Source organism: Melozone crissalis, unplaced genomic scaffold (genome assembly GCF_028551555.1).
Source record: "Melozone crissalis strain CALT ecotype California unplaced genomic scaffold, PUWL_Pcris_2 ptg000027l_1, whole genome shotgun sequence".
Classification (NCBI taxonomy): Eukaryota; Metazoa; Chordata; class Aves; order Passeriformes; family Passerellidae; genus Melozone; species Melozone crissalis.
In genome coordinates this window covers 86,596,211-86,740,389 of record NW_026535805.1, presented here as the reverse complement: position 1 = coordinate 86,740,389, position 144,179 = coordinate 86,596,211, and the positions used below count along the sequence as shown (strand labels likewise).

The 144,179-nt window shown below is 40.1% G+C and overlaps 1 protein-coding gene across 1 annotated transcript; it reads left to right on the top strand.

Annotated features, from left to right (window-relative positions):
- The first annotated feature begins 78,976 nt into the window (after window positions 1-78,976).
- Window positions 78,977-132,700, top strand: FBXL4 (F-box and leucine rich repeat protein 4). Its single transcript, XM_054279837.1, has 9 exons — window positions 78,977-79,029; window positions 84,894-85,065; window positions 85,655-86,244; window positions 94,799-95,144; window positions 101,553-101,797; window positions 109,984-110,197; window positions 122,623-122,694; window positions 123,514-123,826; window positions 131,699-132,700. Exons 3-9 carry the CDS (start codon window positions 85,736-85,738, stop codon window positions 131,860-131,862), a joined length of 1,863 nt encoding a protein of 620 aa, XP_054135812.1. The 5' UTR covers window positions 78,977-79,029; window positions 84,894-85,065; window positions 85,655-85,735; the 3' UTR covers window positions 131,863-132,700.
- The last annotated feature ends 11,479 nt before the right edge of the window (window positions 132,701-144,179 follow it).

The window sequence follows — 144,179 nt, the reverse complement described above, 5'->3', positions numbered from 1 at the left end:
AGGTGCTTGATGCTCAGTTTCTGCAGGTGGATTCTGGGCTGTGCTGAGTGAAGAAATGTGATACTAATGTTTCATGTTTAAGGACAAATCCAGAATGATGATAACTATATACTGATCCCTGCTGTGACTGGCAGGACTTCTGCCATTAAGGTCACAACACTAGTATGAAGCCTGTCCTTCAAGTCTGGCGGGTCATTAAGGTGGAGATTTTAAAGTGTCCAGATTATCTAGGAACAGAAATTCCATTAGCTGTATGGTTGATGTTTCTTGGCCCATTTACCACTATTAAAATTTGTGGCATTTTGTGAATGACTTTCTTGGATGTGTCTTACTTGAGCAACAGTGGTGACCATCACTTGTGTGCAGCTGAAACACAAATTCTCCCCACGCTGTGCTGGTAGCTAGAGTCAGCCACTGCTAAGTCTCATAACTAACATCAAATGTTCATCAGTCTTGAGGGGGACTCAGCTATCCAGATCTAAGAGCTTGTTTGCTTGTGCTGTGAGATGGCTTCAGTGCCTTTGTACAAAAGTGCAACTATGCTTTAATAGTGCAAATGATCAGGATGATGAAAGTGCATAGGATCAGGATATTAAGTGCATCCATTGTACTGGTGAGGGGGGCCCAAAGTTTTTCCAGGCTGTGTCTTGGAGGCCCAGTGGCTCATCAGTGAGGTGGTATGTAAGAAATATGCTTCATGTGTGACATGTTTGACGTGACACGATGAATCCTTTATTAGGATACTCCTTGGGATGGAGGGGCCATGCTCCTTCTTGTCTCAGTGCAGCACCTAAACCAGTTTCCCAAGCTGTAACTAAGATTATGACAAAAAGCAACCAAAAGAGCAAATACACTAAGAGTTAGCTCAGACAGCAGCACTGCTCTCTAGCTAGTGAGCAAAGCCAAATACAGATAGTCAGCCTTCCTTTTTATTTTTCCTTTTCTTTTTTTTTTCAATTGAGAGGACCCCATGATAAGTGGTTTCATTAATCCTCCCACAGAGATAGTTGGAAAACTTTGAAATAAAGTCAGCTGCTGGAAACCCTGTCTGGAGTCTGCACACCCTAATTTGCATTTTGATGTCTGTGATTTAACTGAAGGCACAGGTTGTCACTGCCAAATATCCCCTTCCTACCCAGGGATATACAAGGTAGAACTGCCCAAAGCAGCCTGACTTATGAGGACTGCCACAGCAACACAACCAATGCATCCCTAAACATTTAGTAATAAAAAATCTGTTGTTCTTTAGTCGCCAGGATTTAACAAGCCTAATCCCTAGGAGAGGTGATAAAAATTCATTAATCTAATTAAATACTTCTTATTGCCAAAGTGACTTTGTAGAGGAGCTTTGCTGAAGGATAAGTGCAAAGTAAAATGGAGTCCCAGCAGAGAAACAAACGTTAGACTTCAGCAAGCTGGTACACGCTTCATTAAACTCATAATTATCCTTTGGTTCTAAGTAGCTGATAATATTTAATGAGTATCCAAGATAATTTAAAGAAAATGTTTACTAATGAGGAACAAACAGTGCTATGGAAAACTGATATCTGGGGTACCATAGCCGTGTATCTTACCTGTATCTTGTGTTCTTGCTTTTGTACAAGCGATTCAAGTGTTCTTTTCCAAACTGTTTCAGTACTGGCTGGTGTTGCTGGTTTCACCGAGCTCCCCTGTGAACTACAAGACTCCCAAGGGAGAAAAGGATGGGCTGGGGAGCAGGCAGTGCTGCTGTGGGGGATGACAGGCAAAATAAACCTGAGGGGCCTGAGCACAGACTGGGGAGTAAGGATTGGGATCCCTCAGTGATGTCAGGGGGCAGTTTGGCTAGGATTCTCCTAAATGTTAACTCCTGGATTATAAATTGTGATGGAACTTAGTTTTTGGCTCCTTGTGAGAGGTTTGTCTGGTCAAGGTGAATGCCCTGCAATCTGTGTAGCTTTTATTATTAAATTTAACAGAAGAATTATTTGACTCCTGACAATCTACATATCATCTGTTGGCAAGTGAAGCAGGACAGCCAGCCAAGCACTGGCCAATTGCTCTCCTCCAATATTCCTTTTCAGGGATTGGTTTCTTCTTCACTGGGGACTTGTGGCTTCCAGATCAGAATGCTCTGCATTGGAGACAATGTGCATTTTCTTTGTGTTTGCATCCAGCAAATATGCAGCTGTGTATCTTCCTAGGACAGAAGAGTTGATCTGCATTTGAAAGATGTCAGGAAAGGAAATGAACTGTTTTGTGTGGATGCTAAGGTGATGAGAAGTAGAAAGTGAGTGTGTGATGAGGAGGGGTTCACCCCTGGAGAGTGACCTGAACCCCTGTCCACTTCTTGTGAGTGCTTTGCTTCTGCTCTGGGCAGCAGCCTCCATCCTCCCTCCCCGACCTGGGAGACCTGACACAGCTCCCTCTTGCTGGCTGGCTCCCACCCCTGTTTGCAAACCTGCTGCTCTGGGAGTTCTGTTGTTTGCTCCCCCACAGCATAGTGCCCAGAGTCAGCTGTAGTGACTCAAATCAGCACTGCCACACCACAGAATTATTAATTTTATATGCAGCAGCCAGTGCAAAAAGGAACAGCCTGTATTGCCCCTGCCTGGCTGGCAGTCTGCTGTTTCTCTTGGGATGTGAGCTAGCCTGATTTGTCACTGATGGATCAATTTCTGGGAGCTGGCATTACTTTTACTAACACCATGTCCCTCCCTGCTCAGTGGCATTGTCCAACTGGAGGTACACAACCCTGCCTTAAGATAAGGGTGGTTGTGCCCAGTTTGAACGATACCAAACTTAATATGTGAGTTTTTTGGGTGAATATCAGCTGCTGAGCTCTCTAAAGTCATCGAATGCTTTCCTGCAGTGTGTGGCAAACCCCGATAGCAGCCAACACTTTGAAACCAGATAGCAAACAGCAGGGCAGAAGCAGGTATAAATACAAAATTAATGTAGGTATTTCTCACTTTCATCATAGCAGAAAAACAGCCTCTTTTCCAAAATGCCTGCATACAGCCTTGTGTCCTGATGGCGTCCGTATATTATTGCAGGTATTTTGGTGCTGGAATGAAAGGAAATGAGGACTGTGTGGATTAGGAGACCACATGCATGTGCCTATTTTATGACTGTGATTATCTTTGTGAGGTGCTTAAATGCTGCAAGTGTAGCATCCTATAAATGGGTGGGCAGATTAGATTAGATCTGCAGTTCTCAGCAAGGGAGTTTATACCTGCTTGGCTCACTTGGAGGCTGAGTTTCTCTTTAAATGCAGTATTGCTAGCTGTTTCTTATGCCCTTTATCAACTGAGTTTCCAACCGGCAGCCTCATAGGGCTTGATGCTGTATCTTTGATCTCAGATAGATTTTTGTATATAAAATAATATTTCACACCAGCTTTGCAAGCTGTTATGTTAATTCATTGGCTGTCTGCTATCCTGGCTGCTATAAACACAATAAATACAGCATAAGGAATATATAAAGTAACACCCATCCATGCACCCAGTCTTGCTTCTGAAGCAAAATCCAGTGCAAACCTTTTGTGTGGGGGAAGGGATTTTCTTCCACATCTGTATGTATCAGATTTTCAATTTTTGCCTGATGGAAGCCTGATGATTTCAGAGGGGTTGAAAAATAGCTGGTGCTTGGTCCATAATGACTGTGCTACTGTTATATCACAGTGCTTCACTGAAGCCAGGACTCTTGCTCAGACAGATTGGCAGAGTGCCTGGACATGGGGTTTTTTGGGCTTTTTTTTGAGTTTGTTGGGTTTGTAAGCAGGAATTGGGTAAATTGCTCTTTGCAATATTAGTAAGCCTTGCAACTGGTTTGGCTTTAAAGCAGGAAAAGTATCCTTCTTACAGCTGCCTTTCCTGTCTTTGACAGCAGCACTGCAGCTCAGTTTCCTAGTTTGCCCCCAGAAGATTCCAAACAAGCCAGTGGCCATCAGCCCATTGGAAAGACACTGCCTGTTCACATTTGGAGAACACAGGCATAGGAATGAGAATGGCTCATGCACCTTCTCCTGGAGACAGGGAAGGACTCACAAAATTGTCCCTGCTTTTTACAAGTTGGTTCCTTTCAAATTCCAAGGTGCTCTTCCTATTCAGCATCTCACAGCCGAGCAGGTAGGTTGATGTGTTTACAACCACCGTGAAGGGTAGAGTTAAGTGTAACAATGAAGTGAGCTTCAGAGCTCAGTGTAATATAACGTTACCCTTGTGAAATGCAATTATTTCAGCTCTTGTTTTTAAATAGTTGTTTTTCTCAGTGTGAAAGCTAAATCACGTAACATAATGATGTTATTCATAAGGATGCGAGTTTTTGTTCCCAGCAAATTTGCTTTGATTTTAAAGGGGAAATCAGATGTAAACAATTTTTTTCTTAAAATCTACAAGTACTACATAAAACAATAGATAAAAATGCCTTTCAACAAGCCAGTCTGTTCAAGCAAGTCTAAAAGGAGCACCTATTCCTTTTGTTTCACATAAATACGTGAGGTGAGGGGTAGCACAATTTTAGAGCTTTCTGATGCATCCAATTTTCTCTTTGCAACAAAATTGTCATTGGTTTGAGTGAGGAAATACTGTATAATAGCGTTTAAAGTAGATTGTGGTTATAGGCTTAAGCCTTATCTTGGCTCTTGTTCTTAACTCAAGGTGTTTCAGTGAGGTGGTATTTGCAAAAATGTGACTACTGTCCTGTCCTGTTTGAAGCTAGAGAGTATGGAAGGACTGCTCATGGGTACCTGGTTCCAGAGAGGGGCAGTGTGTGCTCTGCCCCCTGCCTGTTCTGCTTGCACCAGACGGGCTGTGGAGAGCTGGAAGCTTTGTGTGGGCTCTGATGACCACCTCAGCTCACACAGGGAAGCAGCAGTCAGGGCAGCTGAAGCAGTGAGTTTGTAGAAATACAGATAAAGAGAGAAACAGAAAGCCTTCTGGATTTTTTTTTTTTTTTATGGTGACATGAAAAAATACAGCAGTTTCAATCTTCGAGCCTAAAACTCTGCATCCAAAATACCCACAAACTGGAATTTGATTACAGTGATGAAAACATAAGGAGAAAACAGTAGAATACTAATAAAAAGTTGAAAATTCAGCTGAGGAATAGATCCTTCTTCTTACCTTGGAAATTAACCCTTTGATGTGTTTTTCATAGTTTGGTATATAACTTCTGACTTCTACAATTGAGAATTATAGAAAGTGCCAAAGTTTCAAAGGTAGCTTTTAAAAACAGCCATTGTTTTAGTAGGACAGGTTGAAGGGAAAGACTTTCTCCTCAATAATTTATGAAGAGCACATATTAAGTATCCAGTGAATGCCAGGTGATTGCACTGAGATACTAGGTTTTCACACTGGGTAAACAAATAACTATAATGGAAACCCAGCTGATTAATGGTCAGCTAAGAGCAACTGTAAGCAGTGGGCTGCAGTCCAAAACCCAAGAGAGTTTTTGGGGTTAGAAAAGAGCTGCTGTGTATGAGTAGATAGAAGGTTGGAAGGTTTGCTGAGATGAAAACTAGAAGCCTATAAATAGGAAGGCAATAGAAGGGCATAGGAAAAGATAGAGGATGCTGATGTGTGAGATGTTCTCACACCCCTCAAAGATTAAAAATTAGTGTGGGTGATGGTTTGTGTGTTAAACAAGGTGGCAAAGTTGATCTGACAGACCTGTCTCCGAAAAGTTTGAGCATGAAGGGAAAACGCTTTGGCTATGTCTTCACCATAGACAAGGGTAGCAATGTGCAATAGGCTGTGTTCATCCAATTGATATAAAGTCTGTCTGAAGTCTTTGTATAACATAAGAACTGGGTATAGAGATACACATTTTATTTTACTGTCCGTTTTTTCCTCCTCTGTTTTCCTCTAGCACTTTAAATATCTCTCTTTCCATTCAAACTTTTATCCCACTGCCTGGGGGCATAAGGAGAGGGCACTGCCCTGAAAAACTGACCACATTCAGGAACCCAGGTGCTCTTTTCAGCCCTGCCACCAGCCCACTGAGCAAGCTTGGGCACATCAGCCTCCCTGCCTGCAGCCTGGGGCCAGCCCTGCTGCCCAGCACCCTGGCACGGGCTGGTTGGCAGCCCTGCCTCAGCCCTGGCTGGATTCCATCTGTTATTAATGATGACCCCGGAGGACTGAAAGGAAGCTGCCCCTGCTTCCCTTGTGGGTCACTGACACAGCGGTGAACTCAGTTTGTTTTCCAGCATCAGGTGTCTGTGGCCAGAGCCTTGTCCTCTCCCTGGCCACTGGCAGGGCAGGGGGGCTGGAGGGGGCAGATGCTCGTGCACGTGGGGCAGGGCACTGTCTGTGCTGCCAGGGCTGCTGCAAGAGACACCTGAAGGCTTTACAGTGCCAATCGTGCATTTCATATGGAAAGTGTGTTCATATTGCTTGAAGAACTGAGTCAAACTAACCTGCAGCAGGGATGTATTCATTTTTGCATGTAAGACTCCACAGCTGTTATGTCATGGGCACAGCATAGAATTCTCTCAAATTGTTTGTAATTCAGCATTTAAAATGATGTGGTGGTGTTAGTTAAGCAATTATCAAGACCTCAATTCCAAGGCACAGAGGTTCCAGGTTATAGGTCTCATGAGTTTTATTTACTTTAATTCATGTCAGCTCATTATCAACCTCATCAGGGAGTGCAGACTTAAAAGTAAGCCTGGATCAGTCATTATTCTAGGTACACACATGTGGATTAAGGGTCTTTTCATCTATACAGTTTGGGAAAGCGGAGCAGAAATCTATATTGTTTCACTTTCCATTATTCAAATTTGTAAAATAATTTTTAGATGAGTCGGGGAGGCCATGGAGATCACTAATAACATCTCTTGTATCAGAAGTAATTTGGTTTGTAACTCTCTATGATCAGATCAAATAATCCTTTTATACCTGACCAAAATTGCTTTGTAGGGTTCATGTGCTATCGCTAATAATTATCATCACAGTGTGTCTTTGAACTGTTAGGCATTATGTTATACACATTTTTATGATGAGGGTGTTAGAACTAGAGACCTTATGTTTCTTTTTGATGGATTCCCTGAAACACAAGTACTTTTCCTAAATTGGACACAAGTGTGTCCACTATTGGAATCTCTTGCAAACCACAAGTCAGCCTTCAAGTTCAGAAAGATGTCATGGTACCTTCATGATCCCAGGCTCCTTCTTCTGGTGCAGGTATCCACTCAGTTAGACTTAGTCTTATGACTTCTCTTGATAAGGATAACAATCAACTTTAAAAACCAGGTAATCTGGTATTCAACTGACCATTATATTTTTAATTCTGATACACATTGTGTTGAAGCAAGAATGCAGAATCTCTAAATTATTGTGGCAAAGTGTGAACGTAACCTTAAAGTCCTTTTATTTTTTTTTTTTTTTTTTGGTAAAACTGTGAGCAAACTTCTTTATCTTGTTAAGTTATGTCTCTGTCCCTAGGGATTTCTTGCTGCATTAAATCTCCCAGCTATGTTTCTCATTTGTGGCATCATTCTGCACAGGTGGAGAAATATGATTCTAGTTTCTTCTAGAAAGCTTCACTTTATTCAGATTTCAACATAAAACACAGTAACTGTTGGTGTGCTAGTCAAAATTTTGTAATTTATCATCCCCGTGCTAATGAGTACTCAGGTGTAGACTTTTCCTTCCCCCTTCCATTCACATGTTGATCCAAATCCTGTAAAATTCAAACTATTTTGTAATTTTAACCACTATAGTCATTTCAATGCAAGACTGACATCCCCATGTGTGTTTATGAGATGCATCTGTCACTGTGACATTATCCCTCTCATATTTTTGATAAAGCTCCTACTCTGGGGTCCCCCCTGGGATTTGGCAGTCCTCTGATAGTGGATGAGCAGACCCTGGAGGCTGAAGCCTGCAGCTGGCCAGACTGCTGAATTCTAGGTGCCAGCCAACAGGGTATTTAAGCCTTATGGATATCATAACAATGAGGGCAAATAAGAGAAGCCAGTATAATGTACTTTAAAAAAAAAAAAAAGGATTTCAGCTTTTTTTCCAGGGGCAGGGAATTGCAGAGTTTGAGGGGCTGCCTGAGCCTGGCTCCTGCCAGCTTTACCTTTGAGTTAAACAGCCAAAGTGTCCTATTTAAAAGCAGATGTACAAATGAGGCGGGTTGGGAGAGATCATTTCTCTGATAATCTGGAGTCAGGCCATTTAGGCCTTAGCAGATTGTAACTGATATCTTGATTTTCACCAGGAAGAAATGGGTGGCCAGCCCAAAGTAATGAAAGGCTTTATTACCATACGGTACCTTAGAAAGCTCCTTCATTGTACAGTGACAAAGAACTAAAAATTGCTTAATCAGATCAATCTAAAAAGGAGAAAAAAAAGTAAAAAAATAAACAAACTTTGCCAAGACCTTGAAAACAGAAGTAGTAAAAGGCACAGGAGGTCCCTTCCCTCCCTCATCCTTTGTTGCTCAGAAACACTTGCTCTGAGGATCCCCTCAAGGGGTTACCTTTCTGTTCTCTGTCTCTGTACTCATCCCAAAGTGCAGATTCTCTCCCTGCTAAGTTGATCACTTCTGGGTTTTATCCTGTTTGCAGCAGAAAAATAGCAGGGAAGACAACCAGGGAATAAATGGTCCTGTAAAGGCTGCAGAGTCCTGCTATGTGAGAGAGCCTCAGAACCAGTGCCTGGTGCTTGTTTTCCTTCATTTTTGGTGGAAAAGTATGTCAACGATGTCAAAGTAAATTCCTCTCTCTCTCTCCTTCCTCCCTTCCCCCCACCTCTCCTCCTTCAAGTCTGTCTTTGTGTCATCTCTTCAAAGTACACTACCTGTAAAATATTGATTCACAGCAGGCTGAGCTGCCAGGTTTAGATTTCTTTTTCACTGGCAGCAATAATAAACTACTACAGACAGTGCAGGCTCAGTAGCAGCCTCATCATTGCAGCACAAGCACATCGGTCTGTCTTCTGCGTGACTCAACATAATGAAACAAGGACCCAGAGGTACCTCAAAAGGAAGAGGGAACTGAGAAACAACCACAGGGGACATCAAAGAGCCTAAGGAGGATGTAAGCTGAGGATGTAGCAAGTGCCACCTTAAACAGCAGTAACAGCAGCTCTGTTTATTCAAAATAACTTGTCAGAGAAAAAACAATACAATAAAACAACTGGTGCCACTTGAGACTGGAAACCTAGAATAAACAAACTCTCTCCTTCCACTGTTGAGCTTAAAAACAGGAATACCACCCACTCCTAGCAATCTTCATGGTCTTTATGTTGTTGGAAAAAAGTGTCAGGAATGATTACAGGCAGGTAAAAAGACCCTCAATAGCTTATGGCAGTGCTATGAAAATTGTGCCTGGTGGGAACAGTGGATAGACGTACGCAGAGTATGAAATGTATTCCAGTTTGATCAGAGGCAAGGGTTTCTTGCCTCATCAGCCGTACAAAGAGAAAGGCAGAGGTTTTGGTGTAAACCAGGGTCCCATGCTGGCACTTCCCTCTTTGGTGTGCACTCACTGGAATGCTTGAAGACTCAAGCAATAAAGCCAGGCAGAGGACAGATGTAAAATATTCTTTGCTGAGGGGAAAAAAGGTGGAGCAGGGTATTATTCTCCTTACTGTAATATCCATGTAAGTACTGTTTTGTTTATACTTGTATTTTCTTTAAACTGTGACTGTTCTAAACAGTTCTCATGCAAAAGCAAATGGGAAATGTCACATGATCTCTTCTACACTTTTCTGCCACTTGCCTGACATTTAAAAATGTGGGGGAAGAGGAAACAAACAAGCAATGCCAATAAATTGATAGGAGCAGTCAATGGCTCCAGCTTTGCATTCTTGATTTCCTGAAGTTTTCAGAAAGCAGTGGCGGCTGCCTTGAAGCTCTGAATGGCCGTGGCACCCCACAGATATCACCCCAGGATCCTACACTTCCAGTGGAGCCAGAATGCATATTTGAGCCCAGAAGTTCTAGTTCTGCAAATTGTCCTCTGATCCCTGAGCTTTCAGGGCACTACCCCTTGGGAACCCCTTCCAGCAAGGGACTCAGGGAAAACAAGAAGCCACTGCTGCAACCTGGCCAGCAGCTTGGAGATTTGGCTGTGTCCAAACAGGTATTTTCCAAACCAATACCTGAGGGGCTTTGAAAAGCACTAAGAGGAAGGATATTGCCTGGATTTAGATATCCTCACATGTCTGTGTCTTAGCCAGCCACGTCAGCAGGAGCTGAGGAAGAGGAAGGGGAACTTCCAGGGTTCAGTGCTTAAGAGAGAGCTACCTGAAAATTGTCACATGCACTGACATTCATGTAAAAGCCTGGCTTAGTGTAAAGTACCCAGAAATTACAATCTGCGTTCCCAAATAATGAAGTTAGCTTAAGAATACTGACATTTTAAAAATAACACATATAAGTGACTTAGTTTCAAATGCTTTGCAATTTTCTAAGATCATGTTTCCAGAATTTTTCCATGCTCATAGGCCCTAGAAAGGCAGTTATCCCCAGCAAAGGTGGATTTGCTATGGGCATCTTTCTTCCCTCTGCTACAACTCCCTGGCATCTCTCTCATAGTGTCACCAAGTCATGTTGCCGCTGCTCCTCCTTGTGTCCCACAGTCCCCTCAGTGCCAGGTCAGCCACAGGCTGCTGGGATTTGTGGCCAGCGGGTGGCTACAGAGCTCACACTGTGTGTGGCAGCAATTTGTGTCTCTCCTCTTTTCCCAGCCACAGATTTTCTCAAAGTTGTCAGGATACCATATCTTTGCAAAATTTCAAAATTTCTCTGCTCTGGCTGATGGGATCACAAGCTGCAAAGGAACAATGGGTGTGTAAACATCATCCTATGCACTGAGGCTCTTACCAAAGACAAACCCACTGAGTTCTGCGGTAAACACTTATTCCAAGATTCAGGACTCAATGATAAAAACAAATTCAAGAGGTAGAGATGATGCAGTTATAATTTCTGCCTGGCCCTGACTGCTACCTTTGTGGATTCTGTGTTCAATACAAATAATTTAGTGCCAGATTTTGTCACTGTCATTGCTGCTGAGCAGTGCAATAGAGCTGCTGCCCTGCCTGGTGGAGCAGGTTTTTCTTGCTGCATGTACACACCATTACTCATGGGTGCAGCTTGTCTCAGGGAGGAGAGATTGCTGCTGCAGGAACCCATCCTCAGAGGAGCCAGGGTGCCTCCACGGGCAGTGCAGGAGCTGCTTGGCAGGGCTGGGTTCCAGCGCTGGTCTCCACTTGTGTGGGGCTGCAGCAGCATTCCCCACACTGAGGGACCCTGGGCCATTGTCACTGCCCCATTGGGAGCAAGGGGCAGGATTGGAGCCTTCTGGGTCAGCACCACCTTCATGCAGGCACACTGCAGCAAGAAAGGAATAACACAAATGTGCACATGAAGCCACATAGGAGAAAACAAGATTAGAGGCCCTGTGTTTGTAGTAGTCTTATTTTGGCATCATTTTGGATGAAACCTATTCTAGGCTTAGGAATAGTCCAACACCTGGGTGTCCATACCATTTCTAACCAGGTTTCCAGTTGTGTGGAAATCCATCCCTGACACAGCAATTTCATCCTCCATGCTGCCAAAGGTACAGAGTTAGGAGGGGTGAGCAGAATAGATCCCTCCATCCCCTCTAATCCTTTCAGTGCTGCACAGGAGGCTCTCAGCAGATAAAGCGACTGCACCCAGATTTATTTTTCAGCATCACTTTAATAAATATGAGGATGGCAGTAGCTGTCTTCCCAGGCAGGCTCTCCAGTGTGACCTCCTTTTTTATCATGGGCTACAAACTTGGGTCTTCATTGTGTGTCCTGCTCAGCAGTGAGTGCTCTGCTGTCAGTCAGGAGAGGATGTTGGCAGGGAACAGCACAGGATGGTGCTGCTGACAGCTCTCTGTAAAGCAAAGTGGAGAGCTCAGGGCAAGCATTTCCCTCTCCTTCACTCAGACACAATTCAGTGCCTTGCCACTGGCAGGGTTCTACTGAGACCTTTCTGGGCATGATGTAAATCCTGTCAGGGCTCCCAGCCCTCTTCCACCAGAGCAGGTGGGAAAGGGCAACACAAGCACTGTTCCCTCCCTTGGGCAGAGCAGGTGAGGGTCAAGGAAAGAATGGTTAGCTCCTTCCTCACGTGGAGAGGGAGGTGGTGCAGGATGCAGGAGAGGTGGGCTGGGTTCCTGGGTGGGCTCATAATATTTTGTCCCATCTCTTGAGCCTGCCCCTAAAGCAAGGATTTTTATTTCATCTGTGCCTCAGCCACCACAAAAATCCTTGAGATTCAAGAGAATGGTAAACAACTTAGATCAATTCAACAATTGGTAAACAACTAAACATCTGATAGCTCATTTTTAACCCTTTGCCTCCACTGTTCACTTCTCATCAGTGCACCTGGGCCCTGCTGAGTGGGAGGGGGATCTGGTGGATGGCACAAGACAGTGGTGTGATTGTGTTGCATCACTCCTGGAGAGGGAGAATTGCAGCTCTCAAAGACCAGTGGCACTGAAGGTTTGTTACATTTACCTTTTGTCTGTATTACCAGATTGCAAGCTGCACTAAAAGAAAGGAAAAAAGAAAAATCCTTGAGGAGCTATGCAAGTTAAAAAATTGAATCAGAGCAACACATTTATAATGGAGATGTTCCCTGTTTAATTGCAGGCAACGTTGAAGTTAGTCCCTGCCTGTGCTCCCTCCCTCCCTGGCAGGGAACAGCCCTTACTTTTCTCTCCTGTTCCAGCTTTCCCATTTCTGGTTTACAACATCAAAGTGTAAAAAGCTGTGGTTGTCCTCCACTAAAAAAACCCAAACAAACAAAATCAACCCACCAACCAACCAATCAAATACAAGAAGAAAAGAAGCCACAAAAGAAAAAGAAAGAAAAGGAAATGCAGGTTCCAGCCTTTTTCTTTGAGGGTGGCTGTCCATTTTACTTACTGTCCACTCTTCCTTCCCTGCATTTTTAATAAGGCAGCATGAGCATCTTTGAGGGAGGCTCCCTGGTCTGCACTTCACTGCCTGATAATCACAGATCTCCTACCACTGGGTCCATGGGGTAGAAAGCAGGCACAGGCTTCTGGTGAGGATGGTGAGCCTGGATTTAGAGATCCTATTGCTCTAATACAGTGACTGTGAATACACAAAGGAAAGGTAAACAAGCACAAATAAAGGAGGAAATTTTTTTTCAAATATTTTTGTAACCATGGTGGCCATCAGGTGCCATCAAGTGCCCACCCAAGCTGCTCAATCTCCCCACTCTTTGCAGGACAAAGACAGAAAACATGAGGATGGCTGGTGGGTTGGAATAAGGACAAGGAGTGCTCACTTGTCAGTTGCCATCATGAGCAAAACAGACTCAACTTTAGGAAATTAGTTTAATTTATTAACAAACAAATCAAAGTAGGATAATGAGAAAATGATACTACATCTTCATACACCTTCCCTGCACCACTGACTTCTTCTCGGGTTCAACTTCACTCCCAAATTCTCTACTTTCTCCTCCTCAGTGGTAATGGAGGCTGTAGTCAGTTCATCACAGGTTGCCTCTGCCATTCCTTCCTCCTCACACTCTTTCTCTGCTCCAGAGTGGGGTCCCTCCCACAATGAACAGTCCTCCAAAGACTTCTTCACTGTGAGACCTTCCCACTGGCTGTGGTTCTTCACAAACTACTCTAGTGTAGCTCCTTCAGGAGCAGACTGCTCCAACATGGGTTCCTGTCTTGGTTTGGACAGACAGGAATCTGCTAAGGAAGGCAGGAGCCTTCCCTGAAATGGAGAATGCAAACCCTCCCCACCCCTCTGAATTGCTAGAAATTTTAAATTAAGGGGCTCTCAGTCAAAAATATGAGAGCAGGAAATAACAGTTCTTTAATAAGGAAAAGAAAAAAAATAAAGGATAAAATAAACAATGCAGTACACTAGAAGAACACTGACAGAGTCAGAACCCAACCTGACACCCTGTGGGGTGTTGGTGGCAGTCCAATTGGAAATGTGGCTACAGTCCTCCTGCAGTGTCAGGGGTGGTTCTGTTGGAGCAAGGGGGATCTGTAGAGAAGGATGTATTCTTCTTCTGAAGATGCAGTGGAAGGAGAGGCAGCTGCTGTTCCTCTGGGGAATCCCATGGAGAAAACCGTGCTGGTGTCTCAAAAACCTCTGGATTATATCTGGGTAGCAATCCTTGGCTCCTCCCCCTGGGCGGAGCATCTCACAATGGGATGTTATAGTTCTTATCAGCCATGCAGTGACATTCAATAGTCTGTTATCAGCTGATGTCCTCTCCCGAGGGAGGTGTGAATGTGGTCACTCAAAGAGAGAGATAAAGCAAACTGCCCACTTGACAAAGGTAATCTGCCATACAGATGGTAATGGAAAACAACTTGCATTGCAATCTTCAACAGTTCCCCATGGGGTCACAAGTCCTTCCAGGAGCCTGTTCCAGCATGGACTCCTCTGTCCATGGGTACTCAGGTACTGCCAGGAGCCTGCTCCAGCACAGTCTTCCCACAGGGTCACAATCTCCTTTGGGCATCCAGATGACCCAGCAAGGGATTCTCTGTGGGCTGCAGTGGAAATCTGCCCCATTGAGGATCTCCATGGGCTGCAGGGCTCAGCTGCCTCACCATGGTCTGTACCAGGGGCTGCAGGGACCCTCTGGTGTGATGCCTGGAGCAGCTCCTCCTCCTCTTTGGCCGCTGGCCTTTGCCTGCAGAGCTGTTTCTTGCCACTGTTGCATGGGAACTCTGTCCCCCCACCCCTTCTTAAATCTGTCACCCCTCAGGTGCCACCATCGTTGCTGGCAGGGCTGGACCTGGCCAGCATGGGTCTGTCCTGCAGCCAGCTGGCATTGGCTCTGTAGGACACGGGGGAGCTTCTGGCAGCTTCTCACAGAAACCATCCCTGCAGCCCCCACTACCAAAACCTGGCCAGGCAAACCCAGTGCAGTATCTCTTTTTCTTTCCTTAAGAATTTATGAGTTTGTCCTAGCAATAATAGTGTGCTTGATCTTTCCTCCTTTATTATCAGTTTATAGCAGATAAGAAGTCTGTCTGATAACTTTAGACTTGATTCAAGTTCGTATTTTAAAATCTTTTGTGTTTTCCCTGAAGGCCTCATGACTGCTGTCTTTTAAATCCATTCTTGGTTTCGTGCTATAGACATCAAAATTTTGCTCATGATTTAATTCAGAGTCTCTATTCCTTGTTCTCATCAGTCATTAAAAGCTCAGCCATTCACCAGAGATTTGTCTTTTGTGGTACTTTTTGGTCACAGCTTCTTTTTCTCTGAGGAAAGGGTCTCAATGAAGAGCTGTGATTTAAGAATTAAGGCGATGGCTCTGTGCAGAAAGCATTCCAGAAAGCTCTTTTGATTTCCTGTTTCCATATGAGAGCTTTTAATGGACTTTTTTGGTGGAAATCCTCTATTTTTGTTGAAATAGAATTGACAACAGACTTGGCGATGCTGTCTTGATTATAGGGGAAAGTTAATCTTGATTATAAGAAACAGGGCATTTTGTCACTTGTGTTTGTGCTGTTTTATGTTTTTCAGGTGGTTATTGTTCCTCATATTCTTCTCCTGTACAGTAACAAGGAAGAAACAGTGTTCAGGCAATTTCTTCTTGAACCCTTTGTATCGCTTATTCTCTTTCCTCTATTGTTGACTCCCCCGCAGCTGTTTTACAAAGACAAAGTAGTTTGCAGAGCTGAGATGTATTCTTCCATGAGTAACATCCTTTCCCAGCCTTTTCCAAAGCACTTCTCCTGCTGTGGATGTCACAGATGGATGAAAGCACCATGCACTGTACTGAGGGCTTCATTGTCCCCTGAGCAGAGCTGGTGCCCATGGCACTAATGCAAAGCCAATAGGTAAAGAGAAGTATCTAAAAACACAAATGAGTGCTAGGGAGGAGCACTTGAGAGGAAGAAAATTCGAAATTCAAAAGTAAAAAATGCCATTTCAGGACAATAAGTCTGAAATAAGAAGTAAAATGATGACCCTTACTATTGCATGCTATATAAAAGCTGGTGCAATCACGCCTTAATTTCTGGGTTCCAAAGGGAAGGACATGAATGCACAGGCTATTTTGAGTGTTTCTTTACATAGAAGAACCAAGACCATTTGTGTACTGTGTTTCCTTTGCCATTTCACCATATTTCCAGGAAGGCAGCAAGTCCATGGCTAGGTGTTGACATGGTTTCTTTCAACTTGCTAACCCTAGCACTGATCTGTAAAGATTACTTCACAAAACCCATCATATAAAACAGAACAGCAAGACTGCAACTTGTTGAAAATACTGCAGACAGGGCTCTGCTCCCAGGTAGTGGGAATACTCAAGGCTTACAGCACTTGGTTAAATTTAGCCACAGCATTCATAGGGCATGTGTTTTGAAACTGTGCCAAACATTAAGCAAAGCAGAAATATTGGTCCTGTGCATCTGCAATGCTAAATATTCAGGTGTGAAGATTTTTTACTCATTATGCAGTTGTAAAACAGTGGGAAATAAGCCACTGAAGGCATTCCAAGCTGAGGGAGGACACATGTCCCTAGAACCTCTCCCCCTAAAAATAGCTTCATGGTAAGCAAAAGCCACATGTAATAGTTAAAAAAATCAAAATCAATGTCTTTAACATTTGATGATTGTGCTCTAGGGTATATAACAGGGGGAGAGAGGGAAGAATAAACCAAGTTTGCACTAGGCTAATGCTTTTTTTAAACATGTTTCTGAATTTAGTGTAATACGCTCATCACTTGTCAGACACAATGCTGGTCACCAGTGTGACTGAGGGAGAGAAATAGGTTTCATTGCTATGTTGTAGGAGCTGTGCTTAGCTACTGTGCTCTGAAACAGCTGTCAGTGGGGACAGTAGCTGTCTGCTACACAGGGAGATTTCAACAGCTGGAATATCTGACATTGTCAGACAGTGTGGTGCAGTGACTTTGTGCTGAATGGACTCAAGCATGGGAAACGTGGAAAACGGGGTAGGAGGAATGGAAAATTGCAAGGACAGGGTATTGATTGGTTGTTTCCTTACTCTTCTTGCTAGGCCGTAGTTGTGGTCACTGCCAAGGAACAGAGAGCCCAAGGCTCCCTTGGTTAGCACCTGCAGAGCAGCTCCATTGCTCTGTGTGAAATGTATCTGTCTCAGCAACCCCGACATTTAGAGGCTGTAACTTGCACAGGCTTCCATGCTCAGGTGGTGCCTGATAAAGTTCTTAATGCTTTTCCTTGGCATGTGGAGCCCCCACTCTTTGTCCCAGAGCAACCTGCCTTCCTTCCTAAGGGCAGCACACACCTTGCTTTGCTAGCACTGCTCACACTCTTCAGTCTGCTTTATATTCCTGCAGTTTAAGACCAAATGTTTCCAATAAAAGCCAGAACCAGGCAGATGAAGAGCTTTGAAACAAGGTGTAAGTTTTACTCCTTTGAGGAAAGGTAGATGAACAGTAAGCACTTCAGCATCATCAGTACAGTTTCTGCTAGTGCTGAATATTGTCTGCAGAGATTTATCTCACCACACAACTGCTTTAACAAAACATCCCAACTTCAGAAGTGAAACTGTCCATTAAACTTTGTTGGGTACCCTTCAGCTGGTTCCCAAAGTGAAGCAGAGGCTCACACTACTTTCTCTAGCAATGTGTGCCTGTTTTTGCATGCCTGTAAGGTCAGTGCTGGGCAGGGACTGGTGGTTCCTGTGGTTGTGTTTGCTGGTGGTGGGGAGGGGCACCAGGGGTGGCTTTTTGAAGTTAGGAGAGAGTTTGTCTGTAACAAACTGTGGCTGACTTAGGGGCTGACAGAGAAGTGGCTGCTGACAGGGTGCACTGTTCTACATCTGCTTTCCTGGCTCTGGTCCCACCACTCATCCTCCAGTGTTTGTGCCAGCTCTATGGGGTTTCCCAGGAAGGCTGTAGAGCTGTAGCTGCAAGTGCTCATTACTTGTTGTAAAGGCCAAATTGATTGCTGCTGAAGATGCACTCATTGCCGTCACATTTAAGCCTTTTGTGCACTGGAGGAGGATTATCAGAAAAATTACAGTATTTCTAAGCTCAAAACTTTCATAATTCTTTGAAAAGATCTCATTCAAAGATGTTTTCTCTGTACTTTCTCTTCCCATTCTAATTACTGTATATGTAACTATGAGGTTTCAAAGATAATAGCAGGTTTTTAGGGGGTGCCTATGTGTCTCTTTTCCTGAACTTTGCAGCATTTACTTTGTTTTTAAGAACAGTGCTTTTCTACACCAGCCTATAGGCTGTGGGCCAGATCTAAAGCTGCCATCAGTGGCCTTGATCAGCTCCCAGCAGTGAGACCCCAGCCCCAGGCATTTATGAGGTGCCTGCAATGAAGAATTAGGTGCTAGGCCCTGCGTGCCAAGGTTCCCTGAAGAGAGGTCCTGCTTCCATGAGCAACAGAGGCCAGGCTTGCTGTTTGCAATAGAGTGGTCACTGATACTTTATTTTGGCAATTGCAATAAAATTGTACCCACAGGAAAGTGATAAATGGGGCTTGATCCTTCCTATGAATCTCCATTGTCCAAGCACAAAAATTCTGGTTAGGTGATTTAGCAACAAAGTATTAGATTTCTAAAACTCCTAAACAATCACCTAAAAGGCATTACCACAAGCTGCCAAACATATCATCCTTTCTTATGGATTATAATTAGCTATTGTTTGTTTGGTGCTTTGGAAATGTAAGAGGCAAAACATGGTTAGAAAGTGTTCATTTTCTAGTGGGACTGCTCTGGAGGTGGCACAGCCACCAGGCAGGGCGTTCTGCCTGCTGCCAATCCAGCCCTGCTGCTGCCAGCTGCTGCAGGTAGCTGTGATGGGTCAGGAACAGAGCCATCCATGGCTCCAGCTGATCCACAGGAGTGCTGTAGAGTCTCCCACTGCCTTCCTGCTGTTTAAGTGTGATGTTCTCCCTTCTGCCTCAGCCACATGTAGTGTGTCTGATATACTGATACAAAAGCCTTAAACTTTACTGCTATCAGCTGTAGATCTTAGAGAACCCTCAGGAAATGTCCTTAATTATTTAAAGGGAAATCTCTAGTAATAATAGCATGCTATCTGTGATTAAGTGAGCAGTGGCAGCATGATAGACTTTTTAAAATGCATTGAAGGAGAGCATGGTGGATCCATGAGGACTGTGAAAGTCATCTGATGGAATAGCTCTGGATTGTCCAGACACTTTGCATAAATTTTGCACATTTCTGAGGTTTAAATGCTTGTGGAGCTGCTGACTGGTGGCAGCAGTCACAGATTTTACCCCAGTTCTCCCTCCTTGGCCATGTCTGTGCCAGTAGGCCAGCATGGCTGGCAGGAGCAGGTCGGTAACATTACTCAGTGGTGCCAAAGCCTCCCATTCACCCTGCACAGGTTTAGAGGCCTTTATCAGAGACCATGAAATGCCTCTCGCCCAGAGCAAATCTGACCTGGGCATGAGCTGTGGTGAGAGCCAGAGCTCTGTAAGCGGAGTGCAGTGGGAAGGCTTAGAGTGAAGCCACCCTCTGGATCTGAATGGAGAGGCTGATGTGGTCTCATCCTTCTTCTGCCAAATTGGTGGGGCAGGCATTCTCCCATCAGTGATGTTTTACATCCCCCTGCCTCAGTATTCTCAGGTCTGGAGAAGCCTTTGTCCTGGAATGCTAGTGCAATGGCACAAAGGCTGTCTAGGGCTTGGTGTGTCTCTGTCGTGTCTGCTGGAAATATAAATGTCTAAACCCTCACTAATAAAGAGAAGTGGAATTGGTCATCACAGCACCAGGGCCTACCAGGAAGGGATTGTTACCAGAAATACTGCAGCAAATGGGATTGGCAAAGGAGATAGGAGGTTCTTAATTTGAAAGTGTTTCAAATACTTGTGGGTATTAAAAGAGTCTTTCATAAGACTGACATAGAGCAGAGAGAATTAATGCTCCTTCTATTACTCTCTTGATCTTTTGTAACTCTAGATTTCCCCAAATTCACTATTGTTTGTAAATTTGTAGGCACTACACCAGATATCATCAGTATGATGCTATTATTTCATTTAAAGTCTGGCAAACAGAAACCTGTTTTAAACTGCTTGGGATAAAATAATAAGGATGATGATGACAATAATAGTAGTAATAATGATGATGTTAGTAACCACCTGTGATTATGTACTGCTGTAAAAGGAGGGGAAGTGAAAACATTTTGCTCAGAAGTTCACAGTACAATATGGGAACAAGTACTTTTAGACTGTGCCTTTCTCAGCAGAGGACACATTTAAAAATTTGAAGCCAGAGGCCTTAGAGAACTTTTATGCAAGCTTGTGAACATGAAGCCCCTTTTACAACATGCTGCTGGCTAGGAGAGCATGGCAGGGTCCCACCCCAGTCTCTGGGGAATTGATGGCAGTCATCTCCTAATGAGAAAGGCACTGAAACTCAGCACCGATGTCACGGCGGAGTCCCCACTGAGAATATGACATCAATGGAGAAAAAAGTTCCTCTTTTGGCAAGGTGTATGAATATAAAGGAACTTATAATTGGATTTCCTTAAAGACTTGTAGAACTAACACTCTTACAACTCTTCACATTGAAAGGAAGTTCTTTTAAATTCTGTTAGTTCTCCAGCCTACATTTTTTAGAAAAGTAAGATGTGCAGCTTCTGAAGAAAGCCAGGAACAATGAGGTGAGCCGTATTTGCATTCACGAGTTATTCTGGGGTGGCACGTTGTCATCTTTTGTTGAAATATCACAACTTTCAAAAAGACTCCTTTGAAGCTAAAGAATTATATTTCATCTTGTTTTCTAAAAAGTTACACTGAATACACACTTTGAAATGACAACGTGAGATCTGACTGCCCTTTAGCATAGGTCTGTCACCTAAGGTGCCTGTGTTCAAATCAAGGTCATTGTGTTTTCTGTTAGCTGTGGATGATAGTGCACATCACATCACTCTGAATCCACACCACTGGCATCCCAACATTTGGTATGAAAGTCTACAAGATATTCTATTTGGAAGATGAACAAGAGTGAACTAATAAGGGTATCAGATTTAAATACTAGTCTCTGCTTTGAGTGGTTTCTCAAGATCAAAGTTGAAACTGATGCAGGGCTATGTGCCATACAGAATTAAAGCTCTACAAGACTGAAAGAAGGTGTTTTAAATGTCTGAGGTGTGCAGTGCTGAAAGACTTCTGCTCTCCCTAACCAGTGGGATAGCAAGGTCCCAAACTTTTAAGACAAAGCAACCATGGCAGAATTATGAACCAAATGACACCTCCAGCCTGGAAGCAGTTTCTTTAAAAAATTGAGAACAAATAGCAACAGCCAGTCTCAAAATGGGCATTAAGAATGTATCTGCAGTAGGAAATCACCTCAGCCACACATGGGCATTCAAGAATTTGCACAGGATTGAGATCAGGTTCTCTGAACCCCCTGTCTGTCTCTATGCTCTGTAGGTTTTCACCCTGGTCTGCACTGGTAACCAATGTGGGCACAATCAAAATGTTCTTGAAACTTTCAGTGAAGAAGCCCAGTGAGCTGCTTTGCATATCCTAGATTTTAATGTAATCATTGCCTGTCTTGCTGCAGTCTTGTCTTGTTAACAATGTGATTTTTATTCAGGTAGTTACCATTCTGCAGAGGTCTGGAGTCCAGCCCAAAGCCTACTGCTGACTACCCCTTCATGACCCAGGCAGAAAGATCAACTCCTGTGCTGCCAAATCCCCATTAGCTAGAAGGAGAACATGATTTTTTTTTGTAAACTTGTGAGAAATCTGGGGGAAAATGCTTTTTAGCATTCCAAAATGAGGTATTTAGGGGATTTGTTTTTCTTCTTTATTATTTTTGGGCTAAATCCTGAAACACTTACATAGGCAAAACCCCATTCTGGAGTATGTCTGAGAAGAAATAGTGACCAAACCAACATTTGTTGCAATGAATTCAACAATTCTCTGGTTATGATGCCCAGTGAGCACACTGCTTTCCAAGAACATGCCCAATATCTGGCAGAAACCTGTCATTTCAGAACTGACTTGCTCTTAAAGAGGCATCAATTTTGCTCTAAGTGCTATTCCATTAAGAAGAGCTCAACTGATGCTAGAACTTTATGTTAATATGGGGCCTGAAAGCTTAAAAACATAGACTGCTCAGCAATTAGGAAACTGCACATCGATTAGGAGAGCTGAGTTTGGTGCCTTGCCAGCCTTACAGATTTCATATATGACCCAGAATAATCACAGGACCAAATTTGTAAAAGGGTACATTAACCCCAGTCGAAATTGGCCTCACTTTGCCATGGCTCATCTAAGCAACAGCTTCTGCTCTATGCAAGACAACTCTCTCTCACAGAAAGAAAGCTCCATCCCACCTGGTTTTCCAGGCAAAGAAAAATAGCATGATTTTTTTCGTGTTCAGCTATTATTGCTGATCATTTTTGTTCTGTACTGAGGGAGCCTGGCCCATTGGGCCAAGAACACCTTCCTCAGCCCCCAGGTACCCTGGGAGAAGCCCCTGATTTTCTGCTGCTGGATTTATCTAGTCTTCCTCTGCACATGGGCAGAGCATCTGCATTGCAGGCTTTTGTGGTGGAAGGGACCACTGGGGTACTGAGCCTTTCACTGCACTAATCCCAGGGGAATCTGGCCCTTCTCTCCCAGCTGGGAACCCTTCATCTCTCTGTGTGTCTGTTTCTTATTTGTACAATGGAGATAACGACACTACCACATCCCATAGGGATTTTGCAAACAGAAATCTATGAATATAGTCCTTGGGATTAGCAGAGAGACTGTGATGATTGGGATCACAGAAATACCCAGATAGATCTCTTAGGGAAACAGCTGGTAAAGGTACTGGGAGAGATTTAATTGTCCTCTGAACAATTAAAATAAGAAAAGGCCATAGTTCTAACTTACTAAGTAGAAGTAAAACTGAACTACTGGATTTTACTCTGCTTAAATGAGAAAAAATATCTCTGCAGATATTGTAATTAGGTAGTAGAATTCTCTGATACATTCAGTTGCTTTTTATAACCAATGGTTTACAAAGTAGGAGTAACCTCTGAGACCTCTTGATATGTGTTTAAATAAACCCAGTGCCAATTAATATGAATGGAAAAGGTTGCACCCGAGCAATCATAAGCCTGGAATGTTTAGCACAGTCATTTATGGAGAAATCAGTGCTGAAATATGAGCAGCAGAATTTGCTCAAGATTTGAGGAGGAATTGCATAGCCCACTAATGTTCCTGTCTCTAAAGGTCAGCTGTGGAAACAGATGGTCAAAAGAAACTGGCTAGAAATCTTATTGCAGTGGATACTAGAAGTGAATGTAATTTTTAAATCAGCAGAACAGAAGGTACAAATATTATGACTTGTGATCACAGTCTGCATTGCTCCATTTCCACTCTCCTAAGCTCTTTTGCATCCTATCACGAGTGTGAGTCAAGTGACCAGACTTTCTGTGTTGAGGCATGCTGAAGTCTTGGGGCACCTCTTCTTGCATGGGACAGGGGCAGCTCAGGCCCTGGGACCTGAGCTCAGTCATTGCACATGCTTTCTCTTGGTGTGGGAAATGAATTTGTTGAGAACTTTCAAAGCTTGACAGAAGGTTCACATAGCATGCATCTCTATGCAAACCTTGAGATAAGAAATGCTGATTTAGAAATGCTGTGGAATAGGACAGACGTTGTTGAGAGAGAAATGGAACTAGAAATAAGTTTCAAAAGGTGCCTTGCAAACAAGACTAAATACTTTGGAGAAATAGAACTATGAAAGATGCATTGTAGTAGGAGCCACAAGGGGTAATTTCAGATGATTGGCTTTAAGGCATTTACAGCACAGTGTGGCTAAAGCTGATAGGCCAAGAAACACTTATAGTGTATTGTAACTAAGAAGTAGTTAGCTTCTGACTGTAATGGTATGAATTATAACATCTGTAGTGTTTCACCTTTCTCATGAGACTGAAAATAGAATAAAAGTTTTCAAAACACCTCTCAGTTACTCCATCTCTAGGTCAAAAAAGGGCTCAATCCAACTCTTGGTGACAATGTCTCAGGTGAGTGGAGCAGCCCTGGCGATCGCTGCACGCTGCTGCTGTGGCAGGCAATGCCATGGAGCACCAGCTGCTGGGACTCTCTGTGTGTACTCTTTGTTTGGGCTTCAAAAAGTGTGTTTATTAATACAATCCTGCTGTTTTGGTTTGGTTTGATTTTTTTATGCTTCCATATGCTTTCATTATGAAGTCTATGAGTTTGCATTTATTAGAATTGAATTTTGGTTCTGCATAATCAGTCTTTGCTATACTACTGGCTTTGTGCTGGTACTGAATGATTCTTAATTCTGTCACTGCTTATTTTCTTGACCTATGGAGAACTGCAGTGTGTGAACAGTGCTCATTAAAGCCTGTCTGCAAGCAGTTTACCTTGCTGTTTCTGTCAGTCCTGGGCTTAGTGAGAGTGTAGGAGAACAGCTGAGAGAGCACAAAGGAGTAGATAGGGACATTTCCAGGCACTGTGAGAAGCAAGACTGTGGCATGTCCCACAAAGAGGGCTGAGTCCAGGCAGTGCATACAGCTGATTAATTACATATCTGCATGATGCTAGGCACTGTACAGATGTTCTATATCTTTCTCTAAGTCCTCACGGCCAATGCCCCTTAAATCATCCATTCCAATGGTGTCACCCACTGCACAAACTGGCACATAGAGTTACATAAATATCAGCTGACATTTCACATAAATACGGCGATCAAAGGCAATACAAGTTTTTTTTTGACTATGAAATTATGAAATCATGATTCCAGAAGACACCCTGTTCTTCCAGCAATGGTTCCCTGAGAGATTTTGCCATCTACAAAGTGTGATTCTCTAGGAACACGATGTGGAAGCAGAGGTCCAATTAAGATCAACCCATTTATCCCTGGCTTTGACACCCTGTTATGCCTGTGTGTGTGATGACTTTTTTCTGCAGGACAAGGTGTCCAAGAAGATAATTTCTTGAGGGGTGGGGGGCCAGGAGCTGGACCTTGTGAGGAATATGGACAGGCTCATGTTTTGTGAGGAAGAGCTTTAACACGAGGTGGGGATGCTGAGAAAGCTGCTGGATGTGGCTCTGATGAGAGGAGAACAGGCACTCTGGACAGTCAGTGGTGCCATGCCTAAAGTGGGGTGGTTCCTTAGTGGGTGATTCCCCCAGCAGGCTCTGGCTGTGTCTGCACAGCTCTGTGAGGGTGAGCGTGCCTCATGCCTCAGCGACCGGCAGAGGAGAGTGGCAGCGTGCTGCTCCCTTCCAGGCCTTCTGGGGAGCCCTTCACACGTGTCCTATTTCCTCCAGCCCCCTGACAAAGTGGCAGGAACTGAAATCTGATTTACAGCTTCCATTCGCTTGCCTTAATAGACTGGGGTGTGATCCGAGCTTGCACGCCTTGCTGCTCATCGCATCTGACAGTCCAGACTTGCACCTCAGGACTAGGAGGGCCACATCCATCCTGCAGCTGCTCTCATTATTTCACTCCAGTTAATCATGTCTGTCTCTGTATGAGAGGCTTTTTTTTTTTTTTTTGCATGGAAAAGTTAGGAAGCAACTCAAGTCCTGTGATTTTCTCAGGTATTACATTCATTATTTTCTCATCGATGTAATAGTCAGATTCTCCCATGATACGACAGGAGCATGAACAGAGATTACAGCTGAACAATCCCCTTTTACAAGAACGAGCCCTTTATCACTGTCTCCTACCGCCTTCTGCAATGTTCTGTGGTTTTGACAGAAACTCAGTTTCTGAAATCTTAAAGAACTGTATTAAATACCACTATTGTGATTTCTTTTCACTGAGCTTTCGGCTTCCTCTTTCTTATTCTGAAAAGGGAACCCTCAGTTCTGATGTAGGATCTGCATAACATGAACAATAAGGGGAGCAGCAAAGCATGCAGGAGAGCCTTTCATAGTTTTTTTTCTTTTATTTTTCCTCCTCCTGCTTTAGATTATCCAAGTGCTCTTCTACTTGCCATCGAATAAACAATCCATGTGAAACTTTGGGCTCAATTAAAGTGTTAAATATGCTACCACTCTTCTTAACTCTGCTCAGAGTTGATTGTATAGATCTAAAGGCAAAATTCTTTCATCAACCTATATGTATTCAAAAAAGCACCAAAATGCATTCTAAAATGGGACGAAAAAAGGCTGAGGTTTTCATGTTACAAGGCAATTTTGGGAGCATGAGCTAAGAAATTTGCCATTATGTTTTATATATGATGCTATTCTGCTTAAAAAAGATATTGCCACACATGTAACATGACTGGGAGCATGATACAATAGAATAATTAGGCAGGTGCTGCCTATAATTATTTTGGTAATTTAAAATCTTTGAAAATACTCAGTTATTTATATTTGTTATCTCTTTTAATTTGTCTTGTAAATAGATCTGTTTACAACACAAAACTGAAAGCATCTGAAAGAAGGCAAAAATTCCGATTTCTCCCAGTTTTCACTTATATTTCAAAATCTACATATCCGTCTACTTCAGATCCCAAAGTTGGAGGCACTAAATTTCCCTTCCAACCCAGCACTTTGATTCATTTTTCTTCTGTTTTAAGAAGTAGAAGGAGAGGAAAAAAACTATTCCATGTTCTTGGTGGAGAGGTACAGAGTGGATATTATCTAAACTTCCAGTGAATCACAGCTGACAGTGTTGCTATTTCTAGGCCAGAGAATCACTCTTTGAACAAAATGCAATTGCTGCGTCTTTTCAACCTGCGCTTCAGCAGAGTGAAACAGCAGGATTCCCATACTGTATAATAACTGTCAGAAACAATTTCTGCTCTGTAAGTGAGGTGAAGCAAAATGTCAAAATATTTGAATACATTTCATTGAGGATATCTTCTTTTAAATTAGTGAAGGCTAGAGGAAGAGAATCCTATTCTCTCGCATAATAAATATGCATGGAACAGTGGGGCCAAGTGAATTCTAATAAAGCTGGGTCCTTGCTCATTAATGTGTTAGAGAACAACAACAATAAAACACAATAATTATTAGTTAAAGAAATGCCAGCACTGGCCTTTTACCAAGACTCCTGAACATATAAATCGCAATAAATTTAGGCTGTCTGAGGATGCTGCGTTAATTACCATATTTCACAAAATGCCTTGGCTAGGGGGGAGCAATCACAGTGACCGAGAAGGGTCCCAGCCTGAGTGTGTACATCCCCTTATTAGTACAGCTGCTTTTGAAGGAAATCATTAGCCAAACCTACACTCCTACCCGAAGAAGAAGAATGGTAAGGAAAGTATACTAACAAGATCTCGTAATTTTATAGGATTTTCCAGCCCAAAGCAGCTTATGAAGAAAATGCTTGATAGCTTGCAAACACCTGGGGTTGAGATATTTTCAGTGCAATTATCTTGAATTTGCAAACAATTCTCTTGTGCTCCCACTTACTGCTTGCAAAGAAAGGCTGCACAGGTTAACAAGTCTCATGCCCAGTGATAAGCAGTGAGGCGACGCAATTGTGCCCAGGAGGATGGGTGAGCAGAGCACCTCATTCAGGTAACCCAAGAGCTGCCAGTCATGCAAGATTCAATAAAACTGCAAAGGACCTGAAGAGACCTGTGATACTGAAAGGCAGAACCTTTATCTGCAGTCCCACAACAGTGAGGGAATTACAGGAAAGCATCTCAGCAACTCTAAGATGTGGATCACTCTTACGTGCCATGGACAAGTTGGGTCCCTGCTTTTCTCGAGTCCCTGCCAATGTGATGTGGAGCACCAAAGCACTCAGGTAAAGGATGCATCCAAAACACCCAGTATTTTGTCCAATTATAACCAGTCTAAGCTGATTCAGAGTAAAGTAGAAAAAAGCCTGCCAGAAGCCAAACTGTATGGTGAGGAAAGGAAAAATTATCCCCAGTCCCTGCAGGTCACCTGTGGAAATGAAAACATCACACTAATGTTAAGTAAGGAAAGGTCAGTGAAATATATATTTGTATAGGTATAATTCTAGCAAGAGGGATATGAATGCCCATAAAAAAACCTCCCTCCAGTTTCCTGAGTGAGTGTTCTTGCTGACTGTGTTGAAATGCTGAAGTGGCTCCATCATTAAGGTGGTGAGCAGAAATAATAAGCACAATTTATAATGACAGGGGAACACACACACACACATACACACATGCACAGAGGAACTCTCTGTGTCAGTGAAAATAAGACTGGCCCTGAAATGATTTAGGATTCATTAGTTCACAGAGCTCATTATGCAACATCATGAGATAACAGTTCAGTCTTATTTTTGGTTTACTGCTATAACCCATATAAAGCATTATTTTTTGCTGCTGAGGCTAAAATGTTCACATCTGAAAAAGCCCATTTCTAATAACATTTTAACTTACTGTTTTTAAAAAAAGTATTGATCTGAGTAGCTAATATTGATGGACTGCTATGTAATACACTGATCTTCCCATAAATGCCTACTCTGCTTGGCATTGTGAACCTTTGCCCATTAGGACCCTGGAAAAGTTCCTCAGGAGGTGACCAGAATGGGTTAATTTGAATTACCATGCAGTTTTGTAATGGAAACAGGAAATTAGTAAAAAGTTGATGCTTACAGATAAAATGAAAAATTCATGGGTTGCAGGGTTTTGTGCTGCAACTAACACCAGTCAATAGCCTTGTTTAGAAATGTTGACCAAATTTGTTGCATTCCAAACCCCTACTAGAGAAGGAGATTAAATCTAGTAAATATCTATCTAGATGGCCAGTTATCAGAGGGCATTTTGATAGCAGTCCAGTGTGTAAAGACAGATTGCAACATATTGACTGTGCTGAACACACTGCCAGTTACACCAGTTCTACCAAAATGCATCACTTTTCGTACAGGGCTTTTTGTATCTATCCGATGTGTTTCCTCTGTGGGGGAAAATGAATTTACACTTTTTGTTTACATTCTTAAGATGCCTGGGTGATTTTATTTTGAAGGTAAGTGATAGAAAATAAATAATGTTGTTTTCTTTCAGATAAAATCTTCCTAATTTGTGAGGATTCTGCTTGTTGATGTGATTGCTGGGCTGCATTATTTAAAATAACGTAGCTAGAGATTACAGGTTTCTTTGGTAATACTGAGATAAAATTACAAACCATTTTGCTGGTGTTAAGAGGAAGATAATGGCAGCCCTTGGTAATGTACAGTGGTCTGCCAAAATTGCTGAAAAGAAAGAGGAAATTTCATCTAACCCACATAAATTGAGTATGGGGATTATCAGGCTCTCTGAAAAATGCTTGTTTTAGTTCTGGTGTGTGGCGGGTAGCTATCTAAGATGAAATATGCATCTCTTCTCCTCTAGCCATAGAGTGTGCAGGATTGGTCTCAACTGTGTGTTAGCAAGTATTTTGAATAAATTCAATAATTGTCATTTCCTTGTTTTCCTCATAGTTTCCTTCTGTTATTGCTCAGCCTAGTCTCTCTCTTCTTGTGTTTTCTCACAATGGGGATCAAGGAATTGTCTCTAATATAGTTTAATACCTCCCTCATTACCAATTTTTGATTCTCTTCTCCATCCCATTAAAACTCTGACTAATTGAAACCTCTTCTGTATGTAACATTCCTTGTTATGGACTTGCTGATTGTTCTTTTACCTGTTTACACTGGGCACATCCTGTAGCTGAGCATGCATCCAGCTCACAGGCTGAGTGAAAAAAAATTGAAAACAACATTAATTTGTAACAATTTTTTATTAAAAAATGTCTTATTCTATTTGAAGATTACACAGGTGGCAATGGTTGTCTTACTTTTCTTTCTGGTCTATAGCTATGAGGAAATTTAAATAAAAAGGTTGTCTTTTAGTGAACTTCTTAACTAGTTTTAGACATATATACATTGGACATATATACATAACACATTGCTTTTGGAAGAATCAATCTGGCATGTACTCAAATGGCTTAAATTCACTGAATAAAATATTTTTAAGGCTATGAAAGAATAGGCTCCTTGGTAAGCATTAGGAAGCACACCATTTGAAGTTCAGATGTCAGTGTTTTTTGCTGTTACTGTGTCACCAAAGAACAGGCAGAGTTACCATAAGCCTTCTAAAAAGCTAAATTTGTTTTCATTTTTACTTATCTAAAAATGTTGATGGGATTCTGTTTGCTTTTAACAGAAAATGCTCTACCAAGGAGGGAACCAACAATATGGCTGTTTGATGAGTTAAATGTTTTGCTGAAGTCATAACCTTTCTTATGGTTTTACAAGAAAACAGTAATACAGGCTTGAATGGGACATTACAATGCATAGTGAAATAAAGATGGCTCTGAACAGACATATAAAGGAGAAGGTACCATAGGACTGCTGCTGCTTTTCATGTGGTTCCCAGTATCTCATAAACCCCAAGTCCCTCTGAGAAGCCAAAGCAAGAGCTGATGAATATAATTGACCCTATTGCAATTTAAATTTCCTGGCTGATGTGATATAAGAGGTTTGGATCGAATCTGTTGAAGCAGGGTAGCAGGTTTGGATCAATGCTCTTTCATATTACTGTAACAGATGAGCATCAAAATTCCTGTAAATATTTCTCTTGCAGTTGCCAGTAATTATCTGTGTAAATGACAATTGAATGGCTTTAAAATAAATTCAAATCATGAAATCAGTGCCATCTCTATGTTCCTCACTTGTCATAATCTTTTATCTTTTGTTCTTTCCTACCCCTGTCTGTGTTTCCTTCATCACTTTTCCTTCAATCTTTATCTAAAAACGTTTGGTTTTGAATGCCAGTTATTCCTCAGGCCTGCAGTGCAAGTCGGGCCTTTCATTTAAGCAACAAATAGAGTGCAGCAGATGGAAATGGGACTGGAGCTCCTGGACCTGTTCATGAATTGGAAAACATGTCATGTTGCTTTGTGGAAGAAGACTGGGATGAATAGCGGTGAGTGGCAAAGTGAAGCCTTTGTTTTAGGGAAAATAACATTTAGCCTGCCTGGGACAGCAAACCCTGTGCAAAACCTCAGCCATAAGAGGGGCTGAAGATGAGTCAGATACATGGGTGATTCTTGCCACCTGTGTAAGTTTTAACCCATCAAGGTGCAAAATACAGCTGGGAAGGTGAAAAAATACTTTCTTCTAGAGTGCTTTTTCTGTCTGACACAAATGCATAAAAAATCACAGTATCCATAGAACAGTTTGGGTTGGAGGGACCCTAAAGATCATTTGGTTCCAACTCCCTGCCATGGGCAGGGGCACCTTTTACCAGACCAGGCTGCTCAAAGCCCTCCCAGTCTAAAAATTTGTAATCGGCTGTAACACAAATTGTGACATATATTTAACTTGGATTAAAAAAAAACCTGCTAATGAAAAATTATCCATAAATACATATATTCTGAAAAGCAGATAAACTAGGAAGAAATAGTAATGAAACAGAACAGGAATGTTCAACGAAACTATCAGGAATGGCAAAAGGCAACTTAGCTATGAAAATGAGAATAAAAATGTCTCTAGAAGCTGAAATAGAATATACAGTAGACCAGCACCTGAAGTAAAGTCTCAGACCCTTTCAGAAGGATTTTGTTGCAGGCATAATTCAGGAAAAATGAATTCATTTGAGGCACTTCCTTAATCATAAGATTCTGTCTTACAGGAGCAACGAGACTTACAAAAATAATTAGGGGCATGGAGTGAATTCATTTACAAGGGGAAAGATAGCTAGTTATCTTTGCTAGGTGATGATTAAGAGTGGGAGAGGGATGCATAATAAGAATTTACAAATATTAGAGACATAAATATACAAAAAGGAGATTATAAATATGCAGCAAAGTATTTTTAAATCCAAGGACCAATGTTTGGGCTGTAGGTGACTTATTTGCTAAGGGAAAAAACACATGATATAAAGCCTTTTTCTATGTAGGTTACTGGTTCAAATCTGTCCCTGGCATGACATGACTTTATAAGTTAAAGACTGTTTAGAATTCTGCTTGAAATAAATTTTGTCCTGTTTCAGGAGAAAATGTCTTCATTACAAAGGCTGAAGGCTGGACCAGCACTGCTGTTTCTTGACTCACCAGCGCAGTGACTGGCACACACAGCCCCTTCCCAGGGCTGTGAAGGTGAGATTTGTTGGTGTGGGAAGCAGAGGGAGACTTGCACTATCCCTGTGCACTTGCACCTTTACTTTGTCCTACAGGAGAGTCAGGATCTCATTTGTAATACAATGTGCAGGTAATTAGTGAAACTGATTATATGGACCCAGGTTTGTGCAAAAATTGCAAATGTGTTAAAGCCCATGGGAAGGGTGTGGCAGGAACAGACTGGCATTTATTGCACTCACATATGGAGTTAAGGATATACAATTTCAAAGAGATGAAAAAAACTTTTATGCTCGTCTCTAATATAATCCTAAAGTCTAAGCATGACAGGACCCTGTTACGTGCCCACTGACACCTAGACAACGCTAGGATTTGGGAGGGGTCTCTGCTTAGGGACTGATCCATCTGCTGCACTGGCTGACGCCTGCAGGACAAAGGAGCCCTACAAACCAGTACCCTCCTCTCTTGCCTCACCAGCCACCCAACAAAATGTCTCCAAATCTGCAGAGTTTTGGCCCATTTTGTTGTGTAATCACAGCTGAATTGCATACTTGCTGTATTACCTGCACGGAGAGCCAGAAGAAGGACTAAAACCCCCTCCAATAATAAACAGCAGTAGCAGGTGGTCTGGATGCTTCTAGCAATGTGTAAGTGAATCAGAATGCTCTTGCAAACCTGACTGACAAATATTCCCTGTAGAAGTAAAAGCTGCTTTTTAAGATACCTGATATTTGACAAAGGCAATCCGCTGTGTACACCTATACTAATCCAAGTGACAAGAAATACCTTTCTCAGAATTGCTGAACATAATTTGACTTAGAAGGGGGAGAACAAATAAGTAATTTGCTAAATCTGAGAGATGTTTGTAGCACTTCCTTTTGCTGCACCAGAACACACATTGGATTAGGACTCCTTAATGTAGGTATTGTTTCACTGTGAAAGGTTATTGAAACTAAGAGTTTCAGAGAAAATGGATTTGGTAATAATTAAATACATTCCATGTAGGAATAAACTTATCTCTTCTAAGAAATATAGCAGTGTATTTAATTTTGCAGTTTTCAGGTTCCTTTACAGATCATAACATGCAAGCTCCTTTTAAGCAGAAATCTCTGCTGGTTTGGGTTTTACTGTCTTTAATCAAGTAAATTCACCCCCTGCATCAATTAAGATCTGAAGAATTAGCACTTAGTGTCATAAAAGTATGTATTCTAATTTCATTTACAATGCATAAATTGATGACATAAGGCAATCTGTACCTCTCATTTTCTGCCCCTCTCTCTCTCCCTCCATCTTCCCTTCTGAGTAATGTGGCTCAGAGCAGGGAAGGTCAGGATTTCAATACCTATGCGAATGAAGGTTTTTCTTTTTAGTGTGACACAAGGTCTCCTTTTCCCACAATTTGAAAATTCAGAATAGATTTTTTTCATGACTTACCCTTAACTATAGTTAGCCCTTCTCAGTGTAAAATAGGATCTACCTGTAGCTGAATTATCTTTATTATTGATAATGAAAGGTTTTAAGAGGGAAGATGGATGAATACCAGAATCCTTGACAGCAACTGGTGCTCTGAGCAGATTCTTCTGGAATTTCCCCTAATGTGTCTGGGCTCTTTTTTTTGTTTGGGTTTTGGGGTTTTTTAAACCTTTTTTTTAATCTCTCCACACCTTTCAGTTTATGGAGTTCAGAGAATGGGGAAATATTATCCTCTGTCCTATCTGTAAGTGAATGGCTGCATCTACTGTCCATGTGGCTTGAAATAAACCTGTTACGTACTTCTTTTTCAGATCAGTCAGATTCTGGTCTGGAGACTCTTTTGTTGCCAGATGCAGTTCTAATATTCATCTTACTATCTGTCTTTCCCTTGCAAATGCAGCAGCAAACATGCACGGGTGGTAAAAAAGGATATACCTGCCCTGACTTGGAAAGGAAATTGCTTTACACCAGCTGAAGATTTACTGAAGAGCGGCTTCCCTGCTGGCTTGGGGGAGGCTGGGTGGCCAATAACAACCAGAAAAAGGAATGTCACTACTCATTTTGCTCTCCATTTTATCAGGGTAATAATGCTTGTACTGTTCAAGGCTTCTCTTTCAGTCCTTTTCTGTCAATACATTTAAAATCCAGCATCTAGTGGTACAAGCCAATTAAATCCCAAATTCACTTGTCAGAGCATTCCCTCTATGTGTCTGCCATATTCTGGAGCCAAGTTCTTCAGTTTCTTGGGTTTAGTCCAAGAGGAAACATTAACAATAAATAACGATGAAGATCTGCATGCTGGGAATTAAAACAATATCTATTAAAGGCACTCCACAGAAATGAACTTGAAATGCACGATGTGAAAATTAAATAAAATCTGCAAGAATATTAAAGCTCCAAAAAAATAAATGGGATGACTGCTGAGAAAAACTGAAAATGAGGTGCCCAGTGTTTTTGAACTGTTTGGATTTTTGGCAGCTTGCACAGTAAGTAACGGCTTTGAATCAGAAAAATTCCAAACAACTTTCAATTGCCCTTAAGCATATTTTGGACTCAGTTCTCAGTGTGGACAAATGTCACAGAGGGGAAGAAATCTGGCTCAAAACTATGAAGTGTAAGTATTGTAAAAACTTAAATATGCACAATGTGTGACTTTCTATTATATTTTTAACAACATTTCAAGGTTGGATACATAATTCATGGCATTTTGGATATCTTGAGAGAAAGTACAGTGTTGTAAAATTTCTGGATCAGCATCTCTTGGCTTGAGAAAAGACCCATACCTCTGAAACTCTTTCAGCTCCCTTAAAACTGTTCTGAATATAAAAAATCCAATGCTATGATCCAAAGACCTCTGGAAAAAAAATTAAAATTCTACTTATTCCAAAATGTGCTCTGAATCTGCCTGCATTGTGTAAGGGGAGGGATTCATCCCTTATGTGGAATGTTTAGAAATACAAGGCAACAAAGCAGCGTGCACTTCAGCAATTTGTGTTTTAAGAAAGACGCAATCATCTCCTTGTGGAAGAGACCCATTATCTCAGAGAGTTTATTTGTTGTTGTTGGCTTTTTCATCACAGCAGCAGCCACAATAAAACATGGGATGGCAGTCACTATGGCTGGTGAACACCTTGGTTGGGCACCGCACCAAGCTGTGCTTTTAAGGTGACGTTTGGACAACTTTGCCCTGAAGCAGCTCTTGCATGTGGATGGTGAGGTGTTCATGGTGCTTTTCCCTCTGTCTGAGACTCTTTCTTGGATCATCTAGAAGGAAATAAACTTCACTGCTTGCAAACATCTGTGGGTTTGTTTGTTTTTTTTTTTTTTTTTCTACTTGGGTGTTTTTAATCCATTCGTTTTTCTTCTGTTGGAAATGAAAGCTGAGCTGTATAATTGCACGCAGCTCCCAGTCCCTGCTGCGCTGAGGTCAACCCGAGCTACAACATGAGTTGCCTCTCCAAGCTCACCCCGGTGACAATCATCCTGAAGCGGACTGAAAGCAGAGCCCAGCGCAGACACTCGAGTTGCAGCCGCTTTCATGCGCTCTGAAAGGCTTTGGCGCGATGGCACCTCCCGGCCGCGCCGTGCCGCGCCGTGCCGTGCCGCGCCGTGCCGCGCCGTGCCGTGCCGTGCCGTGCCGTGCCGTGCCGCGCCGTGCCGTGCCGTGCCGTGCCGTGCCTGGCAGCTCTGCCGCCGAGCAGGGGCTGCCTGCCTCCCCAGGGCACCTCACCCTCTCCCCACAGCCTCTCCAAGTGGAGGCTCCTGCTGCCCTCCTCCCCACGGGGCCACTGGGGCTGCTCTCCAACACGGTCTGCTCCACAGCTGTGTCTCGATGGAGACATCCAGGGAGGTCCTTCAGCCACGGGGTAAAAGCCACGCGTTAAATAATAGCTGTTGTTCTCAACCCTCTACACACAGACTTTAAGGGAGAAAAGGAAAGAAGAAAGGGAGAGTGAGTGCTGTGAAAATAGTGTTCTGTGTGTTTTAGGCTTTGATAAAAAAATGCTGCTAGGAATGAAAATAAAGAGTAGGTAATGTCCTCAGCATAAGGAATGAAATATTCCTTTAATAACTGTTTTCTTCAGACAGTCTTACAGTAACTTCAGAGCCTTGTGGTCTTGATGTTTTACATATATTTTTGGTGGACTAAGTCTGTTCTTTCCTTCACGTAATCCCAGAATCAAATCAGGATCTCAGGGGACTTCAGTCGCCATGCCCCTCCCTGGAGCTCTCTGTCCTCCCCAACAGAACAATTTACAGCTGGGTAATGTTATAAACATCTGGCCAGAGGTTTTTTAATACAGACCTTGAGGGCAACCCAACCTCCTGGATCTACGTGTCCTCACAATTTGCCTTATTTCCTTCTGGTACTGTGATGATAAGTAGCTGCAACACCCTCCAGGGTGCAGTTCTGCATGTTGTCTCCTTTCAAAGAAGGTCACCAAGAGAACAAACCTGTCTGGGGCAAGAAGGAGATCACCCATACCAAGATGGTTTGCTTGACTACCTCCTAAATAACCCTCTCCCATAAGTACTACCAGCACTAGGGAGTGCCAAATTAAGAGCAATGTGAAATCTTTGCAAATGGTGACTAAATGATGGAGACAATAACAATGTAAATAACTTGGTAATTTAAATAGCTGGTTTATAAATAAACCAGAATCAATATATATTCCTGCTGGTCTCTAAAGAAATTAGACCAGTAAATTCCTGTGAATCACAATAAGGAACATATTTTGTGCTTTTAAAATAAATCTCCAAGCTGCATGATTAAGTACTTTTAATTATTGTAGAGTGTTACAGGCAGCAGCTTTATATATTATATCTCTCCAATCAATAACAAAAGAACTGCTTTGCAGGAACTGATGCTGTACTTTTGCAAGAAAATTAGTTGTACTTCAAAAGAAAGTCAAATGTTAACTTTAGTTTGTCCTTGCTAGTCATTTTATTTGACATGTATTTTAAAATTAAGTTGGCTATTTCATGAAGAAACACAGTGCTTAAAAGAATGCAGTGTACCTTGAACTGGGCAAAAGTTTGGTTGGGTTTTGCATTTTAATTGTAGCTGATGAGGGAAAAAACAATGGAGAAATACTTTTCTTTGACTTCATAAGCAACATGTATGAATGCAGAGATAATTTTTCTAAACTTCCTTTTATTTAAAAAAAATATGAAAGAAACTCTGAAAAGGGGGCGCTTGAGAATGGTATTTTATTTTAAAAGAAACTAAAAAATGCTCACAGTAGGCAAAATCCCCAAATGAAGCCTGTAGCCCGTTGCATTCAGCGGGTAGCCTGGATTGTTAGCATAATAGTAAAACTCCAACAGTGACACTTGAAGCAAAACTTTATGCATTTTTAAAGACAGCTAAAAAAAACCCACCCTCAACTTGATTCTTGCATTCTTGTTTTCAAACATGCCACTGGAAAAATAAGCCAATATATAGTGTTATCAACCAGTGTTAGCAGCCTGGACTCTTCTCTGGGCAGATCTGTGCAGCATGAACACTCAGGAGATCTTGGTCCCGCTCAAGGTCACTGTGGGTCTGTTTTCAGAAAACCCACCTTGCTGATAGGTGGCTTCATGTTTAGATAATCACATCTGTCCTTCTGTGGCCCTTTGGGATCATTATTTTGCTTTGCGGTTGTTCCTAAAACAAATCTTTTAACCCTCCTTACCTGAGCAAGCAGGGATCATGCTATTGGAATGCAATAGAATCCTGTAAAAACACCTTAGTGGCACAGGAGCACCCAGCCAACACCACTGCTGACCACGCTCAGAGGAACTGCACATCCTGGGCCTGCTAGAGAGCTTGATCCAGACACGTGGGAGGGAGGCTGATCTCCACACCTGGAGCTACTGTGCTAAACTGCATTGGCTTTGCTTCCCTTAGCAATGCAGGTCTTTTTCTCAGAAGACAGAGCTGCTTACTGCCAGTAACAGAGCCCACAGCCAGAAGTGCTTGCTTTGCTTTTGATATTGGCAGGTATTTTGTCCAGGAAGCAGCCACTATTAGCTATTCATTGTGTCATTTCACACCTCAGGTCTCTCTCAAGCTCCAGCTGTGTTGTGGATTACTCCAGACCTATTGGAAATGGGCATCAGCTCGAGATGGCTTCAAAGACATTTTCTCCACTTAACCATCATAGAATAGTTCAGCACCTACTTTCTCATCTTTGTCATGTTTAGCACATCTGGCAGAGTGGTTGCACTCATAACAGCTGACATTTCAGTGGCACTCCTGCACAAAGACATCCAGCAAACTTTGCAGAAAGGTCCAGCTGCCCCCAGGGCAGCAGTTATCCGCGGTTCCTCAACTGCACCAGGCAACATCCGGCCTGAGGAAGGGAAGAATGAAATACACAATTTTATACTGACCCAGGGCTAAAATTATACTGGAAAGAAGTCTTTGATAATTTTAATGACTGTAGCAGTTCAGGAAAAAGTCTCTTTACTAGATCTCATTCTAGTGTAGCATCTTCTCAATGCTGCCCTGAACAGCAAACAGCATTGAGGAGGTGTCCTCTGCCCAGCCCCTCTGTCTCAGCTCTGCTCCTGCTGTCCCTCTTCTCCCACAGGGCTCTGCATACCCTCACACATTCCTCCCAGGGATGGAAGAGGGGTCCCAAATAAAAAGGGTAAGAATTGTCCCAAAATATTCAGATACTTGCTCTGAATTTCACCTGCTCTTATATTAAAATTCACTGCCCAAAAAGCTCTGCCAGTCAGAGGAGTGGGATTTCTCATCAGAGGGACAACAGCAAAGTGGCACTTTCCCCAAGAACAGCTTGGATTTTGTCTGTGGGAGGGAAGGGCACTGATTCCAGAAGACAAATCAGAATGTCCACAGCAGTGCCTTCCCAGCCCAGTGTATCAATCCTCGCTGTCTGATGGAGACAGATGCACTGCTTCCAAGTGGAAGAGAATTATGTCCTGAGCAGTGCAGCTAGCTGCAGCTCTCCCCCCTTGCCTCCACACTCTGCCAGCCAAACTGCTCACAGAATGACTCTGTTTGGTTGACAAGAGTCACTGTGATCACAGTCCAAGGTGACAGATTCCCCCTTTGCAGGAAGCCATGGGTTAAAGTACAATTGACCTTCAAAACCCACCAGCGCAGGCAGTGCTACGCTGGAGTGAAATGCAAGACTAATTTATGAATGGGGCAACTCATCAGCAGCATTTTAATGAATAAACGATGTGCCCATTCATTATTTTTCCATTTCCAAGTGTTAATAAACAGGCTGGTGATAATTAACTGAAATTCTACCTTTATAGAAAAGTGGCACTTCATAAATATCAAATTGTGCTATTATCGTACATATCTGCTGGATTTCCATGAATATATAAATTCAGCAATTACCTCTGGAACTGTTTGCTAAAACATAAGAGCAGGTTAGCGAAGAAGAGGAAAGTCATACAGCAATTAAAATTTGAGAAACAAACAAAACATCCTCCTGATTCAAGAATTCAATGACAGTAAACAGGGCAATGCAATCAGGAAGGAAAGCCCTGTCCTAATCAACAGAGGTGATTTTTCACATAGCTTGAGATGTGAGCTGAGCAAGCAGTGGGGAAAACTGCCTGCAATCAGCTGAGTGAGACTTTAAAGCACTGAGCATCTGAAATTCCTACTTAAGGAAGCAGAGCCTGGAGTCACACAATTATATCAGAAGGGCAATTTCCTTTCAGAGAACAAACAGAAACCCCCAAATTTTTGAGCCTTACTAAAAATTACTCTGAAAAAAAAATTTAAAAAATGAACTGACCTTTACCAGGGCTGGGCTCTGCACATCGCTGGCAGAGGTGGGAGTTGCATCTCTCATCTCAATGAGATGCTAATTCCTGCACTCTGTTTCTGCAGGGAGACACCAGGTCCCACTGGAGCTGTGGGAGCAGGGTGGAAGTGAGGAATGGAACCCTCAGGCTGAAGCACTGGCTTGTTTTGGCTGAGCCCAGCACAGTGCAGTGACTGGCTAGGTTGGGTCTGAGACCCCACACCCTGGGTTTGGTTATTCAACATCTCTGTCATCGAGTGGGGTGGTGGGGGACACCTACAAAACTAGAGGCTAGTGGCTAAGTGACATCAGGGCAGAGAGGTGACATGGGCATGTTGGACTAGAGGCTTAGGGCTATAATTGAATGTTTGTTCCTCCTTCTAATTGCAAAGAGCTGTTGTGCCCTCCCCAGGGACAGTGCTCCTTCACCGAGTGGAAAAACCTGGACTCTTGCTCCCAGATAGGGGAGGGTGTCCAAGGACTAGCACTGAGACAGGAAAGGTGGGAAGGGGCTCACATTGCTGTTTCAGCTGCAAACCCAAACCCTGGCTTTGGGGCACAGGGTGGTGAGCACAGGGACCCTCCTGCTCTGTGTTTGCACACACAAGCTGAGCAGGACAGTGGCCAGACCAGGGAGCACTCGCCCCTGTGCAGCAGCTCTCCTCCAGCCTGGAGGACGAGGAGATCCTCTTGCCCACAGCAGGTGACAGTGTTGATTCGTGGCTCAGCCAGCCCTGGTTGCTTAGCTATGCAGCTGCCATCCCCCGGCTTCCCACATCTCCATACAGCTCCTGAAGCCAAGGCTGCTCCAGCAAGGGAATGCACTGGGCCTAGAAGGGCAACTTCCTTTGATGAGGACCTTTCAAACCTCTTTGACCTGACCTCACTGACAAAAGAGCCCTTCAAAGAAGATGAACTGTTTCATGTGGCAGCAATTTCTCATGTCAATCAAAAAGATTTTTTTCTTACAGCAACAACTCTCTATCCTTTCCCCACAAAATTATTCATTTTAATACAGCTATCCTCCTCTCTGCAGTGAACACCCTTGGGTAGCATCTTCCAGTGTCTCACAGATACACTCTTCAATTTGAATTTTCATATTTTATTTTCTTTCAAAAGTGGGGGAAAGGAACGAAGTGAACTTTCTTTGATTAAGATTCGTCTTTGCATTTTTAAAACACACATCTTCTAAAAAGAAAATTTCAGCATAATCTGGTGGTCTTCTGAATATCTTTTAAGAAATAGATGCTCAGCTTCCTTCCTCTTTTTTTTTAAATGATAGAATATTTGACCTATTGGCCTCAAATTTTTAACTCAGTTTTCTCCCTTAAAATATTGCTGCAGCAGTATTTGAACTTCTATGACATTGGGAGATACAAGTGAAACAAATATTTCTGATGTTGAAGTAACTATTAAATTTCAATGTGGATCCATAACCTTGAACCATATTCTTGCTAGGAAGGAAGTAAATATGGATCCACAACCCAGAAGAAGCCATAAAAGCTTCTTGAAATAGCCTACAATAGATTTTAACCCATAGAATTGTACTGCATTGAAAGTCCATTCTCTCACATTCTTCCCAGGCTCAAAGGGAGCCTCAACCTCCTCTGTGACTCTGGTAACCTCTACATCTTTGGGAAGGAGAGGTTTCCTTCCCAGTGATATAAAGCATCTGTCCTGATGCTTGAGCAGGAAATACAAAAGAAACGTCCTAGCAAATTAGTTTAGAAGAAAAGCTTTTATCCATTTGGAGGTTTGGAACATCTCAAGAGCTTCAGCAGAGATGGATGGATGGTCAGGGAGTCAATGAGGTGGTCACATACACAGCCATGATTTAGTCACACTGTCACTCCTGGCAGTTCCACACTCTGCCATATGGCCACAGTTACCCTCAATGTGTGACATGTGTGTGTGCTGAACTTGTTCATAAACACAACTCTGTTCAAGGCCTGCACTTAGGACCATATGACCACTTCACCTTCTCACCTGCTCCTGATTTGTTACTCTTTACCTCTTCCTTTGCAACTGTCAGCATTTTCTCAGTTCTGCAATTACTTATTTATCCATTTATTTGGAAAAGTGGTTGGCTTCGGCATATTTTAAACTTTAAAAAACCTAACACTTTTTAAAAATGAGACCAAACTTGTCAAAACAAACATAAACTGGACATTTTTGAGAAAGAGGATGTGTAGAAGAGCAAAATGGGCTTCCTGTCAGCTGGTGGAAATTAGCTGTGATTTGAAAAAATTGTAAGGGTTTTTATAAAATGTCTTGGTTTTGTCATGTTCTCTGCATTTAATAATGTGTTGTGATCACAGCCTAGTGGTTCCGTGGGAATGCCTAGTGTAGGAGTATATAAATCACACTTTGCTTTTCTCAGTGTCTATTGGAGTTGTATGGAAATCTTTCCAATAAGCTGCCAGAGAGATGCTTGTCACTGCTAGTGTCCAAGTTTTATCCACACAACTCAGGAAACTTATCCATATAACTCAGGAAATTTTACATTAAACGAGATAGAAAGTTTCATCCCAGATTGTACCTCCTGGCACTAATAGATCTATGAATGTAGATTTAGACTAAATCTATTCCAGTCATTTTAAAGACATAAAAAATATCCAGAGGTGTTCTCTTAGAATATTACTAACGAAGAAAAAATAAAGGTCCAAAAGCAGGGAAAAAGCCTAAAAGCAGCAGATAAACTTTAATTCTGGTCTCTGAATTAGACCTTTAATTATGCCATCAAGCAGTCCTGTGCAGAATCCTGGGTCACTGTGAACACTGAAACCTCTTGGTTACTTCTTGTGCAATTTCTGCCTCAGCTATCCCCAAACACCCCGGGATGAAAGAGTGGGAGCCTCACGGCTCCACAAGTCCCAGTTAAAATGAGGAATATGGCTGTGAGCCAAAGCTCAGGCTGAGCTGAGCATGCAGCTGCAGTTTTTTCAAAGGTCAGCATTACTTTTTCCATGGCATACCGATGGCTGAGGAAAACGGAGGCTGTTTCAGTTGTTGGTCTTATTTACGTGGACTTAATGTAATGCCAAAAAGTAGCCAACCTGACTATCTCTTAAAAGGGAAAATGAGCTTTTGAAAGAGGCTGTAACTGTGACTTTTGATCAGAGCTGTTTGTTGTAGCTCTCATTTGGAAAAGCAGATACAGGAGAGGAATTCTGACAAAGTTTCCCTGTTTTGCAAGGGAAATAAAAAGACTTAAACCTTTACCTTCCTAAGACTCAATCCCTCATTTTATCCAATCCCATTCCTCATAACTTCTTTAATCCACTGATGATTGATGTAAACAAGTTTTACAGACTGTAGCTCTCAGATACGCAATTTTATCAGAAACTGTGAAAAGCAGCATCTGCAAAAGGAAGAAGGATCCAAGGCAATGCTGTGCTGGAGATTTCCTGCGGGAGGAGCTCAGTGGCAGGAGCCTGAGCCCAGCAGTGATCTGCGGAGTTTGGCTGCCAGCTGGCCAAGCACGGGGCCATCACTGCCCAGACAAGTGGCACCCTCGTCCCTTGGGACAGGCCAGGGCACGTGGGGGATGGCAGGGAGGTGACAGTGCTGGGAGAGGACAAGGGCATGGGGGAGGATGCAGGGGGAGGCCATCGAAGCCATAGGGAATGTGGTGAGGATTTGGGATGGTTGGTGGGGAGGGGTGGAACAGGAATATAGGACACAGTTTCATAGTAAACTAGGCTTCATTAACAATGCAGCTCTCAGAACTGCTTGTTTTCTAACTTGCAAAGAGTCTGTCAAGTGCTGCCTTTTTTTCTCTCTTAGACTTTTCTCCTCATTACTGTGTTCTTTTCTTTATTGCCATCCCATGCTGTGACTTTGATTCTCTGCTCTGAGTCACAACATATCCACTGCTGCTTTATATTTTGAAATGTCTTCACATCAGCATTAATATAAGAATGCATTTTGGCATAACAATTGTATCCAGTTATTGACCACATAATCAATAGTGCAGAGTTGGTAGAACCTTTGCTGCCATTTAAATCAAATCATTAACCAAAGCAATGAGAACCTAAATGTATAGATCTGTAAATGCTCCTAACAGTTGCTTTATATTAAAGGGAAACAAGGGACTCAAGTTTAGGGTTTTTTTCCTCCCAGTCATACATAAAGCTGCCAAATAAAATGATTTCATCCTTTTGTTCATCTCTCAAGCAACACAGGACTAGGCACAAATTACCACAAGTGTCAGGCTGGGCTCCCAGAAAGTGAAGGGCAGCAGTGTAGGAGACTGCAGGCTGTGTCACGCCTGGATTGCACTGGCAGAGTGATCCAGGAGCCACAGTCACACATCACACCCCACGGATGAGCCTGGCACTTGCTCTCAAAGCAAGAATCAAGTTGTAACAGGCTGTGCCTGTGCTGCTAAATCACACAGGGCTGGGAGCAAGCCTCACTGCAGGCTGTCCGGGCTGCTCCACCATCAGCTGTGAGCTCACACCTCGCCGTGGTCTTGAGATGTGCTGACTCCCCTCCCTCAGGGAACACCAGGATGCAGCTGGCACAGTCTGTGAGGGCACACCAGGTTCTGCTGCTGTCCTGCAGGCATCCAGGATACTCTGTTCAATGCCTCATCCCATGCAGTTGCAGCAGAGTGCCTGGGGTTCCTGCTAGGGAAACATCACTGTCATGGTCTGCAACCCTCGTGATTCAGAGCCAAATTCACCAATGACAAAGCCAGAACGTCACTTTTATATCCCAGGCCTGTGGGAGCATCCTGCAGAGTCCATGGGAGAGCCAGAGCCTAGTGATATGCAGCTGGAAAGGCTGGGCCTGTCTGAGCCAGAGAGCAGGTCCTCCATTTAATTCATCAGAACAGATACAGCTGCTGTGACAAGGAATGCAAACATCTCAGGTGGGGACATTTCTGCAAAGGCTGGTGTAAGGTGATGCGCTGAGCCCTCTCATCCCATTTGCAAAGGTGTTTTTTAGGCTAGAGCAGCCTTTCTACATGGTATGTTGGTGTCTTAAGTTTTAGACATTGTTAATTCTCAGCATTAGGCAATCTAAGACTTACACCAGGATCTAGGAACTGAGGAGCCTCAACCCATAGGTTACTTTTGAAATTCCTGGTCTGAATCTCTGGTTCACCAAATCACAGAATGGTTTGGGTTTGAAGAGACCCTAAAGTTTCCAACCCCTGCCACCCACTAGACCAGGGTTGTGCAAAACCCCATTCAGCCTGGCCTTGAACCCTTCCAGGGATGGGGCATTTACAACTTGTCTGGACAACCTTTTCAAGTGCCTCACTGGAAGAATTTCTTTACATCATTTAATACAAATCTCTGCTCTTTTGGTTTAACTGGCCCCTGTTGTCCTATCACTATCTGCCCATGTAAAAAGTGGCTCTCTCTTTTTTTAAAAGCACCCTTTAAGTACTGTAATGCCTCGCTGAGGTCCCCTCAGTCTTCTCTATATCTATGTAATGACGTATCATATGATACCTCATTATGATATGTAACAATGTCTCACTGCTGTACTTTCTCCAAGGGCCTGGCTCAGTTCTTGCTCATTCCAATATAAGGAGAATTACTCCCACTAATGGTAAAGGGGTTTCATCAATGTAAAGTTTCAGGGGTCAAGAAGAAATCACATTGACACTGGTGCTGACCTCCCTCTACTTGCTGCCACACAGACAAGAGAGCCCAATATTGTTTTGCACTCTGCAGCATGTATTGCCTGTGATGGACATGTGCACATCCTTAAAACACCTCTGTGCTTTTGAAACTATTTGTTTGTGTGCAGTGCTTTAGGAAGGCTGTGTTTTTACAAGGCTGACTAAAGATATTTGAGGAAACAGAAGACAATTCAATGCTTTTGGCCCTTCAAGACTTCTTTTTATATAATGGAGAAAAAATTGTTTCCGTTCTCCAAAGCCATGCTTGCAGTGTGAGCATCACACCCACAATTCAGTCTTTATGGTCCCACACTCTCAACAGAGATCTTGTCCTGACTATAGGCTCTTTCTTTTCATTCCATCCTTTCTCCACCTCTAGGATCAGCTGAGCAGTTGTTACACCACAACCCAGAAGAAAGGAAAGAAGAAGCCTCCAGAGATCAGCTACATTGGGGCTGTTCACATCTGTATCCCAGCCAGATCAGCTCCCAGATCCCCCTCTCAGGTGTCTCTCTTGTGTCTTGGCCTCTCACCCCAGGGTTGCATGAGTTTTCCAAAATTCATCTTTTTTTATAGTCAAAGGGTCACCTATAACTCAGATGTCAATTTAATGTGCAACAAAAATGTAAAGTGCACACATTACAGAGAAGCTCTACGTTTAAGCTTTGATGATGGTGGTGATGTGGAAAATTTTATACATGTGCTTGTAAAACCATAAGCAGACCATGAGTTGTCCTTCCCTGGTGGTTCACAGATCTTTTTGAAATGTGACTGCAGCATCTGCTGGCAATGCTGTCTACATATATGTAAGCTTTGTTTTTCATGCATATTCATGTGGTAGGTCATTTAAACACAGCATAAACAGTAACAGGCCAAGGACTATGCCTGATGGACCCCAACAGGACTAGGCTGAAAAGAAGATTTAGTGCTTCTAGTAACAATATTTTGTTGGCAATTTGACAGCTTTGACCTAAGCCAAGTGACAGCGTTAGGTGATACACAGTGTGCTGACAACTTATTACATAAAGTATCATGGTTGGCTGTCAGAAGCTTTCTTGGAATCCAGAAATATAGCCCTGGCCAATTTTTATGGCAGTGAAAATGTGTTCAGTAATTTCTACCAAGGCAGTTGTTGAGTGGCTGAAAGACAGGACTGATGGAGAGTTATTTGATAACAACAACAAGTTGTCCACCTGCAATTGGGCAGCTTTATCCACATGGTTTAGTAATCTTCTTTGGCAGTGACTCAGATGTTACAATACAGTCCGAGCAATTCCCTTTTCTTTCTGGGGGAAAATGCAATCCCATCTAAAAATGAATTGGGAAGGACTAGTAGTGCATGGGGGTAATAAAACAATGCCAGTTGGATTCTGTGCCTCAGAAATACAGGACACTTCATTTTCTGCCTTGGAACTGCAAGGATTTTGAGGGCCAGAGAACATTGCTCATCCTCATACAGCCCTGGGAAGCTTCAGGGTATTAGCAGAGCCAAGGATTTGGCAGACCTAGAAGTTTGTTTTTTCAGTAATGATTTGGAAATACAAAATCACATATCATCATTTTTTTTTTCTGAAGCTTTGCTTGCTTAAAAGCAAATAAAGAGATGATTCCTAGGTTAGCTCATGCAGCTTTGTGAGAAGGATTGATATGACAGGAATGGTCACTTCTGAGCTTTCCTGCACATCCCTTCCTTTGCCTCTGCTAAGGGAAGGGATCAGCACATGTCCAAGCAGCTGGAGAATATGAAGTGTTTCAAGGGGGGCAGATAGCTGCACTGTAGAGTGTAAGACAGCAGACACATGACTCACACCTGATGCTCAGGTATCCTACCAGGTCTGTTCAGTAATGATTTGGAAATACAAAATCACATATTGTTCAGATCTGGGGATTTTTTTAATGTGCCTTTTGCTACAGTGGTTACATTCTGTGAGTTACAGAGGTAGCTGTATACATTTGAAATGTAAATCAAACATAACATAATAGACATGTGCTCTGATTTAGAAACCTTAATCTTGTTTGGACCAACACAGCAGTTTCTCTTGCAGGAAAAGAACATGATCCCAGGGAATTTATTAGGTTAGTGTGCTGTAGGCTGGGGCAAAAATCCAGGAGGATCCATTGCCCAGGGATGCATTAACAGACAGCTGGTCTCCAGCTTTGGTCACTTGAGTTTGATACCTGTGCTGCAGTCTGCCTGGTGGGATGCAGTGGGGAAGAAAAGCAATGAGGAGGTAAGGAAGGTAAGCCACTGTGGTTATCGGCAGTGACCTTTCCTTCATGGGATGCCAACCCATCTCGGCACAGCCAGACAAAATGAACAGGTACGATGAGTGAAGCAACCACGGACAACTGTTTTCAACTGCCTGCACATGATCAGACACACAGTCCCTTTCTTCTGGCATGTCTCACACTGTCTTAATTGAGAAAGTCAGGAGCTGGAGTTGAAAATACAGTATCACATTTCCCATAATGTGAGAATTGATGGTTTCCTACAGTCAGTACTGACAAAAATCTTCCCCTCCTCCAAGTTCAAAGTAACTGTTGAATATACAGATGGGCCATATCTACACCTTTCCCCTCACAGCAAAAAGTGCTTTAGATAATTAAGATTTGAAATTGTATTACGAGCAAGAACCTTGGCCATTTTCAGGAAAAAGGGTTTCCTTAGAAACCGTGAAAAGTAGTTTAGGAGCAGACGTTTAAGAGGACGAATATGTACACCATCAATTAACACCTTGTTTCTTTCACAAGTTCAGCTATATTTACAACACTGCTATGAAGCAGTGAAAGCAGACAGTTTTGTATGTGCATCAGGGCTGTGAAAGATGGGCTCGGCGCTACCAGACAAACAGGGATTCACACCATATGGCTGGTTCAGGAGCTTTGACCGATTTAGAACAAATGCATAGTAATTTCCCGCTGGGGTCGGGTTAGGATGAATATTAATACAGATCAGACATGACAAACAGAGAAATGGACAAAGATTGCCCCTGGATTACATCCCCCGCTTCTGTCTTACAATAAGCTTTAAAGCAGTTTTCTTGGCAAAGGCAGTGGCTTGCACCTGATTTCCATGGTACTGACATCAGGTCCCTGTAAAATCCCACCAAATGTTTCCAACTCCAAGCAGCAGATCATCGGCTGCAGTTTGACATCCAGAGGAGTTCATAGGCTGAACATGTTTAAAAAGCAGCCAAACAAGCCAAGAGCTCAACAGCTAACAATGTTGAGGAGGCTGTAGACACCGAGCTTGGCACTGACAAACGCTGCTGCCATTCCTACTTTTAGTGCTGGTTTTATCCAGAGACCATTTTATACCAAATGCTGGAATACCCTGCACATCTACATATCCTGAGAGGTTGCAGTACTAATACATTACATAGAATTTAGCAGTTCAGCTGACAAGCTGAAGACTAAACTGTTGTGGACTCAGCTTAAAATTAAACCTAGTTTAATCTTGCTTTCACTGAAGGTTTATTCCCCTTCTCTGCAAGAAGGTAAGTTAGAAGATAGTTCATAATTGCCTATGAGAGTCTCCTCAGTTCAATTTCTGATTAGCTTGTATAGTGAAGATAATGAATAACTCAGTTTGAGCCAAAACCTGAGTTCCAGATTTGGTGCTAAAATGGACATTTTGAGCCATAGTCCTCCACGTGTTTCAGAGATACAGCACTGTGTTCAGCTCCTTGGAAAGCAAAGGTGCTGCCATGCTGTTCCCCAGCTTCTGGAAGAAAGCCCTTTTGGAGATGGTGCCTGAATGGTGTTGTGCTCATGACAGGATAAGCTCCTGCTTCGCTTAGGGTACACTGATCCTCTCTATGGGCGTTCTGCTTCCAGCTGACAAGCTCCAACCATGTGAGTGGAGATTTTTTCATTCAGTGGCTTATTTCAGGATGGCTGATCTGAAAGAATTCAATTAAAAATGACTCAGCTGATTCTGAGGACAGGTTAGTAGAATGACTGTCTTCCGATGTTAAAAAAAATAATTTATTTGAGGAACTTTCTAATGCAAATGCTCTGGAGTGGTGCCTTCATATTTGGCAGGATGAGTGACTTTTCTGCACAAAATTTGCTTTTTGCAGTTATTCCGAATATTCTCATGCAAAGCCTTTTAAAAGTGTAATTAATACATACCCTCTAATATACAAGGCTGGTTTTATGAAACGGAATTGTTAAATATGTTGACATGGGGATTTCCTTGAGAGTTCTTAATTTTCTTTTTTATTCATTCTCTATTTGGATTCTGGGTACCACTGAGCTACAGTATTCATGTTATACCTATTTTACTTCCAAAGAGAATACATGAAGGACTATTAAGCTATGAATTCAAAATTGAACAACAGCCCAAGTTTAATTTCTCCTTGCCCACCCAATGTACATAAGGAACAGCGTGAAGCAAACCAAGTAACTCAGCAACTATGCGTGTTTTAATTTTTTTCCTTGGTCTGGCATCTTTATTTTCTATATATTGTTGTATTTTCTAAATGCTATCACATTGGTATTTTGGTCCAAAAGCAAATTTTTGGATTTTTTCCTAGCTTATAAGACTCTCATCAGCAGTGCATGTTCACATTTCAAACACAAGGTTGATTTTTGCAATACTAATTTTTAAAGTCTGATTTTGCCACCTTTGAAATAGTCTCATTAAGTAAACTGTTTATTGATTAAAAAAAAAAAGAAGAAAACAGAACAGACATAGATTTTAAAAATCTATAGAATTCATAGAATTCAGGAAGAACCTCTGCATCAGGTTTAGATGCCAAAAGGAAAGGCAATTCTGAGAGACTCACATTTACTGTAATGTAGGGGAGAAAAATCCAAGGCATGGCCGAGACACGGCTCATTTTGAGCTACAGCAAAATCCTTCCTTGAGAACAAACGCCCGTCAAGGGCCTCCTCCTGAATGGGATGCATGCAACCGCATCCTGTGACCCTTGCAAGCCCTCACCCTCCCCTTACAAAACCCCACGGCAGGTTTGAAACCCTCGCAGCCCCTGGCGGGCGGTGCGAGCGGGCTCTGCGGCCGCAGGACCCGCTCCCACCAGCGCGGCCCGAGCGCTTCCTTCCATCGGCCCTCCTGAATGGGATCCATGCAACCCATCCTCTGACCTTTGCAAACCCTCGCAGCCCGTGGCGGGCGGTGCGAGCCGGCTCTGCGGCCGCAGGACCCGCTCCCACCCGCGCGGCCCGAGCGCTTCCTTCCATCGGCCCGGGCGGACGCGCTCCCGGCTCCCCCTCCCCGTGCTCCCTGCATCGTCTGGCAGCGCCACGGCAGAGCCCAGACAAAGATAAATGCAAGGGCAGAAGCTGTATTTACACAGCATTTAAACATACTGTGTGCTGGGGGTTGAGGAGCGCGCTGATAGGTGACACTGCAGGTTTCAATAGGGAGCGCGTCTAGTGGAGCCCTTCCGCCTCATTCAGGTCATGTGGCCCCCTGACTTTACTTAAGGGCTGTTGTTTTGCCTGGAAAACATTGCTTTTTTTTGTGGAAAAAATCCGAATCACAATAAAAAAATCCGAATCCAGACTTCACAATAGTGAAGTCTGATCCCTGCAAAGGGATCAGCAAAGCAGGAACATTGCTCTCCCAGAAACGTTCTTCAACTATTCAAAGATTATCCAAATCCAAATAAGAAATAAATAAGAAAAGGAACTGTCATGGTTTGTCAAAATCTGAGCACCCATTGCTTTGACCACAGCATCCCAGAATTCCCACCTCTTCCTGGTCAAACCAGCCCAGGAACATACCCAGAAAGCAGAAAACCAGCAAAAAGAAAAACAAAACAAAACCCAAAAAAAAAAAAAAAAAAAAAAAAACAAAAAAAACCAAAAAACCAACAAAAACAAAAACAAACAAAAAAACCCCAAAAAAACCAAAACCACAAAACAAAACAAAAACCCAAAAAAATCCCAACAAAACCCAAAAAACCTAACAAAAAAAAAAAAAACCCAGAAAACCCTTTTAAAATACATTGCTTTTGCTCTATAAGCCAAAAACATGAAGCAAAAAATAGAAACTTTACATCAATTTTCCATCATTTGCCATTCAAATAACATCTCCATTTGGCACACCTTTAGACACCAGCCTTACACTTCACAGTGTTAATATTACAGCTGGAAGAACATGAAGCTGCAAGAAATATTTGTAACAAAACAGATCTTCACCGAGGTAGGTCTATTTTCAGATTCACATAACAGTGACAAAACTGGAATAAACTTTTGACATTTTGAAGACTCTCAATCCATTTTTATCATAGGAATGACTTCAGATTTTTATGTTGAAGACTAGCATAAAGGAAATTTCAAGAGATATTACAAGATGTGTCTTCAAGGAACAATATTTTACTACATAGAAATGAAGAAATCACCACACTTAACCACATCTCCTTTCAAGAAGTCCTTTGTTCTGTTGTGAGTCACTGACAGAGAATACAGACTATGAATGGCAGTAAACACAGTGGTATAAAATAATAAATAAATGTTCATTGTAAAGGTTTATTTTAACCAGCTCTCCTTGGCTGGTGAATACAATATTTATGGTACCAAGGCAATCAAAATCTTGATGTTACTGCTCTGGAGTGCAAGGGATGAAGGACTATTAATGTTACCAGCCTCTCTCGTAGACGTTAAATACAGAAAGGTGGTGGGTCATGTATTCTAGCTGTGCAGGTAGTGCCTGAGCACCTTGCAGAGCTGTGTCAGGCACAGCAGCACATGGGAGGTGAGATTCAGCTGTCTGGCTGCTCCCTGCAGGCAGAGGTTTGTGAGAACTGGCCAGAGTTGGGGGGTGTTCTCTTCCCTCAAAAGCTGGTTCTGATCCTCAGAGGATTCATTCCTGGTGAGACTTCATCCCTTTATGCAGGGGGGAATGACTATGGAGAGGGATGCTGCTCTCCCATCCTATGCTGGGGGTTACAGCCCCTTCGGCTCCTGCTGTTCCCTCTTTGCCCATGAAACTGTGCCTGCCTTATTGTCATGCAAAATAATTCAGCAGAAATAAAAGTAAAATACTTCAACCAGACGAAATTTAAATAGTATAAAATTGTGATTTGTGAAGCAAAACTGCTGAACGAGTAAAAGAAAAGGGAGCATGAAACATTTTGTATCAGTTTTCCCATTTCAAAAGGCTTGCCTGTAGAATGACCCATCTAGCATTCTTCAGGCTTTAATTAATTAAAAGCAGGGAGAAAGTTAGGATTTTGGCACAGGATAAATATTCCAGACTTGAACAGAAGATGTTGCTTTAATGACCTGGACACCATCCAGGAAGTACGCAAAGGCTAGCAGACACTTCTGACAGCTAATATATCTGATAAAAAAGAGCATTCTGGCCAATTAAAGAGCTGGAGTAGAAATAATGATTTGTCACCAAGCCTGTAACTGAGGCCAATTGGTCCAGATTAACCAATGGGTTATCCTTTGTAAGTGAATTTAAAGGTCACGATGAGCTGTCTGGGTAGGTAAAAGATAAAAATGTTAAATTAATATGGTGGCAAAAAATTTTCAAATATGAGACGTGGAGATAAAAATTAGATTTGCAAATCATGCAAAATCACCTGGAGTGGACTAAGCAAATTGCTCTTATGGCAGAAGGTCATTAAGAAAAAAGTGTGAATAAAAGTATGAATTTCTATCCACCACAGAAAGCAGAAGCTTCCTTTAAGTATTCATAGGCAAATGTACTCCTGAAGGACTTTATTATAAACTACCAGCTGGGGGTATATGCCTCTCTATTCCTGGGGGAAGTGAGGTGAGGCTGTTTTAGGGCAATCTAGTTTGCACCTTCTACAACAGAACAATTGGTTATATCATTGATAGCTGACCTATGCCATACAACTTGACCATGAAGAGATTATCTCTAATCTAGCTGTAAATGCTATCATTCCCATCTTGCAGAATGTCCCAGGACAAACACTACTGAAGAAGACCCTCTTAAAATCCTTCCATTGCACACAGAGGCAAAGCTTGACACTGACTCTGGACAAAGATGGTCACGGACTCCAGGAGCCCTACAAGACCCATAGGTAAGGTGTCCTGCCCTTGTGCCTATAGGGCATGAGGGATGAAGAAGCAGCCTCGCAGCTCTGGGTCTCATCAGCCAGCACTGGGTGCTCCCATCAAAGCACCCTGCAGGTGGGTCCTGCTCACCAGCCACTCCTCAAGTGCATCTCTGTCCCATTCCTCTCCAGAAAATCCTGTAGTGCCACGAACATTAAAAAGACTCTGTCCAACAAATACTTCTGATTTCATGTGCATCTCAGCCAGCCACTGTATTCAAATGACTCTGTTTGCTGCTACTTGAGAGATAAGATTCCCAAAATAAGGCAATAAATATCCACAGTAGCTGTTGCTTATTTTTACGAGCACCTGCAGTACGGGGGCCCCACACCATCACTGCAGTGCATAAAAATGTAGTTGCTTATAACAGGCCAAGTCCAGGCAGCCCTCCAGGGAGGCATTTTGGTGCTCACTTCCTCATAGCTCCTTGGTGCTTTCTCCCCACCCAGAGGGGTAACTCTTGTCCCCCAGCCAGGAGGATGCAGCTTCCTGCTTTTCCTGTTTTCCAAGCAGATGAATAGCCTGGGAAGGACCCTGCCTGCCAGCCTGCTGGAGCTCAGCTGATACACATGGGCAGGTGGGACTTTCCTGGTCTTCCAAGTGTGCAGGTGAGGAGAAGGGGAACACTGATACCCCTGAGTGCAGGAGCAAAGAGCAGAGCCAAGGAGGCTGCATTTGGCTGTCCCTTTCCTCCTGGCACAGTGCAAATATTTGGTTTTTAGCTTTTTTCCTTCCAGCCCCGGGTCCGACTGAGTGCAATCTGCTTCTCTGTCCAGGTTTGGGTGGCTTTGAAGGCAGAGGCAACAGCAACAGCTCTGACAAAGTTCAAACATTCCATTCCTGCATATAACATTGAGATCATCATCCAGGCTGTGAGATTTCAGGATTTCAGATATACAAGTATATAACCAGTGATCATAAACAGTATTTATTTTTCTTTATGGGAGTACCTAAAACACCCAAACCACACATAAAGCAGCAATTTATTTCTCTGAGGAGCATTTAAAATACCTGTTCTTTCATGGATTACCTGTGTGAGCGGATGAACTTAAACCACTAAAGAGCTGATTCTGAGCCAAATTTTCAATGGATATTAAAAAAGATGAACACATACCTAGGAAAGTGAGCATTGCCACACGAGGCAAATGCATGCAAATGAAGATATCCAAGTACAATGGCCATAAAGCGTTGATGAAAGGTATTTTATTGACACCCAAGTAACCTTGTTGAATTGCAAATTTGGACTTCATTTCCTTTTCTGTAACCACTGCAAAAGCAAAGAAAGGATCTGATTTCCTGGAAGCAGGTTTGTCTTATCTGTTAATATATAGTCCCACCTTTTATGCTGGGCCAATATATTTATATGCCCTTGGTTGGCATAATTTGGGACAAAAAGAAGGAGATATCTTGATTTTTCAGAGAGAAGCAGCTATTTTGAGGACAGAATCTAGGAAAGCATTTTGTCATTTCTTTAAAGAAAATGTTAAAACAAATCATGTCTAGTCACAGCATTAGCAAATTGCCCTTCCAGTAGAGGGAATTAGAATACCAAAATATCTAACACATGGTTTCCTATAGGTAGTTTACCTTGTAGGGTTTTGCAGAAAGAGAGACAGCCAAGTTGAAGTTAGCTAGTGTGTGGTATTCCTTATGATGGGAACTTCAGAAATACTAAGCAGTGCATGATCTTGATTACAAATTTGAAAGTGACTGAGTTTAGAAACAAGAGAGCATGTGGCAGCAATGGCTTGGAAAATCCTGGTGGCTGCTTCAGCTCAGGCTGCAGCAGCATCTCCTGAGTCTGCCTCTGCCTGGTGTGTCTGTGTGCCTGTGAGGGAGCTCCCGAGCTCTCCTGGTGCCTGTGGTGAGCCTGGTTCCAAGGCTGTGCTCGTGTGCTGCCATTTCATTGCTGCACCACACTTAGCTGCACTAAGGTCCCATTGATTCTCCAGTTATGCAGACTCACTTTTGAAGACTCACTTGGGGAGCCTCTGAAACTTTTACCTTAAGTCTCTTTGCTGACACCATGAAAAAGTGAGAGTGGACAAAAACACCTGTGTAAAATAAAAATAAACAATATTTGAAATTGAAACTGCTGCTCTGCTTAGAGATGGCATTGTGCACTCAAGTGCTATGCTAGCATCTCATTTTTAACACACAGAGCTGGCAAAATCTCATTCTGAAATCACAGTATGTCTTTCATGAGATGAAAAATATGGGGAAATGAAGCTCAGTCAAACCTTCCCTCCATTAAGTAACAATGTAAATTATGAAAAACCTCTCACACAAACAATAAGCAGAGTCTTCTCAACCCAGCTGACTCTCCTAGTTTGTGCCTTGCTTTCTTGCCTCTCCTTAGCTGTCACTACATCTCGCTCCCTGTAAGCAGCTCAGTCTCATTAAAAGCAATGTGGTGAAACTAGCCACATCATTATACCCACTTAGATGGGGCTCTTGTAGCCAGCACTTCCCCTTCCTAACAGCTGCCACTTAGGGTTTGTGAACCCCCCATTGGCACCTTCCTCCTGGTTTGTTGGTTGCTTTTTTTTTTCTTTTTTCCCCGTGTCTTACTTTGAAATTTACATGTCCTCAGAACAAATAAAATTCACAACAACAAACTAATTAATGGATTCCAGTTTTGACAGCTACAAGAAGACAGATGAGAAAGTAACATGCTTCTGGCAGCGTGTTATCAATTGGGAGGCACCAGTGCATCGCCTCTATGTGGTACAGTGAGCTGGAACCGACACTGACAGATGACACAGCCCTTGACAGTGAAGCCTGTATGAGCTGACAGCTCCACTTGCACTCAGGCAGGTCCACGCTCTGCACTGGAACTGAACCAGCTTGATGTGCAGAATATACTTGCTTTTATCTTCCCCCAGCTGTACAGTGGGCAGGCTGAGCAGCACTGTCAGGTGGAGCCACGACTCACCTTAGAAAGTTAAAACTGTGACAAGTGCTAAGATTTTAACAGTAGAGATATATTAAATCAGTTGATAAGTATGGTTATCTTCCAGCCAGTGCCTTGCTCTCCTTTTTGGAAGATTCCTGGTGGCTTCCTGGTCAGTAGGACTGCAGGAGCTTGGCTTCCCACAGACTGGTGGGTGTCTCTGCTACTGAGGGACTTGCCCTGAGCAAGCCTCTGCCACAGCTGAGGTTTCGATGGTTATCCATGCTGAAGAAGGGCTGAACACACACTCCTGCCTTTCTTTCAGGTGGGTCTCCCTCCCTTGGGCAGCTGCCTTCCTTCACAGAACCACAGGAGTTTGTGTCTTTGGGCCTATTGCCCCTCTGCCAAATTTGGTCCGAACCAGCCAAAGTTCTGATGGTTCTTACGTTCTGATGGTGCCAGGATGTGAAGAGAGGGTGTGGATGCACATGCAATTACAAAACATGACAACATTGACCTCATTTCCTTTGAAAACAAGGGTAATGCAGCATGGGTAGAGTTTCTTCACACTGTACATTCAAGATATATATCTACAGTCCTCAGATTAGATTGAGTCAGACTGCAGAGGCCCTGGCAGCCCTATCTAATTCTTCCCTAAGGGGACAGGGATGCTAGAGGCACATGGCTAACTGCTCCATGCTGTGGTGAATTACAGCCCTACATCAGGTATCCCTTCAGAGATTACTATGATAGATCTTTGTTCCAGTCCTCCTCTCTTAGTGTATGTAGGTGAGCTTGGGAAGAGATTCTATGCTTTTAAGGGAACAGAATATACATAATATACTCTGATTGTATACTCTGAACTGATTTCAGTTCAGTATCATCTGATGTATTTAAGAGTATATTGTCTTAATGAACAAACAGTCTGATCAAATTAGTTTGAATCAGCCTAAACCTTCAAGATGCTTCCTTGTCCTCACCTCAAACGCTGTAATTTTTTCCTGATGACATTACAGAGGAACTCAGAGCCCTATTAACAGAAAAATCCAAGTTTTATGGCTCCGGCGAGGGGATTTATTGCAGCCAACACATCTCTCTCCCTTGCTCCTTACAGCTCCACGTGGCCCTTCTGCCTGCTTCCCTCCTGCTCATTACAGTCTCCCTGGGCCCTGGAGAGCAGCTGCCAGGGCTCCCCCGGCCCCACGCGGGGTGACACAGGCAATCACGGCGGCAGGAGCCGCAGTGGCACCGGGCACGCCCGTCCGCATCCAGCAGCTGTCAGCAGGGCTGTTTGAGAGATAGATGGGCTTTCTGTGGCTTTGTTTGTGCACATGTGCCTCAGCACACAGCCCTCAACTGGAGGGAGCATCATTCCACTGGCTTCACTGGGACTATTTGTACCCTTAATGTTATGCTCATGTTTTAGGGACTCTGCTGAATCGGGACCCGAATTTGTGAAATTTGTGTTGTGTGAGCATTTGCCTGGAGTTCTCTGTGCTGCAGCTACCCATGCATGCTGTCATTTCAGCTACTCCAGAGCTTGGTAGTACTATGTAACAGGAGGTACATTTCACACAGTCTGTTTTCAACTGATTTAAAGTGTAAGAAGAGAAAAAAGTTCATTAAAAATTGGTCTATAAAAAGACAACTGGGCAAATTTTTTTTCAAGTGCTTTACTCTGTGAAGCTTTATGAGGACACAATTGAGATTTGAGTAATTTTTCCAGATATTTACACTTTTGCTTAGTGCTACACATCTAGAGGATGTATAAAAACAGATCTGGTGGAAATCTTCAGAAAAAAATTATTGGCTCAGCCAAGGTAATGTGTTGGGGACAGCACATCAGGTGCTGACAGCTCAAGTCAGGCTGGTCAGGTAGGGCTGAAAGGTTTTCTTTGACATCACAGTAGCAATGCTATAACTATGTTTGAGCAGACAGTTATTGCCAAGTTCTTCCTTTCAAGATCTAACATCTACCTGAAAATTTACCTGTTAGAAAGAGATTCAAGTGTTTCTTCTCAGCCAAAGCCAGTTTAGAGTGGACAGAATATAGAAAACCAGTGATCTTCACCCTAAAATTCTTTTCATGGGCAAAACCATTGTCGTTCCTGAATCCAGATATGCAAACATGCATGTTGCAGCAGAAAAATTTTTAAAAGAAAAACTTTATAGAAAAGATGAGCTAAAGACATGTGGTTCTTTGTTCTGTATTTCATACCAATGAAAATTAATTTTATATAAGCAAATAAAAAATGTCACAGGTGTGCTTAATTTTCAGGCATTACAAAACCACCCCATACCTCTTTGGGGACAAAAATATCTTATTCATACTGCTCCTGATTTAAGAAAAATCTTCCCAAGCACAGAACAAACATTCCATAGGTGCCCTGGGTGGTCAGCTGCAAAGGTCAATAGAAAAAGCTATTTAGAAACCAAGTCCTCACTTCTGTCCCTCTAATATGAAATTGAGCAGTGAATTCACTACCTTCCATAATGCACCTTCCAGCAAGAATCTAAGGTGTTTGGCTAATCAGAACCAAAGATATTGTCCTTCAGGAGTTTTTCTTTGAGGATTTTTGAGTCACTATCAGCTGTGAGAATCACATCCTTACTCACTTACAAAACAAAGCAGGATCACTCAACAGGCAATTTGTGAACTCTGCCCATCTAGGTTAGGAGCTGAATCCAAATTCAAGCTAGATCCAGATGAAATATTTATGAGTATGCATAGATAGATATTTACAGAGAGAGACATGGATGTAGACAAATTCAGATTATCTGTTTTTCTCCTGCATGATCAGATTGTTACTGGATTGCTCGCTTAGATATATTTTAAATGGTTTGCATTTATATTCATGGTGTTGCACATATCTGTCTTCTTGCTGTTTTACATAGATTTTAAAATATCATACTGAAATTTTGTGGAGTCTGATAAAGTTGGATAGTAAACTTTCCTAAACAGAATAAAATTGTACTATCTTACATCACACAAGGCTATCCAAGATACTCTTTAACTCCTTTAATTACAACATAGAGCATGCAGCTCTTTTTCTTTGACATTTTTTGAGCAATTTCTCTTCACAAACCTCCATAATTTTTATCTGCAACATGAGAATACATACAGTATTTCTTAACAGCTTGTCTATCAAGAGAATCTCAAGCAGGGGAAACTGTGGTGAGCCAAATTTTCCTGTGGTTTATGCAGGGAAACTCACTGACTTCATGAAGACTCTTGTAATTTATACTGCTAGAGCATGACTCCTCTGGTGTATCCACATTATGGAGATTAATAAAACATACTTACATTTTCAGCTGACTATGTACTGTGGTACCATCAGCATGAAAAACAGTGCCTTCTGCATTAAGACAAAGAAAGCTGAATTATTTTTCATTATATTTTTAATCCATTGACCTCTACATTTAGATAAGTAAATGTAGTGGTGTCTCTGGCTTATTCTTGCTTCTATTTCAGAGCCATTCATGGAAGAGAAATCCACCAATGGCTGTGAAAAACCAAACACTCTCTCTGGTTCAGAAAGCCTCTGAGATGACAATTTGTGGTTGCTAGGAAAGTATTTTTGGGAAATATCACTATGTGTTTTCTATATTCTCATACTTTTTGTAGCCATCTGCCCTCCAATCTGCTGAAAAAAGCATCTTGGGCTAGATGGCCCTTATATTCATTAGAGTCAAAGAAGCTAGAAGCAGGCCAGACAAAATTCTAGAAGTTATTCTGTAAGTAGGAATGTTTCCTACTTACAGTAGGAATGCTGATTCTCAGAGTGATTTAGATTCTGCTAGTGACATTTTGCTCTTCTCTAAAGAGCAGGCTGGCCAAGCATAATTTACCTTTAGTGACTCCATTCTGTGCACAGATTTTCTGCTGTAACTCTGGAAGACAAGAATGGGGAGCTGAGAGTGGTGACAGCAGCAAGGGGGAAAGAGTTTTATTCCTTTGAGAGCACTAAATACTAAATAAGAAACTAGAACTGTTGTGCTTTTTTGGTTTGTTTGGTTTTTTTAATATATATAATGGATGGTGGGTTTTTAGATGAAGTGAAGAAGAGATTTTTCCAGCAGATGCATTAACAGGGCTGAGATTCATGACATGCAGCTTCAGTTTCTGCTCTGTCCCAGCAAATTCTCTCAATTCTGTAGGAGTCAAACTGCACTACTGAAGGAATGAAGAACAAAGAAGGGCCCCAGTTATGCACCCTCCAAATTGCCTTCCCACTGCTGGCTTTGTTTGGGGTCACTGCAGGCAAATGTTCGCAGACAAGGCACTTGCTGGTTGGATTCACCTTCAGGTCTGTCCCTGAAAGGCAGGATGGAAGATTTTGCACTCAGTTTTGTAAAAACACTGCTCTAGTGAGCTGCAGCACAATTTTCATGTTAATCCACTAGTTCAAACTGAAAGAAATACATGGAGGAAGTAATGACTGTATCTAAGATCTGCAGAGATGCTACTCGGCCCCAAAGAAAACCAGGGGGATGATCTGGAAAGAGATGAGAGGAGTGTCTCCTTCTGCTTTTCTCCCTGAGAAATCTGAGTCAGCAGCTGTCTTTAGCAAGATTAGTTAAGCAGCTAGATTAACACCTGGAAACTCTGAGCACTACTGTGAGCTCAGTAAATAATAAAAATTAGTTTAGCTTTTTGATAAAATAGTTCTGGTAGGAAGAACAAGACTTTCCATTATACTTCCTGAATGTGATGCCTTTAAAGGATGGCTCATCAGAAATGTATACAGCAATCCTGTTTCAAGACATTCTCAAGAATTCCCTTAATTAGCCATCCATGTTTACTGTACTCATTCATCATAATATGTGCAGTGTTATATTTGCTATCTGTAATCTCTTTGTTGGTTTTGATTCTTCTGAAATGCATTATCCCTCCCCCAATGAAAAATACCAAAAGAGCTTTCATTCAAGAAAATATGCTTGGCATCTGAAAGTTTGGGATATGTGGGAGTCACATCCTTTTTGTACAGTTTCATTCAGTACAGTGGGAGTTTAACTCCTTGCTGTCTCCAGCAAAGTTAAATCAAGCTTAGGGAATGTGCAGTGCAGATGCTCAGTGCAGGGGGAAGGTTTCAAGGCAAAGTCCAGCAGCTGCTGCTCTCCTGGAAAGACAGCAGATGAGAGGGAAAGGGAAGAAGCTCTTTTTGTGCTCACAGTGCTGTGTCTCAGAAAGGCAGAGGATCACTCTCACCACTGCAAAACAGCTGTACAGCAGCTATAACTTTGGTGCTGGATAGGGAGGATTCCCTGGAAACACTTGGGTTTCTGAGGATAGAGGGCTCTGCAGGCTTAACAGGCTGCATTTTCAGTTGTTACAGATCTAAAGGATAAGGCATAATATCTCTATGTTAAGCTTTTTGCATAGCTCCTCTTTTATTTTCCAGTACTTCTCCAACTCCAGAGTCAGGTTAATGGCTGTAGAAGATGATGTGAAAGTTTTAGGTATTTGGACTGGAATGAAAATAAACAATATTGTGATTTTGTTACCTTCTTAATTTTGGTAAATCTGGGTGCCACAGGGGCTCTTCCACTCCCTGCCATCTGTAGCTGTTCTGCTTTGACAACCTTGTGTACTGGCTATGGTCTGTGCCACTATGCACAGTTTGCACATTAAATACAATTTCTCCCACTCATGAGCCGCCATCTCCCTCTCTTCACTACATTTGTTCATCTGAGACTATATGGCACAGACATAAGAGCAGTACAAATGTAGGAAATGTAGATTCTGCAGCATTAGGAAACTTGCTTAGCATCCTAGCAAGGTCTGGACTGCATAGAAGCAAGGAAGTTGAAATGCTCCTTGAGCATTCCTGCTTCCAGAGCAGGACCTCTGAGAACACTTGCCCTGTGGCAAAGGCACAGCCATGGGCTGATTTACACTTTCTGCACTGGGGAATTGCCAGGGATCATTGCAGGAGGGACAGAAAAGAAGGCAGGATCTGGCTCACTGACAAGGAGATTTCAGGCCAAATGACTCACCTCTGGAGGAGTCAGACAGTTTTGCAGAGGACATGACTTAGAAGAAAATTCAGTAGCTGGGATTTATTTATTGTTCAGAGCCTGTTGAGCTTTTTTTTAGCTCTTAAGCAGTAAATCTGCATACACAAAGAACACAGACTTCAGAGTCATGAGATCTGAGGACAGACTTCATAAACGGTCACTTGTTGTGACTTACCCACAAAAGAAGAGAAATCAGGTTTTTAGCATCTTATTGTTGCCCAGATCAACAGACCCTGGTGCTTGTTTATGTGACAATAGCAAGCTGAGCATTTGCCTCTGGTTATGAACATATCATTTGTGAAGGCATCCATCCTGGAAGATGGAAGTTTGCTTCTTGTGAGAAATGTCTTTTTTTCCCCCCCCTCAGGTCTCATTGAAGCTTTGCCAAAGAGTCCAAGTAGAGAACAGTCTCACAAAACTGAGTCACCCAATGTACTTTAGTGTACTCCTAACTCTGACAGTTCCTAAATATACTGCCAAAGAAGGGCCAGGGTGTTCAGGAAAAGACCACAATGATAAAAGTATGAACATCCAGTACAAACAGCCAGACACAGACCAAGGTGTAATACAATGGGCTAACTGGAGCATAACTCTAAAGTTGCATCACCTTGAAATCCTTCACATTCTGTGCAATACTTTATACCTTCAGTCATCCTAGCACTGACTGCAGTATGAACCATATGTGTCACATCAAGCTCCTAACTTACCCTGGATATCACTGAAAACTAATTTTGTTAATTAAGTTTGTTTGCCTGTCTGAAATTAGGAATATTATAATATGTGATAGCTCTAATGAAAAGTTTACTTTTGTTGTGTAACTGGTTCTTCTCAAGAAGAACCTCACCAGTAAATTAAAAGGATAAGAAATGCCTTAAAATAAATTGATATTTATTTCCATTTGAGAAGTCCTACAAAAATTTTGGTAGGAATTTTGTTATGTAACATTTCCATATTCAGAACAATCTTTTACATGGGACAGAAAATTATTTGATATCTACTCATGATAAATTTAGGGTCTGCTTCACTAAAATATGACTTGAAATGGTCTGAATTAAACTCAAAAAAACCAGCACTTCCAGACAGACAGCTTTTGGGTAGTTTACAAGTCCATTTTTAATTTGCCAATTTTACTACAGATAACATAGCTGCAAACAAAACACATTTACAGAAAGTTTTCTGTGTTTAGAGTTTTAAATTTACCAGTTAAAACCTTGTTACAGCAGTGGATAAAAAAAAAAAGGGGGTATTTTTCAGGCTTGCTTAATATTACTATGTTTGTCTGTTGTAAAAGTGAACAACAGTCAGACATAGTGTAGGAAGTCTCCTAATTAAAAAGGAAAACACATTTAAAAAATATTTTCCTAACAAACTGCAGCTGCATTTTACAATTAAAAGGAGTTGCAATGCCTTGATGAGTTAAATCATGTTGCTAGTCTAAGCATGTTGTCCTCTTATTGCAGGGGTTCCATCCTTATCACAAAAGCTCCATACCCTCTTGGTGTTTCTCATGGACAGCTCCTCAGAGCACTGACTCTTTCACCTTCACAAAGCAGCCACTGACTCCCGTTCCCTTCCCAACGACCCACCCCACTCTTTTACAGCATCTTCTTCTCATTGGCTACAGCTGTGACCTGTTAAAGGCAGGCCTGTTCCTAATCTTTGATAATTGGCCCAGCTGCAGCTCCTTAGGGGTAAGATTACTTTCTACACTATCTTTATTTTCTTATATTCTATTCCCCTACATAACCACAACAAAGTGAACTGGAAAAATAAGATACAACCTCTTCCTGTAAAGTAGTTGCTATACAGGGACCATATCTTTTACTCCCCTACCAGGTAGAATGGGAGCAGCAGTGGAGGTTGACTGGGGAGATGTGAGGAAGGCACCATGCTCCCAAGAAACTGAGTATTATGTAAATGGTCCTGTGCATGTTATTTTCCTGCCAGCAGCACTGTGCAGCATTAGACTGGCACCTGTTCTGCTACTCTGTCTAAAAACAACTCTACTCAGGGTGCTCCAGTTTTGTCAAAGCTAGAATTTTCAGTGTTTATGGATTTGTAGGCCTGAGGAAGAATTAAAATACTTTTTTTAGAGTGGCAGACATGAGTTTTAGTGGTATTTTGCTTGCACTAAGCCTCCAGCTGCTGTTCCAGAGGTGTGGAAATTGCTCAGAGCCCTGTGCAGATGACTTAGATTCCACAGAATATTTAAAATAACACATAGTGCCTATATTTAAGTAACTAAACAGAGAATCAGGTGTCCACATGGAGATCTCTACCAGTGAACAAGACACCTCATCTTCCTTTGTAACTTATGGAGTTCTACTCTTTACAGTCAACAGAGACTTGACTTTGTTCTCCATATCCTCTGACAGTATTAACAAGGTCTCAACTCACTCAGATGAGAGCTTACACACCTGCCTCCTACACAACTATATCTGGAGCTGAATCCCACTTTAAATTCTGGAGTTTTTTGCTCTCATCGAAACAGGATGCTTTTTTACTGCTGTTTAAATTGTGGTGATGTCCGAGATGTCTGCAGTTTGAGATTGAATAGGTCATTAATTAACTCAACTTTAAAGTCTAGTTTGGTGGTGACAGAAGCAGAACATTCACTGTGCCTCAGTGGCAGGGTGGTAACAGCACGAACAATTTACTACAGAAGAACTACAGGGAGCAAACTGTGAGTTAAATATAAACAGGCAGGTTCTCCTCCTGCTGACATGTTCATTGGACTGTTCTAGAAAGCAGCAGTGCTTTTAACTGCTTACTCTTCTTCATTGCAAGAGAGCAAGCTCCTCTCAGTCTAAAAGAACATGAAACTATCAGAAGGTATAGAAAATATTCTTCACAGTTGGTCATCTGTAAATGGCCCCAGCCAATTCTGTCTGTTCCTTAGCTCCATCAACACCAAAATGGAACAGAAATTTAAGCAAAAAAACCCTATATATCAGTCAAAAATTAATTATTAAGGGATTTCTTGATTTCCTTCTAATGTTGCACCTGAAAAGTCAAAAAGGAGGATGAGAAATAGTCTATTTAAACTAGGTACTAGCTATAGATTAGAGAAGCAGCAGGAAGAAATAAAAAATAACTGAACTAGACTGAACTTGAATGGTCTTGGCCGGATGAAGAAGAAATGCCCATGGACAAATTTGGAAAGCTCAAAGATGGTGCTCAATTTATCTAAGTAACTTTGCTCACTTGGGTTCAGCTCACAAAGCTTGATGCTTAAATAGAATATATAGCCCCAAATGTGGATGTAGTAATGGGCAATTACCTTTGGGTGAATAAAAATGAGGCAGATTTTGTTCATCCTATTGCAAATACCTAACTGTGAAAAGTTGAGTTCTAAATATTTGCCTTCCTGACTCAGGACAATTATTAGACATTATATCTTAGGGAGTGTGCTTTATGGCTTGCAAATAACAGTCATGTGTTCTAATGTATTTAATTTTACTGGCCTGACTTTCACATATTTTAAGAGCTCTCTACCTCTCCTTGGCAGCAGAAGAAATTTATCTTGCCAGAGGAATATAAAGGGCCTGTAAATGAAAATCAGGGCTCAGTTATTCTATTTCTGAATATCAAGGTCTCAGGTATTAGGCTGTTTGAGATTACTGTTACCTACCTGACCATAATGTGAAAGTGAAATCATGCAATGAAGAATGTGCTAGAATGAGTAAAATATTTCCCCCTTCTGTTGTTCTATTTTGTTTTCTTACAGTTAAGAGAAGCATAAAATGTGCAATTGAATCCCATTCTCTTGATATTAAGATAATAATTTCATGCACATACCCATACAAACAATGCTGCAATGAAAACTGAATACATTCCTGCAGCCTATGAAAAGCTGTAGTAAATGGCCTTACTCTAAATTAACTAATAAAACTTTCCTAATTATGCATGCTAAAAGGGTAAAGGAGAATGATAGCAGGAAATTCCTTTTGCCTCATGCTATGGGTTTGGAAATACAGTGACATCATTCCCACTGTCAGGCACTAGAGGAGATCATAATGGGATATAATTGTTGCTTGCTCATTTGATTGAACTCCAAAACTATATCAAATAACACTTAATTATGCACTAGAATGCTATTACAGAAGAGAACTCAGAACTGAGCACTCAGTGCAAGCAGACCCATTTAATAATTACAAAACTCCTGTAGAAGCAAAGAGATAACTTGCTGCTAATTAGTCTGGAATTTTACACTCACAATATCCTTAGTAAATCTAGTGAAAATTAGTTGGGAGCCTGAACATACAGTTTTACTATGGCTCCATCTGGTACGTGCCCTCCAATTACCCAGCACGTTGGCTGGCTGTTTGAGGGACACATTTGATATCTGGCCAAGTTTAAAGGTCTGCTGGAGGTAAAACAATGCCCACCCTTTTACAAGGGAATCATTGTTGCTCAACAATAAAGCTCTCTGGCTTATTTGAATGTCAACAATTCAGAAAAGTTGATGTTTGGAGCCATCAAATAAAATGTTTTTGTGAAACAGTTTATTATTTCAGTGGTAATTATTTGAATCATTCATGGTAAAGGATGTTTGCTAATGAGAGCTTGGCTGCTGTAAATTCCAGGGAGACTGAATGCTCTTTGTGCTGACAAAAAGGCCCAAATCACTGGAGAGCGACTGACTGGACAAATCATTCATCTATGCAAATGCCAGCTGAAATGGTCAGATGCATTTATTACCCTGCTCATTATAGTAAACAAGGCAGAAATCGTGACTGGCAGTTATCAACTTGCCCTGAAGTGTGATTTGTTCTTCTACCACTATTTAAATGAGAGGAAGAAAGGCATGCCACCAGGGACTTTGTCGGTTTATAAAAGAGTAAATGTCACACAGCCCAGTGCTTAAAGACTTTTGATTGACAAATGTTTTATTTGACATATCAAACAATAATGGTTTTCATATCAAATAGTCCATATTTGTTAGCAGAAATTTAACCCCTGGAAGAGGGAGAACTGATTTTTCAGAATGCTCTGAATCCAGATGGAAAGTCAGATGTAAAAAGAAACTCTCTAACTGGGTGGACTGGAAAGAGAGTAGTGTGGAAACATATTTTTAATGCAGGCTTCAAATGAACCGCTGTCTCAGTTGCTTTAAGAAAGCATCTCACATTGGCAAGGCTAATAGCCTGTAACAGAAGGAAATAAAAGAGTGATTTATTGTTTTTTGTCTTAAAGGAAATACAAGAGCCATTCGGGAGTTCTAAATGGGACCTGCCTCATCCTTAAACTATGTTCCTGGAACACTTATGCTTGTAATAGGACAGGACTTAGCCTGATTTTTTCAATGAATGTATGGGTTTGACATTGAGAAATTTTACTGGAAAAAATGAAAACAAAAAAGAAGCAGAAGAACATAGAATTCTTATTTGTATCATAAGTGTAATTGTAATTGCTGCTACCTTTTATTTTAACAAGCACAGGTGACCTGTCATTTTTGAATATGAACCAATTTTTATACAGGTGGTTCTAAGACCCTGTAAAAATATTTGCAAAATCCCAAGTCCCCTGGTATTAAATAAGAAAGAAATGACACATTATGCTTCATATCATTTGCAGATGATGTCTTTTCATGTTTATTAGCTGGTGCAAGAACCAGATGGAAAAGCCTGTATGCTCTATCCAGATGTGGACATTCACTGTTTGAGAACAACCTCTTTCAGCTTTATAGAATTGGGAGGAAAAATTCTGAGTCAGATTCTTTAAACACTTTCCATCCAGAAGAGTAAACTGGATCTCAATAATGAGATCCTGAAACTGAAGAAAAATCAGAGATCATTAGGTATTGTAAGAGGAGAATAAAGTCCTTTGGTTGTGACTCTTGGGGGTAGGGGACACACACATGATCCTACCCACTACCCACCTGTATCTTCTAACCAATGCATATTGTTGAACTGAGATTCTGCAACCCAGGTAGCCTGAAGGAAAAATGCTCAGTGGAAAAGAAGCAAGAAAAAGAGTATCAGAAAGATGCTTTGGATTATCTAGGAAATAGAATATTATTTTAATAATGGCATGAATATGAAAAATACTACCTATTAGCCAGAATGATAGAGGGAGGAATTAAAAACAAACACTGTCTATATAATGCTTTACAGCTCTTGTGAATCAAACATTAAGTGGTTCATTCTCTCATTAGCTCTCTGAAGTAACATCATTAATCCTCCTTTGTGATGGGGGAGCATCTGCATACATAGATAAGTGATAGATATGTAAGGTCACTCAGCTGGCTGCAGCCAACCTGGGTATTATTACCTAGAGCATTTGATTTCCACGTGTGTGCATAGCTATTACTGTAAGCAGGAGGATGTACAGACACATTTCCAATGTGCTGAAAATTAACTTGCACTGCACACCTCTGCTATCAACATTTAAAGGTTCCTACTTTTTAATGTCATAAAAAAGCACTTGTTATTGTGGTTACCCCTAATGTCATTAGAAACACAGCATTTTTCATTCTAACCTGAAACACTGATTCTTATTCCCAGTATCCCATGTGCATGGAGGTAGGTTGGCCTGGTGCTTGAGAGTAACACCCTTGGCTAGTCAGGCTGTGCTGCCTTGCTTATGGAAAGAAAAATCATCCATAGATATCCTGAAACCACAAGGACAGCTGTTGAGACACACCTTGCAGACAGAACTACAAACATTATTGCTCATCACAATGCAACAGTAGTACTTGATTTTGAGACATTGAGCAAGGATAACTGTCAGAAGATAATTATTGCAAATGCAGGGAAGAAAATATTCCCTTTTTTTTCCTAGCATGGCTTCTATTATTAGGGCTAAGTGCCCTCTCTTACTCTGGACATAATACATTCTGGACACACGTATTAAAAAATTAAAAGTAATTTGTTACCAGCATCTGCTTTGTAGGCATTACGACATTATCCTCCTGTCTTGGGATACATCCAGTTCTTATTCATGGGAGTCCCTGCTCCTCCCCCCTCCTACGCCTTCCTGTTCCCCTTTGATCATTCTCATTCTCCTGATTTCTGACTCAGTCTCTCAGAAGCTGGTGTGTTTAAATGCTCCCATTGGTGCCCCATTCCAGCTGCCATCCATCTCCTTCACACCTGCCACGACATCCCAGAGTCGTCGCTTCTGCGCGTCTTGAGGGTGCTGTCACAAGGGGCTGATTTAACACCATGCAAGAGGCAGACAAATGGTTAGCTGAGACACAGGACAGGCCAAGGGAGCTTTGTAAAAGCTATAAATAGCCCTCTTGAGTTTGAGGATTTTGCAGCTGAAGAAGGCAAGGTGCTAATGAGGCAGGGAGGAGCACCTGCTCTTGGATGACACTGCTGGCCTCCACCTTCTCCACTGGAGAAAAAGTTAAAGGAGTTGATTAATACAGTTCAGGAAGGTTTCAGGATTAATTTTCAGGAATGTGAAGTAATCAAGCAGTTAGTAGGTTCAGTCAATAACATGCCACCTTCAGAACTATGTGCCCAGAATAAATGATCATCAGGAAGCCAGGGACAGGACAACACTCTGAAGGGTTATAATAATAGAATAGGGGAAAAAATAATAAACAATGATAAATATATTTCATTAATGAGTACTGGAAGCTAACAGCAGGCAGCAAAAAAATCCCAACCCTGTTTAATTTTGCTGGTTATTCCAAGTAACTTGGTGTCCCCTGTGTGGAGGTGAGTGGGCTGCTCACACATATGCAGTTTTCTGTACATTCCAAACCCATGCAGGAGCTGCAGATATCATTGCAGCTTCATGCTTGGACTGGTGATCCCTAGCTATGTCCTCCAAACATAAGGAAAGCTTTTCATGCAAGAACAGAGAAATTAACAGATTCAAAACAAACACCAGTCTTCTTGGGAAACTGCTCCATTAAAAAACTAGGAATAAAATCACTGTGCCCTGAAAAACTTGTTCCAGTGTGCACACTGTTACCTTGTTTCTGGATAAACTAATTAATTGCGTTACCAGTAACTCACTGACAAATCTCATGATATGCTGGAGGAAAAACCTTCAGGAAGAACTGACCTAAGATCTTCCTTATGCTACTTTATAATGGGTTAATTCCAGTCACTTCAAAGTGTAAAAATCAATACAGAAGCAGGCCAATTCTTTTATATATACTTGTAGTCAAAAACTATTGAATGATCATAATTAGGGGAAGTCATTGGCACACAGTGCCTAGTAGCCTGAAACTGAAGGGACAATGGAACAAATAAACTATGAAGATATTTCTACATTTAAAAAATTGTTCCTTACACAGTCTGAGCTGTGTCCAATACAAAGATATTTTTATCAGCCTTTTCATTATTCAGAATTCTTTCAACAATTGCATCGAAATCAATGTAACCACCGATTTCCATGACAGCACGAATTCATGTTAATTGTACATTAATTCCCAGGATGAATAATTGAAGTATCAGATGCAACAGCTCAAAAAAATGAAACTTTTCTTTACTGCTTAAGTAACAAGTTATGAGCCTTACGCTGACCAAGAAAACTGTGCCTAGGTCTTCATTAACACACCAGGAATCAACCCACAGCTGATAAAATCAGATACCATGCAGGTTTAACAGTGTGTGACCCTGTTGTGTTTGACTCAGCCTGAACATACCTGTGGTCTTGAAGTTTCTCAGTGCTGGTAATTTTATAGCTAGGAACCAGCACCTCCCATTATGCTGTAAGACCTCTCCAAAGCAATCATGATGTGTGGATGCAGAAAAGGAATTATTTTAAAATAATGCCTAGTTCTTCTTGTTTAGGATCAGCTGGAATTTACTCCCATTTTCCTGTATTTCTTCCTGGCAGTGTTTAATGGAGAACTTACATGTAGGTGTTCTGCCCATTGCAATTCCCCTGTGTACCAATATGACATCATGTTGCTTGATATTACCTCCCATTAACCCTCTATTTATAAATATGACTTAGATCATGAACATACTTTATCAATTAGGGAAACCAGCTAAATTCTTGCAAGAAAATATGACAATTTCAAAAGCTAGAAGGTTGCAAAACAGAAGGAGATAGCTAAATAAACTGACCCAATTTACTTGTAACTAACAGCTTGCTTGTTTCTAACCAGCTGTAAGATGGAAATAGAGTATCCAGCCTGCTAAGGAAAATTCCAGTGTAATTATTAGCCAAGAATGGAAGAACCCCAGACCCACCCACAGCTTTTATATTCTGGTCCTTTGAATGCCAACATGGTGCCCATGCATACTTCAGAAGCAACTTAGTCCAGTTGTTTCTATTGCTGTAGCAAGTTCATTATTAAGCAGAGAAGGCTTGGGTCAGACATTTGGCTGTGCACTGTGCTATTTTGTATTTGTACCATATCCACACTTAAGGGACTTGCACAAATTAAAGAGATCAGGAGTGTTTCCTGAGTGTGTGTGTCTGCACATATGGAATTTACAAGCACACATACACAGCATATGTTTTAGGTGTTGGTATAGCAGGGAAAGAAGGTGGATACAAGCTTCTAGTTAAAAGCTGAAGCTCATTAAGTCTTTCCTGAAATTGGCTGCTAAAAGCTTATGTATTTAGGGAAGTGTCACTTTCTTTACTTACACATTATCTGCTCAAGACAAAAAGGACAAAGATCAGAACTAGAGACTTCTTGCCAGCTTTACACACCTGCCCTAGCAAGATGAGCCCTCTTTCTCAATCCATTTCCCTAGTTTTCTCTACAGTTTGGAAAAATGCTTGAATGACAAGCTCAGATGGACAACCGGAAACCATTTATCCTCAACTCTGAGAGGAGGATAATTTCTGCTGGCAAATTGACCTTATCTCTTTGAGAAGATAGCTTCCTTTTTTGTGCCCTTGCTTGTTGAAGAGGACTCATTAGGTTAACCAAGAGGTCATTAGGTCATTAACTGCCCAAGCTGTGGTAGATTTCCCATGACTTTTTAAATCTTGCAAATATTTGGGCCTTCCAAACTTTCCTTCACTAAAATTCAGGAGTAATTTTGTTTTAAAAGAAGGCAACAAAATAGGATGCTGAATTCTAATATATATTTTGAACCGTTCCATCACAAAATAAGCTTTTCAAAATGCTTTGTATATTTCCTTGTCTCTCTTTTTTTAATGAAACACTGCAAGCACCATAACCTTAACTTTTATAGACACCTTTTATTGTCTTTTGATCCACCAATTTTACTTTTCATACATGTGGTATCCCTAGCAATGGAGAAAGATACAAAATAAGCATATGGTTTTACTGGTGGCATATTTACATGGCTGAAAGCAGCTTTTCTGCATCTGTGGATGCACATGCTATTTCTGAAAGAAAACTTTTGCCCATCTGATGTATCATATCAGAAGCTTAAGACATTGCAAAGAACCACCTCCAGCTTCTGCACTCAGTGCTGCTGATAACAATGCTAACATTGATCCAATCTGAGCAGCAATAGGAACTTTACAGTACTTTTCAATGCTTTCCAGGTTTCTTTTCAATGCTTTTCAAGATTTCTTGGTGGAATCATCTAACTGTCTAGCATCTGTAACTCTTCAGCTTTGCTAAGTTCTGATTTGACTGATCATGCTATTGTGAAATGTGGCAGCAGTGGACGAACCACTGTTTTGTAGCTATGGAACACAGCTGACCTATAAAAATATCTCTGGTCATATGAATGCATTGTAGAGAGTTTAAAATAGTTATGTGATGCTTGATGAGAGGATGACAATGTCTTTTTGTGAGGCTTAATGACATATCTCTGTTGAGATCAATATGACTCAGATGTGCAAACATTGAAGTACTGCACTGCAGCTGTATCTATTCCCCTGGTTTTAGTGCTGAAAAATGCAGTGTGGACATTTTACACATTTCTCTCAAAAACTACCCATCATCTGTTCCTTGCTTCCAGACAGTTCATATAGCCATTATACATTAAAATATTAAATCCCAGATAAATTTCTAAAGAAAAATTACTGATATGATAAATGATACTTGAGCTGATTAACAATTACTACCAGTCAATATCATGTCTGATAAAACACTAATTATCCTTCTAATTGTTAGAACTTTCTTTCCATCGTGAAATTACAATGAGACATTGTTTAAATGTACCTTACAGCTCTCTTGTTATAAGGAAGGAATCAATTGTCCCTGCTCCTTGAGTGTACCTGCCTGTGATACCTCTCTGCACTGCTAGCAGGCTGCAAGGAAAGCCTAGAGTAGAAACAGCCAGCAGTGCACCAGGAGCACTTACTTTTAGAAATTTGACATTCAGAAGGTTAAAGCAGCAAGTCTGGTTTGAAGAAAGTAGGTGCTTTGCCAGAATTGCCTCTGGGAAAATTTTTTATGGCATAGACACCTAGAGCATTTACTTGTCTGCTGGAAGAGAAAAATGGTGGTAGCCCAAGGGCTAAGGGAATTTCCTACTCATTCTTTCAATTGTTATTCAGGTTTCAACGTTACTGTATATCTTCCTAAAATGCTGTATAGGTTTTACAGCCCTGCTCTTAAATTTCAATTGAATGCAGGAGCAAGCTGTGCAGTGTCAACACAAAAGCTTAATAAGATTGTATCTATCTCTGTCTCTTTAGATCCCTATATGAAGCCTATTGCTGGTTAAAATTAGCATATTATCCTTACTGGATCCTACTGTTGCTGACAAAGGATTCTGGTCTAAAACTTGTCTGAAGATTCTTGCACAACAACCTCCTTGTATACAGTAGATTTTGCTATCTCAGATTCCCTAATCCTCATTAAAAATCTCATAAAGACTTCAGTCAGCACATCCTTTCCAGGCTTTAGGAATACTGCTCATATTTCTGCAGGAAGACAAAAAGGAAAGAAGAAAGATGTTTAACCATGATATGTCCAGGTAATACTGTATTTTGATAAATCAGCATTTTCTCAATCTTTATGCTTTTTTCTTAAAGCTTAATTACATATCATGTGGAGTATTTACACAGCAAGGGCAGTGGTTAACCATTCAAATGCTGAATCTGTTACTGTCATATAATATATAAATATATAAAATCATGTATACTAGGGACTTTATGGGAGACAAAGGAAGACATCACCCTTGTTCAATAATCCTATAGCCTAAATTCAATGTGATCTACCAAGAACTAGTAACAAGCAGCAGAGACACAAATGAAACACAGCAGTTGTTTAATAGCATATAAAATTTAAGCACATACTTGTACTGTGACACATTCTTCTCTTTTATCTTTTGATAAAATACAAGAAAATAAAGATAAAATGCAGTAAATATGATCAACTACACAATACAGCATTTTCATAGAATACAGCAGAGAAAGAGAGAATGCTACACAAAATATTGTTACATGGGAAAAAACCCCACAGGGAATAAAAAATTTCCTTTTGAAAAAAGAGTTCCAGTTAAAGATCAGCCAAAGAATTGTTAGGCCTGGCTCATGGGAACACCTACAAACTTACACAGTCTCATTGACTTAGTATACTTTCTCTTCCATTTCAAAGAATATATGTAATTTCACATATCAAAAAGCAGTAATGCTGGTCCAAAAGGCAGTGAGATGTTTCCCATGCTGGGTTAATATCCTGGGATGCAGAGGAAGCCAGAAAGAACAATTCACACCAGTGGCAATGGTGTTATGCATACGCACTCAGTGCTGCTTTGCAGTTAGCACTTGGCTAAGTCTGTTGTATTAAAAATAACTCACTGATTAAAATGATTTCATTATTTTTAGGGTTCAGTTTAACACTTTAATATACAAAGCTTTGCAAAGTGATAACAAAATTCAAATCAGTTCCCTGCTGGGAACAGGACCTGCTGACTTTAAAGTCAGCTAGTTTCCTGCATGAATTGTTTACTTACAAAACGTTTTCTCAATAAATATGTTAGAAGCAGCAAAACAGACCTCCCTTGTTTGCAAACTTAACTGAAGTGTTACCCTGTATCCACTGGGAGTTGTCTTCTAAGTGTTTGCACAAGGCTCAGGTAAGCCTCGCTGCTCCATCAGCAGATTTGTTGTTCTCAGTATAAATCCCTCTGCTACATGTGCTTTTCCAACAACCACTTTGCCTGGAAAAGTGGATCTGGACACCTTTTGTGAGTGTAGAATGTAAATGAGTCTTTGACCTCCAAAGACCAATAGCTGGTGTGTGGGATCTCTACCTCCTCCTGTGGAAAGTTTCTCTCTGGACATTTTAATCGGTTATCACAATGGTGCCTTGGGATGAGTTGAAGTACCTGACTGTGGAATCAAGGCCTAGTCACCTGTCTTGGGAGCCAAAAGTCATGAAATGTCACCAGTCATATCACTCCTTTATGTACCTTTGGTACACATACAGACATAACTTTTTATCCATGCCACTTACAAGCTTTCCATGCTCTATGGCTATTTTTGAAATAACAGTATTCCTACTGACTTCAGTTAAGATTTCCCCTAATGGGCAAGACATACCACTGGTTATAATAAAGAGAAAAGCCTGAAGAAGCAGCAGGATGCTGTTAAAACATTAATTTGGTGATTACAAAGTTTGATTAACACAGAGAAGCCAAGTTTCACTCTTATGTTACAAACAGAAGGTTTCCTGTATTGCTTTACCAGTGTATTTCCTTTCAACAGTGGACTATTTCTGGGATGTATTCTACACCTAGTTTTACTGCTGATGTGGATATAGAAATATGTATAAAGTGTTCATGTGCCATAGCTCACTGGAAATTATCTGTCAGCTCCAGATGTGGATAACTGTAGAATAAAAACAGATCATCAATTGATTTTTGCAAAGGCTGTGGAATGACAATTTGACATTAATTTGGAGCACATCTTGAATGCACATAGCATGACTTTGAGACAGCAGCCTAGACAAAAAGGACACTGTCACCCAATGCCCTCTATACCTTTCAATACATACTAGTCTTTCTGCAGTTTTAAAATGCTACATGCCATTGGGCAGCCTCTGTGAATAATGATGGAGTTGGTGTAGTAATTTCTCTAGCTTGTTAAGGATGTGTTCACACATTTTCTGTCTGAAAGCTTGAGGAAGGTCTATGTGAAGTAGAGAGAGACGTACCTCCAAACAGTGACAACTTCCAAGTCCCTTAGGCACCTTTCATAGAAGAGAAGGGGATATGTTGGATCACCTGGAGGTATCCAGGTCTCCCTGTGATTTATAGAATAAGCCCAGCAGACCAGACCAAACACAGAACTTGGACAATGCTAAATTTAAGAGCAATCTGTTCCAGTCTCTGTGAGCTGGCAGATGAGTGGACTGAGAGACAAACTTTTCATACCCATCTAGATTTTGCACTGATACAGAATTCAACCTCCACACAACATAAAAACAAAGGATAGGAGCAATTTGGCCAAACACAGGACCTCTGTACAGATGTCTCTTGCTTGCTTTCTCTTTACAGCTGACAATAGACAGAAATAGAAACTTTTGCGTTCCTCTTCTTAGGTGACTGAATGCTAATAGAAGGGGTTAGATAATTTGTTAAATTAGCCAATTAAATGGGTTAGATAAATGGTGTGTTCCAAGTATTTTCTCTTCACTTAATTTGAAAAGGGAGGATAGCATGAGAGGTACAAAACCTAAAATGAAAGCAATAATATAAATAAAATAAACTACAAAAATTTCTTTTCATGCCTAACCTACTTTCTGACTCACCAACCTTATTCAAATTCTTGTTTCCAGTTTTATTTTGTATTAAAAATTCAAACTTTGAGTTGGACACACCCTGGGAAGGTGTTTATTGAAAGCACCTTTAAAAATACTTTTGTAGCTTGCATCCGACTGTAGGATTGAGGTGAGGATAAATGATGTCAAAAGGCACTCTACATTGCTGTCACTGAAACCTGAAGGGTCTAGCTTCCTCTTCCATGGAGCAGTGCCTTAAAATTTGGGGCTTGAATTATTATTTTGAAACAGTACAGTGGTGTCTGAGGCACATAAAACGTGTGTATATGTGCATTTCTGTATGTGTGCACATAGGTGCGTGCAGGTCTACAAATAACCTAGAAACTGCTCATCCTGGCATGTCTCTTGTGGAAATAGGGACTGTATGGTGGCTTGTCTGCCACTGCAGTTAGCAACCAAAATGCATTCTATACTAAACTTATAGATTTCTATATTTGAAATTTATTTTAAATGCATAGAATTTATATTAAAGCATTATACAAAAAGCACCTTATATAGCAACTATTTGCATATTTTCTGGATTTTTAGAATTATGTTTGACCACCTAGTAAAAGTCAGCAACTCTGTTTTCTACTGCATCTGAACAATCCCAGGTACCATCTAACATGGAGCTTGCTGGAGACCTGAGGAGACCAGATGGAGTAACAGCAATTTTAGTGATTATTGCAGAAGGTCTGACTGGAAGGGGTGGTTGGGAGAGAAAGCACTCGTGCACCAAATTAAATTATATGACACTTCCTTTGCAATACACCAGGTGGCAACCCAAGAGGCACCACAGTGTGATGGAGTAAGTACTTGTTAAGATCAATTAAAAACAGGGCTGCCCTTATGGCATGCTAGGAACTCAAACATGACATTGAAAGCATAACCCAGCTGGACTGGGGCTAGGGCAAGACTGGTAAAAAGTTCAGTGAGAAACCAAGCCGGGGCTCATCCTGAGCGAGTGGCTCACAGCACCCACCTCACCATGGCCTTCATATCTGCAGAGCTAACAAGGAACAAAGCAGAGTGGGCTTGAGTCACAAAGCACAACATCCAATAACTCAACAGCCTGGAGGGAAGGGATGTCCTCCAGAGGGACCCTGACACACTTGAGAGGTGGGCTGGTGTGAATCTCATGAAGTTCAACAAAGCAAAGTGTGAAGTCCTGCACCAGGATTGTGGCAATCCCTGACACACCTACATGTTGCATGGAGAAGTGACTGAGAGCCACAGTGTGGAGAAAGACTTAGGTGTGATGGCTGATGAAAAACTCAACACGAGCCAGCAGTGTGCACTCATAGTCCAGAAAACCAATGAGTCCTGGGCTGCATCAAAAGCAGTGGGGCCAGCAGGGTCAGGGAGGTGATTTCCCCCCTCTACTCTGCTCTGGTGAGATCCCACCTGTAGTACTGTGTACAATTATGGAGTGCCCAGCGTAAGGACGACATGAAAGTTTTGAAGCAAGTCCAGACTAGAGCATCTCCTCAAAAAGGCAAGCTGGGGCTGTTCAGTCTGGAGAAGAGATGGTTTTGTGGAGACCTCATGGCAACCTTCCAGCGTCTGAAGGGGCTGACAGGGAAGCTCCTGGGACTCTGCACGTGTCCTTGTTGTGGAAGGACAAGGAGTAATGGGTACAAACTGAAAGAGGGGAAATTTATGTTAGACAACAGGAAGAAATTCTTAACTGTGAGGACGGTGAGACACTGGAACAGGTTGTTCAGAGAAGCCGTGGATGCCCCATCCCTGGCACTGCTCAAGGCCAGGTTGGATGGAGCTTTGACCAACCTGTTCTAGTGCTTGGGGTCCCTGCGCATGGCAGTGAGGCTGGGGCTAGATGATCTTTAAGGGCCCTTCCAACCCTTGCAATTCCAGCACTCTCCTATCCCACAGCAAACCCTCCGCGCCGCTGCCCGCACGGGCCCGCCCCACGCCGGGGCTCGGGCAGGCGCAGCCGCCGGCCCCGCCCCCGCCGCGCCGCTTCCCCCGGTTCCCGCCCCCGCCGCCCTCCGTGCGCGCTGCTTCCGGCGGCGCCCGGCGCGGCGGCGGCTCCGGCGGCCCGGGCAGCTCCGCCCTCCGGACGGGGTAGGGTGGCGGCGGCGGCGGCGGTAGTGGTGCTGCTGCCGAGCGGGCACGGGGGGGCCGCAGCGGCGGGCCCTGCAGCAGCCCCGGTGCGGGGCCGGCTCTGCGCGGCGGGGGTGGGCGGCCGCGGGTGTGCGCTCCCCATCTGCCCGCCCAGGGCAGGCTGGCGGGGCCGGGCCGGCGCTGCTGTCGGGGAGGGGAGGCAGAAGGCAGCGGCGGAACCGGGCAGTCCCGCCCGCACCTGCCCGCCGCTGTCCCTAGGCCTCGGCGGGAGCTGCGCCCCGGGGAAAGGAGCTGTTCCCCCCGGGGAAGGGAGCGCGGGCACCCCAGGAGTGGGAAGGGGTAGGGATGGGATGGAGCAGGGAGGACGGGAGGAACAGTGCCGGGACCAGGCAAAGCGGGCAGGGCTGGCACGGGCTGTGCTCCTCTCCCCTGCGGGTCCGCCGCCGCTGCTCGGTCCCTGCGGTGTTCCACACTTACACGGCTTCACAACACGACAGAAAGCAGGATAGGAGCTGAACTAGCGATACTATTTTATTTCATTTTTTAGGTGTGTACTTTGGGGTGCTTCACTTCTTGTGGATTGTTATTTGCTACCAGTGCAGGCTGACAAATGGACATCAGTTGGATGTGAACGGACATGATTAGGACGAGAGAACACAGACTTAAGCTGTGCCAGGGGAGATTTAAGTCTGCCATGAGGAGGAATTTGTCCACCAAAGAGGTGGCTAGACACTGGAATGGGCTGCCCAGGGAGGTGATGGAGTCACTGTCCTTGGAGCTGTTTAAGGAAACATGGCACTTAGTGCCATGGTCTGGGTGGCATGGTGCTTTTAGGTCACAGGTTGAACTTGTTGATCTCAGAGGCCTTTTCCAACCCAACTGATTCATTAATTCTGTGACAGTGAGAGGTACCAACTGCATGGCCTAATACCTGCGATCCCTGCAGTGAGGAAGCAGCTGACCAACAAGTAAATGCTGTACAGAGTATGCCTGCATGGAGAGGCTGTATGATATCTCAAGAGAAAAGTGAAAAGGCAAATAAGACAAGTGCACACTAATTTCTTTTTAAAAGTAGTGTGGGGAATTTAATTTTTTTTTTTTTTTACATGAAGGGGAGAGTTTCATCACAGCTGGAAGGGTTGTTGGTGAGAATGAAGTGGCATAATGCTGGTAACTTTAGACTGTCAATAGAAAGGGCTACATGATGATTTACTCATGTTGAGAAACAATTTCTGTTGTCTGAGAAAGCTGCCTCCATAAGACACTTTGTATGTGTAATAGGTGCCAAAGGAACTTTTGTCTCCATTGTATCTCTGTGCTGAACCACATCATGAGTCTGGTCCTAGCAGGAGTGCAGTCACTGAAGTAACCAGAAATTCTTGGATTTTGCCTGTTTTGGTGCTCATGAAGACAATGTAAGAATTTAGATAGATAAAATTGCAATATATTGCAATTTTTTTCAAACAGTAGAATTATTAGTTAGAAGTGTGTGTGAAGTGGCTTATTTTAGTGCCAGAATATATTATGGGAAGAAACACAGCAAATGGGGCCTGAGTTTAAAGTCTACTGTAATAGCTTATTAATTTTTAATTAAGAATAGCTTCTAGTTTCAACAAGTTGAGTGTAGATGTTGGTATAATCATGGTAATTAACAGCAAGAGATGCTAACCTGTGGTAAAAGTACTCTGTTTTAGACTGTAATGTAAGGATCCAGTATTCCCTCTGTGCATTAGTGTACAAAGATAATTAAGAGATTTCCCATTTACTGTCTTTTATCTAAGACACACATATTAAATTGCATTAATCTTTCTTCAGAGATCATATGAGCCCTTGTTTTTGTCATTTATACATTCTTTGAAATTTGTCAATGTTGCTGTTTCTTTTATAGTCAGATGAAGGAGAATTGCTCACTGCTCCCAAATGTGAGATTAGCAAAGCTGGTGTAAACAGGAATTATTACTTCACTGGCTTTAAAAATCAAACCTGGTGTATGCATGACTAGCATGTACAACATTTGCTTCTCTTGAAATAGTACAAACTCTTTCCTATCATGTGCTTTTCCAGGGATGGCTCAGGGATAAAATGTGCCATTTTTTTTTCCTAAATCTAGTATCTGTTACTTGTTATGTTTTCACAGAAATCCTTCATTTCACAGCCCTTTGAAATCTCAAGTATTTTTCTGTGTACTTCCCACCTTTTCTCAGCAGTCTGGTTGGTGAATAGCTCTGTACTGTTTCTGCTTGTATGGGATAAAATTGTGGCTATTGAGAAGTTGCATTTGCCAAGCTAACCGAAATGAACAGGTAGAATCATAGAATATTCTGAGTTGGAAGGGACCCATCAGGATCATCGAGTCCAACTTCTGGCCCTGCACAGGACAGTCCAACAATGACATGACAGCATTGTCCAAATGCTTCTTGAACTCAGACAGGACTGGTGCTGTCACCGCTTCTCTGGAGAGCCTGCTCCAATGCCCAGCCATCCTCTGAGTGAAAAACATTCTCCTCATACCCACCTAAACCTGCCCTGACTCAGCTTCATGCTGTTTTTTCAAGTACAGGAGTCATTAATTGGATGGGTTGCTTCAAAGCTTGAAAATAGATTTGTATACAAAAATTCCCTGTAAAAAGAGGCAAAGTAGACTGAAGAGGTCTAGTGCTTTGGAATGCTTTAACTTAATTAGTGCCTTTTCCCATGAGATCTGTACAGAAGCTGTAAGATGTTTTACTTTGTCGAGGTTTTCTGTGCTTGGAAGAAAGAAATAGTGAATTACAGTCTTAGAAGCCTTTCTGTAGGTATAGCATGAAGAAAAGAAGGGTTAGAAAAAGGAGACTTGCCCATATAATTGAAATAGTTATAAATTACATAATAGTCTGGGTAGGAGATATTGTAAATAACGTGATGGACTCCAATGTATTTTGAAAGAAAATATTGCTTTAAAAAGTTTTATTCCAAGTCTAGTCGAAAGTGGTTTTCTGGAGTCCTGTCTGTAAAAGTAGAGATAACATTTTGGGAGTCCTTTGAGCTGGTCTGGCTTGGGACCTGTGCAGTCTTGCTCCCCCCTCAAGCCAGCACTCACCAAGATGGTTTGGGGACATCAGACTGAAAACTGGTTCTGGTATTTCATAGCACTATTTCAGTCCATTTAATGGTATTGACAGGGAAAAAAAAATATAAAAGAAATAAAATATGTAGAAGGCTGCTGCTTGGGAGGAGAATGAAAAGACACCCTTATAAGAAACCTTTATTAGGCTTTAGTTTAGCATAATTATGCCTGTACCAAAAAAAAAAAATTAATAATATACAGCAGGCCAAAGACCCAGCCAGAGATCAGAAGGCATAGTTGCATGGGCCTAAGTGGATCTCTTTAAAATAACCAAGCAATTTGAGGGAAGGGGGAGCTTTTGACATAAACTTTGCATGTACATGAGCTCCAGAGCTGTTTATCGTGATGCTTTGCGTAGACCTGAGTCTGCATTTTTATCTTTTTTTGCAAAGTTAAATCCTGTTAATTAGAAATCAGCTTGACTTCTGGTAGTTCCTGAAAAAAATCTCTTTGTATCATCTGGCCCTACTGATCTGTATTTAATGTAATTCTTTCACTAGCTTATTATCCTTTAACCTCTGGAGCAATTTTTCATTTGTCTTTTTAACGCTGCACAATTCCTAATGCTTCTTTTAAAGTGCCAGAAGAAGAATTCCTATTTGTATTGTAGTCCTAATGGTTATTTAATCCTTCTTTTACAGTGGTTTTGTCTTTCTTGTTATAAGCTACTATATCTGATACTGTTTTTAACTCTTTATTTTGCCTCCACTTCTGTTGTTTAGACTAGTAAGTTTACATGAAAGCTTTCAGTTCCTACTTATTTACTTTTGACCTGTTGACCAATGCCAGCCAAAATTGATAAAGTTGTGTCAGTGTCAAGGATTTCAAATTTTTACAGGTTTTATGAAATTGTTAAGTTGCTAGAGGGAGAATGACCCAAATTAACATTACTGCTAATGGAAAATCTGCAGCATGATTTCAAGTTATTTCCTCTCTTAGACCTGGCTTAAACTGGCCAGCTGGCTGACATACAGCCCTGAACTGCTGGATGGTTTTGCTGCTCTTGGACAAGCTAAGATAAGGAGCACAGCTGGGTTTGACAGTGCCACAAGAACTGCAGGCTGTGGCCAGAGGAAGGCTGGAGTTTGCAGTGCAGATGTCAGGTTGTGTAGGTTGCATATGTGAGATAAGTGATTCCCACTGATATTCGAGTACCACAGCTGAATGATTCTTAAAATTGAGATCTGTAATGCCATGTTTCTCTTAATCAGTAAAATTTTGAGTTTGAAGGTGGTGTATATGCTGATCTAGCCATGATTTCAGGGCTTGATAGCAGAACATTTGTTGAAGTTTATTGTCTGTTGACATATTCTTTAAATAGATCTTTCTTTTTAAGAGGGGGAAAATCCAGAAGGAGAATGTATTTGTAATCTTTACTTACATCTTACATCAAAGCATCTTTGCTTTGAAAAAATAAAATAATAACTATTTTCAGTTTGGAGTTGTTTCTTTTTTCTTTTTTTTTTTCTTTCTTTTAAGGAGGAAAGGTTCAGGATTGTGCTACTTTTTTTCCCAGTGTCTTTTCTGAAGGGTGGCTTAGGTTGTTTGTGGGAAATGTGACATTGGTTCTTGGTGTTTCAGGGGAGCTTGAAGTAGATATGGCATATTGTTTTATGCATTCCCTTCTGCACAGAGTATCAGGAGTAATTCATGTCCTGGACAGCTACATCATGTGAAACTAAATAAAAAGCCAGTAATAGAAGAGGCAAGAAAGTGAGAATTGAGCACGTTAATAATTAACTTTCTTCTGTCATGAGTAAAATGGGCAGATAGTGCAGCCTCTCCTTATCTGTTACCACAAGTGCCTTCTTGCTGGAAATGTTCACGCCAAAGAGAGCTATTTGTACATCTCTGTGTGTTTGTGAGTATGGGAACAAGCGACTGACCTAAAAAACACACTCTAGATCTGTGTAGAGACTTTAAAAAGTTTCCATTTGTTTAGTAATTTACCCTACTTTAAACGTATGCTCCCAAAAATGCTATATTAGGGTCTCACTTGTACCCATTGCAGACATTAAATACATGGTTTGTCTGCCTGTCAGTGTGAGGCATCGTGTTTGTTGTTACTTGAGGTGTCTCCTGCAATAGAAGGGTCACATCTGTTGGTTCAGAGATTACCACAGTGTGTATCCTGTGGTAAACTGAGCGGCAACTCCCGCAGGGGCTGTTGAAGAAACATTTATTCTATTTTGAGACATGCTTAGTCATCCCTGCTTGGCCTCTAACGGGTTACAGGCGTTACTCCTTATTCTCTCTTAGTAAAGCTGATGGACAAGTTAATGAGAAGGCCAGTTTGTGAGAAAGTTTGTGAACTCATAGCCTGAGTGTGTTGGGTAGTGCCAGTGGAAATTGGAGAATACACTGCACATTTTGTTGTGTGTTGGTAAAACTCACAGTTTACATCACGCAGGTATGGAGCAGCTGCTCAATATGGGACAAGCATATGTAAGAGGATCCTTATTAGTAGGGAATATGATACAGCCCTCCTGTGTCCTGTAGAGAACATTCAGCTATATAAATGCTTCTTCACTGTTGTAAACAGAAAACCTTAGTAAAGTAGCTTACCTTTAATTTAGCTTTTTCTAATTGCTAAACCTGCTTATTTGATTGTTTTATTTGTGTTGATGTCGTCTCTGTAAAGCACATCAATATTCTTAATTAATAGTATATTTTGTGTTGGGTTTTTAAAGTATGCAGATCTAGTACATTTTGTGTTTAACTGAATTGCTACTTTAATGAAAATATTTTCTCTTGTCAGTATTAAAATGCTTTCTATGGGGACTTCTGCTTCTGATGCCAGGACTCTTTTGAAGACCTCATTTGTTGCATGGTTTAAAGGAAGATGATGTTGTTAGTGAATTCTGAGCATCCTTCGGGAGGCTGATGACCCTTCTGTTGTTGCTGTGTGCTGTCATGGACAGCTTCAAACGGTAAAGGCAGTATTTTTGTGACTGTTTCAGATTAGTGCTCTGATAGAGGAAGCAGTAGATTAAGTTTAGACTAACAGCCCAAAAGCTCCTTCTTTTCACTCTTAAGACCATTTACTCTTCTTTTAAGAAAGTAAAACCATTCACAATGGTTTTAAGAATGGTGTCTTCACAATGGGAAGGTGTATCTTCAGATATGCTTTCACAGTTATTTACAGCATGGGCCAGCTTTCATTTCATACTTGAATTCATTTCCCTGAGTCACTGCAATTTTCTTTTCTTGTAATAAATCCCTAAAGATAATGCTTATTTTGACCATTAGTTTTTTTGTTGCTTGAGGGCTGGTTTTGGCTGATATTTCTTCATATCTTCTCTTTTTTTTTAAACAAAAAAGGAATGTCAAGTAAGGTAAAAAGTAAATGGGAAGCCACACTTAGTAGCTTCCAACTAAACAATTGTCTTACAATAAAATACAATAATTTATTAATATTTTAGTAGCAGTACTTTGTTTAAGACGATATTCAAAACGGCACAATTTGCTTTCTAAGAATCCTGTGTCAGCTCACTGTGTTTATTCATTCTGTTTTATCAGCTCTTTTCCAAAACACCACAGGCAGTTAATGCAACTTACAAAGGACTCCTGACTTTTTGCATCTTCCTAAGACCTATCTAGATGCCACCAGTGTTTCCCATGCTAACAGTCCTGAGCATGTTTTACTACATGTGCCTTCGGCGCCGGGCGAGGACAGCGACGAGAGGAGAGATGAACAGTCGGAGGGCCATTGAATCCAACACCCGCGCCTTGCCCATCAACGTTGAGATAGTTCAGTATGCCAAAGAAGTGCTGGATTTCAGCTCTCACTATGGCAGTGAGAACAGCATGTCCTATACCATGTGGAATTTAGCAGGGATTCCCAACGTGTACCCTAGTTCTGGTGACTTTACCCAGACTGCTGTCTTTCGAACTTACGGCACCTGGTGGGATCGCTGCCCGAGCGCCCGGCTGCCTTTCAAGAGGACTCCATCCACCTTCTGTAGCCAGGACTATGTGGAACTTGCTTTTGAAGAGCCAGTTTATCCCACTGCAGTGCACATTCTGGAAACCTATCATCCTGGAGCTGTAGTCAGGATTTTGGCATGCTCTGCAAATCCTTACTCACAAAATCCACCAGCTGAAGTAAGGTAATTTTTTTCTTCTTTATGCTTTCCTGTAATTTTTTTCTTCTTTATGCTTTCCTGTAAGATGTTAAGTGCTACAAATAGGACTGTTTAGTGAACTTTGCTTCCTAATATTTATCAGCTTTTAAAAATTTTCTTTATTTCTTCATGTTTTTAAAACTGTGGGGTCTTGTTTTGATAGCAGCTTCAGAGATGTAGACTTTTTTTGGAATTAATGCATGTCCTAATATCAACTTTAATTTGTGTAATGATAGTTTTGATGTTGGAATTTTTATGGGCAATAATTACTACATCTGTATAAAACACTACTTCTGTAGTGGTAGGTCTGAGCTCTTCCTTCAGTAGGAAGAGGAAATTGTGTAAAAGAGGTTGAGGATTCATGGCTGCTGTAACATCCTGCTTCAAGTAGCCATGGACTCATTCTTCTCTGCATGCTTTAGATTGAGTGTATAGTATAATTAGGCAGTGCAACTATTCATATGGAAATGAAGCTAAAACCAGAAGCACAGAACAGTCAGACAAAAAGTGATACCATTTGTTTGATCTTTATTTTTGGTCTGGTCAAAGGGTGGTGAGCTCAACTTGTTTTTATACTCACTTCATCTAAAAGAAGCAGATTTGATCCTGTTGGCTATCCTTATATTAGGAAGTCTTGATGGAATTCCAGTTGCAGGATTAGGAGTGTGGTAACCTGGGGAATGGTAAGATAGTAAAGAAAAACACTGTGTGTGGTGAGAAGCTCTTAGTGAGGAGGTGAGGAAATAAAAATGGAAGGAGCAAGTGAACAGGTCAAACCATGTAGTGGGGAAAAACATTGGCAAAAGCTGTCAGTTTGTGCAATTGAAGTATTCCATATCAATAAGAGATTAAATGATACCAAAGATATAAAGGAAGGGAGAGCTGATAGGAGGAATACTTAACAAAATGTGTCCTGTAGAGATTAGTATGCCAGCAAATACTATATTGCTATGAAATACACACTTTGGTAGTATAAGTAGTGCTAATGTGGATGTTGGGTGATTTTTTTACTGACTTACCTTTTACAGATGCCACTAAAAAGTATATTTTTAGGTCTCACTTATTATCCCTTGCTTTCTAATACTGGGCCATTGATGATCATTCAAAAACCCTTGGAAAATCAGGTGTCATGGTTTATATTCAAAATTCCCAGTTAATATATTTTGTATGCTGTTGTCATCTGCTGTGGCTAAGTGCAGTTGCTTGTTTTACAGATCTAATGAGAATATGATATGTTGTATAGCTCTAAAGTAAACATCTGAATTCAAGGAACAGTGATAGGTCAAAGTAACAATAATAGGCCACCTAACTTTAGAAGTATGAGTGCTTTTGGCATTGTAATGCAGAACTTATTTACAGGATGGTATGTGGTGAAGGCAGCTTTAGACTTTCAAATTCAGAACCTAATGTGAAATGACTTCTGGGCAATCACTCTGTGAACTTACATTTTACTTTTTTATTTTGTGATGTAGATCTTATTTCTTTATGGTGAAGCACAGATTGGAGATTGGAAAGTTCACAAATAGTTAACCTAAGGACCTGTTTAATTAGGTACACAAAAAAGGAGAAATAGAAAATTGTACAGAGAGCTAAAGGGAGATGGAAGTGAAAATGCTAATATAAAACTTTGGGGTATGGGCTTTATGACTTCTCTTGAGGTGTGGTCAGAGTGAGAGCTCAAATGCTCTTCTTCATAATGAAAGATAAAGTTTCTGTAGGATTTTGCTTTTTAATTTGTAGGCAAGAATGCCCCCTGTCCTGCCTGCATAGGTTAACATTTCTGGTTGGAAAAAGGTTGTCTCAGGCATCCTTGGAAGGAGTAGTCTGTGCTGCCTCTTCAATAATTGTTAGTCTTGATGCTAGAGAAGTGTTAGAGGGATGCTTTTTTCTCTTTGCTTACCTTTACTCTGCAGGATTTGTGTTTGGAGCTGAGCATTTGGTTTGTCTCTGTTTTTCTAAAGAAGGCAATGTCGTACATATGGTGTCATGAAGGGAAGATGAAGGAACCCTTTCTCCACATCAGGGACACAATATTTTTTCTCTGTTCATTTGCTCACCTTTGTGAGAAGAATCTGAAGAATTTCAAGAGCACAGTCTCTTTTCTGCTTCTGTTCTTGATATCTTGTTTTTACCTCCAAAAATTCTCTGAGATATCAACTAAGAATTCTTTTTTTTTGAAGATGGAATGCTGCTGTAATCTCAGGTGATTCCTTGTTTGACTGATGTTTTGGTCTTGAAGCATTGCCATACTGTTTTCTTCTGTTAAAAAAGGCCATGACCTACTTACTCAAAAAGCGCTTAGAACCTTGTTTTCCTCTTCTGACTATTTTGATACTTTGTTTTTTGATACTTGGGTTATTACCAATGAAACTTTTCGGTGCTGCTTTGTTTTATCAGCTGACACTGTACATGTTTCTGAACAGCAGTGTGGAAAGGGCAGGTCATTAGGAAAGTTCTCTTTCACCAGCTCCTACTAGATAGACAAAGAAGGCCAAACTGTCAGTGAAGTCAAAACTTTGCTGAGTACAAAAGCTTCCAGGCTGCAAGTCTCTTTATGAGAAGCTAGTGTATCACAGCTCTTGCTCAAGAGAATTTTACATGTTTTTGTTAAAAATGGCTAACACCTGCATACTTGGCCAATGTAATTACTCACTTTATGCTTCAGTTGCATGAAAGAACAGCTCTTGCAGATGTTCAGAACATGCTCTTTGGTCATGTTCCTTTCTTGCTGGTGCACTGAGCGCTGCTGTTGCAGCTTTGTATGATGCTGTCTCAGGTGAGCTTTATTCAGTGTCTTTGGAGGTGGGGTCACATCTTCATGGAATGGGAATAAGCATTTACTTCTCAGAGGGTTTGCAATTGTTTCCAAGTAATCCTCATGCTTAGAACATGACAGTTAGTTTGACATTTTTTTCATTATGTTTTAACTGGCATCCAGCAGCTGGAGGATTCTCTGTCCTCTCATATCTCTCACTGCTTCAAACACAAAAGGCATTACATCACTTTTCTCTACATAAAACAATTTTTAAAAATCATCAGTGTCAGAGGAACTGCTGTTCTAACACATAGAGACCTTTTGTGCTTTTTATTTGTGCCTCTTGATTGGTGAGAAGTGTAGGCAATTCCTTAAGCTATACTAACATTCCATGTACAGATTTTTTATATGAATTAACCAAGTGCAAAAAACCCAAGAAAAAAATAATAGTCTGAGATTAGGGACATGTTGTAACATAAAGTCTCAGTTTTTACGTGGTGAAGAAATCAATCCCTATTTTTGATTGTATTGTGTTATGATTATTTTACTAGTGTGGCCCTGGAACCTTGCACAGTGGAAGAGGCAGAGCTCTACACACATGTGGTGGGGACAAATGCAGCATAAGCTGAACCCAACCAAGAGTGTTTTCTTTGTTTTTCATAGTGTATTAGATTGATGGGTAAGTTATAGCTAGCCTCTATCATGAGAAAAATGGTTTTTTTTCCTGGTTTTTTTCCTCTTTTTTTACCCAGAAGACTTACTGTTGATGATTCCCTAGTGGCTTCTTCAGTGTTAGCCCTTTTGATACATTTTGATATTCTTAATAGTTAGTTGTTGTCAGTCTTTGTGTAAATGGGAAAGTCAAAAATAATTGTTTCAGAACTTTTTCAACTTTTCTTTTATAAAAATAACTTAAGTTTTTAAGTTTGTAATATGAAACAAAAAAATGGTCCCTATTCTCCTGTTGTGGTCTCCTAAAATTTGATTTGACTGTTGTTTTTCTGTCATATATGTGTTATAGTGATACTGTACATTCATGTGCTTTTATAAAAGCTCAAAATCAGAGATTCCTAACAAATCTGGAATCTGTGGCTGTACTTGGGGTAATATTTCATAGCATATGTCCTTCCTGCAATGCAGTGATTGCTTCTTCAATAATTAAAGATTATCTTGTGATTATTCTTTTCTTGTTTGCTACAGATAAGGTGTGACACTTATTAGGTTTTTTCTCACGGATGAGATACCATAATCATTTGTCTGGGACCACTTCCATTCTGCCTTGTGTATTCCTGTTGTTTATTTCTATTTAAATTGTTTAATTTCATGTCATTTCGAATTTTACTAGAAAATTGAGCATGGCTCAGTATTTCCAAGCTTAACTGTGTTTGCTGTATGCAAAGTTTCTGTTTCTGAAAGTCTTGAAGCCTGTAGAGACAGAAGCTGCTACAAACCAGAGCAGCAAGCTAATGAAGATGGACAAAACAAAAGGCTCCCTCTGCTTCCAATGGGAAATTTATTGTATTTAAGCAGCCTGGACAGGGATCAAAATGTTTTATGGAACCTCTTTCTCTGCCCACCCCCCCTTTAAAAAAAGGGAGTGAAACCAGAAAGGCAGTGTACTGAATGTAAAATATCATGTAGAGAGTGGCATTCAGATGGTTCTTTCACTGAGAATCTCAGATGAAAACACCCAAAACTCTGCTGATACCATCAACACATTAGGGTGTGATAAGGAACCTTCGGGCCTGTATCTCACCTATGTGTAACACACAAGTTCTGGACATTTGCATCCTTACTTAAAACTTGTTTTGACATCTTCAGGCAAACAGCTTTTTCTTGTTTCGATGCCTGTCATAGAAAAATGAATTCTGAGTTCATGGAATGCAGTCATTTTTGAGAAGCTCCTAAAAAGCTCATGTAGACAGAGCAGTTACTTGAAGTACCTTTTGCTGTTTTAAATGTCATGACCATTCTTGGAGTCCTGTCTGCTGTCTCTGCTATTTCAGAATTGAACTCTTGGTAGAAATGAAAAATTTGCTTTGTATTTTCTCATAATAATTAAACTGCTTTGAACTCTGCTTATCAGCTTAATCTGAATGATTCTTAAATTGTGCTCATGATCTTCCCAGTCTCCCCTACCTTTTGTGTTTATGAGCTCACAGCTGAGGTCAGGGGTACACTTTCCAAGCTGGTTTGAAATAGTGTGCTGAAGCATCCCTGGTATGTTTGCAGGCAGGAGATGTTTTCTCCTGGGTAATCTACAGATTTCTGCTGTGCTGTTGCTTGGCTAAGAGCAGCATGTGATTATAATTGTTGCACAAGTTGCATTTTCATCAAAGGGGTGGTTATATTCTCTGAGATTCCTCATGTTCTCCTTGTTGGTCTATCTGGAACTCTCCCTTCTATTGGCTTTTAACTCAGCTATTAGTTTCTTGAGGCATTTACTGGATTGCTTGTAGTGCTTTTTTAACTTTCTACACCTATCTCGATTTGACATACAAGAAACCTCAGCAATTGCAAGCAAAGTTTAATCTTGTACTGCAGAAGAGAAATCTGATTACTTTTCCTAGAAGACCCCTTCTCAAAGACTCTTTCTTATATATTTCTTCAGAAGTAACCAGGTCTGCTCAGGTATCATCTTAACCATTAAAAACCTTCCCAACAACACTAGATCAACAAAAAATTAGGCAAGCTTTTAATATGTGCTATCATTTGACACAGACCTTCCAAGTATGATTCTCAGCCTAGAAATCACTAGACTGTATTTTTCTTCATGGTAAAGGAAGAAGGATGGATTTTTTTTTTCCTTTACCACATAGATGTATGGAGTCTTTCTTTAGTATCAGAGAAAATTGAGTTCCTGTCTGTCTCCATGGGACAGAGAAAAATATAATGGGAAAACTGAGTCTATGGCTGAATGGAGAAACTCACTTAATGTCCTCCTTTTCTTCAATTACTAGAGAAAATATGGATGTTGCTGACTCTTGTTCAGGCTTTGCCTGGCACTCCTTGCTGGAAACACTGAGGCTTTCTAGCACATTGCTGATGAAACCTTCTAATCAAAGCATTCTCAGTGTGACATCTTTGATCAGCTGTTACTGAATATCTGCAAGACTGGAGGACAATGTACTATCTCAATTCATTTGATTCGACTTGATTTTTGAGAGCTGCTTAATTAACTCAGGGTGTGGGGCAGGCAGAAATCCTTTGACTTCTTTAAAGGTATTTATTGGGATTCAGTTTCTCTTTGTTTTGGGTTAAATAGCTTATTGAACATTGTAAGCTTGAAACAGATGCAGGTGACCTTCCTAGGGAAACTGATTGTGATACATATCCTCAAACCAGGACTGACTGTCAAAATGCCTTTCTTATGAAAGATTTTTAGGTGGATTATCCTAAGAAAAGAATGTTCCAGAACAGAAGAATGAAATTCTTTCTGAAACCTCTTGGAAATTCAGACTTTTTTGATCCCCATGTGAATTCTTCACTCCCATTCTGATTACCTGCAGCCTCTTTAAGTGTCACAGTGGTGATCCCAGAGGAAGAGATCACTTCCACTTGTAGTAATGGGGTAAGAGCATGGGAAGGATTTACCTTACCATGCCTACACGTAGGAAAGATTTGCCAGCCCTGACTCAGAGCAGCTGCTATTGCCTGCTCTTGTTTGTGGTGCCACCAAGGCAGAGAGCATCATCAAATCAACCTGATAAACTTGAGTTTTTCCAGATAGACCAAGAGCTAACTTCTTTGAAGTTAGATTGGTGGGCTGTTGATGAGAAGTAAACAGCATGACAAGGACAGTGGAAAATTGTCACTGGTTTTATTGTTCATCAGCATTTGGTATGCAATGTGGAGCTTCACAAGATTGTGAAATCATGCTACGTGTCTTCCATTTTCTCTAGTTTATTACAAAGACTGGAAACTAGCTACTGCCTGCTGGAGCTGGTTATTGCACTGCAATTTGATGAGCCCAGATCTCCAGATACATTATTTTTTTCAAGAGCTCTGCTGCCGCTAGATAATCCTCTCTCCAGGGTCCAAAAGGAGGAGTCAGTAACAGACATATTCTGCTAGAAGTTGATGGTCCAATGTGTGTTAGATTAGTGAAAAAATAGCCTTTGAGTTTCCCCAAGGATACTTTGAGTGGGTACATGGAAGTGTCTAAGCAAAATGTCAGGTGGTGATGTGGATATGTTCAGGGAAGGTCTTGTGCCTTGCCAGCCCTGAGTATTTGCTTAGAGAATCGACCTAGGTGAGAGGATGTGACAGTGGAACCACAGCTGTTCCTTTGCCATGAATAGACATTTATTTTGTAAATTAATAAAATCTTTTCTTAATACTATGTCTCTCTTATGAAAACTGTTAATTTTAGGGTAGAGCTGTCCACTCTCCTATGTTAGTACTTTGATGTGCCATATGCTCACTACTCTTTATGTTTGGTTTTAGTTCATTTCGTTTTTGGTTTTTTTTCCTTTGGATGTAAGAGTTCTGCAAGTCTCCCATTCTATTATAAAGTACTTGGCGAGCAGCATGATGTAGGATAGGAAAATTTATCTGTGCATACCTGAAAATGTTCATTGTGAAATGGAAGTTATGGCCAATGTGGATTAATTTTCTTGATTTTCCCTTTTTCCTTTTTTTTTTTTTTTCCAAATATCAAACTTCTTAACCTTACTTATGCTGTGTGCAGTGTTTTAATGAAAATCCCTGCATTTTTTTCACTTTCTGTTATGATGGAAAAAGTTAAAGCATGTTTTTCTGTTGTAAGTTCAAAGTAGTGGTGTCTGATAGGGGAAGCCAAGATGCTGAGGTACTAGGGAGCCAGTACTGAAGTAAGAACTCTATCTAGAGTGCTTCTGAGATTCATGTAATAGGACAAGAAATCTGAGAGAAATCCTTGAAGCTGGGGCTTGGGAGTGCTGAAGATCCAAGGAATGTAAGACTTGGTTCCTCCAGGCTACTCAGTTGGCAGCAGGTTTCCCTGTCACTTGGTGGAGGAGATCTGGGGTCTGTGTATTGAAGTAAGGTGTGTACCATGCTATATATGGTAGTTCTGTATATGCCTTGAACTTCTTTTTTCTGTCACTGGACCAAAGAGGAGAAAGGCTTTCCAGTTCAGCAGTTTAAAAATGCTGGCATCTTTTGCAAAGGACTCTTTCAAAAATGACTTGAAGTTTCTACTTTCTTTGCTAATATGTCGCTGAATTACTCGTAAAAGGAACATTTTGCTTGCCTAGGCAGATAAACACAGTAAAATTTACATTTTTTTACTAATTTGTAATACTGTAATTTGGACAGGCTTGATATTAAAGACACTGAGTGGTGGGGGCTTTTTCTTTTATTTTGTAGGAAATAAGAGGTCAGATGACTCTCTTTGGGTTACAGGCAAGAGTGTTGCTTGTGTACTTACACTGACATGCCATCATTGTGAAGACATCAGCAATCCATTTGTTTCATTACCTTACCTGTGAGCTGCTAGGTAAACTTGGTCACAGATAACACTAACACAAGTGACTGTGACTCTACAGCTTGTTTTGTTATTCAGTGGAGAAAATATGCTAAGGTCATGAATTAGTGTGAGTTTACCAGGAATTAAATTCATCCATAGGGTATTTATCAAATCTTGAGAAAATGTAAGTATCATAAATCATTTTTCAGCCTTTTTCTTGCTTGTTAAATACTTCTGACAGATGATGTTGCCCTCTTACTGTGCTCAGGAATTGCTTTAGTAACCTTGATTTTAATTCCTGTACTGTATGTGTGTCCTTTTTTTTTTTTTCCCAGATGGGAAATACTGTGGTCTGAGGCACCTACAAAGGTGAATGGTCCTCAGGCTCGGCAGTTCACACCTTGTATCAAGCAGATAAACTTCCCCACAAACTTGATCCGACTGGAGGTGAACAGCTCCCTTCTGGACTATTACACTGAACTGGATGCAGTGGTACTACATGGTGTGAAAGAGAGGCCTGTGCTTTCACTTAAGACTTCCATGATTGATATGAATGATATAGATGAAGATGAGGATGAAGAAAAATTTGCCTGTGGAATGGACGCCCTTAATAAACAGTTCAGCATTGTTACCCTCAGGGAATGGCCAACTAATGGATATTTTGATAAACTGCCTTATGAGGTAAGAAAAGCATGTTTACCCTCAATCATTGTCTTGATGGTTAAGGGTGCAAAGGTGCTTTACAGAGTATTGGTCAGGATTGTGGTTTTTTCCCAGTTCCTTGCATTCCTTGTGAATCTCCTGCATTTACTGCCTGAGTTCTGTAAGTCTGTCTGCTTCCATGGGTGGATGTTAGGTATTTGTACAGTTACTGCACTCTTACTTCTCAAGGATCTTTGCATTCACACACAGTTTTTACACCAGATACTCCACCCTTGAATTTCCAGCTCTTGAACTTAAAAGGTTTTAGCAGTTTTCTGGTAGGTTTTTTTGTCCTCATGCTTGACAAAGAAAATACACAGAAGAGATATGGAAAGATTCAGTCAACATCTGGAAGTGGAAAGAGCTCACAATAGGCTAAAAGTTCGTTTTCCTGTTTTCTCTCTTACAAAACATACAGAGCTTTTTTCTTGAAAGTGCCATAATATTTTTATATTATTATTAAATGAGCTTTTCCCATCCAGCTAAATTTTGAACTGTGGTGCAGGTAAAATATGTTATAGCTGGACTTCAGCACACTGTCTTCTTTTTATGCTTGCTACTTTTTATTCTGTCATTAACACAGAAAACAGTTGTGAACAAACTCCTTTCAGCTCCCCTGGCAGCACAATGGTTGCTCAGAGTGTGTAGATGAGTATTTTCTTACCTCTAATTTCCAGTATAATGAAATTGTGGAGTATGATTGCTGAATACCATGTGCAGGCCAGGCAATTCTCAGGGGGGTACAGCTGTTCATGAAGGCTGGTACCCTGATTGGAGTAAGAATTGAGAGATGAAACAATTATCTTCACCTCTCCTCTCCTGAAATAAACTGTTGGCACATCGTGGAAAGGAGCCTTCACTTGCTGGTCAGACTTGGGCAGAGGCAGGATTGTTCCTGCTGCAGTCTGGCAGAGGCAGCAGGTGTTCGTTCATTCAGTGGTAGCTCAGCAAATGCTCAGAGAGCTTGTGCCTTGAACCAGACTCACTTTTGAAAGGGAGGGTGAGGTGTGCTGCCGTGGATTGGAGGGTGCTTGCAGAAATGCCTGGTCTAATCAAATAGTATTTCAGTCTTACAACATCTTTTGCCTCTAAGTACCCCAATTTGACAAACGAAGGCCGTGCTTGGGTGACCATCCACCCTAGTAGCCTGCAGAAGTTTGCTGTGCTTGTAAAGAGGAAGGAGCGAGTAGGAGAATGTAACAACTCTTACTGTCTTCTCTTGAAACTTCTCTTGAAACCAAACCTCTTGAGTTTGGTTTGAGGTTCTTTTTTTTTTTGTTGATGCAGTGGAATAATAAATAAGGAAACTAATTTTATCATGAGTTAGCTCTTGTAGTGTTTGGTTGTTTGTTTTCTCCCCAGAGTACACATGGTGTTTAATATATTTTGCTGTTGATGCTTGCATGGCAGTACTGAAGTAAAGAAGGTACTTTGCATAATTGTTTGGAAGTTTGAAAACATGTTGGTTTTAGTAATTCAAGGAAATTAACTACAAATAAACCTTCATTTAAATATAGGAATTTTTCTAGTTGTAAAGGCTGAATAAATTGATTTATAATATACTAAAATATCAGAGAGATATATTAATCTCTTTTCTTTCCCACATGATCATAGAATTATGAAGGTTGCAAAAGACCTCCAAGACCATTGAATCAAACCATAACTGGTTGATTACACATATTAAAATTTTAATTTAGGAAGTATTTCTGTAGTCTTGTTATGCCTATGAACTTCGGTCTCCATGTACTTTATTTTGTTTTTCTGCTCTCCTTTTTGTCTACCAGCTTCCTTTTTTATCCATTTTTTAACATGTTTGGTTTCATGAATAAATTTATATGGTCTGTCAATACCAAGAACATCTTTTTTCTTCTGCCTTGGTTTAAAGAAACTGAAAATATGAGTGGAATATTTGTCAGAAAACCATAAAAGACTATTTCTGTGCTGGTTTTGTGACAGCAAAAGTCCCAGTTTCCTACTTTCTAGTCCAGCTGGAAGGGTTGGACATTGGAGCAACAAAAATGTTGTACTTGGTGGTCTGACAATTTTTATCACCTTGGATATGGAAGCAGTTCTCGGCATGCTCTATTTAAGACTGACAAATGTCAGCTTTTTAGGGGAAGTGTTCAAACTGTGGGTGAAGTAAGGCAATTGCTGACTCCTTCTGGTTTTGATTGAGGCATTGCATGAAAAATTGCACCTTTTCTGTAGGTCTGTATTGATTGTCAATGTGCAACTGCCCTAAGTTTTCATAAATGTGCCTTTTTTTTTTTTTTGCCTTTGTGTTAATGAAACTTCCCTAGACTATCGTTCTAGGATATGTTGTTCCTCAAAATGGCATTAGGAATGGTTTGCTGCAGTATATACTCCAAAGAAATTTCAGGATTGCTCCTGTCTGAAAAAAAAAACCAAAAAACCCCCAAAACCCCCCAAAACTGCTCAGCTTCCTGGGGCACAGACTACTGTAGAAGAAACTGTAAATTTTTAGATGACCTAGTGAGAGAATTTTCCTTCCCTAACCTTGGATGGTGTTAAGCAGCTGTTAATTAGCTGTGAGGTACTTGTACTGTCTGTGATCTCTTCTCCAGAGCTACCCTAAAATTGAGGAAGGATTTTAGAGGAGAGACTTCATGCCCTGGTCTCCCTTCCCAGATCATTGACCATCTTGTGCTGCTTGCCAGGTGGAAGGAGTAAGGCCTTAGTCTTAGTTGGCTTTGCAGGAATACTTGAAGTCTGAAGGCCTGACCAAATTCAAAGCTTTTGGGAAAGCTGAGGAATACCTGCATAGCATCTGTGTTGTGCATTTGAGACTCACCAAGATGTGCTGGCTACTAAAAACCCAGCTTATTTTTCTCCAGAGAGGAGAGTCAGAAGACTCTGCATGCTCCAGTCCAAAATATATTTTTGGTTAAAATTTTGGTATAGAAAGATATAAATTACATCTTTGTCATTCCTTGAAGCTGAGTTTCTCAAAAGCTGCCAACAAGCGTTATGAGCTGTTCATGTCTGCTGGTGTTCACATGCACTAATAAATGTGTGTGTGTTTGCTGGTGCAAGTCGTACTGTGTGGAACCTGGGATGTGTGTTTTCCTAAACTATGCTGAGAAATGTCAAAAGCCCTAAAATACCATCTTCTTCATGTCTTCTCTTTTTGTCTCTTTGTGCACATATCCTTTGTCCTTTACCTGAGCATGTTTTAATATCAGTTCTAATTAAATGGATTCTAAGCTGTAGCAGCTCTAGTCAAAAAATTGCAGGTTGTTCATTTGTCTGTTTCTGAATGAGTGGTTTGCATAGGCCAGTGTATTTTTTTTAATTGGAAAACCATTTCATCTTCATGTGGAAGAACTGAAAAAGGAAATTTGTAGAAAGTACGAGTACTGTAGGTTTGACCAGCATCCAGACATTCTTTTCTGAAAAAACCAAGTTGGGTGTTATTGTGCTCTACCAAGAGAAAGTATTTTATAAGTACAAATGGTTGTTGCTTGCTGTTTTTCAACAAAAAAGCTTAAAAAGTCAGAGAAACTTCTGGTTCAGTAAGTAAAGTTTTGCCCTCTGTGCTGGGTAGTGGAAATTCTGTGTGGGCTTATAGGCAAACTTTGTGGTAGGTAAGAAGCTAATTTTTTTTTAAACAATATTTTTTATTTGGTAGTTCAAAAAATACACCTGTTTTAAAGCTACCATGTGCCTTATTTTCCCCGGAAATGGGAGAGGAAGTACTCTGCTATTCTTAGGCCATCATAGACTAAAAAGGCAATAAGTGTTATATAAATTATATTTTGTTTTCTTTCTGTTCTTTTTCCAATAAACTTTGTTTTTACTGATTGATTTATAAGAAAGTGTGAAATAATAAGGATTGTCATAGTTTTTCACAGTAAAAACCGTGAAAAAAATCACAGTAAAAATTGTTTGTGAGAAACTACATTATGAGATTAGCTTTCAAAGCAGATAGTCATTTCTGTAGCATTCTTGGAATCACCACGAACACAGCGTAGCACAGTACAGCACATCATGTCACATACTCATTATGATATCAAATTGTACTTTATGCTAGGGTACACAGACACAGAAAGTGTGTTCCTGACAGACACCAGACTCCAGGCTAATGGTGATTAATGGTTATTAGCCTGTATGTTTTGAACCTGTTATTTTTGTTTAATCAAAAGCCAGGAAAAAACACTTTATAACATAATAACCTAGGAGTGACATTTCATGGTGTGTTTTCATTCCGTATATTATGAAGTAGTGCAAATTCAGTAAAAAATAAAGATAGATTTTTTTGATTGAAATAGGGGCAGTTTCATCTCAGGTGTGGAAAGACACCCTGTGTGTTACAAAATACTCATTGAAGTAATCAGCTAGTGTAAATGGACGTTGTTCAGTCATTTATAGTTTCATTCACCATTCTCTGTATTGCTCAGAAGTTACAAAATAGCTTTTTTCTCACTGAATGAAGTTTGTATTACTTTACTTTTATCAGATACTGTGTCACATTAATTGTAGACATAAATTCTGCTAATTGTGCAGCCTCTGCTGACTTTTCAGCTCTAGAAGCTATGGGAGAAAAATCAGAGGGAAAAGGTATTAATAAAATAGATATTTAGCTGACTTACAGAGTGTGGATTAGCTGAAATTTTGCAAAAATCAAGATATTAACTTGGGATTATATCTTTGTTAGATCCTAGTTATTTTGGATATTTTAGGTTTCAAAATGTCAACAGGTTCCTAAATGTCAGTTGGGTGCAAACTTTGCTGATTTTAATGTAACTGCAGTTATTATATGTGCATATATATATTTTTTATATAAAAATATTTTTTTATATGCTGTTACATTGAAATATCTCTGCTGGTTCTCTGCATCAATCTGAGTTCCAGAGACAAAAGTCTGGGCTGTTTTTAGGGAAAGGGACATGCAAGGAGAAGAGAAGATGAAAGACTTGAAACCAAGTATGAAAGAAACTGGAGTATATCAAACACTGTATTTTTGCATTGGAGTTAAGCTAAAATGTTTTAAGATACGTAGATCTTGTTGGAAATCTAAATACTAAATCTGGAGCTGAGTAGGAAGTAACATTTTCCATTTTGCAGGAAGTTGAATTGTTTTGTTGTTCCAAAAATGAAGGGGGGAGGAGGGGAGGTGGAAAGTAGCTGCATAATAAAGTGATGCATTGGAAGTACAATCTGTTTGGATCTCACAAAAAGCTCCATTTTCGCTTTACGTCACAGATTTTATTCTGATTTTTGATGGATTTGTCTTATGAATCCTTCTAAGACATTAAAATGAAACGTTGGTATTTTGAAGGGACAGGATTCTCTTCCTTTAGAGTTGATTTGTGAGTTGTAGTTTTTTCATTTACTCTGATTCATTTTGGTGAGTTACTGTTTCCCACTCTGCTTGATAACAGTCAGTTTAAGTTATATAACTTGAGTGCAGGTACTTACATCTGCTAGAGACAGCTGTGGTAAAGTAAACGTTAATTTTTAGATTTCACTTTTCAAGTGCATTTTCTCTGAGTTCCTAAGCTAAAGGGGATTTCTTTATTTTGTCGGGCATTTTTATTTCCTAAAGAGAGTATTTGTGTCTGTGTTGATCATTCCTTGGAAAGGAAAACAGAGAGGAGGGATATTTCTTAGTTCCTGAGTGTGACATAAGTTATTACAAAAACTGTTACAGTGATGCTAGTCAGAAAGGCTGGTGATTATTCTGAAGCTGAGATGATTCAACTGATGCAGTTAAAAAGGGGTTTTGCGGTTCAGATTTTACTCTGGTGTAGAACAAAAATGCTCTCAAAGTATTAGAGCAAGGGAGAGATCGTAAAAGGAGATCTGATTATGTTGAATTTTTTACCTGGTTGCATAGTCCAGAGGAGAGGATAGAAGACAAAACACTGATTTTTAAAGCAGTGAGAAGAGGAATAAATCTGAAATTGGTTTAGGGTGTGGGGAAACTGGGACGTGATATAGTTTTTCCATGTACTTTGCAAATATCTCCCATCTTAAAAACCAAACACAGAGAAGAAGGAGGATGCCAGTTCTGTGTTCTGCTCAATGAAAGAGCAGACTTAGTGAAAGGAAATATATAAACATAGTGTTTACGTATGTATCACTGTTTAAATTAGCATGGGTAAAGAAATTTTTGATTTGAAAGCTTCCTGTCACTTTCATATGCTGATCTGCTTTTTCCTTTCTTGTTTAGCATGTTGTCAAATTGAGAAGGCAGTGCAGTTCTATTTAATAGTTAATTGATTTATTTGAGAAGTTACTTTTACTTAAAAGGTTTTACTTTCCTTGAAGTTAGAACACATTTTCTTACTCCTTTGCAGTTTTCCCTTAATGCTTTAAGTGCTATATGACCATCTGTGACTTTTTCTTCCCTGTTTTTTAATATAGCTCATCCAGTTGATTTTGAGTCACCTTACAGTACCAGACCTGTGTAGACTAGCACAAACTTGTAAGCTACTGTATCAACATTGCTGTGACCCTCTGCAGTACATTCATCTCAGTTTACAACCTTACTGGGCAAGGATTAATGACACATCCCTGGAGCACCTACAGTCTCGCTGCACACTCATCCAGTGGCTGAATTTATCTTGGACTGGAAACAGGGGAGCCATCTCTGTTTCTGGATTTAGCAGGTCAGTGTCAAATGTACAGAAATGTTTTGACAAGCTCTGTTTGCAGAGCTGCTGCACGGTAGCTTCACTAAGTATTTGAAACTTTATTAAAAGGCAAAAAATGTATTGAATTTACTGTAAAGGGTGTGAATGTTATGATGTAGAAAAAAGGAACAGCTGAAACAGTAGGAGATACTAAATATAGCAGCAGAAGTCCATAGCAGTCTGAAGAATCTGCATGTTCCAAGCTGCTTGTGACTGAAAGGCTTCTTCCAGGGGGAGCAGTGTTTTGCTTTCTTCTGGGCTTCTGAACCACTCTGCTAGAACCGAGCTATCAAAAATCCCTCTTACAAGGAAAATGTTTGTGGCTGTTCTTTGTACAGATGAGTCATCAGTAGGACAGTATTAGAATGGCTGCAGTAATAAACTGATTGCATGCTCGCATGGTATGAGCCAAGTAATCACTGGAGTCCAATGTAAATGCAAATATTTTCATAAAAGTGATTTAAAACATTAGCCCTGTTGGAAAACAGGGGGGTTGCATGTGCATATTCCAATGAGCTGAAAATATGACTGTGGTGTAGGTCATTAAATAGCAAATTTGCAGGGATTCTTCTCTCTGTAACAGCCATGTTCTCTGCTTTCTTAAGATATCATTTCTTGCTTCTTTGCTCATTTGCATTAGTTAAACAGCTTCTATCAATGCATTTCATTTAAGCAAAAGTTGTTGCTGCAACTAAGGGGTAATCAGCAATGGCAGGTGAAAGCAGAAATTGATAAGAAACAAAAATGTTTAATATATCTGAAAATGTTCTCTTAACTCTCATTTGTTTTCTGAATAAAAAGGTTAACTCAAGTATGCAGACATTTTCTTTCCTTTCGTGCCTAAGTTCCTTACCTGAGGAAGTAAAATATTTTGAAGAAATATTTTGTCAAGATGACAAAATGGGAATGTCTCTTCTGTTTTTCCAGACCCTCCAGTATAATCCAAGAATCCTGTGCCTCTTTTGTGCTTATTGGTAGGGAAAGAAAATGTACATCAGCTAGTTGAATTGGGTACAAAAATTTCTCCCAAATTTGGATTTTGTGTTAGATACTTTATGCAGAGGATAAATGTGCAAGCTTTAATTGAGAATTCAACTCTGAAATCATGAAGTGCCTGCTTTCTGATGCTTAGCTATTAAGTCTGTCTTTTGAAAACTTAACATATGTGAATCTTTGTGGCAACTTTTTTCATTTCCATAATTTATTTTTTTTTAATATACAGTACTGTGAAAAGTCTTCATAGTATTGTAAGAAATTATTGCCAGATTCAGAGACTTATAAACTTTACCCGTCAGAAACTGGCATTTCTGACTTCTACTTAGTTGAAAATTACTATTACTAATTTTTTTTCTTCAGTGCTGAATTACTACTAACATGTATATGCATACAGTGTTTTTAGATAATAAATATTCATTATTTGTATGTTAATACTCTGTAAGTAAATTAAATCTGTAAGTTTCTATTTCTTATAAGGAATTATATTTATTTGTAACAAATGGAAATAAAAATTTGACATTGTTGCAATTCTGAAATTAGCTTTAGGAAAAAGTGTTTCTTGGAAGAGATGGATGCAGTCTGGGAATGGGAGGTGCAATTCAATCATAAATTTTAGAAGCAAAGTTATAAGTTAAATAATTTGCATGTCTAAACTGTGCTTATCATTTTCCTTGTGGAACAAAATTTCTCCACTGTAACTAGGTCTGGTTTTAAACTTTTTTCTGTTATAGAAATGATTTTGCAACCTTTTCTTCTGTAAAAGCCTTTTCTAGTGAAATCCCCAGCCTAAGTTTTTCTTTTGATGGTCTTCATCAGCACGTTTGTCAAATTTGCTGGCCTCCAGGAGAGGAAAATTTGCTGCTTATTTGCTATGAAAGTATCTACTAATAGAGGAGACTCATTAGAACAAGATTTGCTTTTAATTATTTTTCCTTTTGTCCAAAACCAGCATACGTATATTTTTGTATTTTTTCTCAGCATTTGGAGTTACATTTGTCAGTGTTGAATTCAAAACGCGTAGAGTTGGTTTAATTCTTACAGTTGTACAGTTTAAGTTATGATTTCTACAAGTCAGTGTATGTTTAAATGCTACTCTTGCTTAAATCTTATTTTGGAAAATATCTTTCAAAAATGTTTTTATTGGTTGTTTCTTACGACAGTCTTAAAAGTAGTAGCTTGTATAAATTTGTCATTTTAAAATGTTCATATGTGCATGAAATGATTGAAAATACTAAGAAATGATTGAAAATATGTATTTTCTTCAGAAATGTATTAGAGTGAAAAGGAGTTAAAAGCAATTTTAGGAAATATGACTGGAGCAAATACTGTATTATCATGAGAAGACAGAATGCTTCAGGCATATGAACATCCTGAGGCAAAGCTGAAGGTATTTTAACTTATTGATAACATCTACTCCTTAGGGCTAAAAATTACTATCATAAATTTTTCATTTCAGCATATAATATAAATTAACTAAACTTTATATTAGATTGAACTAGAAGTGTACAAAAAAGTGAAAGGAGTATCTGAGCAGTCTCAGGAGCTTGGGATGTAAAATGACAGGGAATAAGCAAAGATTTCACAGCAAGCATTACATAAGCAGCTCTGCATTTCTCTTGGCTTTAGAGGTCTGGTGCATCTCTTCATGCCAGGGGGAAATATCAGTGTGGGAGGGTAGGACCTATATAAGAAAAGTGAGGGGAGTTGATTGGAGGAGTAGTAAATATTGAGATGCTGAATTAATGCTCTGGGGTTTAAACAGCTCAAGGACAATGACAGTTTAAAAACTGACTTCTGCATGCAGATTTCCTTGGCTCACTGATAATATCATTAACTTGTTTAAACTATTTTGCTTTAAATATCTGAGGAATTAGGATTTTTATTTACATCTGACATTTTACACTGTGAAAATGAATTAATAGTGTTTTATTTTCAGGTTAGTGATGCAGTATTTGCATGACAAGCACATCCAGGAATATTTCTTTAACAGTTTTGTTGTTGTTGACAATTGAAGGCTTGTGTTCTGACAATATTTAATTTGGTGAGGCTTTGCTAGAAGTCAAACTAGCAGGAGGGTCAGAGAAATTACTGAAATATGCACCAAACAGTCACAGAAAATGGGAGTAATATGTGACTTTACAGGGATTCTCAATTTAACAATCAGGTCTGTCTCTTGCTTTAATTTCCAGAGGTTTTTAGTAAAACTTGGGTTGGTTGAGAGTAAGTTACAACATTTGTTTGCATGTTTTTCTTAGTATAGTTTATGTGTGTTGAGAAAAGCACAAGATCCAATACTTGATATTTGACTTACTTACATGCCATGTTTTAGGATTTACTTACCAAAAAGGAAGTATAATACATGCTAGAGTAGAAAATAACATTGTACCAATTAGAATAGCTAGAGGAAGGGAAATTTTTTTAATTTAAAATTTTTTTTTAATTTTAAAACCAGATTACCTTACAAAGTCTCACTCTTAAGCATGAATACTTGCATATGCCAAGAGAACCAAGATGTGTATCCAAATCAATTTGTCTGGCATGTGGTCTCACCATCCTGTGCTGGTCCTATCCTTCATCTCCTGATCTGTGTGCCCTGAGAAACTGCCTGCACAAGTGTTCAGTGACCTGCTAATCTGACTTCCACCAACACACAACTCTGTCCCAGCCCTTGTGATGCCATTTGTTCTTTTTCCTTCTCCTACACCTCTGTGTACCCAGTTGTTCTCCACTCATACCAACCTTAACACTTTGGTTACAATTACCTGTGCTAAATGCTGCTGCTGTCATGTAACATGGCAGTCTTGAAAGGAGAAGCATCACTGTGAATTTAAAAATATATGAACAGATCTTTAAGAATGATATTAAAATGGAATTCTACAAACCATTTTATTAAATGTAAAACTGTAATTGTAAGGCCGAAATAATGCTCTGTGAGCTTGTGCAAGTAATCATACAGATAGAACTACGTAAGAAAGAGGGGTTCTCAAGATCTTGGAAGTGAAATGAGGAAGAATAAAATCCAGGTGAGTTTTGACATTTTGCTTGTCTGGTGACAGGCTCTGGAAACAGGAGACCTGAGTAGCTGGAGGGAGCATGTGGTTGGCTTGAAGTAGACAGAAATGGCTGTTTTATGAAATACTGATTCTAGGATTCTGGCAAATGGGGCAGTATTGTATCTGCCAAGTAACAGAGATAACATCCCTAATATGGATGCTAATGTAAGTTAACATTACAAGGGAAAGTGCTAAAGGAAAAGAATTCTGTCCAACCCTGTGTTATTCACAGATAGAAGTTGCTTCCCTTTTCCACCCTCTTTCTTGAATACCAAATTCAAATATATGCCAATGAGTATAAAATCAGTAGTGAAGATTTTAATTGAATAAAGATTTGGTAAAATCAGCATAATAGAAAACTGTTGTGTTAATTGCACTAAAGGAATGTAAAACCATGTAGCTAATTGCATTTAGGAAGGATGAGTAAATGAAAGAGAACAGGACTGTGATCCCTACTTCTTGTAGAATTTTCAGTTATTTTGAACTGGGGAATATAGAGTAAGTGAGGATCATTAAACTAAGAGTTAATTATAGGTTCTAGATCCACCAGAAAGCATTGGAGGAAATGTGATGTGTTCAGTACCTGCATAAGCACATGTCTAAAGGTATTTTGAGAATTTTGTTTGGGAGGTCTTCCATTCTTTTCCTCCTCTTTGGGAGGTCTTCCATCTCTTGTACCTTGGATTTTAATTTTGGATCATGAGATATGTTTATGATGTACACATGAATTACAAGACTGGAAATTGTTAGTGGGCTAAGTGACCCTGTGATCATGATGGGTTTAACCATGAGCAAATATCATCCTGCCTGATAATAGATATATCTGATGTTTCAGGAAAACTTCACTAGAGCTTACTTCCCAAAAGCTTGAGGGATTGAAAATAAGCAGCAGTTCTTGAGAGTAGGCAGAAGGTGATGGAAAGTGGGATTCCTTTTTTAATAAAAAACAACAATCCCCTCCCCTCTGGGAAAAAAACCTCAAACAAACAACAAAAGAGGGCCCCTCTCCACCCTCCAAAAACCAGAAAGAAGCAAAACTGAGCAACCACAAGGCCTGAAATGCTGCTGTCTAACATGAGGATAAACTTCAAGGGAAAGGCCCAATGCACTGTCTAGCAAAAGAAATGTTCACGTCATCCTAGGTTGTTCAGTCATATTTTATAGCAAACATGAAGGGATGAAGAGAAATCACTTCAGAAATGGTGTGTATAAAATATTGATAATAAAAACAAAACTAAAGGGATGGATGACTGCAGAACAGAGAAAACACTGAGAACAGGAACCAGTCAATCCTCAGTGATTAAAGGAGAGGTATGTGAAGAAATGTGAAGAAATTTTGATTTGGGTGGAAGGTGCTTTTTTGGGCGTTGTTTGTTTTCAGATCAGCTAAATCAATCCAGTCACTCAGAGGCTGTTAAGTCTCAGAAATACGAAGACCATGCCACACTTGGTTTGAAAGTATGAGAACCTTGCCATATGGCTCTGCGTGGAGATCCATGTGGAAAGACAGCAGCAAAAACCTCTATCCTGAGCAGTCTGTTTAATTCAAACAAAGATCAGGTGTCCCAGAACTGTGCACTTCTGCCCAGTGTTCTCTGCCCTGTGCTGCTTGTTGACTTCCTCAGATTCCTCCTTCTGTTCCTCTCTTTCCTACATGCATGCCCACTCATTCTTGTACCCTGCTGCTGCATGTACCTTATCCCCCTTTTGTTTCTGTTTCATGTCTCCTAAATAACCTTTTCCAACAAGGCAGCAAAGCCATGAAGGGCAGTGCTTGTTGCTGTCGCTGTGTTTGGTCTGCTTGTGTGTTTCAAGTGTAATGAGTTTAAATAAAATGTTATGAGGATAATAATTCCTCCAGCTGGTGAGCCTGGAGTTCTTCTCCATGTCTGGGGGCATAACTGAGTGTTTCCCTGACCTGGTAATGTTAACTTTTAATAGTCCTAGAAGGAGAAAAGCATTGATCTCTACTAACATTTATAACAGCCAAACCCTGTTAAATTATATGGCAGTTAAACTAACATCCATTATTGTAATGGAGTCATTCATAAAATATTTATTTGTTAACAAATTAAAAGCTAGAGGTATAATAAGTGGTGACTGACGAAGTTTTATGGAAAATACCATCATTCAAACAAATCTGATAATTTGTTGATGAAAGAAGCTGTGTGAATGTATTGTTAAAGCACTCATTAAATAGAGGAATTGGCTAATTGGTAATCAGCAATGTATCCATATATCTCTACTCTGATTTCCAGGGGATTTCCATCCTGCATTTCTCCATAATAGTGTCGAACTCTATTGCTAGTCTAAAATAGCACTTTAATGTTTAAATACCTGATGTTAATTGTTGTGAATTGTCATGTCATTTCAGCTCTGACATTCCCACAGGAAGGCTTACCAGTCTCTGTGAATTCACTGTGTCCAGTATGGAAACTGCTTGGTGTTTTATTAAACTCTGACTTTAAAAGCTAAAATAGAGCCTAAATAGAGACTGCAGAATTAGAAAAAAACAGTGGAGGAGCAGACTTGCAGACCGTCCATGGCAGAACTCCTGTGACTCTGGGGCTTATGTCTCCCCTTTCTGAGTGTCTCAGACCCTCTCTTTGTTTCTGTTTGCTTAGGCTCATAGAAATGTTGGATGTTAGGGACCTCTGAAGGTCGTCTACTCCAAGCTCCCACTTGAAGTGCCAGTGTCCCCAACGCTAGATCAGGTCAGTCAAGGTTTCAGGTGACTCTTGGAAACGTGCAGGGATGGAGATGCCACCCTGGAATCTCCTTTTCCCTCTGTATTACATAGGATCTACATGATCACACTAAGGCCATGTAATATGCAAGGTGAAAGGAATAAAGAAAGGTGATAATAAATATATAAATAAATAAATAAGGTGACTTGAGTAAGTAATGAAAAAATAAGGAAAGGAGGCAGCTTGAAAACTTGGGTCTTGAAAGATGGACTTCAAGTCTTGGGCTTGGGTGTCATTAAGGAATGCCTCCCTGAATGTGTCTTCTTCTGAGACCAGCAGCAATTTCTTTACTAAGCTTCAGCATGAACAAATGCTTGGGAAGGCTGATAACTCTTTCCTTGCAGCAATAGGTTTTTATGCAAGCAGGAGCCTTGTGTCTGTCTGGCATGTTTATTCCATCAGTTAAACCCAAGAAGTAATACTGACTTCATGGTGGAAGTGTCCGATCCTGAATCTGCTTTGTCTGCCTGAATGTTTTTGTAGGATAGAACTGGTAAGAGAGCAGATCAGAATATTTATTAAGAGAAACTAATTCATGCTCTTTCACAAGTAGGTCCATTATTCTAGGAAATAACATGGGAAACTCATTACAACCTGTAGTTTAAGACACTTGTCTTTCTACTGGAGGAACTATCAAAATATAAGCATGGCAATTGTGGGGGCTCTTAAATCTTCTTAAATATCAAGCTTACAAGCCTAGTGGTTAATTTATGGTTTGATGGTTATCTTTGAAATGAAAAGGGACTAAGTTTATGTCATTTTGGTTAAAGCTCAGATTAGAGATAAAAGAGCTTGAGATTCTGGCACGAGATCTCTGACAGGAAAGCAAAATATAGAGACCATCAAAGTTTCTACATTTTGGGTCTTTTCTCATATGATATATTAATTTTTTATAATTCCAATGAAAGTCATATATTCCATATATTCCTCAGGAATTTGTGTTCTAGAACAGCTAGCAAGTGTTGATTCTGACTTGTTAATGAAAAGAATGAGATTTTTTTTTTCCTGGAAGTCTTAAAACAATTCTGAATGGATCATCCATTTATAACCTAATTTTTATATTTGCAGATCTTCCTGAGATAAATATGAAATTATTGGTGTAAACTTGTAGGCCATTGTCAAAATTGGCTTCAACTGTTTTAAAACATTTCAAACATGATCAGTGTTTTACTTTGCTCCATTATCTTAGAGTTAATAACAAAGCATGTTCTCACTTCCTAAACCAAAACAGAATTATCGAGACCATTGTCTTTTCTTTGTTGAAAGGAATTATTTCCTGGTTTACATGGTTAAGATTTTGACAGTACTCAGACTCTCACCTGAAAGTATGTTAATTTTTCATTTAAAATGTGGGCTTCTTTTACAGGTTCCTGAAAGTCTGTGGCTCTGAGCTAGTACGTCTTGAGTTGTCTTGTGGCCATTTCCTCAATGAAACATGCTTGGAGGTCATCACTGAAATGTGTCCAAATCTTCAGGAATTAAATCTCTCATCATGTGATAAAATACCACCTCAGGCTTTCAACCACATAGCCAAAGTGGGCAGCCTAAAGCGTCTCATTCTCTACAGAACGAAAGTGGAGGTAGGAACAGCTATTTTCAGCCTTTGCAATAAGTATTTCAATCCTGATAAAGCTGGTTTGGGGTTTGGTTTTTTCACAATAATGAAGAAGTAAATTAGTATTTTGAGTGTCAATTCAGAGCTAAATTCAGAAAATCCAAAGGTAGTTTCAAAAACCTTAGGGTGGTTTTTTATTTTCAGAATAGCTCTTGGCCTGCCTCTTTTAACTTTGATGGTAGGTTGGTGACTTTTCACCACCTGTTTTGAGCAATGTGGTAAAATTACAAATTTAAAGCTTTTCTTGTATTTTGAAGTGTACTCTAGTCAAACTGTATTGGCAAATATATTTGTAAAATTACCGTGTTTAGTAACTTCCTTTAATTCTCAGCGTTCTCTCCTTTCAAATGACTTGCTAATTTCTAGATTCCTACAGTCTTTGGATATTAGCACTAATTGAGACACGGAACACAAGTTTTTTATGAAACTTCTCATTTACAGTCTAAAAATTACCTCTTTATACAGTTACTTGCCCAAATCAGAGTTGTTACTGCTTGCTGCGACACATTTCCTCTCTAAGATAGAATGGGTTTGTGTACCGCAAGTAGCTGAGAAGTCTGTTGTGGTTTGCTACATTTTACAAATATTGTATCCTTATAAACTTAGCAGTTTGAATCAGAAAAATTCCATTCTCTCTCAGTAGCTACATTACTCAGGTGTTACAACCTTATCACTGTGGTTTACCGGGAAGCTGTTCTACTTTTGTGTTGCAAAAGCTGTGCCAGAATGGGGGCAATCCCATGTCTCTGCAGGCTTTCTTCCTGGCTTCTGATTCTAGATTAAACATTTTAAGAAGAGTTTGGTTGTGTGTGTTACTTGTGTTTGTGCTTTTGGTGCACAGAAGTCAGGCTGTGACTCTGGATCGTGTGGGGAGTTAATCTGTGGTGTGATGAAGGGAACGAAGCTGGAGCAGTAGGTTCTGTCAGCTAGATGTGCAAGGGATGTCTGGAGTTAAGACTACAATATTGCATTCATAAGCAGTTCACACCTGACACACATGTTAGAGTTAGTTGGGTCTTGTTGTTCTTTATTTGGTGAATCCTAACTTTGTTTTTGCCCAAGTTCCAGCCAGGTGTCTGTAATGGAGTGGGTAAGACAAGGTAGTTAGATTGAAGGGTGATCTACCTGGTGTGAGTGGTGCTCACTGTGGGGTGTGCAGTCACCATGACTTTGTGGTGGCTGCTCTCTGTATTGAAGCAATTCTTATTTTCTTCAAGAAATTAATATTTTCTTCAAGCAATTATTATTTTCACAAAGAAAACTGGTGAGCCCTGCATTTTTTGAATAGAGCTGTATTGGTGCCTTGGATGTATCTGTTCTGTTTCTACAATCCTAGTCTTTTTGTTAATCTTGGATAAATCTCTTTATTTCATTTTGACTCTTGGCTCAAATTTACAAAGCTTTTTCAGATCCAGGAAAGATCACTGTATCAGAGGTAGTGATTGTATAATTTTTTTAGTTTTACTGTTGATTGATCAGAATCTTCTTGATTCTACTCAGGTAACTTCTGAAGTTTGAGACTTCATGCTTGTAATAGTGCAGCAAATGCAATGTAGGTGAATGGTCTGAGGTGAATGGTAACTCATTCCTCTGCTATTGCTTTGCTGAGCAGAGCTTGAAATTAAACTGAGTGTGGGTAAATATTTCCTGACTTTGAAGCCCTTATATTGTGAAGATTCACTTCTCCCTTTCATGTGTATGGACATGCAGCTTGTAGCTGACAAGAACATTCATTCATAATCAAGATTATACAAGATTGTGCTTCCGTTTTATATGTATGTTTGAACAAAAGGCACTGTTCCTAATAAACAGTGGAAGAGAAATATCTGGAAATTTAAATAGGTAAATTTGAGACGATGTTTGGGTGTCACTTGTTAATATGAAGCCACTTAACAATATACATTGTACATCACAGGTCAAAAAATAAAAGGGAAAGAATGAAGATGTGGCATAAGATTTGAATTAGAGCATTAGAACTACAAAAGTTACAGATTTGTAGAAATAACATTATCTTTCTCAATATGAGCTTCTCTTAGTGCAAACCTTTGGTTATCTGTACAGAATAGGCTGCCATTCCTTCTGTACTTTTCAGCTGGTACAGAAATCTTGGTAGTAAGTGATGGCTATATGCAAAAAAGGATAGATTGATCAAGCATGCTGTCAAGTGATTGAGACTTCTCTAAAACTTGTCAAAGAGCTGTTAGTATTCTTGATTTTTGTGAAATTTCTACTGTCTTCATTGTTGGAGCTTCTGAGGAGCCAGCAGAGGAACAATGCTAATGATTAACCAAGAACTTGGCATTGTATTGTTGCCAACTGGATCTGCTCAGTGAAAAGAATCTGAGGCTGTGAATCCACTAAGAAAAAATGCAAACTGATAACAAGTATGTGTTTATTATGAGAAAATAAGAAGGTGATAAGAACAGAGCTGATACAGTGCTCTGTTAAAGTTCTGTTTCAAAATCCAAGAAGAAGAAACCAAAAGAAAAATCTGTTCATTTCATTTAGACTGTTTTCCTAAATAATTCAGGGGCTTGCTTTTTTCCTAAACCAAGCAATGACCAAAATAAACTACAAAAATTTCATGTGTTAGAGCACATCTGGGTAAACAGTACAGTTTTTTCTTTTGGTTGTGGATTTGGACGTGATTAAATAACATAGGAAGAGATGAAGATTCTCCATCCTATTTGCCAGTATGTAATAATGCTGTTTCTGGTTTTGCATTAATATACTTGATAAAAAATACAGAATTAACATTTTAATAAAATAAATGGTATTTCTCCCATACACACTCACAAGTACCTGCCCAGATCCAGGATTTTCTTGCAGTCTAAGTCCTGCTGTAGCCTTTTCCTTTACTTTTTTGACTTTTAATACTAAAAAAGAGGAAAAAAGTTCTTTCAACATCTAAATTTAAAGTATTTGTTGTACTTTTCCCATGTATATGATTACAGTGACACTAATAGATAAATTCTAAGCAAACACTCTGCTGAAACACTGACTACTATTAATGATTTTTTTTAGGTGCAGAGATTTTGAGGACAATGCAAAGTTAATAAAATTAATAAAGTTATGTTGTCTGAGCAATTGTAATTACATTGTAATTACAGTTTCTTCTTTAGCTGTTTTCTTTGAATAGGTTTTGTATTTAAAAATTTTGTCATTGTTTTTGTAATCAAAGCTGGAGTTTTTAAGTGTATGTTTTTAGTGAAATGGGCAAGGCTGGTGTTTTGCTACTTAGTGTACTGCTGCTTTGGAATGTTTCTGTCTACAGCATTGGAGAATGTTGTAGCCTTTGGTCTTAACCCTGCTGATTCTTAAGGCCATCTGTAATGTTATTTCCTTGACATATTGAGTGTGAGGTTTTGTGCATAGAATTTTTTTCTAACCTCTGAATTGAAGCTTCCAATACCTTTGAATGATTTCAACATTTCTGTTAGAAGAAGTAAAATCCAGTGACTTTCAGTAACTTTTCAATTAGTGAAAAAAGTGTCCTGCATGGCTATCCTCCTCCCCACCAAATGTGGCTCATTTTTCCAGTGCTTTAAATTAATTAATAAAGGTTCTTAAAGGTTGTTTGATTATGTATATGCTTGAGTAATTTGTATCTTGCTTTGAGAAACTGATCTCAACTTTTTATAAATGTAATTTCTTTGTGCTCAACACCACTGTTATACCTGTGGGATTTTTGTGCTGGTGGAATTAGTATTTACTGATACATAATTCCTTAGTGTTTGTTCAGAGTGCATTCCCAGCATGACTAAAGCACTTGTTGGCCTTTATACTTTTGAAGAATACAATGAGCAATGTATTATTGTATACAGTACTTGGCAATGCACATCTTTATCCTTGAGCAGGAATATTTTCTTAATTGAATGCTTATTGTGAAGTATTTAGTCCATATAAATCATGCAGCCAAAAAAGTATTTTAAGGAAACCAAAGCCAAAATTACAGTAGAAGAACTTGTCAGTCTTCTTACTGATGGGTGTAAATTTTAATGTAAGATTATATATTTCATGATATTCTGAAATCTTTCTAATTTGTAAAGAAAAAAAATGTAAAGTTGGTATTGCAATTATATTTGAGATACAAAATGAACTAAATTCAAATCTAATTACAATGGACAAAGGACTTTGTTTTTCACACGTTTTAAAGAAAGTGTTGTATTTATAGATTTTTATCGCTGATAATTTTGACCAAAAGCAAATTTGGAACTTGGGTAGCTGCAAGAGAGGACACTGGAAATCTTGGATACCAAAAAGAAGCAGAAGAATCATAGCAGTAAATGTAATAACTCTTATTTTCTTATACTGTGAGCAATATAACAGTTAATGCTGCCATAAAAATGTCCTACAGTGTTTTCAGAAATACCCTATTATGGGTCACATCATACTTTTGAGAGCTATTGTTTAAAGGGTTTTCAGTTTGGGCAAAGTTCCATTGGCTTGGGTATGAATCTTTAGGATGAAGAGCTGCAAGCAAATAGTGGGGAAAAAAAAAAGGTGAAAGGCTGTACCTGGAATGTGGATTCTTGGAATCAAGTTGAGTCAGTGACAATTGTGGGATACAGGGCCTTGATGGTGCTTTTTGATTTCATGTCAGGCTCACAGTGTGGAATTTGGTTGTTTGAGCCTGTAATGTGAAGTGAGGGGGAAGAATGAAGGTGTAAAACAGATTTGCAGACATAAGGGAGGACATAATTTGACCAAATACAGCAAAATCAAAATACAGTAATTTAATTAACTGCAGAGACTATTACTTTCATTGAATTAATTCAGTAATTGCTGTGTTGCTGTGTCCCAGTCCCTGCTGTGCCCCTGGCACTGCTAAGTAGCTGTAGAGAACAAAAAGGTGTCCCTGTATATTCTGAACCCAGCTTGCAAATGATACTGGGTCTGTTTCTGAAGAGCCAGGTTGTTGTGACTTTTGAGAGGCTACACCTGCACTCATTAATAAGGTTCATTCCACCTCGTTCTTCTCTTACCTCACACTTACAAGTGTCCATGTTGCATCAGTGTTTTTAAACATGTCACAGTTTTGGAGACAGAAGTTTTATCACTGTCTCAAAAATGATATCTCAGAAATGGTCCTATAATCCATGTGCATTAGGGAGATATGGACAGCAGATTTTTAATGAATCCATTTCAATTGTCTCCCTTTTCCATGTTTCTTTCCATGTTGTATCTTCCAAGGTGATAGCTGATGGATACTTGGGGAGAATAGAATTCCTGTTCTAATGCCAGCTTCTAGTATGGAGGAAAATGATTTGCTGCCATGTTTATTTGGAATCTATAAAAGAAAATTGTCTGCATTAATGGCAGACGGCATAACCCTTGTGATTGTGGTATTTGAGGACAGGATGGGGGCTCATCCTGGAAAGGGACTGGGGCCTACCTCTCTTGCCAGCATTTTTCAGTCAGGTTGGAGATGCTAGCTGAGCTGGGTCCAGGTGCTCTGAGCTAAACAGTTTCCAGGAGTTCTTCCCACACTTAGCTCTTCTGTGATTCGCATAGTGCTGATGACACTAATTGGGAATTTAACCTGGGAGCTTTGTGTTCCTGATCTCTGACTGTGGCCATTTGCAAGGTGCATGGTTTCTGTATGCCACACTTCTTCTGTCAATAAAATTTGTGAAGTAGCAGCTTATTAATTCTGTAGCTGTGGCATGAGGATCGATATAAAGAGGACTGAGATTCTCTAACGTGTGATTCTGTATAGGATACTCTACATAGGGGTGTGTGTAAGGACATGAAATACTGTACATAACTTAACATGCTTTTCTAGGTTGCTGGAAGTTCAGTTTGTAACAAAGCTCAATCTTTTTTTATCTGGAAAATTTGAGGAAAGGATTGTTTAACGTTGTTTAAGAGGTATAATAATTTCTGGCCACAAAGTGATTGGATACTTGCAGGGGATATCTCTCTCTCTTTCTGGGACTACGTGGGCATCATCTTGTTCTTCCAAAAGGCCACACAAACACCATTGTAAAGGGTGAGGTGACCTCTTCTATTTGTTTCCTCATGAAATAGCTCAGGGAACTGAAGGACTTAAGCATTAAACAAATTTGGCCACCATTTAGTTCTAATGTAACATATGATTCCCTGACATATAGTGAAAAATAGACCAATAGACAGTGAACAACTTGAATAGCTCTGTAGACCTCTAGATGCAAGTACAGTTTCAAGAAATAGTGTATTATGTATTTCATGTATTATTGAATGTTTGTGTACTATCCCCATGTGTGGGTTTTTTCTGTAAAAAATAAGCTACTGAGAATAGGTATTTATACTCAGAACTCAAAACCTCAGAAGCAGTCTGAAAATGAGTGCTTTCTGGGCAACCAGCAGGTATGAAAACTTTTTCTGAAAACTAAGGCTAGTGCTTTTTAATTATCTAAAATTAATTTTGTGGTTTTTTCATCTGTTTAAACCACTGACTCTCACATGTTTATTAGTATGCATCTGCTCTCTATAAACCACTCACAGTACCTCGTATCTTTAGCATAATTGTTTTGAAATATCATATACCAAGAAGTCTGGAACTGAAATTATCTTGATGCTTTGAAATACTGTGGGTGTGGGGGAAAATGGGAGGGAAAATCATATTGTACAATTTCTTTGTTGGAGCAGATTTTGATGAAAATTGTATTTCAGCATTATCCTTCATTTGGTTTTCTACATTATTAATGTATTACATTCTCCTTTCTGTTAAAAAAAAATTGCTTTTGGGGACTATGCAGCATGATTGTAGATTTTTAGATGCAGAGGTACAATTCCTGGAAATTTCTGAAGTACACCGGTTTCTCCCTTACAGGCAATATTGGTTTGCCTTGTTGTGCCTTCAGTAAAGTTTACAGAATTCTGGCTTTGCATTCAATGAGGTTTTTAATCATTGTGGTAGAATAGCAGATGCCAAGTAATTTCTGACTTAGTTCTTTCAAAGACTGTGCCAAGAAAATCCCCTCACCCAAACAGTTGATTTTTGGCTTTCTTTTAGTGCTGTATAATGCCAAAGGGAGGAAAAGATAAGAATTGTGAATTTCTGTAGATTTTTAATTGCTTTTGACAGTCTTAACAAGATTGTATTTTACATTTTTATGGGGGGTGTTTGTGATTACAAATATCTATAGCAGTACTGGCACTCAGATTGAAATAGAATTGGTTTCTTTTGAGGACTTCCTTGTTTGGTTGGTTGGGGTTTTTAATACAAGTAGTTCTAGTATGACAAAATTTTTATTGGTGCGGTAGCTATGGAATGCTATTTCGCTGGCTTAAGGTGGACTGATACGTGAAATACTTGAAAATGCAATTTAATTTAACTACAGTAAGTAGCACTTATGGTGTGTATGCTGAAGTTAGAGATGTTTTGGGCTAATCTGTTCCCACAGTTGTGTGTTTCTCTGGGTGAGTCAGCCAATTCCAGCATCCCTTGCTGTAAATTTAAACCTTTTGGGAACAAAAGCTTCTGCTTGGGAAGCTCCTGCTCAGATCATGAACAGAAGAGCTTTTCTGTGCAGTTCTAAGAATATTTTGATTTTTCTACTTAAGAATCAGCTTCTGAGAATTATGGATGTGATTGGTGGGCTTGAGAGAGACATAGATTTCATTGGCTTGGCCTTCACAGTTCTCCAGTTCTTCTTTCTTTCAGTATCTCAGGTTCCAAGAATTTCAAGGAATTCATTGAAAAGTCATTGACTTTGATAGTTTTAGGAAGACAGATTACTTAGAGCACCCTGCAGAGTTACCTCCTCTTTACCACATTTACCCCTCCTCATTGAGGCAGGATTGTGGGGTTGGCAATTGAGGGAAATATTTTCTACTAGAAACTTGGATTTTTAATGTTAAAAATACAAAATTAAATCCTATGTAATTCAATTTTTTCTTCAACAAAAAGGTCAACTGGAGAATTAGTAACTCTGATTAAAAACACAGCAAGCAAGGAAAGGGAGGAAGCAGTCTTTAATTATCTAAAGATAATTTTTAGATTCCTTTGTCTTGGCAATAACGTCACTGAAAAATTTGAAGAAACAACTGCAGAAGAATAAAAGTATTTTAAAAGACTTAGATTCTTGTTTTATTGAGGGACTGGAAGAAGTCCCAATTTATGTCAGACATGGTTCTCCTGAGAAGAAGAAACAACCTGTTGTTTGTCTCCAGTAAAACAGTTACAAATTTAAAAGCATCTTACAAGATTTGTCTATAGAAAGTTAACTAAAAGCTGCAGACTATTTCTTCTCTAACCCAAAGCAAAATGTTGTTTTTCTTAAGCTCTTCCTTTAATCTTCCAGAGTCACACTGTGGTGCACTTATGCCTTGTAGCATGGTAGTGGAGTCATTATGTGATAGCCATATTATAGTGCATCATTTGTATTTTTTAATCCTATTTATATTTTTTAATCTCTAACTACTTGACAATGAAACTGCAATGAGTAAATAGTTAAATGTTCTAAGTGCATAAGTGCATCTTTCACAGGTGAGTCACAGACAGAAGGGTTTTCTGTTTGAACAGACATTGAGCTCAGGCTATTTGTTGGATGCTTTCTTTATCATACTAACATCAGAAATGATTTGTGCTTTCTGCTGGATCATGAATGAAAAAACAAACTGAAAAAGCCAAGCAAGAGTCCGTCTTGCCAAGTGTATTGCTCTGGCACCAGTGTTTGGTTTTTGTGCTGGGGGTGTCTGTTCAAACCAGCAGTACTTATACAACATCAAAGTCAGACCTTGTGTGATGGCCCAGGCCTTTACAAAGACAGGTAGGAGGCAATTCAGTCCAATACCACCTGTTTATATGAAAGTATACACAGCACAGAACTGTGTCCCAGTAAGTATTATTGTGTGTATCCAGGTGTGTATTACAGGGTGGAGGACTGGTGTTTGGACAGACCTGTCACCTGTCCTGTGTGGAGAAAAGTAGGATTTCAAATGGTAATCTCATCTCCTGTTCAAGCCAGGAGCAGCTGTGTTGATGTCCTTTCTGAGAGACATTTGTTGTACCTGTATATAAAGATTTCAGAGAATCTTCAGGCCACTTCCCCTTTTCTGAGGTTTATGACTAACGATTATGCCTTAAAATATTTCTGAATATGCTCTGTAAGGTTGTGTTTAGCAGTACTGTCATATCCTTCCCATCAGTTTGACATCACAGTCTTCTCTCTGAAAACAACTTCTTCACTCTGTTTTCCTCAACTAAAAACCTCTTTCCTGGGAATGGAGGATAGAGCAGACCATTTTATTCACTCACGTTGAACTTTTTCTGTTGTCTGTGGCATCTTCTAAAAATTGATTATTTTGGTAGGTTTTGTTTTGCTTGGATGGCAAAAGAAATTTAGACCACTGATGCCATGATTCCATTAAACAAAAGTAAATCTTATCTAAAGTTTGTTTCTAGAGTGGTTTTTTGTGGGTTTTTATAATCATCCACTCTCTCTCAATCCCTTTAGAGGGGAGCAGGTACAAAGCTAAACTTTGTCTTTGTTTCAGGGAAAACTCAAGAAATCTCCAAACTATAAATGTCTTGGCTGTCAGGCTGAAGAATGTTGTTAGATGGATAGTCTTTGATTTAAATGTCTCTGCTTGGCCAAGAAAGTGAAGTTAGACTCCAGGTTCAGGCTCCTCTTGTGAAGCACTCTGACATTGGGAGGTTGGCCTGTTAGAGCTCCAGGATGGGGTGACTGCCTGGCTGTTCTCCTTCGCTGCAGTAGGAGTGGTGTCGCTCATGTTGTGCTACTGACAGATGGCTCGACACAGACAGGTTATTACAATGATCATCCTCCTATGTGGGGTGCATATGGATTCTGAGAGCTGCCATTCTCTCCTGCTATTTTCATGTCTTTTGCCACCTGGATTCTCAACTGACTGAGACACAGCTAGGCATGCACAAAGGGTTTTTTCTTCTTGCATGACATATGCAAAGCCCACCTCAGTTACAGAAGAACAGACACTGTGTCTGAAGGAAATCTGGTTTGCTGTGTGTGGGCATGTGTGAGCCCTAGAAGAGGAATTAATATAGCTAGTGAGATGAATGTTGAGTATGTGGTTGTTTACTCTTGGGCTTGACTTGGCATGATTTGTGATGGTATGACATGGTGTTCTACCAAGCTCCCTTCTATTACTCAGATTTCTAGTGCTTTTTTTCTAAAGTTGTTTTTGTTTTTTAAATAATAGTTTAAAGTAATAGGTTGTGAAAAGACCTTTGAAAATGTAGCCTCAGTGCATGGCAGTACAGGAAGGACTGGCTTGAAAAAGAGAGGGACTAAAAAGATACTCTGAGAGATCCATGACATTCCTGTTAAAGTTAACACATGGAGCTCAATTATCTATCAAGATAACTATGAATACTAGTCCTCCTCTCTATTTCACCCCTCTCAGAAGAGGCATGGAATTGATCTCACATCCTACCAGCTGTTCAGAGTCACTGTTCACTTTTGTACTGTTTGTGTCAAGTAAGGAAAGAGGTTGCTGTTTCCCATCCTTTCAGGCCAGTGTTTAAATTCCAATCTGGAAACCATTACTGAAAGACTTGGTAGCATGCAGCAATATATTCAGCTTTCCTGTGGAGACATCTGAATACCTGCAGAAACCTTGTTTGGAGCTCTGTGTGCAGTTAGAGGCTGATTTGTTTAGCTCCAATATTTTTGGAGACAGGGGTTTGGGGATTTTGCTTTTAATTTGTGCATCTGGGTAGGTTCTGAAGCTCACAGCTTTCACTGAGTTGAATAGGAAAGACTGTGTCTCATTCTCTTTGAGTTATTTGTTTATTCCTCTTTCATGATCCAAATGAGCCATTTGCTTATTAACTGCTCAATTTAAAATGAATTCGATATTTACACATTTACCAACCTTAAAATATTATTAATAACCTCTTGAATAATGACTTTTTAATGCTTGCATTCCATTCCCTAGCTACCTTTTCCTTTAAAAAGTGAATGAAAGTCAAGCAAGCAAGGGACAGTGACTTTGTAGGACTTCTACCAAGATATATGTGAGGAAGGCTTACTCTTAACATCTACTTTTAGGCTGCCTTTGGGAAATCAAATCTTAGAAGGCCAAGCTGGAATCAAGATTCAGCATGTCAAGTGTTGGGTATTTATAATTGCTCCTTGGAGACACCTAAATTAAATGTCTGAAATGTCTCTGTGAATGCCCCATGCTATGTCCCTCTTCTGTGTCTGCCAGTCTTTCCAGGAATCAGATGTTTCTTCTTGGTGATATGGCAAAGGATCATCTTTCTGCCAAGTTCCATTGGAATGTAATGGAGGAAATTAACTAAAGCATTTTACGATAAACTTTCTGAAAACAAGAAAATTCATATTTAAAGAAACTATAAATTATACTACCCCTGCATACAAGCATTGTTGATTAGTGTTCTTGTTGTAATTACACTTAATAGCAGTAGATTACTATGTCACTTGTATATTGCTTGGATTTTTTTCTATTAGAAACTGTTGCATATCCTGTAGAAATGCTCATATTCTTGTTGTTAACTAGGCTGTGAGGTCTAGTCCTGTTTTAAAGCTCATATAGATCGCAAAGTCCTAATGAAGTGATGTTTTAATTATGATGCGCAGGTATTTGTGATGTGAATCCCAGATTATATTCTTTTTTTCACACTGTGAGCATTTCCAAATACAAAACAAAATATGTCTACAGACAATGCAGAAGGATCTTTTTTGTATCTTAGAAACACAGGTAAAAAAATCTGTAAAAGTTTCCTTTGTGGAACAGACCAGCTGTGCACTTTTGTAAGGTGCATCTGATGTTGCAGTCAGTTTCAGGTTGAGCAATGTGCTGTACTTTCTGCAAAGAATGGCAACCTTAAATGGAAGGAACAGGAGTGTAAAATACCCATTGTATCTGTTTCAGTCAGCGTGACAGTAGTGACAAGTTCTCAGTGGCTGTCAGCATCCTTGTCAGCACGGAGCCGCCTTTGACATTGAAGTCCCCAGCCCAGCCCTGGTGCTGTGCAGCTCTATTGGCAGCTCCATCAGGCTGCAGCTGATGGGAGAATGTCAGAGCCTGCCCTCTTCTCCTGGTGTGTGGCCAGCCCTCTGTGTTTGCAGGCTGGCCTTGCCTGTTATTTGATCTTGCTGCACTCTTCACCAGCTCCCCTGGGGGAGATGAGCAGATAGGTCAGTGGGGTGTGGGTGTCTTCAGGGCAGCACACAGCCCCAGCCAGAGTGACTTGCATAAAGGTTTGTAACGATTACCATTTCTGTAAGCCAATCAATGGGTAAAGTACCCAGAGACTCATTAAGTGGCATTTGAGGCACCTGTAAAAGAATTTTGAGCTGTATTTCAAGAAATGTGGTGACAGCCTTTAATGTCTAATTGACCTCTTCTCTTTGTTTCACTTTCTGTATTTCCTTCTGATGTGTTCCCCCGTGGCAGCAAACAGCCCTGCTCAGTATCTTGAACTTCTGCTCGGAGCTGCAGCACCTCAGCCTGGGCAGCTGCGTCATGGTGAGTGACCATTCAGAGTGTGGGGGGATTGTGTTTGTGTGTGTGTATCTGTGTGTGTGTGTGTGTCTGTGTGTCTGTGTCTGTGTGTGTCTGTGTGTGTGTGTGTGTCTGTGTGTGTCTGTGTGTGTCTGTGTGTGTGTCTGTCTGTGTGTGTGTGTGTCTGTGTGTCTGTATGTGTGTGTGCACTCGCTTTGGACCCAATCTGGCTTTGTTTCACAAAGCTGTGTTAAATGTGAGGTTTATACAAGACTCTACTCTTTTGGAAGGTCCAAGATGATGCAGCTTGGTCATATATGTAAGGGTTATGAACTAAAGTAAAGCTAAGTAGGCCTAAAATGGCTTGTAGGCTTTCTCAGAGTTCTTCAGCCTTTTTCTAAGTTTTTGGGTATTCTCTATATGTGTAATCACTTAACAAGTAATTAATAAGACTTTCATAAGGAGATGCAGCAACTGATCAACTTAAAATGGAAATGAGTACTTCAATCATTCTTCAGTAGTTGCACTTCCTGTGGTCATAAAAGCTGTTATAATCATCTTCAAAGGGGAAAACAACTGCGCAAAATAAGTTTCTTCAAAGAAACAACTTCTGCTGTGGTTTGATCCTCAGTATTAAAAGCAGCTGAGTCTGGGGTTTATAAGAATTTAATTTTATTTTTGTCTTTTATAAAAGTAGATCTCACTGTACCATGCAATGAACGATTTTTAGAAATGACAAATGCTTGAGCCAGATGCGTTATGTGTGTTAGGAAGCAAACCTTGAAACACCTCTGTATGTCTGGAACGATGCTGCACATGACGGAGCGTCTGCTTTCCTTGCAGATTGAAGACTATGACCTTATAGCAAGCATGATGGGAGCAAAATGCAAAAAGCTTCGCAGTCTGGATTTGTGGAGATGTAAAAACATAACAGAAAGCGGGATCGCGGAGTTGGCTTCGGGCTGCCAGCTTTTGGAAGAGCTTGACCTTGGTTGGTGTCCTACGCTCCAGAGCAGCACAGGCTGCTTCACAAACCTTGCACGCAAACTGCCCAACCTGCAGAAGCTCTTCCTTACGGCCAACAGGTCTGTGTGTGACACTGACATCGAGGAGCTCGCTGCCAACTGCACGCACCTACGGCAGCTGGATATACTGGGTAAGAGAAGGGGGAGTGCTGGATTTGTTTTACGGTGTCTTTAAAGCCTTTCAGCTAAAATGGAGTCCTTAGTACCAAACTGTGTTCCAGACATATTTGTTAAATAATTATTTCTTAAAATTATGGTTTAGCATGTGAAAAAAAGGAGAGACGTTTAGCTCACTGCATGATTTCTGACTCAGAAGCCAGTGGATTTATACCAGCTGTGTAATTTGACTGCTGAGTATAAATTCCTTAAACTGGAATTTAAGTGCAACATTTTTTTCCACTAACTTTTATTTTCATGACCATCAGCTTTTTTAACTGAAGCCTTTCTCTTTTGATTATCAGAAGATGAAATTTCTTATAATTCTTTCTACTTTTGTTTGTATTTTTATTTCTTTGAAGTGTGACAAAGTATATTTATAGCATGAGTCTGTGATCAATAAACATTTTGCTTTTGTGCAATAAATATTTGTTATGTATTATATAATATATGTTATGTACTATGCAATACTGAATTTCTTCATCACTTTTATTGGTAAGTGAATTTGAGTTATTAAAAATGAAAGGGTAATTAAAAACAAAACCTAAATAGACTTTCTAGTAAGGTGGGAAGGAAGTGATGGGGGGTCAAAAAGCATAGCAAATCTGAAATTTCTAATCCTCTGCAGTTTCCATAGTTGAAAATATTTTTAGAGATCTAAAGTAAATATACTTTGAACTCTTGAGTAAGGACTTTGAGAAGTGTAGTTTTGTGTGATGCTGAATTTATTCTTTTATGGTGGCATATGAGGTTTTCTTTTTATAATAATGTAGGACAGCAGAGATGTTTGTGACATCAGTGTGGGAGAAAATTCTTCATGGTTTTACCAACTTAGTTTCACAGGATAGCTGAAAAAGGAATATTTAAATGAAAGGGAATAAAGTAGTTGCTCTGTATACTTCTAATGTTTAATAATTGTAATGAAAATATTACATTTAGGTTGAGAGGGATACTGCACAGAACTGAGAGCATCAACATGGATAATTTTCCAAGCAAGTTTAAGGATTTATTCTTATCAGCATTTATAATTTCAAAGTATTTACCATATGGCTTCAGATTGACATTCCAGTACACTCTTCAGTAATGATGAAGTGTTTTACTCACTTCTGACTGAGAGACTTGCCTTTGGACCAATGTGGGAAAGACAGATGAACAGAAAAAACCTGAACTCCACGTAGTTCAAGCTGTAGATATGTTTATGCCCCCCAGGGGTACTGTGTTTTGTGTATCTTTAAGAGAATCTGCTCTGCAGCTGAATTATCAGGGGCACACTGCCCTGCTCAGACACGAGAAGTTTCCAAATGATGTAGGGAATGAAGTCTCTAAGAAGCACTTGGCTGCCCCTGACCACCCACTTGCATGTGCTTCTGTTCCCATGGCCTCGTGTCTGCCCACAAAGTGCTCAGACCTCCTTTCTGCACCAGGGGCTCCCCAGAGAATAGTATGGCTGTGTTGAACTCATGGATCGTCTGTTACTGCTGTTGCCTGTCTGACAGCAGGGAAGGCTTGCTGCCACATTTCTTTAGTGTTTGAATTCAGATTTTAATTCAGTTGGACATTCTAATGATTTTTTTTGAAAAGTAACATGAAAGTGGAAGAGGAGTTTGTTCTGTTCCCTGGTGCTTACCAATATTTCTGAGTCAGATGGATTTGTAGTCAAACATTTCCTGTGAGATTGCATGGTGTGTTCACATAAATCTCCTCTAGAGGATATCCAGTTGAATTTCCTGCAAAATTAATAATCTGCACAAAATTATTTCTTTCTTCCTTCAGAGAAATACTTGGTAGGGTGAAAAAAGGTTGTCCTTTGCTGTAAACAAGTCAGTACCATGTGATATTCGCTATGTATGGGAAGGACTTACCCTGCTTTTTTGACAACAGTTGAGGAAACTCTGTTAATTTTTTTTTGTCTGAATGTAGTAACCACTGCAGTCTATGGTTACAAGAAAGAGCTGTCAAGTAGAACCACACTGTGTCATCTGGAAGTAGAGTTGCCAGGTGTTGCCATGTCAGTGCAGAAGTCTCTGTTGTCTGAACTAAAGAGCGAGTCTCTCGCTGTGCAGGAGTACCAAGGAAGTCACAAATCTCTGAATGTGCTCTTGCTTTGGGCATGTGATACAGGGCCACCCTGTTACTTTAAGCTGCATGAATGTGTAGTGTGTTTTTGTCCTTCAGTAGAAGTGTGACAACAGGGCTGAAGCTGTAAGAGGTCAGAGCTCAGCTTTGCAAGAGTGACCTTGAACAGTGGGTCTTCTCTGTGATGTGAAGGAATGAGAGGTGCTCTCATTATATCCTTTGTCATCTCCCAGGTAAAGAAACGTCTGGCTTGCGTGTGCATTGTGAAGGGTGTAGAGGTATTGCTGCTGGGTTAGCACTTTGTGCTGTAAGGGAACTTCTTTTGCTTCAACAAAGCTGTGTAAAAGCGAGGTTTTTTCCTGCTTACAAGCACTTAGCTAAGTAAGGGTCAGAATGTCTTCCCTTCACTGCAATCACCAGTGTTCAAGGTACTATATTAGTGTCTCTCTTTAGTTGTTAGAACTTATAAACTTGACAGAGAAAACTTCTTGTTTCAGTTATAGGTTATTTTTTTTTTTTTTTATCATCACGATAGCTTCAGGGGTGGAGTAGTCTAAGCCTCTGAAAGAAATCTTGTTGAACTGTAAGGGATGAAAAATGTACGTTATATATAGCCTGGATGCTGTTTGAAGGTGATAGGTCCTGAGGCTTGCTACCCATCTGTCCTTTACCATAATTGTTTGATAATTTCCTTGTTACAGAGTCAGAGGACTCTGTGAAAGATGAAAACTGCTGGTTTTCAAGGACTCTGTATACTTACTGGCCCATGTAAAGCATTGTTGGATGTCAGGCTGTGTTTGTGCTGTGTAAAACATAGAAAGTAAATTTCTGTTAAAAAAAAGCATGTGCTCGTCCATATCTGCTGTATCATAAGTTTGGAAGAGGAAGCGTGGTGTGTGTCATTGAATGCATGAGGATGTGCTTCTCTTGAACTTTCAGTTCTGAGCTTTCTTTTACCCACTACATCCTGAACTGCCTGCTTACAAGTATCATTTCCTTCTCAGCCCACATCTTTTTTGCTGAGTGACATGGCATGTTTCCACCCTCTGTCAGAATGATCCAGCTCTGATCATCTGACGGTTCTCTAGTGACGCAGTACATCAGCCAGTGCTATCAAAAGTTAAGTGGACACCTCTAGACCAGTAGTTAAAAAACCAGTCTTCAAACTGTGATCAGCATTGAGCAATGTGACAAGTCAGATGGCAACCTGAATTGACAGTGTCAAAAGCGTTTCTTGCACATCACATCAGCTGCTGAGTTCTCTTCCTGTGGGGTTCTCAGCTGCTGTCAGGGGTGGAGAGTAAATGGTATTAACCTCGCTCCCCAGAAGGTCCAACTGCTCTGTCCTGCACAAAAAGAGTAATGAAAAGTAGACACCCTCGTTACCACAAAATTCATGTATTCCTAGCTACATTCCAACACCTCCCACACCTTCCTGAGCAACAGAAAACCCAACTGCCCCCTTGCCAGCTGTCAAAGTTTTCAGCTTTATCTTGAGAACATCAACACGTAGTTAGTCAATTCAAACATGAAAATGTGTAGCACATTAAAATTTTGAATTTGAGTTGTGTGCAGTAGATTGGATAAAATGTAAAGAATAAAAGGCTAGTTTGGCTGGTCTAGGGAAATAAAGGTAAGAAAAGTAAGAATATTTGAGGGAAGAGTGCTAGTTATTTTCTAGAGTTGGTACTCTGAAATATTATTTGGTGTGTAGTAGTGTCTCTTGCTCTAGAAATTTGGGTTCTACAGTTTTTATAGCTGTCCTCACAGGTCTCCTAAACAGCTGTAGAGTTTGAAGGCTTTGATATATGATGGATATAAATTAAATTATTTACAGCTAATAAGCATAATTGTTCGAGCAAAGAGATCATTACTCAGAGGTGCCTTTTACAAGTGTGGTAACAGAGAATTGACTGAGCACCAAAATTAAATAGCAGATTTTAATGCTTTGGTTATGTATTCTAAAAAATGGCTGATTAGTCTATGGAGGAGAAGTTACAGTAAATAATAAAGGTCCAAAAGCCTCCAAACTCTAGAAGAAAAATGCTCTATGTAAGTAATTAACTAGCAGGCTACATTGCCAGTCTTTCAAAAGCAAAGGAAAATGTGCTGTATTAAAATTCTGAAATGCTTTTGAATGGGCTTATAGGATACATACATAACTAACATACATAACTAACTGTACATTGTATAAATAAAAGTAAAACTACAGATGATGTGCATTTATCCTGTGGTGTGAATAACCAAACCCCAACTGGATTACTTGTAGAAAAAGGTATTTCCTAACATAAAAATTTAATTCTGAGGAGGGGAAAAAACCCAGGTGCAATAAAACCTGCAATTTAGGATGACCTACTTAGTTGCAAATCTATTAAAAGTCTTGGATGAAATGATAGGAGAACTATCAAAGTTCAGGTAGGAAGGAATGAAGAACATCCTACACAAAAAATCTGTGGCTAGGCATCTAAATCTAGAATTTTTGTAGAAATACACGTTTGGATCTTGAAGCATAAAAGCTGTGATGCATAAATGAGGCTGGGTTTAGATGAAGGTGCTGATGTAGTAGCAATTTTAAGGCTTGGTGGAAAAAAAGATAAGTAGCATAATGTGTTGGTCCTAGAGTTGCATTTGGAATGGTAGAGCAGGTCCTTATGGTAGAACAGTGATACTGTGGTAAAGTGTGTGGTCAAATGAAGTGAAGAAATAAAGCATGGTACAGAATTTCTGTGGAAAGCTTCAGGGACTGTTGCATGAACCACCAGGCAGTTCTGATGATGGTGATTATATAATGTAAGGGAGTTTAAAATCACAGTGATAATGACAAGCTTAGTCTCCGTACAGGAGATAAAATCTGGGGGCATGATAGCAAAGACTGTCCTTGGGTAATGTTCAGTAATGCCTCAAAGCAGCTAATCTGAGAGCCTGACAAAGGATAATTGGAGACCACATTCAGATGCCTCCTTGCTTATGCAGAACAGTACTGGAGACTAATGAAACCATCCAGAGTCTTTCTGAAATTGAATCCCATTCAGAGAATGAAAATAGGAAGATGAACTCTAGAAAGAGAAGCAAAATCACAGTAAGGCAGGATGAAGTACTAAGGAACCCCTGGCTAGAGGTGAAAGATACTGTACTTCAGCTGTGTTACAGGTTCACAGGAGTGGCTGGGCTCAGTAGACAGTCCAGGTGTGAAGGCTCCCCCCAGTGCAAGGCTATTGCAGGAGAGCTGTTGTGTGTCCCTTGGTGTTCATGGCAGAGGGGATCAAGCAGGCTGCTACATCAGAGCCATTCTTTCCAGGAGATTAGCCTGGAAAGCTGCCTTAAATTGGAATGCCAATACAGAAAGCTTTTGAACAAATCAATACATTGAACAATAATAAATTGTTAGGACTAAATGGTATTTATGCAGTGATTCTAAATTAGCTCAAATACAGGGCTCTGGAGATCTTATTTCTGGTGTGTGATCTGTCTCTTAAATCAGCCTCAGTGCTAGAGTAATGCAGGGTTACAGACATGGCACAGCCTTCTGTAAAGGGCTTGGATTAGGAGCTACAAAACAGTAAGATCATATTTTTTCTCTGTGTAAACCAGTGGCAGCCATGAGAAGGTCAGTAAGTGGGCATACAGAGGATATTACCATATTTAGATGAAGAGCTGCATCCCAGCAAGGGTAGTATTGGCTTTGCCTCTCATTCTTTAAACTTCCTTGAAGTTCTTGGTGAATGTGAGCACTACTGCAATCCATAAAAGATTGGATTTTCAAAAACTTCAGCCAAGGTTGTGCTGCTTTTAAGACAGACTTATCTGTCTTTTCCTGGATTATGAGTGTTTCAGAGGACAAGGATGTATCATCTCTTTTCACAGTGAAGTTATGCCACTACTTTGGTCACCAAGGGTCTGTTCTGATCTGCTTATAAGTAATCCAGGCAGAGGGGTGAATAATGCCAGAGGGTAACACACAGGTATTCAGGATGGAAAAATCTTAAACTGAAGAATTTAACACTGAAGAATGGCAGAATGATCTTGTGATACTTATTAAACAGGTGATAAAGCAGGAAGAAAACATTGAATCAAGTACAAAGTAGTCACATGAGGCAAAATAACATCAACTAAATATATAGGGGACTGGATTTATATTAGCTACTGTTTTGTAGAAAAGATATCATGTGGACAATTTTTGGAAAACATCAGCTCATTGCCCAGCATCATTCTAATGGGAATAGAGAAAATTAGGGTTATTTAGACATGAAATGAAAAAAACACCATAAGACTTACTATACAATTACTGACTGTGTGCTCAGTGCACTGTAGGTGCACTGGTCATTTTGAGATGCAAGGGAGTCTAGAAAACAGATGGCCTTGGGGGAACAGAAGAGATGTGCATGGGAGTATGCATGATTTAGAAATACTGAATTGGGAATGATCTCATGCTTCTTTAATTGCACCTTAATTATTGCAGCTAATAGGCTGGAGTTTTTTGTTTGTTTTTTCTCCTTTTTTTTTTTTGGCATTATGTAGTTAAACTGTGGAACTTGTGAAGGGGCTGTAAATATGAAGAAATTCAAAAAAGTAGTAGAATTCATGGAAGATAGCTTTAGTAACCCTAAAATTATAATTTTTGGCAATTGACAAGATTCATCAGTGAAAATCTACTTTAAAAAAATCTGCTGCTTTTTTTGCAGGGGAGGTAAAGAGTGTAGGGAACATAATTGGCCCTGGCACTAGACAAGATCCTGAACTAGATGGCTTTTTGGGGTGCTAGTTAGATGAAGATGGAGCTGTGTGAGTTCAAGTCTGCCAGCAGTTTTCTGCAGTAGTGTTGGATATATAAACTCTCTAGAGGGAAAGCTTGATGAGCAGTTTAGCTCACTGTAGACACCCAGGCTCTGTTCACTTGCCCAGAGTACCCAGCCAGGCTTCCAGCCTTTCCTGTAAGGCATGAGTCTCCTCCTCTGGGTCCAGTGTCCTGTGTGCCAGCTGTGTGTGCATGTCCTGCATGGTGTAAGGTCCCCAAGGGGCACTGAGCACCTCAGACAGCTGACTCACACCCCAGAGCCCAGTCTGATGGGCCAGGTGCTAAGCACCATGGACTGGACTGTCTGCATGCCCATCATCTGTAATGGGTGTGTGGATTTGTGCTTATAAATGTAGATTTATTTATTTATTTCTGACTGACTCCTATGCTTGCTCTGACCCTGTGTGGCACTTGGGAGTTCAGTCACTGTGGTCTTGTTTTTGGCAGGGTTTATGTGTGTTTTATACATACATTTATGTATGATCAGCAGTCTCTTGAATAACTGCCCCTGCATGTGTGTAATACCCAGTCTTGCTCTGAGCCCTGGGAGCCTTGCTGATGCCTTTGGAATTGGAATAGCCCCCAGTCACTCATCTGCTGTGCTGATGGTCTGTGTGCTCAACAGGAGAGCATGGCTACGGCCTTCCATGCTGCTGCCTAAGCCCAGCGTTGGTCCCTGGGAGGGCTTGTGGCTCTGGTTGCCTGGCTTCTCTAGTAAGAGATTCCCCTTGAAGCTGTAAAGTTGCCCCCCAATAGGAAATGACAGTGACTTAAGCAGTTAAAGAAAATACATTAGGCTTTTTAAAGGTAAAAGGTCTATGTGCTCTCTAAGAAGCTTTTAATTTGAAAACTCTTTAAATAATCTAGATAAAAGTTGTGTCGTAGTAGCATTTTTTCATGACACGATAGTAACAGCTTAAAATCCTGCACTTTTCTTGGTAACTTTACAATTCTGTTTTGTTTTGTTTTTGAACAGGAACGAGGATGGTGAGCCCTGCATCTTTAAGAAAATTGCTGGAGTCTTGTAAAGATCTTTCTTTACTCGACGTGTCCTTCTGTTCACAGATCGATAATAGAGTTGTGCTAGAACTGAATGCCAACTTTCCTAATGTGTTCATAAAAAAGAGTTTCACCCAGTGACTCCCTACATATGCTGCTGTGGAACTCGTTTGACAGAGTTGTTTTCCTGTAAATTTGTGCTGATTTTTTATTTTAAGGAGAATATAAATCTGCTATAAAATAGTGGAAACTATTAATTATCTACACAAATGGGTAAAATACATTTAAATGTATTATGTTTCTTTAAGTTGATATTGTACCTAAGAATTATTTTGCTCTGTTAATTGGTGGCACTGCATGTTTTTAAATACTAGCCATATGTCTGGCTTTAATGAGAAGCAAATGAATGTCTTCTTCAATGTCCCTTCACAGGGTGTTATACACAATACACTGTGTTAATATCCAGGTGAAAGCAGAAGTTCAATATTTATCAGTAAGGAAAATATGGGTGCTTCCTTTTCATGTGTTTGTGTGTGTATATATAAATGTATCCATATGTATTTGTATATACATACACAGATATTGTAGCATTCTAGTTTGACCTGCATCATAAGATTTTATCATCTGGCCTATAATTAGTTATTTGAAAACCAGTTTAAGTGTGTAAAAGAACAGATAGAAAAAGCTCTTTGTCTTCTTTGAGTTTTGGCAGTGAATTGTATCTGCTAGAGTTTTCTCCCTTTCTTCACCTGAAATAGATGTAGTGATGTTTCACAGTCCAGCCTAAGCAGCACAACAGATAAATGCAAGAAAGAACCTGGACCACCTGAACTTAGAGCAGAAATGCAAGATAAAATTGACAGCTGCTTCTTGGTATTGAGATACAAAGTTTAAGCCAAGTACTTAGATGTTATAACTGGTGATTTGTAGAAAACTCCAGGGTAGTTTCCTTTTCAAATTTCTGTCATGGTCAAGACTTTATTTGCTATAATAACGTCTGGTTATTGTGCAGAGTACCACAAAAAGTAGAACTTAGGACAGTTGCTAACACATTATCCTTTCTTTCACTGGCATCAAATCTGCTGTCAGGTGTAAAAACAAGCATCCTCATTCAGTCAAACAGCAATGAAAATGTAATGGGTTTGAAACAAGGGCAATACAATTTGATGATTTCATAATTACCAAACCTTATTACTGGATTTTTTTTTTGTTTGGGTTTTTGTTTTGTTTTTCCAAGAGGAGAGTAGCTCAAAGTACTATTGCACTCTCTTTAAGACTGCTTAACCTCTGGAGAAGGAAAACTGTGTTGATGGACAATTTCTGGAAGTTTCTTCCTTTTGCACTTTCTTGGATGAAGCTTTTCTCTTTTTTCCCCTTGAATACCACTGCTAGAGTATGTTGCTCTGTACAGCTTTGGTTTAGAATTTTACCTTTTTAGCCATTGTTGATGCATATGGACCATAAAATATAGGCTGTCTTTTGATACTGATTCTGTTATTCTTGTATTGATGGCACTTACTATCTACTGGAATAAGAGGAAAAATACTTTGTCTGAGAGAAGTACAGTATTGTACTGAAGATCAGTGACAAAGAACACTTCAGTTCATGCAGTAAATAACCAACTGCTACGAGAGGACTGCTGCAAATCGTTAAAAATCTGACAATCTCTGTGACTCCTGAATGACTGCTTTGAACTCTTTGTGCTGGTGCCAATACTTTATAAACCATGTCATGAAACAGCTACAGAACATTTATCTGATTTTATTGAAAGACCTAGTTCTTCAGATTTTTAATTTTGCTGAATCTCTTGGGAATTCCAGATCCAAAGAAGGGCATGCACAGTTGGCTTTTTGATTTTTTTCCCTCCACACAGATGGCACTATGGGATTTCCAACTAGTTTATGCCATTCCATTTTTTTTCTTCTTTAGAAATCTGAACATTGTCAGAGAACTTTAAATTGATTTGCTTTTTTTTCCGTACTGAAAGATGACAGCTTTTGTATGATTCTCTGTGAAACCTCATTTCTCTCAATCATGTTTGGGTTCATTTGTTTTCTGTGAACTTGTAACTTTTTTTAGTCTATATTTTTCATTGTAATTATTAAACATTATTATTCTAGTTACATAAGAACACAGGTACAGATAATGGGAGTTTACAAAGAACAGAGTTCAAAACAAATGTATTTGTTGTAAAATTTCACTTCTCAGGGGTTGTTCTGTGTTTATCTCCTTCTTTTTCTATAGAGATCTGTTTTGTTTGTTTTTCACTGTAAACAGAGTGGGATGTGGATGAAGTGATAGCCATTGTGCCTTCAAACTGGTAAACTTGGTAGATAATAGAGTTTTTCTCATCACTGAATCAAATAAGTGTTTTTGTAATCACATACGTGTAAAGAATTTCATTCTCTGTTGCTTTTTAGGTAAAGAAGGTTTAAATTGAAATTTTGTTCACACTGGAAGATTTTTTCTTTCTTATGTTGCATGTTCTGTTGGAAAATGTTTTTTTCAGGAATTCTCTATTGTCACTTGGAAGATAAATTGAAGTTGACTTTTTATTTGGATTGTTTAAAATTTGGCTATTACTGACATATAATTAATTCAAAGAGCAGAGAAGTGATTGGGAATGACTTCCATCTATAGTTGTAGTCTTCAACCTTCAATCAGAGAGTAAGAAGCTCTTTTAGCTATGGCCTTATAAGTCCAAGAAGTCTTCCAGCTAAACAAAGTTAGACCAGACTTGACATTTGTAATACTTGTAGGATAAAGAAAACAGCTTGCTCTTAGACCTTCCCTGTATGTCACAGAGAAGCAAGAATAGGCCACTGTCTCTTTAGTTCTGCTATCTTATACTTAAGTGTGTCTATTTATTTATGTATATGTATGCATAAATTATATATATACACACGTTCGTGTGTTTATATGAATTCTTTTGGATATGTGTACATACATAAACATATATGTATAAATCTCAGAGTTTTCATGTAGGAATTACTTTTGTAAAGTGAGTGTAATAGAAAAAGGGTGTTTCATAGCAGTTCTGCTTTCAACTATTGCTTTACTCTACCTGGAGACTGAGTTCATCTCTACCATGCAGCAGGAAAAGCCTGGACAGATGTGCTGAATTTCCAGTGTTGCTTTGCCAAAGTGCCTTTTGGTTTGTCTGCTCATGAAAGGGGTTACAGGGTATGAAGAGTGAATGCAAAGTCTGATAACTACTGTGGACTGTCTCCTTGCAAAGCAGTCACATAGAGGGAAACTTATGTTCTAGTTTCATTTAATCCAAAATGAATGCTGTCAATTCCTTCACTGGAGGAATTTAATTACTCTTGAATTGGGTCTCATCTCCATCACTAGTCTGCACCTCAGTCATGTTATCTAAATTCTGCTGTTAAGGATATTCCTTTTTTTAATCCTGTTGTTTGGTTATCTGTCTTTCTGAAGCTTTGTAAAAGATATGCTTTGGCAACAAATGTTAAAAAAAATGGCTAACGTCCAAAAAAAGGGGTGTACTCTGAACTGCTCCTGTTTTTAAGCTAAAGGGGTCTTCTATACCCCCTGTATGAAATTGATGTGGGATGGCCTGTTGGTAAAGATGTAATTCCTTGGGTAATTTAACAATAAAATAAATAATAAAACACAAAAACTAGTATGATAACTTTACCATTTAAAGCATCTTCTTAACTCTTCAGGGATTTAATTCAGTAGTGTACTTACTTGTGTTCATAGTTTTTAGCTGTCTGGCTGCATAGCGCTATGAAATGGATGGGGTTTCTGTTCTTTAAATTATATACCTGATTAAGTCCATTAGTGAGCATGACTTGTATAGAACAATTTTGCATGGGAGTTTAGGCCTTATAATCCCCCATATACTTGGAGGCCCAAGTTTCAGACAAAAAACCATAAGTGAACAAACAAACAACAAAACCTCCCAAAACCTTTGTATTTCCTTAGAACTCTCATGCTAAGTTCCCCAGATATAAGATGCCCAGGAATCATGGTACACAGTGAGTAGAATTCATCTCCCTGAATGTAGTTCTCTGAAAGTTAGACATCTACTTCATGGGAGGAATCTGGGCTCCTCTAGAGAGTTATTAATCTCCTAAGGCAGACATTTCAGGAAAGTAGAATGAATCATGTTCTAGAGAGCCTCTCTGGAGACTGTGGAAGCTGTGATTTAGCTCAGGTTAGATACTAAACTGAGATTAATTCCATCCAGTGCTGTACTATCTGTCTTGAAAAACAAGACTGAAACAACATCCATCCTTAAACCTTCAAACCCTCCAAATTCCATCCAGAGAGAACCAAAAATCCCCAGAAATTCTGAGGAGGAAACCTTGAGGAGTTTTCTTAATGACAGGATCTGCTTCTGCCCCTTGCTAATACCTGTGGTATATAATTTGTTTTATGTTATCAGTTTATTTGGCTTTTGGGTTTGGGTTTTTTTGGAAATGCATCCTCTTTTCCAAAATCTCATATACCTAACTGGCTGTATGTATAGTTCTGTAAATGCTTGAACAGGCAAACATAATTAATGTATTGCCACTATTTTGATAATCTTTCATATTGCTATAATTAAGACTGAGTAGTTTAACTGCTCTACTGTCATCAGAAATGTCACCCACTGTGCATTTGCAAAAATTGTGTGCTGAGTCCTGGTTCTTACTGTGTGTACTTATTGCATCTTTTGGGATATATTTCCCATGTCACATCAGCAGGACTGCTAAATTTACAAAAACTAAATAAAATGTAGCATTTTATTATGAGGACTATAGGAATGACTTTATATAGATGATTTACATGTTCATTGCTCTTTAACAATGATTCTGTAAGTTGTAGCTTTGGAAATGACTGGACTAGAAATCCCTGGTTTAATGCACCTGCACTTGCTGTGTCAGATGCAGCCAGCGTTTTTTCCCAAATGAAGGCATTAGTCCTTCACTGAGATGATGATTTCTGTGATTTTTAGATATCTGACTTGACAATGAAGTGCAAGAAGGTGCTCTTTAATAAAAGTTACCAGCACAGGACAAGTTGTGATAAGTGACATTTGGAAGGGCTGAGAAATGGGTGCTGCATGTTACAGATCCTCAGGAGCTTCAGAGAAATGCATCAGCAGGAAGAGTCTCATTAAGAAGATTCAGCCTCTGTAATGGGAGGCAGTGGTGAGATTTTCCTTTACAACTAATGGACTAAATACTTTTGTTTGAGTTACATAGCTCTGGTTTTTCCTTGTCTTGTTTTCACTTAAGGTTGGTAAATGGCACAGAGTTAGGACAGATGTCCTAAACTGAAGGGCATCCATTGTGAGGAATGAAGTTTTTCTGTTGCATGTTTTGTTCACCTTTTCTAATAATAAAAGAATAAAAATACCCTTAACTATTTGAAAACTCATTTTCCCTAGATTCTGAAGAAATATAAATGTCAAGAAGATTGAGGAAAGAAAAAAGGGAACTTATTCAGATTTATTGGGAAACTCATGGAAGGGTAGCCAGAGCTATTTATAGATGTGAGGAAAGTAAGTGCCTTGCTCTAGATCAGCTCTTCAGCTCTACCTTTCCCAGAAACACAGCTTTCCACATAGTATCACATGCTCATACTTCTAAATCAAGATTTACCATTTAGATGCTCTTAATATTGACCTTTCATGTAAATGTTTGTGCAGTAAGTCAGAATGTCTCTGTTTCGTTTTTATCAACTACATAAAAATATTTTTTTCTTTGCCTACCACTGTGAATTCATGTTTTTTGTTATTTATTGAAACTATTTCACACATGTACACGCAGATACATGTAAGACAATTGCTCAGATTTTTTGCAATGAGTCCTTTTCTGAGAACAAACTGCAGTTTGGGGGTAAAAATGGTAAAGTCTCTGGAGAAGGTTCAAGGGAAATCTGATCAATGTATTGAAATATCTGATGGAGGGAAAGAATGAAGAAGAGGGAGCCAGATTCTTCTCAGTGATGCCCCTGAGCAGGACAAGAGGCAGTGTGCACAAACTGAAACACACAAGATGACACGTTCTGTGGCACAGTTGCCTAGAGAGTTTGTGGAGTCTCCACCCTTGGAGATACTCATCATCCTGGGCAGTGACTGCTTGAGCTGGTGGAGGCTGGACTAGATGATCTCCAGAGGTCCCTTTCCAGCCTCATCCCTTCTTTGTTCTATCATCTGAAATACGCCTGTGGTTGGTTTCTTTGCTTCATTGTACTGATTGCTGAAGAAGGTAGCGAGAGGGGAAAAGAAAGAATACCTGTCTTAAGGAATTTGGCACACTGAGAACAAACCCAAGAATCTTCTGCATTTCCTTTTTTTGTTATTTTGGGAGAAGTAATGTATCTCTCTGTTTAAGTTAGCAGGAAAATCTAGATGCAACTTAATTGGAATAAAATTGCGATAATGTTTTCAACATGCAGATCTGTAACGTACAAAACACAACTGTTTTAAGGGAGTGTGATTGTCACTCCAAAGCCTGAAAGTTACACCAAGGACTAAGAAAAATAACCCTATTCTTGGGCACTGGCAGTAGTTTCTGGGTAGAAACTGAGTTGTCTGTAGTACACTAGGAATGGTTTAGTTTGTATATATTTGATATTTGTTTATGTAGACCTTGCACTGAATTGGAATTGCCGTGGTTTAGGTGACAGTTATTCCTGCTTACTCTGTTGGAAACTGAGGATAGCAGTTACCTGTTCATAGTGTCAAACATGACACATTTGAACATATGTTCAAATTCAGGTGAAAAAGAGGACCAAGTTTACAAAACAGTGAGATGTTTGAGTGTTTTAGGGAGGTACTGTGTATAATTGTGGTGACCTCCCATCTTTTGAATGTTTACTATTTTACCATTGTCAGGAGTTGTCTCTGCTCACCATCAGAGATGGATTCCCTTTTATCAGACCTTGGTCTCTCTAGATTTTTCTTTAGGGCAGTGCCACAGATTTTTGCACTTACCCAGTGTTCTGAAATGAACAAAGAAAATAGCTGGCCTGGTTAGGATTTGGAATATAATGGCTAGTCTATGCTTGAAGTTATTTTGGAATAGTTACTAAAAGTAAATTAAAATAACCAGGGATTGATGTGTTCCCAGGGAGACCTTGCACTTTCTGATTTAACTTTGGCATACAGACAATTACAGGTGCCCTTCAGCTGTCATGGTGAAATCTGTGTGATGGTGATCTTTCTGGATTTTGTTAATGAGCATAAAGCCACTGCAGCTCTTCAGCATCTTGTGGCATTTTGCATTCATGTCCTTGCCAGGCAGATGGTGGAGTTGAGGGTTGTGGAAATTGGCCTAGCTCTGGAAGTGAGGTGTGTGAATTGCCTGGGGAAATTTCCTGCTCGCATTTATTCACATGTGCAGATGAGAAGGAAGGGCATCTCCAGACTTTCACATTTAAATACCTAAATCCAGCACCTAGATTCATTTAAACATAATAGGTCTCTCTCCCTGCCCCCCATCACATAACCAGCAACAAAATACTTGCATTGTATTTATGATTTAATAGTACGCTCCATTTTCTGCTGCAATAGGGGTTTGAGTAATGTAACGAGAAACTCCTATGGCATTACCTTTTAAAGAAACTAATTTCTGTAAAGGTGGAAGAGCAGTGATAGAGGGAATAGTTCCAGACACTGTCTGTAAATACCTGTGCTGTGCATGCTATGCCTGTAAGCACCAGAAGCAAGTTATGCCTTTTTGTAATAACAAGTTGAGAAGGACAAAAGGGATAATTGCCTCTAAGCACATTTTCTGTAGCTGGAGGATATTTATATCATTGAATTTTAAATATCTAGAGTAGATACTAAAGTTAGGACACTATTCTCCTAGGGTCCTGTCGCTGAGTAGATGGGTTCTTCTATAGGGTAATTCAGATCAGATTAGTCTTCAACTGATGTCTTCAATTGACCTTTGGAGAAGCAGAGGTCTGTGTAGACCCAATACAATTCCTGTTGGAAGCTAGCATGAGTGGATTCAGAGTAAGAGGTTGCTTACCCCTTGCTGCTCTCTATTAGTCCCCTAGCTTGACTTGCTTCCACCAAAGGCCACCACTTTCATTGCTCTGTTAGTTGAACTGGATCTGATTGCTCCCTATAAAATATCTCAGTTAAAACTAGAAAACTGCTTGTTTTCTAGTAGTTGTCCTTTTGGTTGTTTGGGGTTTTTTTTTATCCTCTCAATTTGGCTATTAAAGCAAGCAGAAGGAAGGGGGCATTTAGCTTCAATTAAAAGAATAACAAGCAGCAGGTGGGAGCATGTTGGTTGTGCAAATGCTTTAATTCAAATTAGCATAAATGAGGATAGCCACTTTTGATTGTGATCCAAAGCTTCTAAATTTTTACATAGTTCATCTCAGTGCTGTGCCACAAAAATGTCCAAAGTGAGGTTGTTTATTTGCACCTCATGGTGGTGACTCAAGCCCTAAAGTATAAAATGCTACCGTGAACATATGAGAACGTTCAGGTCCTAAATGGCTTCAATAAATCCCCCAAAAAAGATCCTTCCTTCCAAACAGACGTTGGACTTTTACATTAGAACGGCTTATAAGACCATGTCTAAAGTATGGTGAAGGCAGTGGTTAGCAAATCTAAGCTGGAGGGAGGGGCAGCAGTTCTCTGATGTCTTTTTTTCAGGACTGTTTTCCTCATCTTAAGCTGCATTGGCCCATGAAGCTAACATGCACCCCTTTGCAGTCCCAAATACAGTCAGTATTCCAGGAGCTCTTTCTGGATGTGCAGTCTTAGACCCCAAATCTGTTTTCTGTGTTCCTATTCGGTAATTAGCTGATCCACTTTTAGTTTTGTCCTCTTTGTATACTAGAGGTGTTTATCTTAACATCTACATTTATTTTTAATATTCCTCTCTGAGACTCATGCTTTTCTTTTATACTTAGTCAAGTAGTTGATTACATTTCAAAACAAGGTTTTTCTTCTGATCTGGGTTCTGCTTGACTGAGAGTAAGTGGAAGATAATGCTATTGGTGTATTCCTTCTTTTCAGATCTGGCTGCTGTGTCTTCTTTCTTTCTGTGTGTAGAGCCAAAGGTTTTACCTGTGTCTGCATTTGCAGCCACAGCTCTGGCACGGATCCCTGGCTCCTCCTCATTTGACTGATGCGTTTGGGGTATGAAGTATGGGTTGACTTGTATACACACATAAACACAAAACAGAGATGTTAGCCCTGTATTCGTGAAGGATTTCATTTATTGTGGAGAAATCATCTAATGCCTTATATTGCTAATTCAAAGATAAAATCTTCTTATCTTTAAAAGTTAACCAATGATTTCTATGTAGGAAATTAAGCCTGTTTTCTTCTGCTGTGTTGGATCATTTAAAATATCATAATACTGTGTTGTGCAGTTTACTCTGTTACTGCCAGTATAAAGAATTTGAAATTAATGTTCTCCCTGAGTTGTCAGTGTCTGCTAATTCAGAGATGACAGAAATGTGTTTAAAATATATTCAACCTATAATATTTATCTTGCTTTGCACTTAATTTGTTTCCCTTTGACTGTGTTGCAAAATGCCAAGTGTACATAAAATAATGAATAAATAAAAAATAAATTATTTGTCTACATTCATTGACCTTTCGTGCATTCCTTTTAAAAACCAATAAAATACAATAAAATATGATGCATTCTGAGGAACAGTTTGTTTATATTTTTATCACTGTTCATTTTGAAATAGGTTGGTTTTTTTGATATTAATTTGTAACCTAGCTTTTTAAAAAAATTATTATTAGAAAAGTGTATTATTGTTTAATGGTTAGCTTCCTCTAGTCCAATGGAAGCACATGGAATTAGGTGTGTTACACAAAATAGATGCTTCACTGCCTGAAACAGTTTGTGGTACAGAGCAAGAGACAACAGATGTATGTAGACAGATGGGATATAAAGCAGAATATGGAGATTACAATGTACCAAGAGAGACCTCCAAGAAAAATATAATTGTTGACTTTCTTTCAAGAATAATTTCCTAGTCTAGTGCAAATTATGTTACCATAAGGTATTTCTTAATCCCTTTAATTATGTTCGCACTGGTACAGTTGCTTTTAAATGTGGAGCTTAAGTAACATGATAAATTCTGAATTTAGCAAAAATGTTAAGGCCTCTACAGCTTTGAATATGGGCACCAGAGGGGGACAGGTGATCAGCTGGGCTCTACTTGTCCAACCCAAATGTTGAATTGAAAATGAGCAACAGCTTTGCTAGGAGTTTGTCCTCCTTTTGATGAGTTACCTAAAGTGGTTTTATAGGTTCCAAAGTTGATGTTGGTTTAATCAGTGCCCATTTTCTTCTAGACAAATTTTTTGAGTGTTAGGTTCTCCTGATAGTGTTAATTGTTCAAGGCAATTAACTTAACCAGATACAGAGCTTTGAGTTTTCTAACATCTCTAAAGAAACTCTTAATAAGACTTTTAATCTCCAGCACCTCCTGAAGGGTTCTGCTTTTGTATCACAGCTTTGCCTCAGGCCAGTTTAATTTCAAATGTGCTAAAACTGTCTTCTAGCATCAACTTAGAGCTGCTGGTGCTTACACTTATCCAGAAGTGCATGAACAAGGCTGGACCTGGCTTCTGTGCATTTGGACAAAACAAAGCTGACTTTTGATGCCTGCTAAAGTACAGTTTCAGGAATCATTCTGGTGGCACTGTTTCTCATTATACCTCTTTCACAGTATTGAAAATCCACACAAAAATCTGAACTGTGTCAGGTGTCTTGTCTTTCCTCTGTGGGGCACTTCTGGTAATGCAAACAGTTTGAAAACCTACACAGATAAAGCCAGATTTCAAAATATGTCAGGATTTGCAGACTTTGATGCCTGAGAGCCTGTAATACACTTCTTTGCATTATTGTTTGGCAGATGTGCATTTTTATTTGGGCAGCTTAAGGAGTTATGTGCTCTCCATGCCCATACTTTTACCTGCTTCATGTCTAGACAGAGGAAGGAAAGTTTAGTGTTCTGTGAAAACATTAAAAATTCAAACTTATCTCTGTTACTCTGCAATGCAATTGGCAATCTTGACTGAAATTTAAACAGAACACTGCAGATCTGATACCATGCATGCTGAAATTGTTTATTCACTGGTAAAATCAAATGTTATTATATACAATGTAGGCATTTATTATCACAAACAGATTTTAACATAATGCTTTCCCTCAGTTTTTTAGAGCTAGAAATAAAAATGCCCTGATGCTGTGACCAGGCAGTTTTGAACTGACAGGTATCTTCAGAAGGTAAAATAAATGCAGCAGCATTTTTGTAGCAAGGTAATGTCCACCCCTCTGGATGCAAATGCACAAACAATTTCAGTTCAAACTTCAGGCCAGTATGTCTCTAAATGCAGCTGGAGGCCAGTGATGCAGTCTCCATAATTTCTTTGTGAAAAGGATGAATCATCCTTAGATTTAGCCTTGTTAACTGGCTACCAGCTCAGGGCTCAAAATGCACCACAGGCAAAATATTTTAAAATATATATATATAATAAGCATTAAATTGTCTGTATTTAAAAACTGCACTGAATGTGAAAGATGTGACTGGCAATCTACCTGGGTTATCTTTTCCAGTACCTGTGTCTAATAATAAATGTTAACATTACTGTAGCACAGAAGGCCTACCATAGAAGAACCTAAAAGAAAATTACTGTGTTTAGGATAAACTTCAGAGAACTTAATGTGTGGTATCTCTGTTTAGAGAAATCTTCATTGTGTTTTTGCCATTTCTTCTGCTTAGTATTGCAAAGGGTTTGTCTGCAAAATTATCTGTCACAGGGAGGGTTCATTGAAGGTGATGACATGCTATTTTCAACATGTGTCTATTTTTTTCCCCCATAACATTCATTGTTAGACTTGATACAGTGCCTTGTATCAAGTATGGGGAACTTTCATTCCCCCAGCAGGTATCTTCTGTAGAACCCCTACCTAGTGCTGAGTATAAGATGGTTCTCTTTTTAAAATGATTGTGGAAGGGAAGAAAAATGGTGGGACATAGCCCTCAGGCACCCTGAACTGTTTTAATCCATGCTGTGGCTGCTGCTGGACCTGGGGAGGAGTTTTGAAGCAGTTCTGATTCATTTTCCATTTGTGTGTCACCAGGTAGTGTTTACTGTATCTGTTACTAATGACACTCATGGAGAAAAATGTTATGCAAGAGTAAAACACTATCTTTGAATTGCCTAAGAGAAAGAATTTTTAAAATCAAAATATTGTGGGCACTGATCAAACTGAGAGATCTACAATGCTGCTCTGATTTTTTTTATATCTATGCTTTTAAATAATTCAGTATTTTCAGGGAATTATGGCAGCTTTCAAGTTAAAGTATTGATCGATGGGTGTTCTGCTGCTCTCCAAAAGGTGCAGAGGCTTTCACATCTTTGTCTCCTCTGCTCAAAGTGGCAGATATTCTTAAAGAGGCACAGATTAAGGATGTCCAGCTAATGATTCAGTGCTGTCTGTGCCCTG

Coding starts and splice junctions, on each gene's coding strand:
- FBXL4 (XM_054279837.1), top strand. CDS start 85,736: ATGCCACCAGTGTTTCCCATGCTAACAGTCCTGAGCATGTTTTACTAC. Junction 86,245..94,798: donor AATCCACCAGCTGAAGTAAG/GTAATTTTTTTC, acceptor TTTTTTTCCCAG/ATGGGAAATACTGTGGTCTG. Junction 122,695..123,513: donor GCCTGGGCAGCTGCGTCATG/GTGAGTGACCAT, acceptor CTTTCCTTGCAG/ATTGAAGACTATGACCTTAT.